The sequence below is a fragment of the Glycine soja genome, chromosome 8 (genome assembly GCF_004193775.1).
Source record: "Glycine soja cultivar W05 chromosome 8, ASM419377v2, whole genome shotgun sequence".
In the NCBI taxonomy this organism is placed as follows: domain Eukaryota; kingdom Viridiplantae; phylum Streptophyta; class Magnoliopsida; order Fabales; family Fabaceae; genus Glycine; species Glycine soja.
The window spans coordinates 22,442,048-22,586,226 of record NC_041009.1 but is presented as its reverse complement, the minus strand read 5'-3'; the positions used below and the strand labels follow the sequence as shown (position 1 = coordinate 22,586,226).

The window sequence follows — 144,179 nt, the reverse complement described above, 5'->3', positions numbered from 1 at the left end:
AGGTCCACCTATAGTGCTTCGTTGTTTTGGGCCTCGAAAAAATAATGTCTTCGAAGAAAGGCCTATCCTACTTCAACATGTAACATTGTGTCTATCCCGTATGTCAGCCAAAAATGAATTTCCTGAGTTGTAGACTGAGGGGTGCACCTATAAGCCCATAGTGCCTCTACTTGCTCTTCGGCCCATCTCTCTCTTCCTCTAGGCGAGTGGTTTGGCATCTTCACATATGACCAACTTATGGCAATGAAAACTTGGGTCGATACCAAGATGTCTGTTGTGAACCACGCAAATAAGTCAACATGTCCATAGATGACTCATTGTATACAACTGTTGTTGTCCTCAAGTAGCTGATTTCCTAACTGAGTGACATGTCCTTCTCTAAGCCTGAGCTAGAAAGTGGTCATTTCTTCAACTAGGATCACCTGGTTTTCATTATTATTTTTGGGGTCAAGCTTCAATCTCTCTCCCTCTTTAGCATAGGTTCTAGCCTCCACATAGTGGATAACTTTTGGGGTTCTCACCCTCATTTAAGGGCGTAACCTAAGGCTGACCATGTAACATTCCTTGGTCGTCCTCTGGTCGGCATACACGGTTATAATGATTCTAATATCCGACGGGAACTTCATTGTGAGGTGAGGGGTTGACACAATTTTTCTAAGGGCATTGAGTGAGGGGCGATCGAGGAATATGTTGTACGACGTGTGAGCATCCACTATCATGTATCGTATCTTCAAATTTTTCTGTAGTGGCCCCTCATGCCCGAATTTGGTGTAAAGTCAGATGCAACCCTTTGTCCCTACCTGTTCCCTAGCAAAATCAAACAAGGGGTCATTGTGAGGGAGGATCTCGAACTCAGGTATATCCATCTATTTGAAATTTTTCCAAAATAAGATGTCGGTCGAGCTCCCCCGATGTACAAGGGTTTTCATTACGATGCAATTGGCTATCTCCACACTAATAACCATTGGGTCGTCCTGCATCAAGTCAACTTCCTTGAAGTCATCGATTGTGAAGGTTATGGGCGAAATGTTTGGTACTCAATGTCAGGAGATCATGTTAACAGACCGGACCTGCCAAAGGTGTCTCTTTCGTGTGGAGGAAGTGGCCTTACCCCCAACAAAACCTTCGACTATGGTGTTTATAACCCACCTCACTTGGTCGAAGGGTCTTTCTTCTCTCTCCCAAGAGCGGCTCCAGCTCCTTCACCTTTCTGACCAGTCTGCATGTTCTTGATCTCTCCCCTAGCTGGACTTAGGCCTATTCCTCCCCTCAGGCCTGTACAATTGCGGGTTATGAACAAACTCCTTCAGGTGGCCGAGCTTGATGAGCTCATATATCTTATCCTTCAGGGCATTGCATTCCTCTGTTAAGTGGTCACAATTGCAATGACACCGGCAACGTTTAGAGTAGTCGGCTTTTGGTGGGGTGTTAGTTCTTTTGGGCATGGTCAAAATGTTAACAACCAAGGCCTGATCCATGATACGGGATCTGCTAGCGGTAACAAGAATGTATTGGGTAAAGCACGACTCCCGCAGTGGCTGATCCCTCCTCCCTTCGTCACGGGCCTTGTTGGAGCTGGGTCTATCATTATCTTTCTTAGTTGACACGACATTGGCCCGCACCTGGTTTTGGTATTCGATCAACTCATTCATCTGCATGTACTTGGTCGCTCTCATTCATAGTTTGCCAGGATTAGATGTCAGCTTCTTTCATAGGCTATTGAAAAAAGGTCTCGACTGTAACGTAGTTATCAAGTACTGCATAGTCACCGCTAGGTCCAAGTTTCGAATATTCAAAGCAACCTTTCTAAAATGTTCCATGAAGGTTCTCAACACCTCTTTCTTCTTTTGTCGTATGTTGACGAGGGCCATAAAGGTTAGGTGGTGAAGCCAACTAGTGGTAAACTACGTTCCAAAGTGGGCGACCAAGGTGTCGAACGAGTCCACGAAGTTGGGTAGTCATGTCAACCAATGAAGGGCCTACCCCTTTAGTGGCATTGGAAATATCTAGTAGAGGATCACATCATCCGTGGTATATAGGCTCACTTGGGTAATGTACACATCTAGGTGCTCGTCCGAGTCTGTGGTGCCATCATACTTCTCAATATTCAAATTCTTCCAGTTGGAAGGAAGGGTTGCCTCCATGATGCTAGGGATGAAGCGGTTCTTGAACTGTGACAACTTTCTTCCCAAAGTGTTAAAGGACGAGGGAATAATGTCCAAACACACACTTAGATTAATGGCTCTCGGTAAACCGACTGCAGTTGATTCAGCCTCCCGTCCTTCCGACGGGTTAGCCTTAGGTTGTCGGGACCTATGTGCCTCCTAGAGGTGAGCGTTCTCGTGATGAAGGGCAACGATTTTCTCAGCATGGTGTTTCTGCATCTTGGAGACCTGAGCTTGTAGTCTCCTAACTATTGAAGATAGGTGAGTTTGATCCTCTATGTGAACGTCCTCGTTATGGTGGTTAGTGGATTGTTCCATTGTTGTTGTGCTTGCTCCAATTCTTGTTATTGCCATGAACTCCTGGGGTCGGGATATATCTTACACGACCTCATGGTGGGTGACAAAATGTTTTTGTCACAAATGGACCAGATACCTTTCCTTCTACTGTGCCAAAGGGTTTATTGTGCCAAAGGGTATTATGCTTGTAGTTCATTATCAAAGTTCTCGAGTGCGTGAGTATTTGATAGAGCGAATGGATGGTACCTGCAAAAGACACTCCAATGCTCAAGTGAGGGTTCAACTCAAAGTTGTTAATAATATATAGTGAGTATGTGAGAATGAATCAATCCTCTTACCTGGGGGTTCACCTCTTTTTATACTAACCTGGCTGGGCCTGGGATCTATGGGCTTGTCACATCTTGATTACCAATTATGTAATACTCCTCCTAATCATGCTTTGGCACTTCTAATTAAGTGATTACCCTTAAGTGGATTTAATGGTAATAATCACGATCGAATGGTATTCATTGCTCGCACATGTTAAAGGTCAAAACGTACTATTCGACATATATGAATACGTAGTCGAAAGATATATTTGGTTTGGGTGTGCCATAGATACAAAATAGTCTTATGACTATGACTGTGAATGCATGGTTGTTAAAGATTTGAAAGTAACTGTTAAAAAAGTGTTACCACAAGGATTACCATGCTTGTTCAAAATTTCATCAATTGTTTTTCTTTCACATCCTAAATTATAATTCCTTCATTAATTTATAGCCCCAAGGGAGAGGGAACATGGTAGAAATCTTTTTTTTCTTAGTGGTGTTGACAAGTTGTTAAATATCCAATCAGATAGAAGCAGTAGTTCCACACTGCCACTTCTTAGCAATAGGCTAATGTTTGTTTAATGAGAAAATGATAAATGACACCTTAAAGTTTTCCAATTGCTTTTAATAGATTATTTATTTATTAACATTAATGAAATAAAAAAGAAAAAGATCATAGTCATTGCATCTCCTTCTTTATATATATCTTCCAAGCTGTTGCTATCCATGGCATAAAATTCATTTCATGGTACTTGACATAGTAAAAGAAACCCCTATGTAGTTTCCTGAGTTTGGTTACATCATTTTCCATAAAATGAAAACAATTTTACTCATTCAGGGAAAAAGAGAGATGAGTTTGGACTTAACCACCCAACTAAGTGGAAAAATTAATAATGCACGTGTATGGTGGAAATTAATAAGAATGGTCTTCCTATTGCATCTTCCACTAAATCATCAAAATCTTAAATCAATTAAGAACAGGAACCAAAAATCTAGTTTAGTAAGTATAAAACTGCTTTCTCCCTGCACTTCCCGTGTGAATCTGATTTAAGTGGACTGACTAATTGGTCAACAATATCATTAGACAGATTTAGACTCTTCTTTCTTTTCTTGTCTTTTGATTGTTCCTTACTCTCTCTCTTCTTCTCTCTTTCTCCATTGAAGTATCCCTATTTGTTTTTTCTAACCTGTGGGAATGAGCATAAAATTAAAGTATGTTTGTATATACTAGGAGACTTATCGGTATGTCTTTCATTGACCTGTTTCACTGTTTGTACTTGTACACTACTTTGAGGTTGTACTAAACATTGGCTTGGCAACTTTGGTCAAAATGCTAAACCACTTGGACTACAAAATTCCCAACACTCCAACTTTCTCCCCTAGATTCCTGTTTGTGTTTTTTTTAGGTCAAGTTGATGATGGCTAAGTGCAACTGGCAACTATTTTGTAAGTCTTGTTCATATACATGTCAACTGCGTTTAAATTACATTTCCTATCTTAATCCACGTTTGGAAGTATTAGTCCTTGTCTTGTAATAATCACTGCTACTTTATATTATTATTTTTATGCATGCTTGAATTAGCTAATGCTTTTTACAGCTTTTTCCTTATCTAATTTCAGCCACAATTCAAATTCTTATTTTCTAATGAGTTTGTGGTTTAACTAAAATTGGACTATATGAAATATTCAACTCCCACTTGGCCGCAAGAAATGAGTAAGTTTGAGGTCAATCCTTACAAATCATCCCTTATATTCAGATATGGTAGATAGATAGCTATAAGGATTAAAAATGAGACTAATGTTAAAACATGAAACCTCACAGGCACGTGATTACCTTAAACTTGTTTAGCCCCACAATGACAACCACCAAAGCCTAAGCCTATTTGAATACGAAATTCAAACTGGCTTTAAGAAACCAAAAATGGATAAAAGCTAATTCAACTTATCTATTAGTGCTAACCCATAAAAGTTGCAACGTAATCTTGATTTCAAAGTGGCTTAGTTATTATAACACACCTGTGTTTCATAAGAGAAGGATTCCTATATACTTTTTTTTATCTGTATTATATTGAAAGTTGTTGAAACAATGGTTTGGTTTATATAATATGTCAGAGATTATGCTATAAATAAAATAAACCAGATCAAACCGAAATTTATGAAAATGACTAGCTCGCCGCATGCATTCTAGCTATTTGGAATTTGATTCTTAATCTACAGTTGATCTACTGTAACTTGGCCAATAAAAACATATCTAACTTAAGAAAAGCAAAACGCAGTATAATTCTGTTAATGTTGCATATTGACTATTAACCGACGAATTTCATAAAGAGAATTCGTATCTATAGTAACTAGTGAGGGGTTTTGGTTTCCCTAGTGATGTAACAAATCATGATTGTAAGTTCGTGTACAAGAATGGTTAATTGCAAAGTTGTTTATAAGTGGTTAAATAGCTTGGATAATTGGTTTTGGACCATTATCTACAATAGTCGAGATTTACAGAAGTCACTAAAATAATAATTTCTTTGTCTAAAACAGAATCAACAATAATATTAGATCAAATAATTTCTTCCTTAACTTATTAGAGGCAACACTTTCTTAAATAAGTAGACTACCTTCTTTGTTTTCTTTATCTTAGATATAATCACAATATAAAGGAAATAAAACTCCCCAGGTAAGATAATTCAATTCACTATATAAAAGTGAAAACATGAGAGATCATTTACTCACTTAAACCTTAGATGGAATACGCGACCCGAATCCAGCATGACAAAATTCAAGATATAACACAAATAATTAATTATTCAACTTGATAATTAATTAACAAGTATGTGGTCCACTCATTAAGACCTTTTGTTTAAGAAGGAAATAAGTGATAAGAAAAGGGGCAGGATAAAAGTAAGAGAGAAGTTTACATTTTCTCGCTGAAGAGAGTAAAGGGAAAGGGGCCGGGAAAAAACAACTCATGTAGACATCAAGAAGAAGAAAAAATTTGCCTTAAGCAAATAGAAAACAAAAAAAAGAGTTAAAAATAATAAATTTTCCTATCTATTTGGTTACTATTTTATTAAAAGCATATAAAAATCATTTAATTTCATTACATTTATTTTCTTTCATTTTTTCCCTAACTAGATAAAAAAATCCTCTCTTCATTAAATTAGAGAAAAATAACTTTCATTGTTATTTTTTTCTCTACGTCCAAACAATTTAAATAGTAGAAGAAGAGATGGCATTTGACTTAAAAACCATTTTAGGAATAAAATGTTATCTCACTCTTGCTTATATGATTGTGCATATATAGGTTCATTTTTTTCCTATCCTCAAAATTCTAATAAAAATCAAGACTTGATAATATGAGATAAAAACTCAGTCAATCAAATTTATTTACATAATATATTAATCTTAATATTATGCATATAGTTAAATCATAAAAGTAAAAAAAATAAATATAACTTAAATTAAGATATATTTTATAATATATATTTAAAAATAAATATAATATTATGATATGAAAAGTATTCTTTATTAAATAAAAAGTGTTATCATTCATATATTTTTGAAAAAAAAATTATATTTTAAAAAAAATATTGGATACTAGCTCCATTTAAGTCAACCTAAAATATAACACAAACTCATTCCCTTTGTATTTTGAATCTAATTTCTAAAATCTAAATCCATCAAAATTGACTTTAAACTAAACTGGATGAATGAAACTAGTCATACACACTCTATCCTCTATCACATACCATGTAACTAGAATAACAATCTTGCTATTTGTCCACACGCTCACTGTGTCTCATCAGTCTCAAAGTATTGAGGAAATAGGCATGTTGAAAAGGAGAAATTGACCTAAACTACAAAATTGTGTCCAGGATCTGTGGATCGGGAGGGTACTTGATTTAACCACTACTGTCCATTTCGTACCCAACACAAACCCAAACTCTTATTATTTTACTTTCACTCACGATAGATTTCATGTCCCATGATCCCTTAATTATAGATTTATTTGTTATTAATATCAATTATTTTTTAATTTAAAATTATATTCTTTTGTGAATCTAGGATAATTTCGGTCAGACATTATAATTTCATAAGATATTAAAATTCATTCAAGAGACTAATTTTTATCAACAATCATATTATATTATGTTTGTATATTTAAAGTTATATGTATCTTTTATGAAAAATAATCTTATTCAAACTATAATATTAAATTATGATAGGGTTAATTCATTTAGGATTTTTTTTCAATATATAAGATTTAAACCTGATTTTTTTATAAAAAAATAGAGATATATTCTTAATATTTTTTAAATTAATTTATTAGAGCTAGCATTCAATATTTTTTAAATTTACTTTTTACGAAGTGACTTTAAAATTTAAACTAGTATTTTAAGCTTTAAAAGTTATACATTTTTATGTGTGGACTGAACTTATTGCTTACTTTTAATTCGTGATTGGTTAAATGTAAAGTGAAATATTGTATTTTACTATATGGAACCTTAGTTGAATGAATGCATTGAAAATTATTTTTGTTTCAGTGTAAGAAGAGAAATTGTGAAACAAAATCACTTTGTTGAGAGAAAAGTGTCTTTGGGTGAGAATGTTATCATTTTTTATAATCATTGAATGAAGTATTCGAATTTATAGATTGATACACTATTTGAGATAAGTTACAATCTTCTAATTATTTTTGTGATAAAAAAATACTTTTGAAATCGTTACATAGATGCAAACAATATGCAATATGTGGCTGAACCACATTAATTTTTTGTGTTATTATTATTTTTCTTACGGAGAGGGCGAGCCCTGGTGCAGCGGTAAAATTGTGCCTTGGTGACTTGTTGGTCATGGGTTCGAATCCGGAAACAGCCTCTTTGCCTATGCAAGGGTAAGGCTGCGTACAACATCCCTCCCCCATACCTTCGCATAGCGAAGAGCCTCTGGGCAATGGGGTACGAAGTTTTTAGAGGGCGAGCCCTGGTGCAGCGGTAAAGTTGTGCCTTGGTGACTTGTTGGTCATGGGTTCGAATCCGGAAACAGCCTCTTTGCATATGCAAGGGTAAGGCTGCGTACAATATCCCTCCCCCATACCTTCGCATAGCGAAGAGCCTCTGGGCAATGGGGTACGAAGTTTTAGAGGGCGAGTCCTGGTGCAGCGGTAAAGTTGTGCCTTGGTGACTTGTTGGTCATGGGTTCGAATCCGGAAACAGCCTCTTTGCATATGCAAGGGTAAGGCTGCGTACAACATTCCTCCCCCATACCTTCGCATAGCGAAGAGCCTCTGGGCACTAAGTTTTTTTATTATTATTTTTCTTACGGTGTAATCTTTGTGTATGTTATTACGATCCTTTATGGATGTAATTGGATTTGTATTGAATTAATATATTGTTTGGGTCAATATATTGTTAATATTAAGATTTTTAGAGCCGAATTTTAGAGATCGTTAATAATGATCATAAATATATTTAATTTCTAGAAAATAAATGACAAAGGAAAGCAGATAATTTGCAATTATGTTATATACATATTAATTTTGGGTCGATAATTTCAATGAAAAAAAGAAAAAGGAAATATTGAGATTTGAGAAGAGAGGCAAGAAAAACGCGGGTACACGATAGATGTCATGTAGCTAACAAGCACGCATGACTGTCTATTAATTGCATTGCACCACCCTATTGCACAACATGTCAAATCAACAACCCAACAAAAAATTAACTTCTTTTTGTTGATTTATTTGCACAAATATTTGGAGTACAGAAGAGTGTCACCAAGTCATATCAATTAATATTGAGTAATTATATCCGGACACTTTATCATTATAAATATATTATTAATTAATGAATTAAATATGAGTAATGAACAATAAATATCAAACTATTGATTTTTTTTAAAACAATAAATAAATAACTATTAGATACAATATATCAACTATCAAATGGGTGTAAGTCGTTAGCATCCAATGTTGGACTTATGGGAAAGGACTTGAATTCTACTCGGAGAGGGATGGAAAATTTTAAATGTGACTAAGTTTGAGGATTAATTCATATTCGATCTAAAGAACTAAAGTTTGTTACAAATTCTCTAATATCCTATCATAATTTAGTAAGACTATAATACAACATAAATTTAATCAGAACTTACAATATCACATGAATTTAAGTATTTTATGCTTAATTTAATTTTAGAGTAAATTAAAATAACTACGTTTGTGGTTTGCTTTTATTACATTGGGCATCCTTATTTCTTTAACCCTACAAAAAATATAATAATTGTTGGTTTTTCATTTCATTCATCACCATTTGATGTTTTTTATTTTTGTGTGAAAGTCACCATTTGATGTTGTAGATATAAGAAATGTTAGTTCAAGACATTATATGAGGAATACATGATTTTAAATGAATTTTCTTTGTCTAAAATGTCTTTATCGTTCCTTTTAATTTCACAATTATTTCAAGTTAAAATGATTGTTAATAAGTGCATATGTGTAAAATGATTTACATTAAATTTTAACAAGTTGAATCAAGATTTATAGTTCAATTAAGTAAATCCAAAAAATTACATATAATTAAGTATTAAAATGATTGTGGACAAAATTCTTCATGTCATTATTTAAACATCATTTTGTTATGCCTTTTTTTTCTTTCATAAATGATTTTTTTTTCTTTTATTAGATTTACAAACAGAAGTTTCACAAGATTAACCAATGAGATTAAAGGTAATGTCACACAAGATAGATTATGAGTGTAATAAATACAAATCACAAGAATAATTAACTCTTAATTTTATAAGTCATCCTAGCATTTGTTAATTTCTCTCTTTTTTTTTTTTAATAATGTTATTGATATGAGTATTCAAATTTTATTAATGACTAATCTTTGTCCGGAATTTATAATGAGTGTAATTAATGACTTGGTTACCTTTAATGGAATTTTTTTCCTCTCAGCCATGTTCTTTCATTATAAAACTTGAACTTACTTAAGTAAATCGAATCCAATACTACTCCAATCAGTGATTTATTGGTATTAATTTCTTTATTTTGAGAACATATATAAAAACTAAGTTTTGTTTATTCTTAACAGATTTATAATCATCATTACCGTGCTTGTATTAGCAATTTGCGATCACGTGCTCTAATGATAAATTTTGTTAAGTAACCTTACTAACTCGAAGCAACTCTTACAGGTATGACCTTAGGTGACTATGATTAACCAATCAAACATGAATAATAGCATTAGTAACAAGAGAAATTTTGGCAATTAAATAGTATTTGGTTATTTTCTCTATTTAAAATGACGTTTCTTGATAAAATAATAATAATAATAATAATAATAATAATAATAATAATAATAATAATAATTATTATTATTATTATTATTATTATTATTATTATTATTATTATTAAATTAAACATTGCTCCTTGATACAAATGCGATACTTGAAGTCTTCGACCAATCTTTATTAGAAATTATACACCAAAAAAACTTAATTAGAAATTGTCGTGCGTTCAAATCACGTAACTATTATTTTCGTACACACATTTTTAATGGATAAAGTATAACTTGTCCCTCCAGCCTCCAAATTAGAATCATGTGTACTTTAATCTTAAATTTTCAAGAATTTTATTTGCTGCATATGATAATTTCTGTTTGAATTTCTTAAAAAATTAAACAAATTGACAAAAATGTGTACATTAAAAATTTATAATCAATATATAATTGTATTAAATATTCATAAAGTAAGTTTTTTCTTCAATAGTTATCTCATGGTTTGTTAAAAAGAAAAAAAAGTTTAGAAAGTTTTTTTATTTATAAAAATAAAAAGACGGATATTAAAATATTTACAGTCTTTGATTTCTTATTAGTTTTAACTCTCTTTATACATAATTTTAAGTTTTACAATTGAATAGCATGACTCAAGTTGCCAAGAAAATTGCACCTTCCCCAAAATTTAATATTACATAAATAACTATTCATAATCCAAACTTATAAAAATTTACTAATTTTTTAAAATTTTGATAAACTTATAAATTTGACAAAGTGACATCAGAAGTTTACATTTAAACTTTTACAATTATTTCTATGTTACTCCTCCTCCTTTATATTTTCTGGGATCATCGATATGTATAATTTATATTAAAATTTTGTCATTTATTTATAATTTACTATATTATTTTGGTTGTGTGGGGTCTTTCTTTGTTTTTTTCCTCCTTCTAGTTTAGGGGTAGATTACTAGGGAAGGAGCAAGCATGGCCTGCAGGTGGTGTGTCACATGAAATCATGCGTGTGCACCCCACTCTGACAACCCACATTTTCTTTTCCTTTTTCATTGTGCATGACAAGAAGGGTAAGATTTTTTAACAAATATATAGCTAGGCATTTAATTTTTCAATTATCAGATCAATCCATCTCTTTTGTTTCCATCAACCAAAAATACCCCAAGCATCACAATATGACCTGCTACAAAGCAAACGTACAACACCATTTTACACGTTCAAAGGAACAAGATCAAGACACAGAATCATTGAAATTCGACATTAGTGCAATAATAGTACTTGAAAATTCCCCTTGCTCTCGACTCGTATCATGACATATTTTAGCAAGAATCTCATAAACATCCTCCATTGCGGATATTATGCATCTGACTTTGAGTCTTTATCTCCTTTCACTAGCAAAAAAGCATTCAATTAAGATATTTGCTTGGTGCAGCAACTTACTTGCACGTACAATAATATACTGGATTACGTACTTCTTTTATTTTTTTGGCCACTGACAAAATATACAGTGATAAGAAAGTTAGTGGTTCATTTCATTTTATTGCAATTGGCTATAGTATCCCCCAATTTTTCTATTGGAGATAACATAAAATGTACCTCATCATATCAATAAGAAGTTGTTATTATGTTATTGCTGTTGTTGCTGCTACTGTGTGGTCGTGTCAGCTGTCTTAGATTATCCAACCACAATTTTCATATACTCTTGACATGTGTTAATAAGTAGCTATTTTAGACTTTTTTTAGACAAAACTTAATTTGATATAATTAATACATGGCTGAGTGCAATTTAACGTCTGCCACTTAATTAGTTTGGTTCCTAACACAATCATATGGTAGTGCATTGCGCTCAAATCAATTCAGCTTCAAAGTGATCAAATTTAATAATTTTAATCAGCCAGTAGAAACAGAAGGCATGGAAGATATTTTTGAGTCTTGTAGAATTAAAAAACAATCGAATACCTTAGGCCTCCATAGTGATATTAAAAGGACTCAGAAACTGCCTCACACGAAACCGGCTATGTTATTTAATTAATTGATGTTAATACCAAACTTGTAAAGAAACCAATAAGAAAGTACTAGTACACTATTTAAGTGGATCAGTGCTGCAAAGAATGGTAAAACCAGCTTTTAAATATGGATAAAGAAGAGGTTAAAGCTGAATTTCTTTACATAATAATAATAATAATAATAATGATAATAATAATAATAATAATAACAACAACTTTAGCCATTAGATGGAAGCAAAGAACTGATTATTAAGAAAACTAAAGCAAACTTCATTCAAACAATGAGACCTAACATGATGCGGTATGATTGTCAGATAGTCATGTTCCTTAAGTATGTGATCTGTTGTTTCATCCTAGGTCTGCGTGTATAGAATAATATTTACAATAACAACAACAACAACGCCTTATCCCACTAGGTGGGGTCGGGTATAGAATAATATCTATTGAGAAAAATTTGTCCCTTAAATAAATTTCAGTACTGAGAATAAGCACCATAAGTTCACAACCAAAAAAAAATCAAATAATGAGAAGGAGAAATATGTCTGAAGCATCTTGCATAATCTTTCCTTCTGTTCTCTCCAAACATGAGATGACACAGCTTACTTAATGCTATCATAGCACAGAAATATTAGTATGTGATATGCTGCGATATGCACCCTCTTGAGGCTGGCCCTTTTTCCCCCTCCTTTTGTTGTCTGTTTTAGGCTAGCTCTCTCTTTTGTGCTTCTGCTTTTGTTTTTTATATGTCCTCCCCTCAACATTATCTTTGATGTTTCTGCAATCAGCTAGCCAAATTGTTCTGAATCCAGTGCCTCCTTGACCATAAATTATTGTCCTGACATCACTCATCACACTAAAACACAAAGGTGTCACCATGATATTGGCTGAGAGGATAAAGCCTTTTGCCTAATGTCTATATAATGGATAAACTTACATAATCAGTAATATTTTTTTTATTAATATTATTTTAGAAACAAAATTGATTATTTGGTGGAGTCAATTATTATTATTATGCAAATTGGTTATTGGTGGGCTATACACAAGTCTTGTTTTTTATTGTATACAATAAAGATTCCTCTCCAATAGGCTGGACATTTTATATTGATGCTACTAGATTGTGTTGGCTTAAGCCTGCTTTGTGGAATTTCACACAGTGAGACTGACCTATGTAGAGACCAGAGTTAACAGGTGTTGTCAATGTTATGTTGGGTGTGTGCTATGAAATGGTGAAGTGGTAGTGGGAGCTAATGTGCCTGTAAGGTAAGACAAAAGGGTTAATCAGAAACAACGAGTGAAGCATAAGCCAAAGCAACAAAGAAAGCTAAACAAAAGAGGGCACTATCTTGAGAGACCCTCCTTGCCTATCATTTTCAAACCTAGAATGATTGAAGTAATAATGATTCTTAGTCCCCACTTACCCTTTAAAAAAATAAAAATCATTTGGAAGAAAAGGGGCGTAGTACTTGGTAGAAATGTTGAACCAAAGCCTCTCTCAAGGGCCACACAAAGCAAGGTTTTTCTCTAGAGGGAATGAGTGCTCTCTTTTATTGCTATTTAATTGTGGACACTGTGGAATCAGAGAATTAATGAAATTATGAAAATGACAACCTTGTTTTGTTTTCCTCTACTCCCTAGTGTGCTCCAATTTTCATAGTTAAAAACAAAAAACAAATCTGAAAAGTGGATTCATAGGTGAAGTAAATCCACCCCGAAGATCTCACAACTCTCTTGCTTTTGCTGTATGCATTGCATATATATTATAGAACGGTATACACAAGTACTATGGTTCTAGGATTTTCTGCAGTAAAAAGAGACAGCCATTTTAATCTTAAACTCACAAAGATTTTTTAAGTTCATGCAACAAGTCAAGACCTTAGCATATTGAGTACCACCAACCACAGAAAATTAACTTTGAGGTAAAAATACAGAAATATTCTTAGACACACTGGTTAGCATATTGCATCATACGACTTGTTTAGGCCTTTTGGGTATGTTCGATGAAAAGTCAATGAATAGTTTATAGATACTAATACATGATGATCCAAAAAAATCATAAGAAATTAAGTTAGGTTAAAAATTTAAATTAATTCATATTAAGATATAAAAATTATAATAAGAGACTAAATAATAACAACCCATGCTAAAGAAAAACAAAACTTAAGTTACAAATAAAAGAACTTTTTTGTAGAACAAAAATATTATAATTTAATATAAGTCAATTTAAAATAATCTTCTACCACCATCTTTTTAGTTTTTGAATCATTTGACCAATTCTTTAATCATCCAAACTTCTAAATTGAATGGATCAAACACTGACCCATAGATTTTTCTTCAAATGATTGATCAATTCATGGATTTTATTGGCACTTTAGCTGGTTAGTTCTTTTTAAAGAAAAATATTTTTTGTTGATTTAGAGTAAAAAAAATACATGTAAATAGTTATCAAAACAATATGAAACTCACTTAGGTCAATCGCTCCTCCCTCCGAGTAATTTTCCTTTCTCTGTTAGCTTTGTTCTTGGCACGTTTGGTCTCAAATTAAACTAATCAGGCAATAAAATCTCTCTTGCCTTCTCAGCTTTGAACTTGTGTATGCTCTCTATTAACATCCTCTTATTCTTGAAAACGTTATCCTAAACCTTTCATTTACATGTCATGGTACATATGCGCTCGACAATCTTCTTTCATAGTAATACTCATAAGTAATTCTTATATTAATTACTAAATGAAAAAAAATAGGATGAAAATAAAATTATAAAGTTGAAATGAAGAAAAAGAGGAAAAATAAATTTTAAAAAAAGTAGCCTCTTACCCTTACTTACATTACAACGTTTTTTTTTAACCGTGCGTTGTTTATTCAAAGATCTTACACGTAAAACAAACCATATAATCGATTATGCGTCGGTTATATTCCATTTTATCGTTCTTCAAGAAAGTTTTTCCATGCTATTTCTCCGAAATCAAACGAATGAAATCTACACTCTTTCACTTTAAACCCTTTCTTCCCCATGGCTTGGTACTGTCAAAATAGCACGAAAGAAAGAGAAAAGCAGAAAAGTGTGATGAAATTACTGTGCATCCACAGTTTGGTATGCAAGAATTATAAGGGAAATTTAAAAAAAAAAAATGGATCCCACTAAGAAAATTTTCATGCTAAGATGAGATTATTTGTCAAGAAGTTGTTCCCTCTCCTCTGCTGCAAGCCGTCTGCTTCATCTACACCCACACATAATGGTTTTTTTTTTTTCTCTTTGGTGTTTTCTCATGCAATACACATAAGTCATAATATTATTTTTTTACTTATCAAATCACTCTAATTTAAATAATTCTCTTCAATTAAACAACTTCTATTTTTATTTTATTTCTCACCAATCTGTTTTTTCTCTCTCTATTCCTTTTTCCCTTGGGAACACAGTCTTCCAGACCCTTCTCACATACTAAAATAGTGTTAATTTATTGTTTAAAATTTAGTTTAACTTTTCTATTTCCTTTGAAAGAGCACAACCTGCACAACTATCTTTAGTTTTGTTTGCTTTTAAAAAGTATTTCTATTTTATTTTTGAAATAATTGCAAAAATATTTTTTTACTGCTTTATGTTTTATTTTTTATTTTTATGTTTTTTTGGATAAATTTTTAAAATGAAAATAATGTAATAAGTTTTATAATTATTAAAAAATAGAAAATGCTTTTTAAATGAAAAAAAAAACGTTAATTTTCACCGTTTCCGTGCGCTTTGTATTTCAATATTCAAAGGAAAAAAAAAAGTATGACGAAGTTGCATTATTTTGCTTAAGCTTGTTTGTTTTGTTATTTTTTCCTTTATTTATTTATTTTGGAACTATCTTCCCTTAGAACACTGGGAAAGCGAAAGAGAATCATAATTCATAACTGAGAGGAACAATTGTTTTGTTTAGAAGTATGAAAATCCCGCCAATTCATGCACAGTACTACAATAGTGCGTAGATGTTACGTCGTACTGTGTCTTGTGGCCTTTGTCTTGCAGGGCTAAACACTTCTCCGTCAAACTAACTCATCAAAACCCTGCCACTGCATGCATATTTTTTACTCTTTCCTCAACCCAAATGAACCCCACCAAGAAATTTACATTTTCCCACATTCTCCAAAAATGTTCCAACCTTAAAGCTCTGAATCCTGGCAAACAAGCCCATGCCCAGATGATTGTAACTAGTTTTGTGCCCACCATCTATGTTGCCAACTGCTTAGTTCAATTCTATTGCAAAAGTTCCAATATGAACTATGCATTCAAGGTGTTTGACAGAATGCCTCATAGGGACGTAATCTCTTGGAATACTATGATATTTGGGTATGCTGAGATTGGAAACATGGGGTTTGCACAATCTTTGTTTGACACAATGCCTGAGAGAGATGTGGTTTCATGGAATTCTTTGCTCTCTTGTTATTTACATAACGGTGTTAATCGAAAGTCAATTGAAATTTTTGTCAGGATGAGATCACTAAAAATCCCGCATGACTATGCTACATTTTCTGTTGTTCTGAAAGCTTGTTCGGGTATTGAAGACTATGGTTTAGGGCTTCAGGTGCATTGCCTTGCAATTCAGATGGGTTTTGAGAATGATGTGGTGACAGGTAGTGCTCTAGTAGATATGTACTCAAAATGTAAGAAACTAGATGGTGCTTTTAGGATTTTCCGTGAAATGCCTGAGAGAAATTTGGTATGCTGGAGTGCTGTAATTGCAGGCTATGTTCAGAATGACCGGTTTATTGAGGGATTAAAATTGTTTAAGGATATGCTGAAAGTAGGTATGGGGGTGAGTCAATCTACCTATGCTAGTGTATTCAGGTCTTGTGCAGGATTATCTGCATTTAAATTGGGCACACAGTTGCATGGTCATGCTCTAAAGTCTGATTTTGCATATGACAGTATAATTGGAACTGCCACATTGGACATGTATGCAAAATGTGACAGAATGTCTGATGCCTGGAAGGTATTTAACACATTGCCTAACCCCCCTCGGCAATCATATAATGCCATTATTGTTGGATATGCTCGGCAAGATCAAGGTCTTAAAGCTTTAGAGATTTTTCAGTCTTTACAGAGGACTTATCTTAGCTTTGACGAAATTAGTTTGTCTGGTGCTTTGACTGCTTGTTCAGTGATCAAAGGCCATTTGGAGGGGATCCAGTTACATGGATTGGCAGTCAAATGTGGTTTAGGGTTTAATATTTGTGTTGCGAATACAATTTTAGACATGTATGGCAAATGTGGAGCTCTGGTGGAAGCTTGTACAATATTTGATTACATGGAAAGAAGGGATGCTGTGTCTTGGAATGCAATCATTGCAGCTCATGAGCAAAATGAAGAAATAGTGAAAACTCTTTCACTCTTTGTTTCAATGTTGCGATCAACAATGGAACCTGATGATTTTACTTATGGCAGTGTTGTAAAGGCATGTGCTGGTCAGCAAGCCTTAAACTACGGTATGGAGATCCATGGAAGAATTGTTAAGTCTGGGATGGGGCTAGACTGGTTTGTTGGTAGTGCCCTTGTTGATATGTATGGCAAGTGTGGGATGCTAATGGAGGCAGAAAAGATCCATGACAGACTGGAAGAGAAAACAACTGTTTCCTGGAATTCGATAATTTCAGGATTCTCATCACAAAAGCAAAGTGAAAATGCTCAGAGGTATTTTTCTCAGATGCTGGAAATGGGTGTAATACCTGACAACTTCACATATGCTACAGTTCTCGATGTTTGTGCAAATATGGCTACCATAGAACTTGGAAAGCAGATTCATGCTCAAATTTTAAAGCTAAATTTGCATTCAGATGTGTATATTGCCAGCACACTTGTAGATATGTATTCAAAGTGTGGAAATATGCAGGATTCCAGGCTTATGTTTGAGAAGACACCAAAGCGGGATTATGTGACTTGGAGTGCCATGATTTGTGCATATGCATACCATGGTCATGGTGAACAAGCCATTAAATTATTTGAGGAGATGCAGCTTTTAAATGTGAAACCAAATCATACAATTTTTATTTCAGTCCTCAGAGCTTGTGCACATATGGGTTATGTGGACAAAGGGCTCCATTACTTCCAGATAATGCAAAGTCACTATGGTTTAGATCCCCATATGGAGCATTATTCGTGTATGGTAGATCTATTAGGGAGGTCAGACCAAGTAAATGAAGCTTTGAAGCTTATTGAAAGCATGCATTTTGAAGCTGATGATGTAATTTGGAGAACTTTGCTCAGTAATTGCAAGATGCAAGGGAATGTAGAAGTTGCAGAAAAGGCATTCAATTCGTTATTGCAGTTGGACCCTCAAGATTCTTCTGCTTACGTTCTTTTAGCAAACGTATATGCTAACGTAGGGATGTGGGGTGAGGTTGCAAAAATAAGAAGTATAATGAAGAACTGTAAGTTAAAGAAGGAGCCAGGTTGTAGCTGGATTGAGGTCAGAGATGAGGTACACACATTTCTTGTTGGTGACAAGGCACATCCAAGATCTGAAGAGATATATGAGCAAACTCATTTACTTGTGGATGAGATGAAGTGGGCTGGATATGTTCCAGATATTGATTCCATGCTTGATGAGGAGGTGGAAGAACAAGATCCGTATGAGGGGCTCAAAACTACCGTTTGTAGTGTGAGGTAATAATGTAGGAAAAATTTTAAACGCTGCTTGCAATGGCTTAATGGAGATTCCCCTACACTCAATGGTGCTTGAGTCATACTGTTTCACATGCTGAGATTGATCCATATTTCCCTGCGTTGAATAGTGGCTTGGGTTAATTAGACCCTCAACATGGCTCTGGCGGGCAATAGGGTCAGAGAGTTTTGGCTTTTTGGGGGGTTTATTGAGCATTCTGATCACCTCCAATATATATTCATCATCCATGCAGATTCGTTGAGATAAATACACAATTGAATGTGATGTGGAGGAGAGCATCCAAGCATGTGATAATCTATATCCAAGGAAAAAAACATGTAATTAGATTCTCTAGATGTTCTTCACCCTATTCATAATAAACCAGATACAAATTTGCATACCTTGGGATCGTTATGAACTGATTCATGCAAACCATCAAATGAGACTGGTGGGTAGATCTAACTCATACTCGTTTTAAGTGGCGAGAACTTTTTACACTGATACTCTGGCTATATATGTAGCTTGACAGACGATACAGTATGTTCTCTAGCACAAAAATTTAATGAGTTTCAACTGGAGTAAAATCACAATTTTGATGTCAGTGTTCTCTTTTTTTCCTATATATAACGAAAAATTGTTATCAAGACTTGAACATGGGGCATGCATATACTCAATTCCCCATCCTTCAACCAGAACGTTATCAGTGCTTATATTAGAAATTGGCAATGAATAACATTTATTTCGATTCTGTTCTTATTATCAGTCTATGCTGAGCAACCCTATTCCTTTGTATTAATCATAAATTTAATATGATTAGTCTCTTTATTTTAAGCAGTTCAAATACTTGCACCGTTATTCTTTTGTGTTTGCATCTGCATATCATCCAAAGCAAAAAAGGTTGAACAATTTCATTCCTTGGAAGTTACTTTCAAGTGTTGTTAAGCCTGCTCCAAGTGTTGTACTGCCTCTCTTTCTCTTAACATGTTAAAATATGCTTTCGTTATCAAAGTGAAACTTCGCTGGGCTAGGATTGAAGGTTGGAATTTGGCTCCATCAAGGTGAAACTTTTTCCGACTAATCCACTGAATAGTAACACAGCGGGTCAGATTATGTTAAAAGTGAAAAAGTGTGAAAAAACTTAAAAAATATTATTTCTCACCTAAATACAGCGTTAAATGCCTTAAAATAAGTAATTTATTTGCTAAACACCATCTTAAAAAATCTTTCCATATTGCGGTAATTTTATGAAACAAAAAAAATATCTCCACGAATCATTCGCTGAGATATTTTAAAAAATGCATATTGGGAATTGGCATGTAGCAAGTCCACACGACAGCGTGGATCATAAGTTCATAACCAATAATACCAATGTTACTTTACATAGATCATACATTAAACTTATCAACTATGCACCTTTACATGTGAGGCACCTGTAGAAGCAAAGCTTCATGGTGAATCAAAGGTGGTTCAAAGGTGTTTTGATGATAACAATGATGATGACAAAGGTGATGATAAAAAGTTAAAAAATCAATCAAAGAACAACTCAAGTGAATAAAGAACAATTCAAGAATTCAAGATAAGAATCAAGAAGAATTCAAGAACTCAAGAAGAAAGTCTAGAGACAAGAATCAAGATCAAGATTCAAGACTCAAGATTCAAGAATAGAGAGAAGACTCAATCAAGATAAGTATTAAAAAAAATATTTCAAAACTTTGAATAGCACATGAATTTTTGACAAAACCTTTTACCAAAGAGTTTTTACTCTCTGGTAATACCAGATTGTTGTAATCAATTACCAGTAGCACAATGAGCTGAAAAAGTTTTCAAACTGAATTTACAACGTTCCAATTATTTTCAAAAAGTTGTAATCGATTACAATATTTTGGTAATCGATTACTAATGTCCTTGAACGTTGAAATTCAAATTCAAATGTGAAGAGTCAATTCCTTTCACTTAAAAGCCTTGTGTAATCGATTACACTAATTTGGTAATCGATTACCAGTGACTGTTTCTAATAATCAAAAGATATAACTCTTCAAAAGGTTTTTGACTTTTTCAAATTGGTTTTAAGTTTTTCTAAAAGTTATAACTCTTCTAAATGGTCTTCTTGACCAGACATGAAGAGTCTATAAAAACAAGGCTTTGTTTTGCATTTCAAGGATCTTGAATACTTTTCCAATCATTTCATTACAATCCTTTACAAGCCTTGAATCTCTTTGAACTTCTTCTTCTTCTTTGTACCAAAAGCTTTCTGAAGTTTTCTGGTTTTCCAAACCTTGAAAACTTGTGCTATTCATCTTTTCATTCTCTTCTCCCTTTGCCAAAAAGAATTCGCCAAGGACTAACCGACTAAATTCTTTTTGTGTCTCTCTTCTCCCTTTTCCAAAAGAACAAAGGACTAACCGCCTGAATTCTTTTGTGTCTCCCTTCTCCCTTGTCAAAGAATTCAAAACGACACAGTCTGAGAATTCTTTTGATTATTCTCATTCCCTAATACAAAAGTGTTCAAAGGACTAATCGCCTGAGAATTCTTTTGTATCCCCATTCACAAAGTATCAAAGGTTTAACAGCCTGAGATCTTTGTCTCAACACATTGAAGGGTACATCTTTTGTGGTACAAGTAGAGGGTACATCTACTTGGGTTTGACTGAGAACAAGAGAGGGTACATCTCTTGTGGATCAGTTCTAGTGAAGGGTACATCCACTAGGTTCAAAGAGAACAAGGGAGGGTACATCCCTTGTGGATCTTTGCTTGTAAAAGGATTTTTACAAGGTTGAAAGAAATCTCAAGGACCGCAGGTCGCTTGGGGATTGGATGTAGGCACGGGTTTTTGCCGAACCAGTATAAAAACTCTTGTGTGTTTGTTTCATTCTTCCTTACTCTTTTACTTTCCGCTGTGCATTTAATTTCCGCTTTTACTTTCTGTTAAGTTTCTCTTCTACTCCTCATTCTCTTAACAATTTAGTAAAAGCCTTAGAAGAGTAATTTTTTTAATTAGTAAAGGTTTAGGAATAATTAATTCAACCCTCCCTTCTTAATTATTCTGAGGTCACTCGATCCAACAAGTGGTATCAGAGCAGGTTTCTTGTAGAAAGTCTAACAACTTCAAGATTAATGGCCTCTTTAGATTCTTTGTTTTTCAAAATTATTTTCAAGAACAGGTTATTCCAAGATCATGATGAAGACCAAGTAAACTTTTGTCTCATGACAAAATCTCATGATAACAACAAAGAAGTATCTGTAAGGAAGAAGTGGTACATCGACAGTGGATGTTCCAAGCATATGACAGGAGATGTATCCAAATTTATAATCATTTCCCCAAGTAAAGTGGACATGTTACATACGGCGACAACAATATTAGTAAAATCTCAAAAGATGTAACATCTAAGCCATCTCTATGAATTAAGGTATGATTAGTATTTTCAGTTAAGTTATTTTTGTGGATAATAAAAAATAATTGTTGAAATTGTTTGATTGTGTTTACAATGCTTAATTAACTTTATTTAGTTTTAAATTTTGAAAATATATGATTAATTGAATTTTGTTTAATGCTTGAATTGCTTATGTTTTGTTTGTTTTGACATGATAGGATAATTGAATTAAGTAAATAATTACAATGATATGTGTTGATAATTGTTATTTGATACTTAAATTTCAGTGTTTAATTATCTGGTAATCAATTACCACTATGTGTAATCGATTACAATAGAATAGACTTAGTTCTATAAATTAAAGATAAGTTCAAAATTATTTGATTATGTTAAAATTTATTATGATTAATTAACTATATTTAGTTTAAATAATTTCAATATACATGATTGATTTTTTGTCTTTGGTAATTGTGTCCAAGTAGTTGGAAGTTTCAAAATTAAAATTTGGAAGTTATTGGAAGTTGAAAATTGAAAATGAAAGTGGAAGTTATTGGAAGTTGGAAGTTGAAAAAGGAAGTTACTGGAAGTTGAAATTTGAAATTTAAAATTTAAAATTTGAAATTTGAAATTGAAATTTAAAATTTTTGAAATTTGAAATTGAAATTTAAATTTGAATTTTTTTTAAAAGTATTGTGCATAGTTAGTTGATTATTAATTAAATTTAATTAATTTGAAATGTTTGATGATTAATTATGCTTAAAAGTTATGTTTATTATTTTGATAATATATATTTTTAAAATGATTATGCATGATTTTTGATGTGATATGTGATTAGTCATTTATGAATGGTTATGTATGGTTTTATATCTCTTGTATGATTCTTGCATAATTTTTAATATGACCTGTGAATTACTTGCTTAAGGTTCATTCATAAAGTTTTTCAAAATCCATTATGTTATATTTATTTATTCTTATAAGAATTTTCATATATAAAGTATCTTTTTTATTCTGAAAAATGTGTTATCAAGCATGAGCATGATAAAGATATTGAGCATGTAGGTTTCAGAGAAAATAATGATTACATGATTGACTGAGTTCTTTGAACTTTCTAAGTTTTTAAATTATCCTTAACAAATCTGAATGTTTGATAATGCCCGTGATCTATATCCTTCAATCCTGGTATAATTCTTGTTTGATATGTTTGAATTACTTGATTGATTGTTCAAAATATTTTTTATGATTTTCAAAATTATTATATTGAATTTCAAATAAAATTATTTTGATATGATAGAACCTTCTATGTTAATAAAAACTCATCTTGGTAAGTGTTGGTAGTCAATTAGCACTTAGTCTTAAAAAAAGTGACTGTATTTTTAATAATTTGTAGATATTAAAAATCAACTTGCTAACATCTTCACAAAACCACTAACCAAAGACTCTTTCTACACCATTAGAAGAGAATTAGGATTTCTAGATGCAAGTAACTTAGACAAATGATTTGTGTTTTGATGACTTATGACTTATTTGTTATTTATGCACATATGCTTCTATTATAATGTGAGGATAATTTATTATCGTGTTTGATTTCTATAAGCTTCTCTTTTCTTGTTTAATAATTATATTTTGTTTCTAATCCTTGTATTTGGGTATGTTTTTATGACATTTGAATACTTAGTATTTCTTTTATTATTTGATTAGTATGACTGAACATGATGATTATATTTACTTGCTCTTGGTTGTTTATGGTTATGAGTTTTAAACTCAATTATTTTGATGATATATGATTAGTGGTATGTACTTTTATTTGGTTATTATGAATGACTTTCTGGATTATATGACATTCTATGAAGTATTATATTTCTAGTGTGATGAATGGTTACGATATCTTGTTTGATTGTTTTCTATTCTCGTGTATTTGGCTATATTATTATGACATTTGAACAATTTACTATTTCCTTATTTGCATGGTATGTTTGAACAAATATTAAGTATGTTATTTGACTATATGGGTTTTATAGATAATCTATTTATGATTGTTGCTTCATGATTCTTGGTTCATGGTTTGGTTGTTAGTTTCTCAATGAATGTTGTATGGATGTTTAGTTATGTTTGATTATTACAAATTTGTTACGCACTTTGGCTTTTTGTTGATGCCAAAGGGGGAGAGAAATGGGATTAAATCAAGAGCTCACATGAGTAATTAATTTAATTTTAAGATAAGCATAAATTCAAAAACAAAGGGGAGAATTTATGAGAGTGATCGACTAGGAAAAAGTGTGTGTGTGTTTCTTGATTTCAGAAGTTGTCATCATCAAAAAGGGGGAGATTGTAGAAGCAAAGCTTCATGGTGAATCAAAGGTGGTTCAAAGGTGTTTTGATGATAACAATGATGATGACAAAGGTGATGACAAAAAGTTCAAAGATCAATCAAAGAACAACTCAAGTGAATCAAGAACAATTCAAGAGTTCAAGATAAGAATCAAGAAGGATTCAAGAACTCAAGAAGAAAGTCTAGAGACAAGAATCAAGATCAAGATTCAAGACTCAAGATTCAAGAATAAAGAGAAGACTCAATCAAGATAAGTATTAAAATTTTTTTTTCAAAACTTTGAATAGCACATGAATTTTTGACAAAACCTTTTACCAAAGAGTTTTTACTCTCTGGTAATCGATTACTAGATTGTTGTAATCGATTACCAGTAGCAAAATGAGTTTGAAAAAGTTTTCAAACTGAATTTACAACATTCCAATTATTTTCAAAAAGTTGTAATCAATTACAATGTTTTGGTAATCGATTACCAGTGTCCTTGAACGTTGAAATTCAAATTCAAATGTGAAGAGTCACATCCTTTCACTTAAAAGCCTTGTGTAATCGATTACACTAATTTGGTAATCGATTACCAGTGACTGTTTCTGATAAATCAAAAGATATAACTCTTCAAAAGGTTTTTGACTTTTTCAAATTGGTTTTAAGTTTTTCTAAAAGTTATAACTCTTCTAAATGGTCTTCTTGACCAGACATGAAGAATCTATAAAAGCAAGGCTTTGTTTTGCATTTCAAAGATCTTGAATACTTTTCCAATCATTTCATTACAATCCTTTACAAGCCTTGAATCTCTTTGAACTTCTTCTTCTTCTTTGTACCAAAAGCTTTCTGAAGTTTTCTGGTTTTCCAAACCTTGAAAACTTGTGTTATTCATCTTTTCATTCTCTTCTCCCTTTGCCAAAAAGAATTCGCCAAGGACTAACCGCCTGAATTCTTTTTCTATCTCTCTTCTCCCTTTTCCAAAAGAACAAAGGACTAACCGCCTGAATTCTTTTGTGTCTCCCTTCTCCCTTGTCAAAGAATTCAAAACGACACAGTCTGAGAATTCTTTTGATTCTTCCTATTTCCTAATACAAAAGTGTTCAAAGGACTAACCGCCTGAGAATTATTTTGTATCTCCATTCACAAAGTATCAAAGGTTTAACAGCCAGAGATCTTTGTCTCAACACATTGGAGGGTACATCCTTTGTGGTACAAGTAGAGGATACATCTACTTGGGTTTGACTGAGAACAAGAGAAGGTACATCTCTTGTGGATCAGTTCTAGTAGAGGGTACATCCACTAGGTTCAAAGAGAACAAGGGAGGGTACATCCCTTGTGAATTTTTGCTTGTAAAATGATTTTTACAAGGTTGAAAGAAATCTCAAGGACCGCAGGTCGCTTGGGGACTGGATGCAGGCACGGGTTGTTGCTGAACCAGTATAAAAACTTTTGTGTGTTTGTTTCCTTCTTCCCTACTCTTTTACTTTTCGTTGTGCATTTAATTTCCGCTTTTACTTTCTGTTAAGTTTCTCTTCTACTCCTCATTCTCTTAACAATTTAGTAAAAGCCTTAGAAGAGTAATTTTTTTAATTAGTAAAGGTTTAGGAATAATTAATTCAACCCCCCTTCTTAATTATTCTGAGGCCACTCGATCCAACAACACCAATGCTATTCATGTCGCATTAGAATTTCTCTTAACCAGACCTTAAATTAGGACTGACTTCTTATCTTGTTTCCTAATAATACAATTCACAACGTTTAGCATATCCCTCTAGCCATAAACAAAAATGATAGCACCATAAAATATTTTTAAAAAAAATCCATCATATGGCAATAAAGAAAACTATAGCCTCAAAACTTGTTACATGGATCATATCTACCACAATCATATGCTCCATTAGTACAAAATTTGATTGCTATTGCTACACAATGACTTGCATTGAAACCTATAATGTCAATGGCTTGTATCCTATACTACCCGACATTGTGGTATTTAAGGTTCGGGGGTTCCATCCCTCCACACCCCATTCCCTAATTCTTCACGTTGATCCCATAAAACAAGGAAAAAATTCTGACTATTCATTCAAAGATTGACATCAACATTCAGATAAGTCACGGCTGAAAACAATAAAACAAGCACGGGTAACATGAATAAGTGCTTAATATTAAGAACTCCTGCATCTATTCTCCTCACAGTACCAGCATCTGGCATAGTATCTGCAAACTTTACTTCATTATCATTTGTAGATGAACTTTTCCAAGTCTTGTCCACCTGGGAAAGGAAAATAGGAACAACGATTAGAACTTTGATCTGTTGACATTTTTCTTCCATGTGCTTTCATTTGTTTTAAATATTTTAGACCCTCTTTGATCTAAGTGCTCATATCTGTGAACTTGTCATTAACATCAAAAAGTGGGTGGACAAAAACGATAAAATGTTATAGTTACTATTTTAGTGTATATTATATAAATCATAAAATAATAATACTTCCCCTAAAGTAAATACAGTATAGGTCTATAGGGGTAAATGGCAACACTAGAAGGGAACTACTCAGCAGATCTAATAACATTTCAGTGTCAAGTCTATCTCTTTGGATCAGAATTCTACTAAGAATCAGGTGCTAACATGAAATAATATCATAACGTGTACTTAAGTTTATTTTCTATTCGCATTTTTTGTAGAGGAAGAAAAGGCCTATATAACCAAAAATTAAGGTCAAAACTTAACAATTAAATTTATGACAGAAAACATAGCATGCAGCACAGCTTGTTATCCATGAAACTGTGCATTTCATACCAACATAAGTGGTGTTTCGCATTTGCTAAAACTTTTAGCTACATCTAAGTACCTAACTGATAGCAATAAGTGACACTTTTTCATCTTAGAGAAACTAGATTCCCTACAAAAGGCACTAGTAATGATTTAAAAAAAATCAACTTCACATATGGCACCGACACATCTTAAAACCAAATACCAGACTAGCATTAAAAGGATGTTTACCATAGGCGGGGAGCGTCATCAAGTGATCATCATCGAGGAGGGGGCGAGCGACGACGGGAGGCACAATTTCTCGAGTCGAAGACCATCAGACTCATTAGAAGAGCTATATTCTGATGGTATCGACGGAGAGTCATTGATATCTCCGTACTCGCCTCCGTACGAGCTTCGGCGTCAACCAAACAACCAACACAGTGACCCAAAAGTTGTCGCCGATAGCGATGGTGGTCCCCCCACAGGCACCGGTATACTCATCAGAAGAGCAACAGACCCATTGGAAGCGAACCACTCCGACGACCCCAGCAACGACCTCTAAACACGGCTCAGGTGTAGACGATCTCGCGCCGGGGGAAGAAAGCCACCCGTGACGGAGACACGGTTGTTGTTGCTGCCAACAAACCCAGGCTCCCTTTACCCAAAGGACCTAAAGCAATCGAAAACACAGCGGATAACTCCCCACCCTCGAAACTAGTGAGCGTATATCGCCCGAAAAGGTTATGGAGCAGGAAGACAAAGGCAAGGGAGCAGAGGCAGTAATCAACAATGGGGAAATAAGTGTACATGAGCCACAAAAAAGGAAACACCAAGCGGAAAGTGAATCACTGACAGGGACAGCTGTTCACCCAGAAGATACACAAAAGGAAATAGTTGTTGAGGATACCCTTTTTCAAACGACAGTTGACCATGTAACTCTCACTGGGCTCCCCCACTCATAGCTGCCACCCCCAAGCAGAAGGAAATGTAGAAGCAAGGCTTCATGATGAATGTGATTCAAAGGTGTTTTGATGATAACAATGATGACAATAAAAGATGATGACAAAGGTGATGAACAAAAAGCTCAAAGATCAAAGAACAACTCAAGTGAATCAAAGAACAATTCAAGAGTTCAAGAATCAAGAAGAATTCAAGACTCAAGAAGAAAGCCTACAATTAAGAATCAAGATTCAAGATTCAAGATCTCAAGAATCAAGATCAAGATTCAAGACTCAAGATTCAAGAATGAAGAAAAGACTCAATCAAGATAAGTATTAAAAAGCAGTAAAATGAAAAGACTCTGGTAATCGATTACCATATTGTTGTACTCGATTACCAGTAGTAAAATGAGTTTGAAAAAGTTTTCAAACTGAATTTACAACGTTCCAAATATTTTCAAAAGGCTGTAATCGATTAAAATGTTTTGGTAATCGATTACCAGTGTCCTTGAACGTTGAAATTCAAATTTAAAAGTGAAGAGTCACATGATTTCACTCAAAAGCTTTGTGTAATCGATTACACTTATTTGGTAATCGATTACCAGTGTTTGTTTCTGAAAAATCTAAAGATGTAACTCTTCAAAAAGGTTTTGACTTTTTCAAATGGGTTTTAAGTTTTTCTAAAAGTTATAACTCTTCTGAATGACCTTCTTGACCAGGCATGAAGAATCTATAAAAGCAAGGCTTTGTTTTGCATTTTAATCATTCTTTCCAACAACAATCTTGAATACTTTTGCTTTTCCAATCAATCCTTTACAAGCCTTGAAATCTCTTTGAAGTTATTCTTCTTCTTCTTTTGTACCAAAAGCTTTCTGAAGTTTTCTGGTTTTCTAAACCTTGAAAACTTGTGTTATTCATCTTTTCATTCTCTTCTCCCTTTTGCCAAAAAGAATTCGTTAAGGACTAACCGCCTGAATTCTTTTTGTGTCTCTCTTCTCTCTTTTCCAAAAAGAACAAGGGACTAACCGCCTGAATTCTTTTGTGTCTCCCTTCTCCCTTGTCAAAGAATTCAAAACGACACAGCTTGAGAATTCTTTTGATTCTTCCCATCATCTTTTCATTCTCTTCTCCCTTTTGCCAAAAAGAATTCGCCAAGGACTAACCGCCTGAATTCTTTTTGTGTCTCTCTTCTCTCTTTTCCAAAAAGAACAAGGGACTAACCGCCTGAATTCTTTTGTGTCTCCCTTCTCCCTTGTCAAAGAATTCAAAACGACATAGTCTGAGAATTCTTTTGATTCTTCCCATTCCCTAATACAAAAGCGTTCAAAGGTTTAACCGCTTGAGAATTCTTTTGTATCCCCATTCACAAAGTATCAAAGGTTTAACAGCCCGAGATCTTTGTCTTAACACATTGGAGGGTACATCCTTTGTGGTACAAGTAGAGGGTACATCTACTTGGGTTTGACTGAGAACAAGAGAGGGTACATCTCTTGTGGATCAGTTCTAGTGGAGGATACATCCACTAGGTTCAAAGAGAACAAGGGAGGGTACATCCCTTTTGGATCTTTGCTTGTAAAAGGTTTTTTACAAGGTTGAAAAAAATCTCAAGGACCGCAGGTCGCTTGGGGACTGGAGGTAGGCACGGGTTGTTGCCGAACCAGTATAAAAACTCTTGTGTGTTTGTTTCCTTCTTCCCTACTCTTTTACTTTCTGTTGTGCATTTAATTTTCGCTTTTACTTTCTGTTAAGTTTCTCTTCTACTCCATATTCTCTTAACAACATAAGTAAAAGCCTTAAAAGAGTAATTTTTTAATTGGTAAAGTTTTAGGAATAATTAATTCAACCCCCCTTCTTAATTATTCTGAGGCCACTCGATCCAACAGGAAACATGGGCCACAGTGATCTACTCAAAGTATGGTGGGTGGAGGACATTGGAGGAAGGAAGAATAGGCACTCATGACTCAACATGGTGGAAGGATCTAGTCTCAATCCACAACCAGCAGTAGAACAGTGTAATTAAAAGGGAAACATTATGGAAGGTGGGCGACGGTCAGAAGTTTAGGTTTTGGGAAGATCCATGGACAGCTGATGAACTGCCACTAATGGAGAAATACCCTAGGATGTATCACATCTCATGCCAACAAAAGCAATTGATGACGCAAATGGGGAGTAGCATGAACAATGGGTGGGAATGGAAGCTCATTTGGAGGAGGTCTCTTTTTTATGCTGAAATAGCTATGGAAGACACTTTCTTAGGAGAGATTTCACAATAGTAAGTGGATTCACACAGGGAAGACACCTGGATTTGGAAACTTGACACATGCGGGGATTACTCAACAAAAAGTGGGTATAACTTGATATGGGGAGAAACAACGGGGGCAATTCTGAATTCTGATTTTCAGGAATTATGGAAACTCAAAATTCCAGCAAAAGCTGCAGTGTTTGCTTGGAGGCTCATCCGAGATAGACTACCAACAAAGAAAAATCTCAGTAGGAGATAGGTGATGATGAATGACGTGTTATGCCCTTTCTGCAGAAATAGAAAGGAGGAGGCTGCACATTTATTCTTCACTTGCAGCAATATCCTCCCTTTATGGTGGGAGACAATATCCTGGGTAAATTTATAAACAACAATGCCTCAAAACCCTAGGGATCACTACCTGCAGCACGGACACGGGGTTTCTGAAGGGAAAAAGTCGACAAGATGGAAGTGTTGCTGGATTGCCTTAACATCCACAATCTGGCGGCACAGAAATAAAATAGTCTTCCAAAATGCTACTTTTGATGGAAGCAAACTGATGGATGATGTGGTCCTTCTAATCTGGACATGGATCAAAACCATGGAGAAGGACTTTGTAATGCATTTTAATCAATGGTCATCCAATCTCAAGAAAGGGTTTAGAAGTTAGGAGGGAATGAGTGTGGGAGGATTATGTAACATATTTGTGTGTTTTCAACTTGGTCTAGCTTAAATGATGGAACCCTGCTGGATGCATAATCACCCTTATGTATCCATAGTACCACTGGTACTATTTCAATCTATAATATATCTATTTTTGCTATGCAAAAAAAAAATGTTTTTGAAAATAAAGCATCCCAATAGTCAAGTAAACACCTGCTAAATTTTCATCCTCTGAATTCTCCATTAAGTTGAGATGTTTAAATTACAAATAAATTGGAACAACTCTAATACGTGAAAAATATACAAGTCAAAATCTAAATAATCCCTTCCCATCACATCTAAAAAATTAATTAGTTGTTCAATTGTTATTCGCAAACTGACCCAACAAACAAAGCATCACATAATTCCATACATAGTTATATTCATACAACATTCGGTCATTATACTATGCAGACTAATTGATGCCATTGGAAGTCCTAGTTGTTTCTGTTGATTAATGAGCCAGAAACACTTAAACTTAACATCATGCAGACAGAGACCTAGCAGCCTACAAATAACCCATCCATCATAGATCCAAATGGTTTTATTACTTTATGGCCAGAAATAATATTTCAGAAGCCTGATCTTCACCTGCTTATTGAGATGCTCTCTCTCAACAGCCAGCTACATCACCAATTTTTTTAATACTTTGGTCTGCTTTCCGATATCTTTTGCAGATGCCACTTTTGCTTCCTCCACTTGGTGTAATGATCCCTCCAAGCATTCCAATCTAGTCCTCAAGAAGATTAATTCCTCATTTAAATCACTGTTAGATTTAGTACCTGGCATTCAGATTCATTTAGCTGCTTCTCAAGTGAACACACCTTGACACTTAAAGCGACAACCTGAGAATTGGCAAGAATTAGTTTATCATTCAAATGTTCAATCTTGTCCACAGGAACATCCTTCTCTTTCAATTGTTCTATACAAGTTTCAAGCTTAGCTCAGAGTTCAGATTCACGCTGACTTAAACCATTCAAATTGAACTAAGAAAGTTGAAGTTTATCCAACAGTTGTTTTGAAATTCTCTTCAATATCTCGCGTGCATTATTTGCCTCAAGCCATCTTTCACAAGCATCAATTGCTTCTCCCTCCATGAGAATTAGCTCTTGTTCTAAAGAAGCCATCCTTTGTTTAATCTTTTCTTCAATTTGCCTTGAGTCAATGAATTCTTCTCAAGATCTATTTCATTTGCTAAAGATTTCTCTAGCATCCTCAGAACATGTATTTGTTGCTCAGGTGTTTGCATGTTCATTACTGTGCTTACATTTAAAGATTCATCATCCTCTAAGATGATCTCACCCTCTTCAACATTACCTGTTGTCATTAAAAAAGGGTAATAAATATTAATCAAAAATAGATAATTATTTAGACAAAGATATTCTTATTGCTCACACATTCGTCAAGAATCAGCTATATTGAGCCAATCAGTCAGCCCAATTTTTTTTCTTCTAATAAAAGAAGCCCATTAATGCAAGAGAGGAGTTCCCACTTTATTCCACAAACAACTTCACGTGGAAATTGAAGTGGACCCCCCATAATATGATGGGACAGACATAAAAGATTTCTTAGAAATAGCCTTTTTCTAACAAAACTTAATGAAAACGACAAAATCATGAAATAAATAACACCAAGCAATCAATGTGCCACCAAAAAATAAAACCTACATAAATGAATCAATCAATGAGATCTTTCACATCCCATTTCCTCTCCTCTTATAAGAAGACAGAGTCCTCTCAAAACTAGCAGACTGTTTCTTGTCCACAACCTCAGAACCCAACACCCCACACAACAGATCAAACTCCAGAAACTTCCCAACACAATCCATGTTTGCAACTTTCAAAACCAAGCCCTCCAATTCCCAAAAGTTTCCAAATGCATCACAAAATTGCTAAAGTTTGCAACTTTCTCAGGTAAACATGCAACATTCAATTCCAGCCCGGTGAGCACTGTGGCCATGTCATCACCTAGATCCCCAATTGCTTCTCCAATGGATGAAACACCTCCAAGATCAATATCAACAGTGTCTTCAGCACTTTGAGTGTCCATTGTACTAATGCAACACTTCAACACTTGTAAAAGATTATATATTCAAGCCACAAAAGTGAATATAATTTATTGGAATCACCAGGGGGGGTTTAATTTTGCAAATTTAAAAAGGGAAAAGAGAAATGAATGGAGAAAACTAAGTTTGAAGGCAAGATTAGAATTTTTCCAATAATTGAAGAAGGATATGGAACCATATGAAAAGAGGGGAATTTGAACAAGAAGAAAAAAATAACGGGTCGGTTTGGATTTTGGAACACTGAATTGCTGATTTCCGATGGCAGATACGGTTGCACCCTAACCCAAAACGCGCTTGCCCCTCACTGTCAAACGAAGCGTTTCGTCTTTCTTTTCACACACTTAAGTTTAATGGAAAAAAAAAAACCTAATGGGCATGTTTTCTTGTTTGGGGCCAATTTGGGTGACTTTTTTTTAGGGGGTATATGATGATTTACATGTGCCTCTTTATTTGTTTTTTTACCAGTGAAATTATTTCATAAACTTTCTTTGAGTTTAAGATGAATTGTAAAATAGTCCTAACTCTAATCTTTATTTTATAAGAAACAACTATATTTTATACTATAGCTTATTTCTTTTAAAAAATCAGAAATAATATTTTATTACTCCTCCTTTTTTTTCTAAATGATTAATACTCCTACTTGTTAATTACTATAATTGATAATTGATGGACTATTAAATGTATTTAACATAACAATTAAAATTTTATATTTTTTATAATTTATTCAATAAGTTATATTTTGTGTAAAAAAATGTTATTTTTGTAAGTATTAAATGTGTTTGGATCAATTAAAATGTTATTTTGTGTAAAAAAATGTTATTTTAATTTATTCAATTAAAATATAACTATTAAATGTTATATTTTTTATAATTAATATATGGTCTCATTTATCCGATGAATCTAATGATTAGTTTTAATTGTCTTCAAACGTTTACATGTAAAGAATGACATGATATAAATATGTGTTTGGATCTGTGTTGAGATCTACATTTCCTTTTAAAAAAATCATCAAATATATCAAATAACACAAAAATAAATAGTAACTGTTTTATAGTTAATGCATGTATACAGCTCTATCACGTGATTCACGTCTAAATGGATTATTTACAGGCATTGCATCATAATTCTTAGTTCTTAAAGTTTCATCATCTTATATCAAAATACTAGCAATTCTCATTATTACACATGCGGGAAGAATAAACTCAAATTTTGACATTTTTTTTAAAAGAATTTTGACATAATAACAACAATTAAATTGAGAATAAAATTAGTAATAACAATTTAAAAAAGTTATATTATCAATTGAGACACGTATTTTTTTTAAGTATTCAACTTCTAACTTGAGATACCTATATACTCATAAGAAAAAATTTGTGTAATAATTTATTATTAGACTTAAATCATTTATTGTAAAAGATATATATGGTCTTTAAAATGAAAATGGTTGAAAGAGAAACACTTAGTGATTTTATATGTATTTTTAACATAAAAAATAATTAAAGAAAGTAATATCAGCAGCTATATTTTTAAGGTTCATGAAAAAAATAAAAACAGTTATATATATTAAAGGGTAATTTAATAATAAAAAATGTGTAGACTTAAAATATTAATTATCTTTAATAATAGTCATAGGTTATATTTGATGAAACTAGTTGAAATTTGAAATCTAAAAACTAAAAACTGAAAAAATAGTTTATTAAATTATAAATATTTGATAAAATTAGATGTTAAAATACCTCAAAAATATAAAATATAATAAAATTATGATTTATTTAAAAATAAAATAAAATAAAATAATATATATATATATATATATATATAGTATAAATTAACATTTTAAAAATATTACTTTAAGTAATATTTAAAAAACAAAAATTATTAAAAAATTATTTACTAAATAACTAAATCAACTTTTTCAACTAATAAAAAAATTAAAAACTAACTAAAATTTGTTATCCAACCTAACCATAGATTACACCATTAGGGTTTGTCTCGTGTCAACAAAAGATAATTCGCCAAACAATATGTACAATTTCAAGTTATCAATACAGACCAATTCCAATTAGACATTTGTTAATCTAATAACTTTTTTTTAAGGAAATCAAGTAGCTGTTATGATTAAGTAAAATAATTTTAAAATATACTACAAGTGTCATATTTTCAATGCTCGATCTAACGGGTGCAAGTGCAACGTGCCACTACCAAATTATGGATTTCCTTGATTTATGTCTTAATTAAAGAATCAATGATAAAATTATTAAAAAATCACGTTATAAGTATAGTAAAAATATCATAAAGTGTATTAATATTTTTTAATTGATATTCTAAATACACTAGTTATTGTCTTACATTGTCCAGTATATTACATATAATAAATTATCGTTATTCGCGAGCAAAGAAAGTTGCTTTTGGGCGAAAAGAATGCATGAACATGAGTTTGATTATGAAACGTGGAACGTTCTTCTCCATTAATTTTTTTCGTTGATATTTACTACCAAATATACTTTTTTTATTCAGCTTAGAGTTTTTTATTATTATTCAGATATACCAAATAAACTGTGTATTAAAAAATGGTGTAACTATTATTATTGTTGACAAAGATTATAAATAAAAGGAATGAATATTAAACGGACCTACAAAATTGACTACTCTCGAATATGTACCAGTTATGATAAAAGTAGGAAGAGTTGCGACGCCTTTGTATACCATTTTCTCCAATATTTAATTAAAAAAATTGCAATTGTAGTTTTTAATAAATAAGAATTAAATACAAGAGATTTACAATAATCCTGCATCATTCAATATAACCAACTGAATTAGACCCCTTAATAAAAATTACATTTGTATTAAAAAAATAAAACAAATGTATTAATATTTCTTCGACATGGATCTAACTTCTTCTTTTTTTCTACTTATTCTAAGAAATTCTCAAAAATAGTGTTTGTCTCTAAATGCCTAGTATCATGTCAACACAGAAGACAATAATTCTTCCAACAATTACAAACGGTCCAATCTCTAGCGTGACCGAAGCACTAATTTGAATTAAGTAAACATTTACGAGTAATCGAGCAAAATAAAAGTAAATATAGTACTATAATGCATTTACAATGTCTAATTAAAGTACTTTAAAAATATGTTTATGTTAACTTCTTGTCGTAATGAGTACATTTATGACCTACATCACAAATTTTATTGATTGATGTGTTGATAATCAAATACTTAGGAGAAATAAATGGTTTCAAAAAATGTTGTTTCATAAATAAATAAAAATATTGGACTGTGAATATCCTTATTAATTAACGTTTTTATTTGAATTTATTAGATCAATTAGTCGGCATAATCAACTGTTTTGAAAAGATAAAAAATTTAAAACAATTTATTAAAAAATTATACATAATTATCCTGTGAAAAACTCTCAAATGACGAAGAACTTGTTAAACTGCAAACTCAGACATTATTTGTGGTCCTGCTAGATCGGAATTGCATATGAAAGATATTTTATAATTTAAATTTACCTAAGACGTCAAACTTCAAAATGATTTTCTAGTAAATATATCTTTAATGTTAATTATTGAATTCTTACTCAGCACACTGACATATGTCATTTCTAAATTATTATAGCGCCCTCCAATAACAGTCATTGTTTTTGTTAACCAGAAAAATTAGCCATAACAAAATGATTTGCTAAAACAGTGATACCAAAATATTTTATCATAAACTTGTGGTTGCAAATGCAAGGACTTAAAATATATGTTCATTAATTATTTTTAATTCGAAAGAACTTCCGTATCAAGTTTGTTTGTTTCCATTAAATAGAGAAGGATTCCATTACTTTAAAACAAATAGAAGTATATTTTAGAGAATAATAATAATTATTCTTATGAATTGGAAAAAATAATAATTAAGAGTGTAACAAAATACACACATACAAATAAATTATTATTATTATTATATTTTAGTTTTAAAATATACTCTTGAAATTTACAAGAGCCCTGTTTATTAATGAGATACTGAGAAATAAGAATAATAAGATGAACTATTACTCCATCAATATTGGTAAACACGAACAAAATAAAAGTATTAAAGGTGGTTTTTGGATGTGAACGAAGGGAAGAATTAGCAACTTATATTTAACAATATGCATAAAACACTATTTTCATTACTTCAACCAGGCATTATTTTTACTAAATTTCAGACTAACTTAATAAATAAAATACTGTGCTTAAGGGAAATAGTTATTTTTGCTAGAATACAAATGTGTTGATAAGTATTATGTTTGTGTGGAGAGTGAAGAGGTTAGAAAGACCGAAACGTTCACTGCATTGGTCGGTCATGTGGACCCATGACGACAGGTGTGGGACATTAGCTTAGCCCGTTGCGTTACAAAAAGTCATTTATGAAAGGGCCAATTCAGATGTTGATGGTTATGCTCCAAAATTCATTATCACACGTCACTGTTAATTACAGTAACTTTTTTTCTTTATTTCTTTGTCTCTTTCTTTAGAATTAAACTATTTGCCGCGACTCACACACACTTTCTCTCACTTGCTCAAAATATTTTGCAAGGATTCAGAAACTTCCAAATTCAAGTGACCATTTATTTGTCGCATCACTTAAAAGTGCTGTAGCTGTATACAGGTGAATTTACGGTAATTGGTTTCAAAATCAATTTCATTAGATATATTTATTTATGCTCTTATTGATTCTTCAATAGTTTGATATTGTTTTGTGGGAAGAAATTAATCACAAGAATTAATTTTTCAAATATTTTTCTTGATAATAATAAAATTATTATTTATTTTTAAAAATTAATTTAAGTGTAGTATTTATTTAGGGTACGCTGAAAGTACATAGATGTCTTTTGCAGACACGTATGTATATAAATGTCAAGCTTGTCGGTGATGGGATCCAACTTTCGCCACAATACTTATCTTTATTATATTTTGGACAGGGACAGAAAATGGATGCTATGCCCTTTTGCTAAACGTAATTTTAAATAATAATAATAATAATAATATAAAAAGTTACATATTACATTTTATATAAATCGTATTCCAATAAACTTGTTTCCAAATTTTAAGAGAAACTTACTTAAGGGATTTAGAGCATTATTTCGATGATAATCTTTATATGAGTTATTTAATTTTTTTTCTTATTGAAACATGTGACATGGCATTATTTATATAAACAATCGTTATTTAATAAATTTATATTATAAATAAAATATTTTTTTAAACATAATAACTCATAAAATTAAGTTAATTAATTATTGGAGCCATTTTAACATCCGAATAAATTTCATACAAAATATTTAAATTTATGCAAAATTAAAAGACCCTAAAAAAATATGATAAACAATTCATTAAAACAATTGTTGTAAATGCTATTGGAAAAATTATAGAGAAATTAACTCGTCATTCAATCAATAACTTACAAGAGAGGAGTATGACAATAGCTATTATTTTCAACTAAAATCTTATCTAAAAAAACAAACTAGAATCTCAATTTTTTTATTAAGGAAAAAAAAGGCCCTTATCATCTAAACTTTAATTACAATTTATACTATTTTTCACACACATATATCAGAATTCATATTGAAAATCATCATAAAAACATATTAATGACACTTTTTAATAAAATAATTCTATTTTAAAGCTGTTAGCCAGTGATAGCAGTTAACATTTGCCTATATCATATACATTTAAACAAATAATCTGGGATTATCTTATGTTGCTCATGTTATAAGTGGGTATCATTTATTTTTATTTTTAATAGTGGGTGCCACTGATTGCTTTTTGGATACCAACCATTTTTGTAGTGAGAACAAAACTTCACGAGTTGCACCAGTCACCTCCGTGATGATGTTTTTGAAGAATTAAGAATCTATTTAAGAAACGTAACTGTTTCAATTATCATTTTATACAAGTTATTGGACTTGTCAATATTATAGCAAATTATTTTTCCTACATAAGATTATTGATTTGCGACTTGGACTGAGGACCAGAAAATATCTGTACTTTGTTCTCTTTTATATATACACGTTTGGCCACTTGCCTTTATTTTGTTCTGCACAAGTTGGCAAATCGAATCATTTTCTATTTTGAAATCCTATAATATATATATATATATATATATATATATATATATATATATATATATATATATATATATATTTGTGATTTTCCATTGACAACTGAATCAACCTAGTAAGCTGAACCTCGAATCCCACGTGGTGTCATCGCAATCCCACGACCCTTCCTTTTTTAGTTTTTCTGTGTTGGAAATAAATCTGAAAAATATAAATAGGAATTTCATTTCCAGCTTGCATAAATTGGTAAACACCTAAATTCCAAACTTTCACCATCTTTCTTAGAAATAGATCATTTTAGGGGAAGGAGAAATCAAGTTTTTTACTTGTAAAATAAAACTTATATGCATTTTTAATTTGAATAAATAAATATTTAAAACTTTTATTATTTTATTTTGTTTATAAAAATTAAATAACTTTTTAATCTTGATAAATTAGTTAATTACAGTAAATTTTATAATAAAGACAGGAAGGGGTGGTGTTTTTGGTGTATAATGAATTATTCTTTTCCTGCATTACACATTCTTTCTTCTCATTTTATACTTGTTTTGAGTTTGCAAAGAGAAGTAGGGGTTGGGGAACCGACTTCTCTTTGGTCCCGGCTTTTTTTTAAAATTAAAACAAAAATCTATTTATTTAATTATTATTTTTAAAAAAATAATTCCCTTGTTGTTTTAAATATTATTTTCACATTAAAAAAATAAATAAAATTTTTAATGTTATTATTTTATTTTTTAAATAATGAAAATATTTTTTTGTTTAATTATTTATTAACACTTTTAAAATAAAAAAAAGATAAAGTGATTAAAAAACAGATAGATTGATTAAAAATACAATATATATAGTTATCATATCTTAATTGTATTAGATGAAGAAATTAAATAAGATAAAATAGAGAGACAAAAAATAGATTGATTAAAAACACAATCAATATATAATTTTTTTCTAATAGTTGGATTACTTGTTTGTTAAAAATAACTAAAATTTTTTATTAGATAAAAATGCTTATAGTTGGACTCTGTGACCACTTTTAACACGTCTCCATTATATTTCAATTTTATTATTTGATATTTGATTACTTTTTTTTAATATTTTACATGATCTCATCGAAAGAACAATTATCTGATCACGTGTGATTTATAAATTTTATGAGGAGAAATTCCTAGAAACACAACTTACTTGATTACATACTTGAGTTTTTAATCAATCTATTTTTTAATCACTTTATCTTTTTATTTATTTATTTTAAGACTATTAATTAATTATTTTAAAACTGTTAATAAATAAGTAAATAAAAATTATTCTCATTATTTAAAAAATAAAATAAAAATATTAAAATTTTATTTATTTTTTAAATGTGAAAAATATATTTAGAAAAACAAGTGAATTAAATTTTAAAAAAAGAATTTAATAAACAAACTCAAAACAAGTGTAGTTTAGGAAATATTTTTGATGTATGTGTATTTTGAAAAAAAATGAAGAGAGAGAAAGTGTGGTGTAGGAAAAAAAACCAATTTATGTTCCTTAAGAAAAATAATTAAATTAGTTGATCACATTAAATCTTTGAATTAATTGTATTATTATTTTAAAATCATACTTTTCTTAATTTTTTATTTACTCAATTGTTTATTATTAATGTTTATAGAAAAAATAATTAAATAAGAGTATATAAAAAATAATTAATGTATTTAAAAATAGAAAATAATTTTATAAAGAAAGACAAATATTTTATTTTAAAAAAAATATTATTAAGAACGGAGAGAATATTTGATATTGAAATTTGAAATAGTGAAACGAACATATAGTCCAAACTGTTAAACTTGTATGCATCAAACGTGTCAGCAGCTTGCTTTCCCCACACCATTATTATTTCAAGTTTCATACATAATTCGGTCAGTTGGCAATTTGGCATGCTTTACCAATATTAATATCAATTAGTGTTTATAATCTTATTACAGGACTCCCTTAGTATCTAAATATAAGTAAAAAAATATATATTTTAGAATTAAATACTATAAAAAAATTTCCACTGACTGTATTTGTATTTCTTTTGTTATATATAAATAGTAAAAATATAACATTTTTTGTCTTATTTAGAAACATAAGCCTGTTTTATTTGCTAAAAAAAACTATCCCTAATTAAATGTGATGTCTATTAATAATTATTATTTTTTTATGAAAATTGATATATTTATTGAACTATCAACAAAATTAAGTATGTATATTGATTGAATGAATTTAAAGAAGGGTCTCGTGTCTTAGAACATTGACTAATAAACAAAAAAAATATTTTAGTGTAAAAATCATAAAAAAACACAAAAAAAAGATTATGAATAATATAATTTTTTAGTTACCCAATAAAAAAATTTACTTTAAATTCTTTAAATAGTCTAAGAGTACCGATTAATATTTACATTTCTAATATATCAATATCTTAAACTATTTAATGTATGATTGGTCTACAAATGAAATTAAAATTTACAACGAAATAACCAATCTAATTATTTTTATTGATCTCAATCAATTAGGTAACTATTATAAGAAAATAGTAATAATATTATTTTTAAAGTTCTATTCAATTAATTGTTATTTTAGTTCCAATACTTTTTTATTTTTTTATTAAATTCTAATGAAGGATAACTTTTTTAAAAAATAAAAATAAGTAGTACAATTGAATAGCATTAATCAAATTTCTTAATCAATATAAAATTAATTATTTTTACTTCTATATTATGTTAATATTATTTTAATCATAATATGATTGCGTGTATTTTTGTGTCTTTGATTCGTCTATAAGATGAAGCCTATTGGCCACCAACCTCTAATTGGTTTTCCAAATTGGTTTGTTTGGGGTCCTGTGGCTGCACATATCCAACCTTAACTTCGGCCGTCGAATCTTTCTGGTCATTGGTTGTTTTTAATTCTTTCAAAAATTCAAACACAACCCAAAATCTCTTGGGAAATGCTAGATTCACTGCTTCTCCTAGCAGCAGATTTTGGGTTCTTCTGACCCAATTATTCATTTTCCCCAACTTGGTCTTGTTGAATTTTTATTGGGGTTGTAAATTCCTTGTTGAGTTTGAAAGTTATTTCCTTTTTCCCCTTCTGGATTCAAGTCCCAAGTATTTGCTTAAATTGGGGTATTTTTTTATATCAGGTATTTAATTGAGATTACCTGAACTAATAATTGCTAAAAAAGTTTGCATCTTTGCTTCAATTTTATAACTGGGTATGTTTTTGTTTTTTGTTGTTGATGTTGATGTTGTGTTTTTGTTTTCAGAATTGTTGCTTTGAGGTTTTCCAAGGCTTGAAATCTGAAAATGACGATTGGTAGTCTAGCACCTAAGGCAGAGAAGAAGAAATCAAGGAAGAACAAGACTGTTGTTGTTAATGAGAATGCACCCTTGTTGCCAAAAAGTCATGTTCAGGAGAGTGATGCTGGTTTTGATGATTTCAATGGAGCTTCATTTTCTGGGGCTGTTTTTAACTTATCCACCACAATTATTGGTGCTGGTATCATGGCCTTGCCTGCAACCTTGAAACAGTTGGGGATGATACCTGGTCTTCTTGCCATCATCATCATGGCTTTGTTGACAGAGAAGTCAATTGAGCTTTTGATTCGGTTTACCCGGGCTGGGAAGTCTGCTTCTTATGCTGGTCTCATGGGGGATTCCTTTGGGAATTATGGAAAAGCTCTGGTGCAGATATGTGTTATAATCAATAACATCGGTGTTCTGATTGTTTACATGATTATAATTGGTATGACCTTTATTATTGAGTTTAGTAGTACTTCAATTAATTTGGGTCGATGTTTATTGTTATCATAGGTTTAGGTTTCAACCATCAACCCCTAGAAGCAAGATCTGTATGGTTGTTTGATTTAGTTTTGTGTTGTTCATCTTGCAGGTGATGTGCTCTCTGGAACATCTTCAAGTGGAGATCATCACTATGGTATCCTTGAAGGATGGTTTGGTGTGCAATGGTGGACAGGCCGGACATTTGTTGTACTTTTTACAACACTTGCCATATTTGTACCTCTTGCGAGCTTTAAGCGAATTGGTGAGTCTTATTCATTTAATTGAAATAACAAAAAAAATGGTTAGTTGTGTGATTGTGTCATTTAGTGTTGGGAAGATGATTGAGATCACTCGGATACATGCTTAGAACTTATGGACCATGGTGCATAAGTTCTAGTTTTGACTACCCCTGGTTGCATAATTGATGACAAGGGATTGCTACAAGGATTGTTGTCACGCAACTACTCATCTCAGTATTTGTAGGAAGTGTTAAAGCTAATTTAAAATACCATTAAAGCTTAAGATGGTAATCATGGTATTGGGTAGAATTTTACCAATAATTGCTTGTTAATAGCTTTAGTTTTCTGTTACTCAGTTTGGTCATGCTTTCAAATTATCTATTTTATTGTAGAATTTAAGTTAAAAAAAAAAGAATTTTGGAAACATTTATGTTGTTTGCTGCCTTATATTCTATATCATCAGTTTGAACCCTGATGACTTGACTTGGTGGACATATATGGTTATTCTGTTTTGAACTCTGATTGATCTTTAGTTTCAGTTGCAACATATTAAATTCCTTAAGCAGTAAATTTTGAATGTTCAATTCATGTGATGGGGGGAAGTCTTATGTCGATCTATTTAGCTTCATCTTTTACAATGAATGCATGGAGGATTTACTTGCCTGCTCTGTGGTTGCAGATTCATTGAGATTCACGTCCGCCCTTTCAGTCGCACTTGCAGTTGTTTTTCTAGTCATTGCCGTGGGAATTGCTGTTGTCAAGATATTTAGTGGAGGCATTGTGATGCCCAGACTCTTCCCTGTCACGACTGATGTGGCATCATTCTTCAGACTATTCACTGTAGTTCCTGTGTTTGTGACTGCGTATATCTGCCACTACAATGGTATGCAAGTTATTCAACCTTTGTGCCAAGCTTACTTTTTCTCTTGCTATACTTGTTTTCATGTTTTTGTATGCTAGTTTTTTATTTCTTCGAAAGTCAGATGGTTGCGTTATGTGAATTTAGAAGTACTGATAGTTGGGCACTTTTTCTTCTGCAGTTCACAGCATAGACAATGAACTTGAGGACTCCTCACAGATGCAAGGGGTTGTACAAACCGCCCTTGTTCTATGCTCTTCAGTGTATGTAATGATAAGCTTCTTTGGGTTCCTCCTATTTGGCGAAGGAACTCTTGATGATGTACTGGCCAATTTCGATACCGATCTTGGAATTCCTTTCGGTTCTGTGCTCAATGATGCTGTTCGTATAAGCTATGCTGCGCACCTGATGCTTGTATTTCCAGTTGTCTTCTTTCCGTTGCGTCTCAACATAGATGGTCTCCTCTTCTCAAAATCAAGGCCTCTGGTTCTGGATAACGTCAGATTTGCATCACTCACTGTTGCCCTTATTGGTGTTATCTTCCTGGGAGCAAATTTCATACCTAGCATTTGGGATGCCTTCCAGTTTACTGGAGCAACTGCCGCAGTCTGTATAGGATTCATTTTTCCAGCTGCCATCACTCTTAAGTGAGTTTGATCACTGTTTTTTATTCTTCCAGGATTCTGATGATTGTTGGATCCCTGACATAGTTAACTGAAAATGCACTTATGTCCTGTTTGGATAAACTTTTTCTATAAACACTTATTTATAAGAGAAGAAATCAAGAAGGTAAAATGAATTACACTTCTCCCATTAGTTAAAATCAACTTATGTACTTCAACTTTTAGAGAAGTTAGACGAGGAGACTTCTATAAAAGTTAAATGTATAAGTTGATTTTAACTCATGAAAGAAACTCAACTCCTTTTACTTTCTTCTCTTTTTTATTTATTATTATAAATGTTTATAGAGAAATTTATCCAAAGAAGGCCTTACTTGTAGAATGTATAGTACCATACAAAGAAATTACGTGGACTTGTTAAAGCATAACAAAAGAATAGGGAAAATAATATTTGAAATTTGAGATGATTATTTTCCACTTAAGCAGTTGTGCTGTATATTACAATTGTTGTTGTGTTTATGCTTTTGGCGATACCTAATTAATGTATTTTCAACCATGCAGGGACCGCTACAACATTGCTACTAAATCAGACAAGACTTTGTCTGTCATTATGATAGTCCTTGCAGTCTTCTCAAACGTTGTGGCTATATACAGTGATGCATATGCCTTGATCAAGCAGAACAAAACTTCACGCGAATGATGGCCATGATTTTAGATGAGAGGAACTGAATTGACAGGGTTATTGGTCAATTAGAAAATCGGGGTTTTCTGAGAGGATCTGATGGGTTGATTTGAATAAACAGAGAAGCTACCCTGTGTACAAATGTGCTTCAGAAGTGTTGAGGCCAGCAACATGCGTTCAGCCTCCTTTGTAATTTTTTGCCATTCTGTTGTTATAGTTGAAGTTTTTATTGAATATTACTCTCTTTCCCTGATTTATTCTTCCCCAAATGTAATAATAGAAACCTTTGTTGGCATTTGTATGTATTTATTGTATTGGAGAAGGAATGAATTACTTAAAGAATGATATATAGTTCAAGAATTGGACGAGAGAAAATTGTAGCTTTCATCTATTCTCCCTCCCCTTCTCTTTTTTCTTGTTCTATTTGTTAAAGAAATTGAATTGCAGATTTGAAAATTACTTCGTATTCTCATTTTCCCTTAAAGCAGTATTTTTTTCAAATTGAATATTGTGGCAACTAACATGATTGTGACTATCGCTTGGAAATCTTGTTAGTAACTCATTTTGCACAACAGTTGTGTTTTGTTAATAATATTTCTTGTTATTATTTCTCTAAAAAGCATAGAACACTAAAATTGAGCAAGGCAAAAATAATAACTCCTCAAGTGATTCATCTAGTCACACTGGCACGACATCTGTGATTGCATTTATAGAAAGAGCAGAACACTTTCAAGGACATCAAGAACAAGAGGAAGATGGCAGCAAGGAATGTCAGAAATTTCCATGAAGCAAATACATAAAGCTTCATGAATTTCCTAACTTTGATATTCATCCTACCATTATAATGCTGGTTAACATCTTCAATGACTTTATCCAAGAATCGCACCCTTGTCAATTTAATGGACTTGCTCATCCCATTCCACAAGTTAGCCACCTCTTTATCACTCTTCAAACGGTTCAAAATAACCCCTTTTTCTCTAAGAATCTTAGCATCCTCCTCAGAGTCTATAATCCCGTTCATTAATTCAGTGTAACGGGTGAAAACCAATTATAATCCCGTTCATTAATTCAGTGTAACGGGTGAAAACCAATGACCCTGATGCAGTAGATGCTTCATAAGCAACTAAGTTTCTCAACAACACTTCACTGTTCAAGTCTAAACCAATTGTTGGAAGGTTCAGTGTTACTGTTTTTACATCAAATCCAATAGTTGATATGTCTCCATTGGTGGCGATGAAACAAAGGCTGGACTTTTAGAGTTCTTTGACTGAAGGAATAACAATTTCCTCCATTAAGGGTGGTTTGTTGATGACATTATCTGAGCTCAAATTCCCATCTTCTGCTTTGGTTGCTTCTTTATCCTGAGAGAAAAATAAGTATTCAACAGGTTGTTTTATAATTCCTATTCCAGGAAACCAAATGATAACTTTCAAGGCTCTACATTGTAGGACTTTCATAATTAAGCTTATTAATGCTGTAGCCAATTTTGAAAGTACCCTCCAAACCTCACTGAGAAATTGCTTGGCATAGTTCACAATTGATTTTTCATTGTCCTCCTTATCTCTATGTTGATCCTCTAATTGAACTAGATCTGATTGTTCTTCCAATTTAGGCACAATCATGGCATACAAAAAATCTAGCAAATGTGCACACTCTGAGACAATGATCTCTGGATAGTCCTTCTCTATCACCTTGAAAGGAGAAAGTTCTTTGAACAATCATATCAACATTGAAAGCAACATGTCATCTGCTAATTCTAGTGATGAGAATTTGAACTCCAACATCTTTCTCAACACAAATAGTGGAAGTTGGTTTTCAGGCATTACTATGTCCTTCAAGATTTCATTGTGAGCAATTTTCCTCCCTGCATAATCCATCAAGTGAGACATTCTTGATGAAACTCCTGGTATCATTGCTCCATCTTGAATGCTATAAACTTGAAGGAATTCAAGCAAAAATGAGGCATCAATTACCATCATCCACATCAACGTTTCCCCATTAAAATATAAGTACCTGTGGTAGCATGCTCTTATCCTATGTTCTAACCTTATCAATTGGTCAACCATGTGTTCTAACTTGCGGTTTTGTAGCTATTCTTGGAATCTTTTTGCCGATGCAATTTTATATCTCTCCATCTCATAGAGTTCTTGACGCCAATAATGATAAGGTCCTATAGCAACTTGTTGAGGGGCATAAGAATCTGGATCAGGGAATTGATCATCTTCTATCACTTCATTAAGAGTCTCACGTATTTGAATCACCTACCGAAACTCATCAAAGTTGGTTTTGGAAGCATTTGCTGTGGTGGGTCTGAAATAAGACATGTTTTGTAGAAATTAGTCTCAGAAGGAATGAATGAGTTGTTTTGGTTCTATGCTTAATGAGAAGTGAAGGGAGTTTAAACTATAAATTATGCTTTGAATATCATTAATTAATGGCCATTATGTGACAGCTTTATGTTCAATAGTAAGAAATGCGTTAGCATAAAAAAATAGTAAGAAATTCGCTCCTAATGTAAATGAATTACAGTAAGTTATTACTTGCCAGCAAGATTGAGTTCGTTTTGTTTCAACTTTTTTTCATGAAAAATCACTTTTATTTAAAAAAATAAGCAGTTTAATTTTTTTACTAGTATATTTAATTTTCAAATAAGCTTTTGAAAAATTGTTATAATTAATTTTCAAAATTAAAAGTATATTTAATATCAATATCTATATACTAAAATTGAAGTATGTGGAAAATACTAAAATATCCATGACTGAGAGGTTGACAGCTGTCCAAAATTTTGATTTTTTGGTCAAAATACCCATAGCTGAGAGCTTGACACCTGTCCAAGTTTTTTGTTTTTTGGTCATTTATGCCCTTTTAGGTTGGGTTGGTTTTCTGCCACCTTGCTGCCATGTGTTATTTTATGGTTCTATGATTATGGTTTTAAGCCACGTAGCTTGGTGTGTTGTTGAGTGATTAGATTATCGTTTGCAGTTTTGGTGGTTGTTGGTGTACGTGACTTCTGTGTAGCGTTTTTTACTTCTTTCACTAGCAAGTTCCAAGCTGCTGATTGCATTTATTTCACTTTTTTCATTTGTTTTTAGTTGGCTTTCGTCTTCAATATAGTTGTTCTGTTGTTTAGGATTTTGGCGTGAGGCTGTGGTTTCCAGTTCGTGATTTCCGTTCTTCTGTGGTTGAAGGTTCGAGTGCATGTTTATGTTCTTCTAACACGTGTTCTGTTCTATTCTTTATTGTTCACAAATTCTTGCTTTTCTTTTCGTTGGCCTGCATTTGCCAATTGTTCTTTGGATTGCATTTACATGGTTTTGGATTGATCGTATTATTCCTTTAGAGCTATAATTGTTTGGTTCTGTTTTTTTGCTTTTTTTGCTGAGTTGGCTTTTTTGTTTTTTGTCTCTTATCACTGGCTTCAATGGTTGGATTGTATTTACATGGTTTTTGGTTAATCATATTATTGTTCGTCTGTTGTGCATGTGTGTTTTTTGATTAACCATATTATTGTTTGTGTGTTGTGCATGTTTGATTTTGTCAGGTTTTTGTTGTTTGGTGATTTTGGTTTCTGCATGTTTATGTTGCTTTGGCAGGTGTTCTGTTCTGTTTTTTATTATTTACAAATTCTTAGTTTTCTTTTTGTTGGCTTCCATTTGTCTGTTATTGTTCGTTGGATTGATTGATAGTGTAATACTTTTTGTGGTATGCTGGCATTGATGGAAATCTTATTGCATGTGTGGTTTAAGGATGGGTTGGTATTCTGTTTTCCAAAAGCTGAACTTTGTTGTGTTTGTTTTCGGCCTTTCTATTTGTTTGTTGATGGTTGCAATATTATTTGTTCAGAGATATAATTTTTGTTTCTGCTTCTCTGCTATTTGCTGATTTGGCTTTTCTTTTTTGGTTCAGGTTGTTGCATGTATTGGCTTAGTAGTTCAACGAATAGTATCATAGTTTTTATGGTATTTTGTCATTCATTGAAATGTTATTGCATGTGTCATTTGAGTCTGTGTTGCTATTCTATTTTTTGTTAGCATTATTTTCTATTCTAATTTGACAATCATTTTTTACATAGCATTTGCATGGTTTTGGATTTATTACATTTTTCATTTAGAATTGGCAGGTCTATGTAATTTTATGGCGAGGATTCCTAACAAGAATAGGTCTATTGATGGATCAAAAGAAACGCTTAAGCTTGCTGTTAGGATCACCGATCTTTGGTTCGTTGGGACTCCTAACAAGTCCGAGCAAGCGGAAATGGTTTTTATTGATTCTGAGGTATATTTTGTGCTCTCTATTTGATTGTTGGATTGTTGTTCATGTCATTTATTGATTATATAGTTTGCATATTTTAGGGTGATCAAATTCATGCTATTTGTAAATCGGACCACCTCAAGTCTTGGAAAGCTGATTTGAAAGAGAATTGCACTTATGTTATGCATAATTTCAAAGTTGTTAAGAATGATGGTCAATTTAGAGTGTGCGAACATGAGTACAAGTTATTTTTTATTGGAGTGACGGTTGTTAGAGAAGCTGATTTGCATGAACTGCCTTTTAAGGAATTTAGATTTGTTGAATTTGCAAATGTTGTTGCTAGCAATTTTGTGTCTGGCATGTTGGTTGGTGAGTACAGTCACAATTTGTGCTTTCATTTTGATCATAACTTCTTTGGGTTTTTTTCGATGATCTATTTTCATTTCTGGTGGTTTAAGATATTATTAGGGTCATTGATCAGGTGGTCTTTCGGCATGTTTCATCGAAAAATACCAGGGTTGTTTTTAGAATGAAGGATTTGAGGTTATGGTTAATCACAGTTTTTGCTATCTCCTGTGTATATTTGGTTATTTAGAGTTTATATTGTCGAGAATTTTATTTTTCATTTTGCATGGTGCTTATGTCTATCTTATCCTTATGAGGTGATGGATGTAATGTTGTTTCTTTGTTGTAGTGGTGAAATTTTGTCTTGCACACTTTAGGAGAATTACTGTACTCAGTTCCTATCCTATTTGAATGAACATGGGGATGATGGGCCGATGGTTATTATATTGACACATGCCAGAATAAAAGATGCACAGGGTAAGTATGATATTTTATTTGCTGATTTGGATACTCAATAGCTAAGTTTTGTTGTTGCTGTTGTTGGCATTTACATGAAGTTATCCAGCTTCAGTGAACAATTCCTTCAAGGCGTCAAAACTATTGATTAATCATCCTATATTGGAAATTCAGGAATTTAAAGAGAGGTATTTTGCTTATCATCTTTGCTTTGTGGTTGTTAAATTCGTGTGACAATCGTCTTGACTGTTTTCTGTTGCTTTATTCTATTTATTCGATTGGCTTAGGCTTTTAGATTTAGGTGTTGAGGTGAGTCGAGTTTTGCTACGTGGCAATCAAGCAAGCTTACAAGTTTCAGGGGGAAGTCAGCTATCATCAAAGGGGGAAGTGTATTTTCTTATTTGTTCGATCATATCATCTCTGATATACATCATCTATTATATTCTCTTTATAATCCTGATTCTACTCTTTCAAAGTTTCTTGCTTTAGGCCTTTAATTCGAATCATGAAATGCATTTTCTTATATGTTCGATCATATGATATCTGTATTTGCTTTTGCTGCATTTTCTGATCTCTGCAATGTTCTATATTCCTTATTTTCATGTTTTGTATCTAATTTCCCGCGTCTTATATTATATGCATCTTCTCTTATCTTATTTTAATTATCCTAAATTAGAACTGTTAAATCCAATTACTACCACATTGCAGCAACACAACAATTTAGACCTGCAGACAATTGAATTAGTCAATATGCATGTTTTTTAAATGCTAAGTCCATTTTTTTCCTCATTGCACTGCAGTTGAGATTGCCTGCTATCAGACAACTATTGATATTGCAGTTTAAAGCTTCCTTCCATTGTGACAAGGTTAAATCAAAGCCTTCCTTTCCATATTTTATCCTTTGTGCTTCTGATATTGTTTTCCTTTTTTAAACACTTTTTCCTCATTGCAGGACGCCATAGAAATACCAGGCTTCTATCAGCGCCAATGGCTACCAAATTATCCTGAAATTATTGAATTTAAGTATGATGGGGAAACCTACGAAATTCAAGTCAGACAACACAAAGGCAAACTTCACTTTGCTGATGGCCTAACAAGATTGAGGACAGAACTGAGATTTATGAATCTGTCACGATAAATTTCCTGGCCTGCGACCACCCTGCAAAATTTGACCTCCACTTCACTCCACCATTAGACTAGCAGAAATGCAAAAGGCGTCGTGCAACAAGAAAACACATCTGGACATATGAAATCACCCAATCAATGCTAGGCACACCATATCCACTGGTAAAATATTCATATCCATATATATCTTCCATACAAATATTAATTTCAATGCCTAACTTTTTTTCCCCTGCAGCAACTTCCAACCTCTGTCACACAATGCCTAATCCACTGTGGTGATCATATGACAATTCTCAGAAGATTCGGACCTCCATTGCAATGGAATGTAGTTGTGCTCGACAAAGGCATCGGTGACAAGTATGTCACTCTCCCTTGGTACAAATTCCTTCAAGAAGGTGATTTTAGCCATGGAGACGAGCTCTCATTCTATCATAGGCGTGCTGAGAAGATCTGGGAGGTTGTCATCAGGCGTGCAATTGATTGGGATGATAGTGATATAGATTAGGAAAATCTATGGTGTCATTTTGCAAAACAATGTTTGTTTATATTTATTTCAGACATCTTTATATTTATCTTCAAACAATTTGACATTACAACTATTTAATATGAATGTTGCTTCTTTTATCTTTTTATAATGTCTTTTTTATTATTCTTTCATCGAAAATCATTTAGACAAAAGACCCGTGCATGCGCACGGGTTACCGACTAGTTTGTAATAAAAAATAACTTACCTTGATTTTATAAATTCTATTAAAATAAATAAATTATTGTTATATATATATATATATATATATATATACACACACACACTTTTTTTAAAAGTTTAAATAAATGCACTCTAAATTTCTAATTGGCCTTTAAAGTGAGGTGAGTATGAAAGTAAAATATTTTTCTTCTACCAATGAGGTTCAGTTTCCTTAAAGATGTTGACAGTCTCATGATTTCCCCCGCTTTGAAGATATCTTCTTTTGGAAAAAAAAATCTTCTTATAACAATTGGGGTATTTATGCATGTTTTTCATATAATACTACTATAATATTTTTCTTATAATAATTGGGATATAAATTTAGCATTCGAGCAACCGCAATGTGCACAACCTAAAATTGACTATAAATAACTATTTTTGTGTTTCAATGTGTAACGTATCTCCTAACGATGAGAATATAAAATTAGTCCTTAAAGTGTAAGGAGTGCGATAAATATATCTCGCCTGTTAATTTTCATTCGTCACCATTAATAAAATACCCTATGTACGAAGAGACAAATTTTTCACTGAAATGATTGTCAACGTGGATTGTCAGCATATTGACATATTTGTCATGACATTGTTTTTTGACTTTTAGTCTTCCCATTCCACTAACAAATACGTCCTTGAAAAATAAAAATGAAAAATTAATTCCTGAAAGTATAAAAAGTATATCTAAATGTTAATAAAGGATTGTGACCAATTATTTATTATTATTATTATTATTATTATTATTATTATTATTATTATTATTATTATTATTATTATTATTATTATTATTATGTGTTTGTAATTTATTGTTCATATTCGTTTAGTACTTATGCAATATATTTTTTAAATTTCCTTTTAATATATATATTTTTATTATTTTGACTTCCTTGTCTAACCTTAATCTTTGTTGTTAAAAAATAAATTTATCTTATATCTTATAATTTTATCAAATTTCTACTAAATTTCTCATTTTTAATCTTTAAAATTATTTTATATCTCAATTCCAACATAAGTACCCATATATTTAGATTGAAAATAATATGTCAAGAGTTTTGAGTAGAAAAACGCAACCGTTCCGCGAGATCAAATTTATTTTTTAAAAAATAATTTAATCAACTATTTTGTTTAAAAGAAAAGTCTCACAAAATTTAAACTAGATAAAACTAAAGTGGAAATATAAGTCTTTTTCCTTAATCAATAAAATGCATATATATACCTCAAATATGAAAGAATCTATTGGATAAATCTTATGTACTTCCACTTAAGATAACACTTATTAACTTTAAAACAAAAAAAAATACAAAGGTTTATTCTTTGCCTTTGAAACGTAAAGTTGTATCTCTTGCTGATTCAGGAGCTACAACGACCTTTTATTTATTTCATTTGGTATATTGTGACAGAGTACGTAATAAAGATTAATAGTTAATTGAAGAAACAAAAAATTTCAAGAAATAAAAGGCTTTCATTTTTTTTAAATGGTATCTCAATTTTTTTATATCATAAAACTAAAGAAATTTATTTTATTTTGGAAAATAAATAGTTATATTGATTAATTAAAAAACTAATTAACAATTTGATAGATGGATAAATAAATAGATAATCAAAGTATAAGAGTTTAAATCTTGAGCTATATTTTACTGTTTTTAATCTTTTTTTCCCTAGCTTCTCTCGTGTACAATTCATTATTAACGTTTAGATATACTTGTTGTACTTTTTTATACTTTTAGGGATTAAATTTTACATTTTCATCTTTCATTGACGTAGTTGTAAGCAAAATGGGAAGACGAAAAGTCAAAAAAATATTATGATAAATATGTCCCTATACTGGCAATTCAAGTTGATAATCATTTCACTGACAAATTTGTCTCTCCGTGTCAGGTAGGTTATTTTATTAACGATGACGGACGAAAGTTAACGATCGAATATATTTATCACACTTTACACTTTTAGGAATTAAATATTGTATATTCATCTTTTAAAGCATATTTGTAAAAAAAGACAAAAATGACTATTTATCTTAAAATTTAATTGGTTGCTATCTATCATAAGTGGCAGAAATGAAAGGTAGAAAACTGAGGAGAATTTATGAACATTTTTTGTATATAGACCAAATTCAATAACCTGGCACACATCGAACGGCTCACATAAAAGGGGTTAAACCACGCCTCTATCCAGAGCTTCTTCTCATCTCTGCCAGAGACACACAGCTTCTGGTGATTTCTGCTTTCTCCATTTCTCAAAGTTTCCATTTTTTTCTCTTTATCTTTTAATTCTTAACGTTTCATATATTGGGTCATGCTTTGTTGGGTGGTTCCTTGGTAATAGTATATTGATATGCCCCTTTTGTTGAGTTTCCCGTTTCAGTTCCACACTTGTCTTCACAAGCTTTGTTATTGTCCCTTTCCTCGTACCAATGCTTATGTGAGCACACGCGATAACTACCTTGGCATTGTTTTCTTGTCACAATCGAAATACTCAATTGGGTCAACAGGGTTTCATGAGCCCACTCCACTGTCCAGGGACACGGTCGCTGCTGTTGTTGACTTTGGTCTGTGTGAAGAAGAATGTGATGGTAGTGTTGTTTTTGAAGGAAGTGAAACGGTTGATACCACCCCTGTTGTGTCCAAGGAGGAATTGCCTCCTTGGGGAGAAGTAGAGCTGGAAGATTGTGATGTTGAAATAAGAGAAGAATTTGATACATCTTTAGTGTCCGAGGAGGAGTTGCATTCTTGGGGAGAAGTAGAACTGGATGATGATGATGATAGAGGTGTAGAAGGTGTTAATGCATATTTTGTGTCCAAGAAAGAACTGACTCCTTGGGGAGAAGCAGAAGAAATTGATGGTGGTGTAGATGACAACGCCGAGGACAATGTTGAAAGAAGAGTGAACGGGGAAGCATATTTTGGGGCCAAGAAGGAATTGCCTCCCTGGGGAGAAGTGGAAGATGCGGCTACTGATGATTTTGACAACAGTGTTGAAAGAAGAGCAAATGGGGTTGTATATTTTGGGGCCAAGGAGGAATTGCCTCCCTGGGGAGAAGTAGAAGTGGAAGAAGATGGACACCGTGATTCTAGACCTGTTGAAACTACTCCATCGGCTATAGAGGGGATAGGACTAATGAATGAGCACGGGGCGCTTTTTCTTGAGGAGTTGGATGAGAATGTGCTGTCTAGTAGGATTTTGGTGCTTAGTAGAACTAACAAGATTAGAAGTGCAATGGAGTATTTTAGGTCTATGGAATTATCGGCTATTTCTCCAAATATCCATGCCTGTAATTCTCTTATTTCTAGCCTTATGAGAAATGGGTGGTTTGATGATTCAATCAAAGTTTTCAATTTTACTAGAGCAAAAGGGATAACTACAGGGCATACTTATAGCTTGATTCTTATGGCACATGCAAAAGCTCACGGTTGTGATTCAGCTCTTAGATTCTTCAGAGAACTAGAAAGTGAATGTGATGTGGAGAAGGATTTTGATGCAATTGTGTACAACACCATGATATCTACCTGCAGAAATGTTGAAAATTGGAGTGAAATAGAAAGGTTGTGGAGGAGTATGAAGGCAAACGGCTGTGCTGGTACGCGTGTCACGTATCACCTATTAATCAATAGTTTTGTACAATGTGACCAAAGTGACCTTTCTCTTTATGCTTACCGTGAAATGGTTCAAAATGGATTTGAACCCGACAGCAATACATTGAATGCTATCATTAGTGTATGTGCTAAGGAGGGAAAATGGGATGCTTCATTAAGTGTCTTTAACAAAATGTTGAAGGATGAGCTTAAGCCGAACTTAGTTGCGTGCAATGCATTAATCAACTCACTTGGAAGAGCAGGGGAACTCAAGCAAGCATTTCAGGTCTACAACACCATGAAATCTTTTGAACTTAAACCAGATGCATATACATTCAATGCTCTACTAAGTTCTCTTAACAAGGCTGATAGGCATCACAAAGCTCTTGAGCTTTTTGAGATGATTGAAAGAGATCAAACATCTCAATTCAATATACATTTATACAATACTGTTTTAATGTCTTGCTCAAAGCTTAGGTTGTGGGATAAGGCTATAGAAATTTTGTGGCAGATGGAAGCTTATGGACTGTCTGATTTGACAATGTCTTATAATCTTGTCATCAGGACCTGTGAGCTTGCAAGGAAGCTAACAATTGCACTGCAGGTGTACAAGCACATGGTTCACCAGAAGTGCAGTCCAAACATATTTACTTATCTGTCCGTGATTAGATGCTGTGTTCGTGGAAATCTCTGGGAAGAGTTAGAAGAAATCCTAAATGTGAGTAAAAAGCATTTTCAAATTTCTAAGCAATATTTGTCTAGTTTGTTATGAGAATTACAGATGATAGAGTGATAGTTGCTCAGTTGAAAATGTCTTTTCGAAGAGATCGTACTTTAACCAGTCAATTTATAGATTTGTTTATGCTAGCACTACTTTCACACAAGACAAATATTTCATCAAAATAATTTATGAATCTTATGCCTTTAATTTATGAATTGTAAATGATATCAGTAATGAAAAAGGTTATCATTTGATGCAAAGTGATATTGTAAACATTTTAAAAAATCCCTGAGATGATAAAAATTTATGAATTGTCTGCCTTTAATCTTTGCACTGTAAATGATATCAGCTAAGAAAATGATTATCATTTGGTTCTAAGTGCTATTGTAAACATTTCCAAAATCACAATGAGATGATAATAGTTTATGAATTTTCTTCATTTAATTTGTGTACTGTAAATGATATGAATTATGAAAAAGGTTATCATTTAGTACTAAGTGCTATTGTAAACATTCTAAAAAATCCCTATGAGATGATAGTAATTCTTTCAAAAAACCTTGCCTTCAGAAAGTTGCTAGACAGTTAAATTTAGTACTTCTTGGTCTTGATATGATAAATAGAAGCCACTCACAGCAACATTTGCAAACCATCTTTGTATTATATATATGAATACTTTGGATCCAAATTGTCTTTTTTGAGGCAAATAATTATAAATTTTAATTAGGATAATAATTAATTTACCTTATTTTCTGGTCTGACATATATATATTTGACCTCCCTGTTATCTGTTCTTTATGCAGCAGACCATGCCAAATGCCACTCTTTATAACGCAGCTGTTCAAGGGCTGTGCTTACGTAAAAATGATGACTTGGCAAATAAGGTCTACGCAAAAATGCTAGAAAGTGGTTTTCAACCTGACGTCAAAACACAAGTACTTATGCTTCGTATGATAAGGAAAAGGAAGTAGCCAGTAGTCTATTAATTGTTATAACTAACACAACAGTTTTGAAACGATAACCAAAAGGAGTGTAATATCCCTGATTTTTTACTTCTTGGCGGCTTTCACACTACGGTACTTCACGTAGTGACACTTTACGGTCAGAACTCTCTACCGGTAAGAACCTTCCGTAAGTAGTCATTTCTGAGATCTCAAAAATCAATTTTGTCTGTTTCTAGGATCAAAGACTGAATCCACAGATCAACAACACAACAATTTTCAGTATGCTTTGTTTTTGCTCAAACGTTTTTCGGAAAATTTCCCAAAAGGTCATTCATTTCATAACTACTCCAAGCTGCTTAACTATGAAGTTCTTAAGTGATGGGTTATCGAAAAGTAGATGCATCTTGTTAGTATAGATAGTACCAATTAATTCTTTTAAGGCATCTTCAGTTGTGCAATCTCATGCTTGCACAATCTCTAGATCTCTTTCATTCTAGTGTGATTCGATCGAGGTGTTACAAGAAGATATCAGAGTCAATTGAATCAGGGAACAAATTCAATAGTAAATATTTTTTTGGGTCTTGGGAGAGAGAATAACAGACAAAATGTTACTGTAAGTTTGTAATAACTATATAGTTATCATCCGCGCACTCTTTTCTTTCTTTCTTTTTCCTTTGGTATTGAGGGTTGTAAAGAAGCTTCTTGTTTGATATGTATGTAAATGATGTAAATGCCCAAGTCTTGTACTTATTTTCCTGTTAAATTCAAGATTTCTAGTAAAGTGTTTGGACTTAGCAGTTGTCTCTCTTACTACTAGTTTGTGAGTATTCTTCCTCAGTGTTGATTCTTTATAACTTCTTGTGCTCTTAAATACAAGTTATGATATTATTATACTTGGAAGTAGTTCATGATTATGCACTCTTCCTGTTGATTTTTCTTGTGATACATGAAGAATCATACTTTTTCTTTTCTCTCTTTTCTCTGCCTAGAAATAACGAATATCAAGTATCAATACTTTAGTCTTCCAGAAAAAAAAAAAAGCATTATAATAACAGAAATTATCATTTTCATCCATTTCTGAGCTTCATATTAATCTTATTCTGAGTCTAGGTACAATTTTTCTGAGGCTGAAGTATGAAATTGATATAGCCTCGTTTCATAGCGAAGACGATAAAAAAAACCTAATTGTTGGGTTGGTTTACACAAATCCTGTTGCATGTGCACTGGTTGAAGGCACTGTTGAGTTGCAAGATGATGACAAGTATCCAATCATCTGTAATTGATTCGTTTTTTTCAGTTTCCCCCCGTTACACTGGTTTTCAAGATCAATCCCGGCTGTAAAGCACGATAGGACTTTTCACTAACATTATATTTGTCTCTACCGGTTATTAGAATCTTATGATTCACAATTTGATATAATTGAACTAACTATTAACTTGTTTCATAAGATGAAGATTAATATCGATTGACTTTAAATCTTATAATATAACTCATACAATTCAACAATATTAATTTTTCTTTTACTTTTTCATTCACAAGAAATTTAAAAAGTCAAGTATGTTTAAACGGTTAAATGAAAAAGAATGAGTGAGCACTTCTAGACTTATGATATCATATTTGATTATTCCACTGGTCTATTTGTTTCATTCATTGCATGCACTCTATTTGATAATTTCATCTTGTTTCCATTCTTTTCAAGATACAGGTTTTACTCACTCAGATATAACTAATAATTTTGTTTTTATCAGACTTCATTGTCAAGTTATTTTATCTATTTCTAGTTTAAAATTATTACATTGAACACTGATATATCATCTATATGATATATTTGAAGTTATTTTTCATTATCTCAACCTTACAATTTAATACAAATTATGATTCACGATTCAAAAATTGGCTTTCCAATTCATAATTTGAATCTCAATTTCTCTACAATGCACCAAGAGATGGTATATTGAATGTTTGGTTTCTCTCAACTGGTTGAGAATAAACAATGCAATCATGGAGAAGCAGCACATTCAATGTGCTAGGTTGTCTCAACCAAGCAGCTACTTCAGGTCCTTCTGATTTAAACCTCCCCAAATTACACTCAGAAATCTGAAAGGGTGCACCAATGCCATTTAGGAGTGCCTCGACAGCCTTTCTTAAAGTGCCATTGCCGACTACTTTGCTATGCTTGCCCCATCCAGTTAATATACTGCAAAAAGGTTATGATTAAAACTTTAATCCTCATTAATCCAATTAAGGATAACAATAATCTTAAGAGGGAAAGATGCAAACCTCAATATTGGAGGCAGCTTCTGGCCTCCAAAAACAGTGGTACGCAATTCAAGCAACCATGTATGCACCATTGCACAAGCTGCTCCACAGGACGTTAGATGTAGATCCAAGGATTCAGTAGACCAACCCCCTTTCCACACATTTCGGTTTCTTCCTTCAATCACAACCATTTGAGCCCCTAGTTTCTGATGTCAAAATCAATTTATTATAAAAACAGAAAAAAAATGGAAAAGTTAGATCAATGTAAAGAAAGAGTGCATCTCCTACAAACTCCCAATGCTAATCATTTCACTAATGAGATATCAATACAACACATGCAGTAGCAAATTACAAAATTAACAGATGCAAAAGTAGCAAGTTTCTAATCACTCAATTCTACCTGACCAAAATGCCACAACATATCAGTCAGAGCATTATAAAATGCAGATGCTGTTGAAGAATCCAAGTGCTCTAGTTCATCAAATAGTGTCTGAGTCTGATCCCATATGCCTTGCCTGTGACCCATAAGTAGCCCATGAGCTACGCCATAGACCTGACTATCAAACACTCGGAGTGCATCTAACAACTTTGAAGCATCTTGAAATGTCTCACAACAACTGCATACAACACATTGAATTATACACTTAGTAATTGGTTGTATATTTATTTGAGAATTTATCAAAGTACATCCTACAAAAAATAAAGGAAAACAAAAAGAGTAATAGGTGGTAACAAAAAGTAAAGAACATTGAATACATCACCCATGACTAGGTAATGGTTTGAACAAAAGGATAGGAAGTAATTGCAACTTAGGATGAAATCCCAAGGATTGAAGATGTAGCACTCAACATAATTAGGGGATAAAAAGGGATGGATAAAGTGAAATAAATCACAACAAAATACGGGTGGTTTTTTAATTAATAATTAGAGAAATAGAAGAAAAGTTTTAGTTGAGAAAATTGGACCTATTCTTTGAATAAAAAATAAGACATATTACAGCAATAAAACCCTAGCTTAAAAGAAATCTGAAACCTTAGAGTAGATCTAATCAAAGCCATCTAAAGTAACTTTAATTGGAATAAAAAGAAACTAAAAGAAAGCTGTAAAATATAAAATAACACTGGCACAGAACCTACAAGTGTGAACGATATTGATCTGTGAATGTTACATTCCTGGGGGGAATAAATAATACCTTATGCCTTTCCATTTCAAGCTGATGGAAATCCATTTCCATTTGTGAGATTAGATCTTGATATTGTATTTATGATTAGAGAGTAATTAGGGATTTGTTCATTATCACTCAAATTAGATTGATTCTATGTAATTAATGTAGATCCTATTTGCTCATTACAAATAAAGGATTAGTGTGGTCATCCTTAACACACAACATTAGAGTAAATAATTCTTATACCATTTACCTCTTCTATTCTGGGGTAACATGTAAGTGACTATATAAAATAGAATGGTGTAAGACAAAAACAAATATCGGATAGTTATTTGCTACCTGCAAGCATTCAAGATGGCTGAAAATGTGACAACATTTGGTTTGATTTCCATTTCGTGCATTTTTTGAAAGATCTGCACTATGAAGAAATTGTCTTGTCTGCTCCTCTTATCCTTCTTCGTAAGACCTGCTTTTTCAGCAGCAAGTTGCTCCAACATCTTCATGATTTCATCATTGTTCCCAATGTCAGTCTTCTGATCTTGAAAGTTACCTACAATAAGCCTAGAAGATGAAGGTTTAATTTGATGCTCATTGGCTTGAAAAGGAGTATCAACAGCACATTCCAGAGCTGGCAGCTGCTGTCCTATTTTGAAGGCATCAATAATGGAGTTGTAAGTCACAACATTTGGCCTACTTCCTTTCTCTGTCATCACATCCAGCAGCCTCAGAGAAGATTCAATCAAACCATTTTTGCATAAAGCATCAATTAGAGCACTGTAAAATACAACATCTGTCTTCATGCCTTCCTGCTTTAGCTCTCTATAAACATCCATCGCCTCAGCATACATTCTACCTTTAGTGTATATTTTAATCAATGTTGAGTAAGTTAGATCATTAGGATAAATGCGTCTTGCTTTCATCTCATCAAATAATTTTTGGACCTCAACATACTTGTTATGTCTGCCATATCCCTCGATCAGTGCATTATAAGTTACTACGTCATTTTTTATCCCACAACACTCCATCTCTTTGAATTTACCCATTGCCTCCTCAAACCAACCAAGATTTGCATATAGTCCAACCAGTGTATTGTAAGACACCCTGTCCAACCTAATCAGCAGGTGCTTCATTTCATCATATATATTTAGGGCATCTTCAAAGCGCTCAGCCTTAGAATATCCAGCCATCAATGTACTATAAGTCACCACATTGGGCCAAATGTTCTTAGCAGGCATCTCCACATCAATAGCATGCCTGGCAAGATCCATCCGTCCACCTTTACACAGCGCATCCACATATGTATTATAAGTATACACATCACGCCCAATCCCTTTCCATTCCATTTCAGCTAACAAATCCCTACACAGTTTCCACCTACCCTTCGCAACACAAGTTTTGAGAAGTGAATTGTAAGTAAGCCGATCCGGCATACAGCCAGCAGCTATCATCTCCTCCAAAAACTTAACAACTATTTCAAAGGTAAGTTCCCCTTTAGCCCCTGCATCAATAATGGCATTGTAGGTAACCAAATTGGGTTCCAAGCCAAACTTTCCCATGCTCCTCAACAAACTCACCGCCTCTGAAAAGCGATTGTTCCTGCCAAGTGCACTAATCATGGCAGAAAAGGAATAGACAGTGTTTCCATACCCTCTAGTCCTAGACTCTTCAAACAAATCCAAGGCAAGCTCAATCTTCTTTAACCTGCCAAGGGTCCTAATCATGTTGCTGGTCAACTTCCCCATGAAAGTATTATCAGTAGCCCTACTCATAGCAAAATCATAGGTCCTAGTGGCTAGCAATAGGTCACCAGTATTGGCAAACTCCTTAAGCAAATAAACATAATCCTCAGCAACATAAAGCCTATAATGAAGCAACACACTATCTATGGCAGAAACATCATTACCAGCATTGGTGAGGCTATGCAGGACCTCCTCGGCAGCCTTCGAGTGCTGCTGATTGTTGGGGACGGCCCTGGGGCCGCCGGAGTTCATCTTCCCCGGGTTCCGGTTGGACCGCCGGCCGGAAAACTCGGGCGCCAGCCGGGTTTTCTGGGCGCCAAGCCACGGACTCAGGGAGGATGAAAATGCAGCAGAGGCAGTGGCAGCAGCAGAGGGAACACCTGCACCTGCACCAGCACTTGATGCAGGTGAGGAATAGAACCTGGTGGAAGAAGAAGACCACCGGTTCCGGTTGTTGTTGCGGCGGTGATGGCTCCTGTTTTGGTTATGGTGGTGGCGCTGGTTGTTGTTGGAGGGTATTGGGGGAACGGAGGAAAAGTGGGGTCGGGGTGTTGGGGTTGACGCCATTGCACTGTTGAGGCAAAAGGGTATACGAAATGAGGAAAAAGATGAGAGCTTTGAGGGTTTGTGATTGAGTGATAGCTGCAGCTGAAGCTTAATGGAGTGAGAGAACAGAGTGTGGTGGTGGTGGATTCAGTCCACGCACGGCTTTCAATTTAATCTCTTTTTTTTTTTCTTTCTTTTCCAGACATTATCCCTCCTTCATCCCCCTTAGCTTTAATCATTTCACACCTTTTCAGCTACTCTTATTACTATTATTATAATTATGATAATAATAAAATAATTGGATAAGAATAAGTAAGACTTAAGAGGATTCCCTATCATTCTTAACCTTACCAGTTACCATAATCTACACTCAACTCTTTAACTGTTTCTTAAAAACTCGTGACTTTAGTGCTTTTACCGATTTTTAGTTGTTAAACTATAACTTGTGTTTTTAATGAGTAAATTTTATGCTGTGATTGATTTAGAGGAGATGAAAATAGAAGGCATATAATATGAAAAAGGAAAAGTAGAGTAGAAATTAAATGACATGCTGTGCTGTTTGTTTTAAGTGAAATAATTGAAAAATAGAATAGAAATAATATTGTAAAATTATTTGTTATAAATGGAATAGGAAGAACAGAATTAAATTGAGACACAAAAGTATCTTTGTGTCATTATGTGAGTAGATCTAATACCAAAAAAATAATTATAAATCACAAAAAATTGATTACTTTGGTTGAATAGTCGATTTTTACTTATCAAGATTATTTGTATGAAGACGAAAATTTACTGTGCAGGCTACCCAGCTTCAAAGTTAACTTTCTTCCAAGTAAGTCATTTGTACCAAACTCTGGCACCTCATTTCTGTCTTTTGGTATTTTATTTCTCTCTGCTGAATCGAGCACATCCATAATGTGTCTATGAGTATTTTTTTTATAATTAATGACTTTTGTTTTTTTATATTTAAGTGAATTTTATCTTTTTTTAATACAGTAATAATAAGAGGTCACACATAAAATACAAGCGGCCAAATAACTTAAATAGAGAAAACACATGGGAGTTATTTATTACCAAACTCAAAGACAAATTTTATCATGCAACTATAGGTCAAATTATATTATATGGTAGTAAACATTTGAGCTTTAAAGGAATAATATGAGAGAAAAATAAAAGTGTCAAGTATGAGAATATTAAAATGAATATGCAATCATATAAAAAAATATAGAATACAAAATCACACCATATAAGAAAAGATTGGTGTGACACTCATTGAAGAAAATATGGTAAAAAATCGGTCACAAGAGACGCTAATTAAAAAAGTAGATTGCATAATTTTTAGTGAGAGAAAAAGAATAGAGGGATACTAAAATTGGCAGTTGAAGGAAATCATCATAAACTTAATAATATTAAATTTTGATTTTTTAATTATATCAAATGATGATGTGTAATCCATGCACTCAACCTCACCTCACCTAGTAGGATAAACAAAGACTAATCTAGAAGGGGATAGAGCATATGCTCCCTTGAAACTTGGAACTTTTAATGTGTGTATATATAAATATATTAAATTAATTAGTATAAAACTATATAAATTTAATTTTTATGTTATTATTATAATAATGGTCAAAATTAATTAGTACAAAATTATATAAAATTAGTCATATTTGTTGGTTTTTTTAATATTTAAAGTGATAACTAGTATAAAATTATGTAAAATTAGTTAGGTGTTTTTTGTTATTATCATTTAATATAAGTATTAGTTTCAATTTTATGTGTAAAAATAATAATTTGTTTAAAAATTAGTATTTATTAAAAGTTAGATATTTCAACAATTATAAAAGAAAAAAAATCAACTTCCCCTTTATAAGGGTTCTGGATCTCAATCTGTCACTAAAAATAAGATTTTATTGTTATTGTTATAATAAAGTATTTTCCATACATAACTTAAAAAATGATGTGTTTAAATATATTATTATTATTATTATTAGAGATATAATTTTTTTCATGACATTCATGTAGAGTATTTCCTAGCTCAATTTTATTTATGACATATTGATAATATATATGCTGGTTTAATTTATAAGAAAACTTCTTAATTAAATTCAAATTTAGTATAATGAATAAGAATTTGGTTTATATACATTATGACAATAAAATATGTGTATATAGACATTTAATAGTATTTTGCTTTATCATCACTTCATATTAATGGGTAAGATAATTTGATAAAATAGTTAAACCTTTATATTTATGTCAAAAAAGTTATATTTATGTCAAAAAAAATTATATTTATGTCAAAAAAGTATTTTATATTTAAATAATTAATTGTTTTACCATGTCTAAACATATTTTAGAATTTCAGATTAACTATAAATTGCCAAGAGTTGTTATACTCCTAATTCAATTATTTTGTTTAATATTTATCAAATGCTTCAATTCAAACAAACATATTTAACAATTTTGAAACTACCAAAAAAATATAATAAAATTAATGTTACATCATCATGAATAAAAATATTTTTTTTAAAAAAATTAATAAAAATTTTAAAACATAAAAGACTAACCGTAAAAAAATAAAAGATAAAAAAATGAAATTATCATGGACCAAAATGATATTTAAAATATGAATATTAAAAAACAATTAATTACAAAGAATGTAAAAAGTGGACTTCAAATATCAAATATATATTCATGTTTTTTTAACGTGTAATTATTTAAATTGTCTTTTAAATTATTAATACGAGTCGATTAATTTTATAACATTTTCGGTCATGTTTATTTGTATAGTTGATTGCAGTTTCTAAAATAAATTCATTTAGCAGAAGTAAAATAATATGAGATTGTTAGATGTCTATTGTATAAAATCTATCTAAGGAATTCAATGACATGTAAAATAGGATCATTTAGGTATAAAATTAATTTGAAAATCTAAAATATGTTTATATATCCTAAAACAATTAATTATCAAAGCATAACATAAAATTTGACTTCAAATCTCACGTACCATAAATGTTATAATCTTGTGGTATTAAAAATTTGAACTTATTTGGAGGAGGGTCACACCCTCTTCAAGGAGCTACTTTTCAATCACACCAAATGAGTGATATAATATTTTAAGATAAACAATATGTCCCATGTGTAGTAAAAAAGACAAATATATATATATATATCATATGTCGAACTTTTGCAAAAAATTTATAAGAAATTGCATAATGCATGGCAACAAAAACATATGGTTCGACTAGTTACATCAATCTTTAATCAAAAGTCAAGTCATCCAAAATAAATAAAAATAAATGACAAGTATTAATAAAAAATAAAATCTAGAGCCACACAAACATGAATAAGTATGTCTGTCAGGCACACAATTGAACTATAAAACAAATCATCGAATATCTAAGCTTACAATATACTATAAATACGCTTAGAATCACCAGGAAAAAAAAATTAATTGAACTCCGAAAATTCTTGAAAGAATTCAATAACAAAAAATCGTTACCCACCCAGAGAAAAAAAGGTAAAAAAAAATGAAGAGAATTTAACATATATACCACCTTATAGCTACCTCCGTTGTACAAAAAAAAAATAAAAAATAGTAACATCCTTTCCTCATTGTGCATTAACAAAAAAAAGTCGGAATAAAACTAATTAATTTATTGAAATCCAAATTAAATGAGACATTCATCCTTAGATAGCTTGGCATGCCCATATTTTATCAAAAGATATAAATTAAATCAAATTATCTTCTTCTAAAAATAATTAGAATATAATCAGTATCTTTTGGATGCAAAGTGGCATTGGCTCTCATTCAGGTTTTTTTAAAAAAAAAATCAAGGCTTGCTTCAACCTTCTGTAATTTTCTAACACCTTGAATTTGCCTTTTAATAAGAAATTTAAGTAAAAAGTATTCAATAACAATGGACATTCCAATAAAAGGATATCTAACGAGAAATTGAAGGTCAAGCATTTTGGCAAAGCTATTTATTAAAGCAGGTACTTGTTTCTAAACACTCTGACAAACTAATTATTAAACTGTGTACTTGTAATAAATCATACTAGTATACGATCGTTGATAATTTCAAAAGCAAAATATAAACTCCTTTTCATATCCAAACCACACTGAAAAAAGATAAAAAGAAAAAAGATGTCCTAATGCTATTGAACTATAAGCTATCAATAAGAGAATCAACACTTGTAGTGATCTAGGAAGCTGAAAGCAAATACAAAGTGGTAGGTATTTTCTTGTTAATATTCATAAATATCAATTCCAAGACTTTGACCTATAACTTTTTTATTCAATATATAAAAAACAATATTATATATACTATAAGAATCAACTGCCAATGGAATTATATATGCAATTGGCGAAAGGAAAACTTCAAAATACTTAAATTTTTCATTCATTTAATTTGTTGTTTACAATCGTTCAACTGATTGTGAATTGATAATGCAGATATATAGTAGAAGCACATTCAATGTTCTAGGTTGTCTCAATCAGATAGTCTCATCAAATTCTTCTGATATAAACCTCCCCAAATTACAACCAACAGTATGAAAGGTTGAATCCATGCCATTTATTAGTGCCTCAACAACTTTTTTTAAGACTCCATTGTCCACTACTTTGCTATGCTTGCCCCATCCAATTAATATAAAAAAGATTATGAGTAGAACTTCATTCCTCACTAATATAATTAAAGGATAACAATAATAATATTAAGAGGAAAAGATGCAAACCTTTGAGACAACTTTTGACCCAAAAAAATAAGTGTTATGCAATTTTAGCAACCAGTGACAGTCCAACATAGATTGAGAAGTAAAGTAATTTTTAAGAGATTTTTATTTTATTTTAAATGAGAGAGTTATATATTAGATCTTTTGTTAATATATATTGTATTTTTACCCTTGGATTAATGTTACTCGCAAATCACTAAGGTGCATCTGCCACACCATATACTTTTTTGTTTTTCTTTGCTCTACCATTAGACCCGATTGTGATGGTTAATTGTTGCTCTTGGTCTTAACCCATGACCCAGACTCATACCATTGGGCCAAATCTGCATGGGACTTGGGAGTGGGAAAGAGACAAACATCCAAGGGAAGCCAAGAGAGATAGAAGGCGTAATGAGGAAAGGAAAACATATCTAAGTCGGCGGTACCATTGAAGTTAGTGAGAGAGTTGGGGGAGGAGTGATACAGTGTGGAAAGTGTAAGATAAAATTTGGTCTAATTCCTTTCTCTATCATCACATCAAGTAGCCTCAAAGAAAATTTGATCGAACCATTTTTGCATGAATCGAAGCATCAATGGTAGCACAATGCATTCTTAAACTCTCCCAAAACAACCTTCATGCATAGCTTTCTCAACAAAACAACATGCATTATATCTTTTGTGTATATTTTAATAAATGTTGATCATTACTTTGCAAGCTTGTTTACAAAGTTCAAACAAGAAGGCATGTTGCTCTCATTGTTGCTTTATGCAAAAAAATTATTTAATCAAATCTTCTTTGAGGTTGCTTAGTTTGGCTTTGCAAAACCCACAACCCACATAACCCGCTTTGCAAAGCCTGCAATTTAAACATGTTATCCTTTAGTGATCCTACAATTGCATCGTTCAGACCCTAGGCTAAACAGGCTAGCCAGCGTCCCTAAGAAAATAAAATTTTAAAAAAATTCTAAAAAACAAATTAAAAACCCTTTTGTTATCATTTTATAATCCAATTAATCACTGGATGTCTGAGAATTATCCTTTATGGGTTTTGGTTGGTGTTGGTTATTTTGAAATGTATCTAATTTCAAGTAGAATGACCATAATTTTTATTTTATTTTATTTTACTAAACTACAAAAAATATTTTTTAATTAAGGCATAAAAAGCCCATTAATCATCTACAAAGTTCATGATCAAACATGTTTAAATGAATTGGGCTAAAAAATCCACAATTTAAATAGTTAAAAAATTGAAGTCCATACATATGGATTGTGGTTATGCAGGTCATCCATAAGCCCAAACCCAAATATCCAACATATGTGAATTACATTCATATTTAGTATATATTGTAATTTTTTACTTCTAAATTTCTTACAAGCTACAGTTTGTAAAATATTAATTCAATAACTGAAAAGTTAGTTGCAAAAAAAAAACCAAAAATGGTTATATTATATATAAAACACCTAATTATTAAAATATAAGTATATAAATAATATATTAATTGCATTAAATGCTATATTATTTTTTATTTTAAAGTCAAATTTCCTTATTTAAATAGATTATAATATATATGCACACATTTACTTATTAATTTCTATATTTTAAATAACATTTCAAACACACATATATTTATATAAATATTATAATAATAGCATTAATTGCTACACTAGTTTTTTTTCTAAAGTTAAATTTACTTATTTATGTATATATGCATGCTTTATGCAAATGCAAAGGCACGAAAGTTAATAGCAAAAAACATATACCAATGGCAATGAACATGTATATTCCAACAAAGTTGATTGAAGAAATGTTGGTGAAGTTGCATATGAAGTCTCTTTTAGGGTTGAAGTGTGTGAGAAAAGAGTGGAATTATCTCATTTCTCACCTTGAATTCGCAAAGAGACATTTCAAGTTTGGGCAATGGATAGAGAAATTGATTATCATAGCGTATGATGTTAACCACTTCAAAATCATTAACTTCATCAAGTCCTTACATGATGAATCTACCTACCAATCATTGTCCGTTAGCTTTTTGGGCCAACATTGATAGCAATTCCAACCAAGGGAATAACAGGCCCAAGAGAGACATGAGAAGGCCCACTTACCTTGAGGATTACGCATGACAATTGTTGGTTGTTGCTCTGCAAAAATCTGTTAGAATCATTAGTGGAATTAATAATGGAATTCTGTTATAGCAATTTAGTGATTCTGTTATACATGTTTTTGTCGTTATGTATTAGGCTGGGTGCCTTATTCTGGCTCTTGTATCAACCTATATAAACCAAAAAGATCTATGAAATAAGATGAGAATGATCTTGCAGAAATTAGCTTTGGTAAAGTAGATTAGCTATTACTACCAATTTGGTCTAACTTGCTTCTTTTTGCCCAGCCACCATGTCAGACCATAACATGCATCAAGCAACCATTGAACGCTTGGAGGAAGCCATAGCCAGGCTTTCCCAGGGTCACACCACCCTCACCCAAAGCCACACAGCTATTGACAACAAGTTCACCCAAAGCCACACAGTTATGGACAGCAAGTTCAAGTCCATTCTGGATTGACTTGTTGCCCTCACCGTTGATCCTCCGTCACCCAAGCCACCTCCTAATTCCCCATCACCACCTGTACCTCAGCGCCCACACATGAAACTCGACGTTCCCAAATTCGATGGTCAGGATCCACTCGGGTGGATTTTCAAAATAACACAATTCTTTAACTACCAATGCTTACCTGAAGTTGAACGTCTCACATTTGTCGGATTCTACATGGAAGGTCCTGCACTATCTTGGTACCAATGGATGTACCGCAACAGATTTCTCACCTCTTGACCCACCATGCTTCAAGCACTAGAATCACGATTTTCACCATCCTTCTTTGACGACCCACAAGGGGTTCTCTTCAAATTACACCAACGCTGCTCTGTCACTGAGTATCTGACGGAATTCGAGAAATTGGCAAATCGAATTGTCGGCCTGGTCCCTTCGTTACTCCTCAGTTGTTTCATTTCAGGTTTAACCCCAGATCTTTGATGCGAGGTCCAGACTTTCTAGCCTTTGTCTTTAACCCACGTCGTGGCCTTCACCCGATTACAGGAGGACAAGTTAATGGACCGCGGGCAACACTTTTGCCACTATCATCCCCCTCAACCTTCAGCGTTGTTGTCAGCTGCCCTTTCCACCAAGATCCCCTTCAAACGATTGTTGGCCGAGGAAATGGAGATACATAGGGACAAAGGCCTCTACTACTATGCAAGGACAAATGGGTCTTGGGGCACCGTCCCGGATGCATCTCTTTGTGGCTGACGAGACCATTGACCTTTTCCCCCAATTTTCAGACTCTGATTCGACAACCCCAACCTTCAACACCTCACTCGAACCACCAGACGACCCTCAATTAAGCCTCAATGCTATGATGGGTATGTCAGCGCCATAAACATTTTGCATCTTTGGCACCGTCAATAAGCACCGCCTAGCAATCCTTGTAGATGGCGGTAGCACCCACAACTTCATTCAAGCTAGGGTTGCTTGATTCCTCACCCTCCCGCACTACGCTATCACTCTTTTGCACGTGATGGTTGGTAATAGAGGAGTCATGGACTGCAATCAATATTACCCTCAGGTTTCGTTACTCATCCAAGGTTACTCCTTCACCACAGACCTTTATGCCTTGCCGTTAAGCGGCGCTGATGTCGTTCTTAGAGTGCAATGACTTAAGCAACTGGGCCCTGTTACTAGTGACTACACCACTCTTTCGATGTCCTTCACCTACTTAGGCCAACCAGTCCAACTTCTTGCGGACATCCCTCTTCGCCCAGGCCCAGCTTTAGCTCACCAATTGAAGCGCATGATCTAGACCCAAGCCCTTTCAGCCTTGTTCTAATTGACAGCCTTACCCACCCAATCTCGTGAAAGTCCTTCTTCTCCTTCCCTAACCTTTGATACACAACCAGTTCCCCCTGAAGTCACCAACCTCCTCTCCAAATACACCCACTTTTTTTATGAAATTTCCCAATTACCTCCATCGCGAACCATCTCCCACCACATCCACCTTACACCCAATACCAAACCCATCAATGTTCGGCCATATCGTTATCCCTATAATCAGAAAACCAAATTAGAAAATTAGGGCCAATCAATGCTTGATGTAGGTTTCATTCAGCTCATCCATAGCCTTTTTTCCTCGCCTGTCCTGTTAGTGAAGAAAAAGGACGGCAGCTGGCCCTGTTACATCGACTATCAAGCTATGAATGTCGTTACTGTGAAAGAGATTTTCGATGCCAACCATAGATGAACTCCTTGATGAATTGGGTTCCACTTCGTGGTTTTCTAAGTTAGACCTCCACCAAGGGTTCCATCAAATTCGCATGGAGGAGGAGGACATCCCAAAAACCGCATTCAGAACACACCAAGGACACTACGAATACCGCGTAATGCCTTTGGCCTCTGCAATGCTCTGGTGACATTTTAGGCAACCATGAATGAACTGCTCAAACCATCCTTGCGCAAATTTGTGGTCGTCTTTTTCTACGACATCCTCGTCTACAACTCTTCTTTGCCTCAGCATGTGCACCAACTGGAAGAAGTATTGTCAGTTCTGACAAAGGGATCATTCTTTCTTCGCCAATCCAAGTGCTTATTGGCCTGCCAAACACTTCTGTATTTGGGCCACATAGTCTTCGCCACTAGAGTAGCCCCAGATCCTTCAAAGATTAGTGCCATGGTTGAATTGTCTTTACCCTGCTTTACGTGATTTTCAGGGCCTCACTGGATTTTACAGACGCTTTATCCAAAATTACGCTTTAATCGCGATCCCCATCACCAACCTCCTTCAGAAGGATTAATTCCTATGGCCCCCTGAATCTCAAGAAGCTTTTGACCAACTAGTATGCTATGACCCACGCTCCTGTTTTGCTTCCACCTCTTCACTATTCACCATTGAAACTGACGCTTCATGTTATGCAATGAGCACGATTTTAAGCCAACACCACCACCCAATCTACTTCTTCAGTAAGTTTTTCTGTCCCAGATTGTAGCATAGTTCCACATATGTTTAGGAATTACATGCCATTACCGCGACGGTGCACAAATGGCGACACTATCTATTGGGGCATCCGTTCATTATACGTACTAACCATCAAAGCCTAAAAGAGCTTATGACACAGGTTATTCAAACTCCCGAATAGCAAGCTTATTTGTCAAAATTAATGGGGTATGATTATAACATTCAATACCGTGCAAGTTCAGGAAATATTGCGACGGATGCTTTGTCTCGCTTACCACAACAGGGATAATGCCTTTTACTCACCATTCCAAATTTTGTCTTCCTCAACGACTTGAGCCACTCCCTTAACCATTCCCTTGCCTTTCTGGACAAGTTGCGTAATGTCAGGATCTACCCCAGGGACAACCTTGAATACTCAATTCAACAAGAGCTTCTCTTTTATCAGGGTAAAATTTGGCTCCCCCCTAATTGTTCTTTTATTCCCCTGTTACTAGAGGAATTTCATTCTACCCCTCTAGGAGGCCACGTGGGTATCGCAAAGGCACTACGTCATGTCCAAGAGAACTTTGTATGGGACGGAATGCATCATGATGTCCAATGTTTCGTATCTCAATGTCTTATTTGCCAACAGACGAAATACAAATCTAAGAAAATGGTTGGTCTTCTCCAACCTTTGCCTATTTTGTTGGGAATATGATAAGACATTTCCATGGACTTCATCATAGGCCTACTCCTTTCTCGCGGGTTTACTTACATCTATGTCATCATCGACCATTACTCCAAGGGAGCTCACTTTAGTGTACTACCTCCAAGGTATTCCGCATACAGGGTGGCCACCCTGTTCATGGACATCTTTTGCAAGCTGCATGGGTTTTCTCGAAGAATTGTCTTGGAGCGTGACCCAATTTTTCTCAATACCTTCTGGCGGGAGCTGTTTCGCATTAGTGGCACTAAACTCCGCTTCAGTACAACCTACCACCCATAAACAGATGGACAGACAGAGGTTCTTAATCGGACTCTAGAACAATACCTTCACATTTTTGTACATAATTGTCCATCTACTTAATCAAATTTCTTAACCCTGGCCAAATAAAGCTATAATATAGCCACTCATTCCAGCATAGGGATGTCACTGTTCAAGGTAACATATGGCAAACCTCCCCCTTCGATTCCTTCCTACTTGCACGAATCTTCCCTGATAGAAGTTGTGGACTCTTTTATTGCAGACTGACAGGCAATGCATACCCAGTTAAAACGATGTATGCAAAAGGCACAATCGACATCAAAGCAATATGCCGACACTCATCGTCGCCATGTCACTTTCAATATGGGAGACTTAGTTTATGTTTGTCTTTGTCCTTACTAGCCAATTTCCGTTACACCTCGTTATTCTAAGCTCTCCAAGAAATTTTACGATCCATTTGCTATCACCGCCGCCATCAGACCCATCGCCTATTGCTTGCAACTCCTGGTTGACTCAAAAATCCATCCAATATTCTACATGTCACTCCTCAAATCGCATAAGGGACCACCTCCTTTTAATATTTCCACCCTTCCCCAAGCCAACACCGACAACCATCCTGATGTAGCTCCATGTGTAACGACCTGCCTCGTCGCTACGGTATCCACACTCTAATATTCAATAATTTCAATTTTTATAAAAAGAACTCCCTTAATTTTTTATTTTGAAAATAGAAGTGATTTTGTCACAACATAAATTCATCCAACAACACGCCATTACTTAAGTGAATATGCATAATTACATAGAAACAATAATTCGGTACATGTCATACACAACGAAAATTAAATATGTTCATATATATATATATATATATATATATATATATATATATATATATATATATATATATATATATATAATTAAAATTCCAGTTTTACATCTTTAACTCAACAAAATAAAACTTAAAAACCAACTACGGAGGAGTTGATTACAAAACACAACTCTCTCCCAAAATAACGTCAACGTCATCACGTCGGCTCGGTGGCTCCTCACCAGAATCTTACTCCCTACACCCTGCCACTGTCATTCTGCTCCTACGAACAAGGTTCGTGATCATCACAGGTATCAACCACACGATACAAAATTGCAAGGGTGAGTTTATTATAAAAGAACCAATACCAATTCCAAATAACCACAATTAGCAAGGAACATATGCAAACATGATAAGCATACACAACAATCATTATTCAACACTCATATCCAACAAATATTCATCATTCACATCCAACAATTACTCATCATTCATCCATGGACCCAATCAAGACTGCACAAAATGATGCATGCACCTAACTCAACACTCAGATGCAATGTGGTACGTACCAACAACAACCAAACCTCAGGAAATAGCCTAAGCGTGTCCACATGACACTCTCACTTAGGGAACTGTGCTGAGTTTGTCGAGACCACCCGGTTGTGCACGTAACAGCTCCCCTCCCATAGGTGATCAACCTGGGAGTCCAAAGGTGTTCCCTACCAGGTGACAAGCCCCCTAGTACAAAGTACACTTGGCCACAATTACTCTATTTCCTGTGTCGTATGAGCTATGATCACGGCCAAAAGTAAGTGCCAAAGACCATGGACCAATTAAAGCGCCTAAGCATCCCCTCAGAAATGTTTAGATTCTCTAACCATGCTAGTTACCCACGTCTAGGCCATCCGACAAGGTCAATGCACTCTACCCCCCATGACATACACTCCATACGACGTATGATCATGGCCAAAAGCTAGTGGCAAAGACCCTGGAAGGTCAGTGCACAGTGCCCCCCACGAACATACATAACATGCACATGCCAATGCATTTCCAACATCAATCAACATTCCATTTCCATGTCATTCACAACATAAATATCATCTCATCTCAATGACGTTATCAACAACAACAACAACCTCATTTCATATTCACATATTCACCAATAATAACAATTCATGTTGACATGGTCTTTATTAACAACGTCATCTCAAATCAATATCATCATAATTATCATTATCATCACATATCAGTTAAAATCCTCAATAGCAACATCAACAACAATTCAAACAAACACAAAAATATCATTTCCACACGCACGATCTTCAAACAACACATTTCAAACAACCAAAACAATATCATTCATCACAATACATACATATATATATATATATATATATATATATATATATATATATATATATATATATATATATATCGCATCCCATTAGTTAAAACATAATTTTCTTTGAAGAAAAATCAGCATGCAACAGGGACAGGCAGATATCCTCATAGCTAGGTTCCCTGACCCTAACTATGGTGTTAAAACGGTAAATTTTATATTAAACTCCCCTTACCTATCGTGAGCTACCCCGCGGATTCCTTGTCGCGTCACTTGAAGATTCCTTTTTGTCCTTGCTCGTTGATTCCACACAAGCCTCTACCATGCCAAAACGAAGGAGACTTAGTATGGATTTCAGAAAACAAAGCTAGTAACAGTGCTCTGGGTCAAACACCCACATCACTACATGAAAGAGCTAAGAGCATTTCGGGTTTTACAAAGGAACGTCATTTGGAAATTCTGACCATGCCAATGTGACCGGGGTTCAGTGTAGGTTACGAAAATAACATGCATTTCATGAAAGGATAACGTTTACAAAGTCTCTTTCTCTAAGGTTTTTCAAAGGAAGCATAAGACATGCAATGGCGGTTCCAAAGTCAGAAAAGATGCAAAGACAAGATGAAACTAACAAGAAACAAGCATAGAACCATGGTTACCTCAAAAGAACACAAAATGTCAGATTAGGGTTTTCGTTCTCTATCGAAACCGCAAGCCAAGTTGGAAGATTCCGCTTCGGTTGAAGAGTTCCTCTCGATGTGGGTTTTCAATGGAGAACAATGATGGTTTGTTGTGGTTAATGGTGGCTGTGGGTGATGGAGAAAGTGCTTGGAACTTTATAAATGGCTTTGGAAGAAAGAAAGAAGAAGAAATGACATTTTTCGTAAGCTACACGAAAGCAAAGGCTGAAATGCTTAAATAAGAGATGCTCTCGGGAACGGAAGCTTCTAGCACACTCCAGACATCTTCTCAACGTTCCCAACGGTCAGATCATGGAAAAGTGTCTTGTGAAGTTGCAGACCAAATTTAGAGAAGATCCAACGGTTAACGAAGGCTGGGCAGCGTTTTTACCGAGGCAGCTTCATGTAGCTTTCTCTAGAAGCTTCATTAAGAGGCTTTCTCCAGAAGCTTCCTCGTGGCTTCTTTGAGAAGCTTTCTCAAGAGACTTCTTTGAGAAGATAGATCCTTATCTATCCACACCCCTCTATTAACTAAATTAACCTCCTTAAAAATAATTACGGATGAAAATAACGCAACAAAGAATCAAACATCAAACATAATTTCTAATATATATATATATATATATATATATATATATATATATATATATATATATATATATATATATATATAAGGGTGTTACACCATGTATAGCTTGTAGACCTTGGATCTTCTTCATCAATGGAGTCATTTGCGTCTTGAAGATCAATGGAAGCGGAATGGAGAAGGAAGAAAGGTAATTGGAGATGCCACTTCAAGGAGAAGATGAGTCAAGAACAAGCTCACTACCATAGGAAAACCATGGATAAGAGCATGAAGGTAGGAGAAGATGAGTGGCTAGAGAGGGGAAGAGGGGGGCACAACATTTATGTCTCAAATGAGGTCTGAAATTTGAAGTCTAATTTCTCAAATGATCAAAGTTAAAAAAATACACACACAAGGCCTCTATTTATAGCTAACTGTCACACAAAATTGGAGGAAAATTTGAATTTCTATTCAAATTTCACTTGAATTTGAATTTGTGGAGTCAAATTTGGAGCCAAAATTTCACTAATTATGATTAGTGAATTTAAGCTATGGTTCAACCCACTAATCCAAGATCAAGTCCAAGATTCTCCACTAAGTTTGCTTAGGTGTCATAAGGCATGTAAAGCATGAAGGACATGCATAAAGTGTGACTATATGATGTGACAATGGAGTGTAGCAAGCAAATGCTCACCTCCCCCTTAAGCCGGTCTAAAATTTAATTGGATTGGGCTTCTCCCAATTCTATTAAATTTCTCTCCCAACACACACACATCAAATAGTGCACTTAATGCATGTGAAATTACAAACTTACTCTTAATACAAAAACTAGTCTAGGTGCCCTAAAATACAAGGGCTGGAAATTCCTACATTACTTGGGTACCCTCCCTACACTATGGAGCCCTAAATACAAGGCCTAAAAATAATGAAACCCTAATCTAATATGTACAAAGATAAGTGGACTCATACTTAGCTCATGGGCCCAAAATCTACCCTGAGGCTTATAAGAACCCTAGGGCCTTCTCCTGCATCTCTGGCTCAATCTTCTGGGAGTATTCTATCCAATGCCCTTGGGGGTAGGATTGCATCATCCTATCCCCCTTGAAAAGGATTTGACCTCAAATCCAGAGGTTCTTGAAACTTTGGGCTTCTTCCCTTAACACCTTTAAAAAGAATAAAAACATATATATTAGTGGTGTTGGGTATGTTAGAGTAGGGTAAGATTTGAAAACCCATTTCTTGGGCATCTTCTCATGAGGGAACATGGTTCCTCACCAACTCAATGAGTGGTGCTACAAGTATAGAAAAATATGGGACAAACCTTTTGTAAAAGTTTGTTAAGCCATGGAAGCCCTAAATTTCCCTTATACTTGGTGGAGTGAGCCACTCAGGAATGACCTTTATTCTCTTAGGGTCTGTGGGAACCCCTTGATCACTATTTAAAAAATTAAGGAAAGTGATGCAAGAAAACATACATTTTTCAATATTTTCATGTTGATTACTCCTATGAAAAATTACAACAAACCTAAGGTGTCCCATATAAGAACCTAGGTTTGTATTGAAACCAAAAATAAGAAGAAACCTACCTAATGAGTCCTTATGTATGTGAATCATGAAGATGTTGGGTGCGTGGGTGATTTTACAAAAGAGGATTGCACCACTCAACACATTCATCATACCACCTATCTTAGGGATTTGGTGTCTAACAATACCTATTTTGGGCACCAACAAAGCACAAGGATTTAAGCTCTTACGAACCAAACCTTCATCCAACAACTCCTTTACTTGAGGAATAACATCGAGCTCGAGAGGTATGACAGTGCTAACAAGTGTCCTTTTACAAAGGAAAAGATGTGGAGGTTGTCTAAGAAGGGAAGTTTCTTTAATGTTTGTCTTTATTGCAAAATGAATTTCCTTCTTAGCTAACCTCTTCGAGGAGACACTTACCTCCTTACACTTCTCTTTAACCATTAAAGGTTGTTTTTTTTCTTTTTATATTCTTTTCCTCATTCCATTTGAGTTTTACTTATACTTGATCCTTAGCTACCTATGAAGGTGTTTGAGGATGCAACACAAATTTAGTGCCAAGATGGGTGAAGGTAATCTCATTAGTTAGGCCATTGTAAATGATCTTCCTATCAAATTGACATGGCCTTCCTAAGAGAATATGCCCTACCTCCATGAGAACTATATCATAATTAACTTCATCTTTATATGTCCCAATGGAGAAAGGTACCTTCACTTGTTGGTTAACTATCATTGAAGTTTATAAGGTTTTGGGTGGGGAATGATAATGAGGTTCAACTTGAAAACCAATCTTGTGTTACAACAATTGCAACATGATCCACTATCCACAATGAGAAAACAAGTTTTATCTAAAAATTTTCATCTTGTATGAAAGATGTTCTCTCTTTGGGAATGGGATAGATCACGAGATTGGCCTTCAAGGAGCCTTTTAACCATTAGGAGGTCACCTTCTTCATGGGGATAGACTTCCTCACTAGACTCTTTACCCCTTACTTCATCTTCACTTCCACTAGAGGAAGGGGAAAAGTAGTCTCTTCTTGACTATTGTAAATATCTTGACCCCTCATAATCATGATTTTCTTTGTGGGGGCATTGAGAGATAATGTGACCTCTCCTAAGACATTTGAAGCATTTAATGTTGCTAGTCCTTGCTTGAGAACTAGTCTTAGGGGTGGATTTCTCTATTGTCTTACCCTTATCTTTCTTGGGTTTTGAAGGTGCAACCCCCAAAATTCCTTAGGCTTGGTCCTTCCTTGGATAAGAGTGAAAACCATAAGATTTTGAAGAAGGATTTTTTTTAAGTTGTTGCTCCTCTCTTATACAAAGTTGGACTAGCTCATCTAGGTCCCTATATGGAAGGAGTTCAACCTTGTCCCCCAGTTCCATATTAAGTCCACTAAGTAACCTAGCTATGCTTGTTCTTTCCTCCTTCTTAAGTCCAGCTCTTAAAAGGAGTAGTTCCATTTGTTGTTTATATTCTTCAACACTTATACCCCCTTATCTAAGCCTTTGGAGCATGTCCATAAGCTCCCTTTCATAGTAGGAGGGAATGTGTCTCTTCCTAAGAGCACTCTTAAGATCATTCCAATACTTTACTAGAGGATCCCCATGAACCCTTCTTTACCTAACAAGGGAAGTCCACCAATAGAGGGCATACCCTTGAAAGCTAAGGGTGGCCAATGGAAATTTTCTCTCTTTACAAATATGATAGCAAGCAAGAAGTTGCTTAACCTTCATTTCCCAATCTAGGTAGACCTCAATATTATCTTTTCCATGGAAATATGAGAGGCTAATGTTAACCTCTTGAGGCCTTCTATCTTTTTCTCTTCTTTGGGAGTGATGTTTAGTATGTGACCTATGCCGCCCTCCATAATAGTCGCTAAGTTATTCACTTAAACTCTTGCAAGAGTCATGACTACTTTAAGAGACATGTTTTTCTCTTTTCATTTATTTCATTATTTTTCTTCTTTCTTCCCCTCTTATTTTTTCTCTTTCATCTTGACTTATTTCTTCCACTTTTTTCCTTTTTCTTTTCTCTCTTGTTTTTCTTTCCATAATTTAAGGGACCTCAACTCATCTAATATCCTATACAAGGGGTCCTTAGGAGTAGAACCCTGACCATTAACACTAGATGAAGAATGAAGACTCATTTTGGTTCCTAAGTTGTGGTTCTTTCTTGATGGGGGTTTGAAAACAAAGGTAAAAGAAACTATGGTTGAAACTAGCAAAAAAAAACACTAAAAGAAGTGTGAAAGATAAGGTAAAAACTAATTGGTAAAAAGTAAGCTATCTAGGCGGTTTGACAACGGAAGGTAAAGGAAATTTAAAACAAACTAGACGATTTCCTATTTGAAGACTTGGATGACCTTTGGAGGTCCCAATTGGCTCTTCACTTAGTATACACGGTTCATACTAAGCTATTACACATAAATAGAGGTTTAGGTGGTCTCTTGGAGACTCCCAATTCACCCCTGAAGAATGTCCAAATACAAGGAATTGTAATAGAAAAAATTCAGCACTTAATTGTTCTATTGCAACAAATTTAACAAAGCAATTAAGGTCTTCAAATTTGTCTTCATTGCTTGTTTGTTTTCTCAAGTGTTTAACTCAAAATTTGGTGAGGCTTTGGTTGCTTCAAATCTAATGGTGCTCCTAGGATGGTTAACCTCCAAGACTCAAAAATCTTCCTTCAAACAATGCACCAATTTCCTCTTCCCATCCTTGTTGTAGGCAACACTTAAACACAAAAAAAGAAGAAGACAAGCAAGAAACCAAAAGACAAAATGAAGGCTAAACCAAAAAGGAAAATTAACATGACATTAATTCAATGAGATTCAAGGAAAAATAAAGCAAAAGAACAACACCACATGCCAAGGTGGAACACAAAGGAAGTCCTAAAGTGACACTAAATTAGATTAACAAATTAAAAACAAGACTCAAAGAAAAATTCTAGTTATGTCCATTTGGCAACATATCTAAAAGATGAAAAACTCCAAGAATTCAAATAGGCTTTTAATACAACTCAAAATAATGAACAATTTTTAAGCAAATCAAACATACACATTTTTTTTGCTGTTTTGAACGTGTATTTTGACGTTAATCTTTATCACCTTTTCTTGCTCATTTCTTTTTCGTTTTGTTAATTATTTTTCCATTGTTTTCTTATAGATATATATTTTATCCATTTAAGATTTCAGCTAAAAACTTGAAGTATTCAAGCCATAGCGGAGTTAAGAAGACAGTCTGCCATAATTGACAACAACCAAAATTTCAACCTAGAAACTAAGAGTAGTGTTTATGTTGATTAAGGTTTGGATAGTTACAATTTGTGTTTGCTTATGCTCAATTGTCTTGGATAACACAATTCAAGAGAGCTTAAGACTTATTTTGATTCACAAATCCAGCCACAACTCAACACCACAACTCAATTTCTTCATAGGCATCATATAGGAAACTTAGAAAACAAAAAAAAGTTCAACAATAGGACTACTTCTAGGAATTAATTTAGAACATGTTATGAACTAAATAACATGCATGAATTAGACTCAAGATTCAAATGATAGGATAAGAACTGATAGAATACATGAACAAATGTATCTAGAATTTAGTCAACAAAATCAAAATTCAACACAAACTTAGAATATAATGTGACAATTATTATGATTAAACATGACTCTAAGACAACATGAATGAAGTGATTTATACTTAGATTTTTGTCTTTTCTTTTCTAATCAATATTTTTCAAGAAAATTGAGATCTAAATGTTCAGCATAAGAAGATTATGACTGAAAAAAGATAGAACCTAAAATCAACACAAAAACATGATTCAGGAGTAGATCTATAAAATTTGAACCATAGAAATGCAAGAACAAGTGCAGATCTAAGATTTAATCGGTTTATTTTTTTGAACCTACTCTAAACAACACCAAACCACAAGACAATGGAGGAGATACATGAAGAAGATGATGAAGAACAAGGAATTATAGTGAATTGACCGAACAAAAGATAGAGGAAGCAAAAGAACATCACCTAGATAAAGATGCTCTTGATACCACATGATGTAGCTCCATGTAGAGCTTGTAGGCCTTGGATCTTCTTCATCAATAGAGTCCTTTGATTCTTGAAGATCAATGGCAGCAGAATGGAGAAGGAGTAAATGTGATATGAGACGCCATTTCAAGAAGAAGATGAGCCAAGAACAAGCTCACTATCATAGGAAGTCATGAATAAGAGCTTGAAGGTAGGAGAAGATGAGTGGATGGAGAGGGAGAGAGGGGCACAACATTTATGCCTCAAATGAGGTCTGAACTTTGAAATCTAATTTCTCAAATTATCAAAGTTGAAAAAATGCACACACAAGGCTTCTATTTATAGCCTAAGTGTCACACAATAGGAAGAAAATTTGAATTTCTATTCACATTTCACTTGAATTTGAATTTGAATTTGTGGAGCCAAAATTTCACTAATTATGATTAGTAAATTTCAGCTATGGTTCAACCCACTAATCCAAGATCAAGTCCAAGATTCTCCACTAAGTATGCTTAGGTGTCTTAAGAAATGTAAAACATGAAGGACATGCACAAAGTGTGACTATATTATGTAACAATAGGGTGTAGCAAGCAAATTCTTACCTCCCACTTAGGCTGGTTTGAAATTTAATTGAATTGGGCTTCTCCCAATTCAATTAAATTTCTCTCCCAACACACACATCAAATAATGCACTTAATGCATGCAAAATTACATAACTACCCTTAGTACAAAAACTAGTCTAAGTGCCCTAAAATACAAGGGCTGAAAAATCCTACATTACTAGGATACCCTCCTTACACTATGGAGCCCTAAATACAAGGCTAAAAAATAATGAAACCCTAATCTAATATATACAAAGATGAGTGAGGTGATACTTAGCCTATGGATCCAAAATCTACCCTAAGGCTCATGAGAATCTTAGGGTCTTCTCCTACATCTCTGGCTCAATCTTCTTAGAGTCTTCTACCCAATGCCCTTGGGGGATAAGATTGCATCACATCCCATCGTCAAACCTCTCTGATTTTTGGATTGGAAGTGGGACCGTACCACCACTCCACCTTCGCGCATGGTTTTGGTTCAATGGCAAGGTTTTGCTCTAGAAGACACCTCTTGGGAGGATTGGAATGCTCTTCAATCAGCTTATGACCTCAAGGATGAGGTCACATTTGGTGGGAAGGGTATTGATAGCAATTCCAACCAAGGGAATAACAGGCCCAAGAGAGACATGAGAAGACCCACTTACCTTGAGGATTACGCATGACAAAATTGGTTGCTGCTTTTCAAAAATCTGTTAGAAGCATTAGTGGAATTGTTAGTGAAATTGATAATGGAATTTTGTTATAGCAATTTAGTGATTCTGTTATACCTGCTTTTTTCATTATGTATTAGGATGAGAGCCTTATTCGTGCTTTGCACTCTTGTATCATCCTATATAAACCAAAAAAATCTATGAAATAAGATGAGAATTATCTTGCATAAATTAGCTTTGGTAGAGTAGATTAGCTGTTACTACCAAACATCCTAAACCTTGTGTTCAAATCAAGGATTCTTGCTGAGGTTTTCTTCTTCTGGAATCTTGTCGTACTCTTTAGCTGTGGAATCCATCAACAGGTCAAAACAAAATCATACAATGGTCTTCCAATTTCTCCTCCATTAAGCCTAGCAATTTCTTCTTGTTTTGTGATGGTCTTGGATATGACCCAAGAACAAAAGATTTCATAGTGGTTGTAATCTCCTTCACCGAATATGACTCATCAAGCCACATGGAGTATTTCTCAATTAAAGAGAATACATGGATACAAATTCAACATACTCATTTGCATTACAAATCATGCAATTTTTGGAACAACTGCAACTTAATTGGGACATTTTTTAACAATGCCCTCCATTGTTTTTTTTTATATAATTATGAGACATATAGGTATGTTTTTCTTGCCTTTAATTTGGTTGGAAAAACTTTTTTAGAGATACATATGGCGAATCAGTTTGAATTTATACATATCAGCCTCATGCTTTAAATGTATTTGGAGAATCATTGTGTCTGTGTTATGAGGGAGATGGGGCAAGTTGAAAATTCAATTCAAATATGGGAACTGAAACAATACATTAACCACACATCTTGGATAAAGGCGAATACATTGATTATCAATGACATTTGGTCTGGTTTATTCTTACTAGTATGAAATACTGAAATTGGTAGTATTGTTGGAAGTGATCCTATTGGCATATTGGTCAAATGGAATCAAGATGGAGAGGTCGAAGAACAAAGATCATTTAATTATATTCATGATGGATACCAACTGATTGTGTACAGAGAGACTCTATTTACAATTTAGGATTATGTATTATTATGTAATCTTGTTCCAATCTTTAATGTTTGTCGTATATGCATTAAAAGTGGTCCATCTATTATGCTAATTTGTCGTATATGCATTAAAAGTGGTCAATCTAGAGTTAAGTTGGTGCATTATTGAATAACAAAGTATACTAAAATGATGTTTTTTTCCTTTCTCCTGTACTTATGTGTTTGGATAATCTCTAAAATTAGGATAGAATTGAAGCAAATAAAAGTAACTTCTACTTCTACCAAAATTAATTTTAGAATAATTAATTATGTAAAATTAATTTCATTTAAATTAATTTTGTCATTATCAATCCAAACTACACTAATTCATGGTGTGTGTTTGGATTAGATTCATAGTGAAAAAAAATAAAAAAAAATTCATGATAACAATAAAACAACTAATAGATACTTTTACATTTTCATGATGTAACCATGATTTTATGGAATAAAATTAATTCTTGTGTGTTACTTGATCGTTGCCCGACAAGTGTACCGGGGGGCGCAAGTAGTATTAAAACGATGATACAATTAATGGTTGAAAAGAGAAATAAAAGTATGATCTAGTCTAAATGAAAGCGAGTAAAGTGAGTAATGGTGTGTGAAAACAAATATGCGAACATGTTTGTTCCTCCTACAGAGTATTTTGATGTAATTTAAGGATATTTCTCTACTTAACAGTGCTCTTGTATTCTATGCTGAGGTCCTAACTACTAAACCCCGATGTCTCGTGAGTTTAGCCTAATCCTAACTAGACTTCATTCTCAGATGTCTCTTGTTGAACTTAGCGTAACCGGACAACATTACAATTACAACATATCGAAAAACCAAGTTACCGCACTCTGTGTCCAGATATACGATAATTAGCCCTGTCCTATCAAGTTCTAAGGATCAAACCATTTTCCAATGAGGATGATCCTAACTACACATGCGTTTGCGTGATCAAGACAAAAACATGCGAGAATTAAAGGCCGATAGGAACAAAGAACACATGAAAACACTATTAAATAGATATGAAAGATTTTACATCATTTACTCTGAAGAAGTTCCCAACTGAGGATTTAGCCTTCCATTGCGAGAAAGCTCCTTTTTACAAGTTTAAAGAAGAGAAGAAGAGAAATTGAAAAAGTACAAAGTGGTGGGGATGTCTCCTCCACCTTTAAAAACCTCACAATCTCTCAAAAACTCCTTCAAAGCTCTTCAAGATGCCTCCTTTGGTCTGCTCAGTCGCCTTTGGGTCCGCATGCTCCAAAACTCCCCTCTAATTCTGTGTTTTCAGATTTTATATGGAAATCCTGTCGGTGGCCTCTTGCTGAGCGCCAATCTTGCGCTTAGCGTGCATTAGCGAACGGTGGCTCAACGCCAATCTCGCGCTTAGCCTGGAAGATGACGAATGACTCGCTTAGCGAGCGACAACGAGCTGAGTGCGTGCTTGCAAGGTAGATTCTCTTCTAGATTCTTGTGTCTTGCTGAGCTCGCTGGTGCCTTGCTTAGCGGGATATACTCTCTAAGCGCACAAACGAGGCTTAGCGAGACACCAGATTCACCACTTCACAAAATCTCTTTTTTCACCTGAAATAGAATTGAAATTTACATTAATTACAAGCGGAAGATTATAATGAGTAATGATCAATTTATTAACCAAAAGTATTTACAATACTACAAAAAGAATTGTAACTTGGAGGAATTCTATATAATTATCAAAAGTTTCTATACAAAAGTTAGTCGTATAAAACGACTAATGTTACTTAAACACTATAATTCTATGGCCAGGTTATTCTCATGTTGAGTATATAATAAACTATCTTGTTATTTTGTTGAATAAAAAATTATAAGAAATGGAATTAATTTTTATGGTGACTAACACATAAAAGCCCTACCACAACTTATTTTTGCGGGTTTGGGTGGTTTGGCAATGGGTGTAAACAAAGAGCACAAACTATTGGTGTGGGATTGAGCTCACTTGCAAAACAGGGTTGGTTCCAAGTTATTATTTTTTCAATTATTTATGTTGATGTCCCTCTGGGAAGAGAAGTGTCATGGTGATGCTTTGTTTTATTATTGAAACCTGGATTTGTCTTTTGGTAAAATATAAATTATTCACAAAGACAAGACTCTATTAGAATTTGGAACCCAAACAACACGTACTTTAATTGATTATGAAAATATTAAGAAACTAGATTATATTTTTTTTTGCTTAGTAAAATATGTTTTGTTGATGTTGGACTTGACAATTTTAATATGGTTTGATGTATCTATGCAACTTAACTTCTTCTACTTATTTTCTTGTTGTCATATGTATTGGATCAAGATTTCTAACAAAACATTTATCATTCTTTTATTTTTAAATACTTTCCATATATATGTAAGTTTGTTAGGTTGTTATTTTGTTAGGTAGTTATTCTATTTTATTTTTTGTTTATTTCCTTCTTTAGTTTGTCTTTCTCCTTTTATATATATGTAGCTGATAATTATCAGCCAGACACTTATAATTTTCTTGCTGTTGATCCATACAAATTCTAAGGCTTTTCTAGTCTTTTTTCATCCTTTCTTCATGTACTTTCTTTTCAAGTTATCACAAGATTAATAACTTCAATATGGTATCGATGAAAAAGAATATCTATGATCCTATTCCTTATTGGGCATGTGATCTTCCCTTTGTGTCTCTCTTCTCCTAATCATTCTCACATCAGTTTTTCGGGTTTGGATTCATGGCGGAACAAGTTAAAGATTCCAGTCAAGATCCATCTCATCCACTGTTTCTACATTGTTCGAATGGACTAGGACTCATCCTCACCTCCTAGCCTCTTGATCACAAGAGTTACACCACATAGAGCCACGCCATGATGGTAACTCTTCAATGAAGAACAAGGTGGCCTTCATAGATGGTTCCCTCCCGATGCCAACCACAACAGATCCTACATATGCTGCATGGACTCGTGGTAACAATGCTATCATTTCTTGGCTTTATAATTTTGTTTCTAAAGATATCATTACTAGCATCCTGTTTGCAAATATGACTAAGGAAATTTGGGACAATTTGAAAATAAGATTTTCTAGAAAGAATGGCCTAAGAATTTTTCAATTGAGAAGGCAGTTAATGTCATCACAACAAGGAAATTATGATGTTAGTACCTATTACACCAAATTAAAATCTGTTTTGGAAGAACTCTCAGGCTATAAACCAACATTCCAATGCAAACGTGGAGGGTTACAAACTCTGCAAGATTATAATGAATTTGAATATGTCATGTCTTTTTTAATGGGTTTAAACGATAGTTTTGCTCAAATCCGGGGTCAGATTCTCCTCTCTGATCCTTTTCCCCCCGTTGGTAATGTCTTTTCTCTTGTTATTCAAGAAGAAGCACAAAGAGAAATTATTGTCAATCACATACCTTCTCTAAACTCTAACAATATGGCCTTTGTTGTCAATTCTACAACCAAGAACACTACTAATGGCAAGAGTAGAAATCCCAAGAAAGAGAGACCTCAATGTGCTTATTGCAACATGTTGGGTCATACAAAAGACAAGTGTTTCAAACTTGTTGGCTATCCTCCAAATTACTTCAAGAACAAGCCTCAACATACTGTAAAACAGGTAACTGATTATGCTGAGTCCTCAAATCAAGGTGCCAAAAATAATTTGTCTACTGCTTAATGTCAACATTTGATTAGCTTCTTGACAAATCAATTGAAAACTGAGAACAATGTTGATACTCTTGCCACAAATGTTTCAGGTGTATGCATGAATACTAATGTTGATACCCCTATGCCACTCATAATCTCATCACCTCTAATAACTCAGATGACATAGATATCACATCAATCATAGAAACACCGCAACATACTCCATAACCTGTTCAATTAGATCTTGCTACAACTATTCAACCTGAAATTCCTATTGAAGAACCCCTAAGAAGGTCTACCAGAGTTTCAAACCCTCCAAGACATCTCACTGATTATCACTGCTACAATATGAGCAGCACTAATAAAGTCACCTACCCTATATAGAATTACTTAGACTACTCAAAACATTCTGATTCCTATAAACACTACATTTGCCAAATCTCAAAAAACTATGAGCCTCAAACTTATAGCCAAACAATCAAGCATAAACCATGGCAAGAAGTTATATCTACCGATGGTCATGGAGCTCAATAACACTTCGACCATTGTTCCTCTACCTCAAGGAAAGAAACCTATCAGTTGCAAGTGGATTTTTAAGTTGAAACTGAATTCGGATGGGATAGTGGAAAAACATAAAGCTCGGTTGGTTGCCAGAGGTTTTACACAAAAATATGGGTTAGATCTTCAAGAAACTTTTTCTCCTGTGGCAAAAATAACTACCTTAAGGTTATTGATATCTCTGGCAGCATCAAATGGTTGGCATCTAGCTCAACTAGATGTCAACAATGCCTTCCTCAATGACACTCTTTCAGAAGAAATACTCATGAACATTCCACAAGGCTACAAACATAGTGTCACCAAAAGGCCCAATGCACCATTGGTTTGCAAGCTGAATAGATCTATATAGGGATTAAAGCATGCTTCAAGAACTTGGTTCAATGCTTTCAACAATACCTTACTCAGAAATGGATTCAAGCAATGTAAGTATGATTACTCATTGTTTACTAAAGGAGAAGGAGATAATTTCATAGCAATTTTAGTTTATCTTGATGACATTATCCTAGCTAGCCCAAGCAAGAAATCATCTCCAGAGCTAAGACAATTCTGAAAGAGCACTCCAAACTGAAAGACTTGGGAGATCTAAAATTTTTCATAGGCCTGGAGCTATCTAGATCAAAAGAAGGCATTTTCATGTGTCAATGATATTACACATTATATATCCTAGAAGATTGTGGAATGCTTGCCTGCAAACCATCTTCGATTCATATGGAAGCAAATAACAAATTGATGGCTAATTCAAGAACTAAGCTGGTTGCTCCAGGATCTTACAAATGTCTCGTTGGCAGGCTTTTGTACTTAACTATATCTAGACTAGATATATGTTACTGTGTGCACAAATTAAGTCAGTTTGTCTCCAACCCCTATACAAACCACATGCATGCTGCAAACATGTTACTTCGGTACCTTAAGCACATTATTGGTCAAGGTATTCTTTTTAGAGCCAACTCAGACACAAAATTACATGCATATGTGGATGCAGATTGAGGATCATGTCCTAAGTAGAAGATCAACCATTGGCTTCTGTATCTTCTTAGGAAATTCCTTGGTTTCCTGGAAAGCCAAAAGACAAAAGACAGTAAACAGGTCCTCAGCAGAAGTAAAATACAGGTCCTTGGCTTCTGTCTTTAGTGAAATTACATGGATTCAAAATTTGCTTATTGATTTCAATATTAGAACTCCTTTTTTTATTGTCTATTGTGATAACCAAACAACAATTCATATTGCTTCAAACCCCATTTTTCATGAGAGGACCAAACACTTAGAGATTGATCTGCATTTTGTCAGGAAAAAGGTTTCTCAAGGGATTCTGAAGCTCGTACATGTTAGAAGGTACCACGAACTTGCAGATATTTTCACCAAAGCCTTACCCCAAAATGCTTTTCTTAGCATCATTTCCAAGATGGGCATTGACTACATCTTCCTCCCATCTTGACGGGAGTATTGGATCAAGACTTCAAAAAAAGCATTTATCATTCTTTTATTTTTAAATACTTTCCATATATTAGTAAGTTTGTTAGGTAGTTATTGTGTTTCTTTTCTATTCATTTCCTTCTTTAGTTTGTCTTTCTCCTTTTATATATATGTAGCTGATAATTATCAGCCAGACACTTATAATCTTCTTGTTGTTGATCAATACAAATTCTAAGGCTTTTCTAGTATCTTTTCTTCCTTTCTTCATGTACTTTCTTTTCAAGTTATCACAAGATTAATAATTTCGATAATATGTGGATGAGTTATCTGAAATATCAAGTGTTTCTATATTCTTCTATGTAAGGCCTTGAATCTAGGATTTAACATAACTTTTTATTTGCTTTCAACTTCCTGGATTCCTACATGCGTTGCTTCTATTATTGATAGATTATAGTTCAACAACACTAGGGCAACAATTTTCTTCTTCAATGTGGTTTTGATACGAAAGAGTTTTATATTCAGCTTTTAAAATTATCAACGACTGTATACTACTATGCTTTACGACAAGTACATGGTTTAATAATTAGTTTGCCAAAGTGTTTAGAAAAAAAATCTTGCTTTAATAATTAGCTTGAAAAAATGTTTCACCTTCAATTTCTAACTATATCGTTTTACTGGATTGTTCGTTGTTATTTAATGTTTTTACTCAAGTTACTTATAAAAAGGCAAATTCAAGGTAATAGAAAATTAGAGTAGGTTGAAGTAAGTCTTGCAAAGCAAAAGCCTTGATGAAAACCAATGCCACCATGCCTTCAAAATATATTGATTATAATTCTACAAGGAGATATTTATCAATAATTATCCCAAATTCTTATGATGAAGGATAATATTTGTAATATCTGCTGACCTATCTCCAGACTTGACTGTTTAGGATTTGGGATAATAAGGAAAAAAAATTGATGGTTGTTGTATGGGCTCACACGTATTATTATTTACTGGTACAATACCATTGTATCTTCATATATGCAGATTCATATGTATATGCAACGATTCTAATGGTATTGAGGGATGCTGGTTGGGGTATGGGTAATGGTTTTCTTGTTATCGATCGATGGAGGATACTCTGATACATTATGCTAGAGTTTCTTTCTTCATGTAATCCAACACTTGTTTCTGTGATTAGATTATTCTTTATGAAAAATGTTCTATTCACTTTAAGAGTAATATTTTTAGAATCATATTTTATTTTTTCGTTTATTTTTTAAAATTTAATGATTAAGATTAGTTATTTTTATATATATACTTGACTTATAAAAAAAATTGTATCAATAATTTCACATTTCCAAATATTTACATTGTTCATCTAACTTCCATTTGTTGATGAAGATAGTTCAGTTTAATTTATGTTTTTTAATAAAATATGAGCATACGAAACTATCTAATGATAGATATCTCATTCAATTTTGTTTTCAAACAAATATATTGACTTATTTTAGGCGTTAAATTCACAAACAAGATAGGAGGTGACTATTAAGTTGATATGTTAAATTCTCTTCAAGTTTTTGTTCTTTTTATGTCTGGTTGGGTAACAAATTTATTTATTGAATTCTCTCATGAATTTTTGGAGATCAATTAATCCTTTTTTTTTCAGTGATTCTAAATTATATGTAGTATATAGTAAACATAGTTTTTTTTTGTGATTCATTTTACGGTTCAATTGTGTGCTTGACAGACATTCATGCTTGTGTGGCTCTAGATTTTTTTATTTTTTTCTTTTAATTTTGACTGACTTGATGTTAGATTAAATTTGATCTATGTTAAAACATTTTTTTTATTATTGAAAGGGTGTGGTGTGACTTTTTAGTTTTCACCGTCATGTTGTTTTTAAGACATTAAACAACACACACAAAAAAAAAAAATAACACTAAACAATTTTTAAAATTCTAAACAAGTCACTTCATGTGTTTAACGCACAAAGTTTATATAAAATGATTTATGATTTATGAGAAGTCACGAGTATAGATTGATAAAAGTTATGGTCGTATTGTTTGGGGATGATATTTATTTTTAAAATTAAAAAAAGAAATTCATCTACAAGTTTGTGGTGATAATGTGCTTGTTAATTTTGGATTTAATCTAACTTTAAAGAGGATTTGATTGATTTTTTTTATTAATTTTTTAATCCTTATTTTTTTAAAATCTAATTTTAGTTTTTAAATAAAAATTTGATACATCAAATTTCTTAAAATTTTAAAATTTTAGTTTTTAGTCAGTAAGCTAGCCCATGTTGTCAATGTTTCATTATTTGCAATATAGACTAATATTTAATTAGATTGTGTATTAATAAATATTTATTTCTATGTAATTAAAATTTATAATAAAAAAGTTTAAATTTTATTTATTTATTTAATGATATTTCAGTCACTAAAAACTATTATTTTAAAGAAAACTTTAGAAAGAAAAGTTTAAAATTTTTGATCGGTCAAACTTTTTATTCAAGAAGTATAAACTGAATTTTGAAAAAATTGTTAAACAATATTTAGTATGATGATAATCCTATTCATTATTTTAAAAATATTTAAGTAATTATAGTTTGAAATAATTGTTATAATGCGTATTTAATAACCATAAATTAGCAGTGTAAAAACTTGTCCATGGTCAATTAATAAAATTATTAAAATTGTAAAATATAAAAGACTAAATATACAATAAATTTGGACAATTATAAAATTTAGGTTTATATATATCTTTCGTTCATGCAATTTAAAGTTTTTTACAATTTTGTTTTTGTAATTTTTTCATTTTAATCCTATGTTTGTTTGGTCGTTTAGATAACTTTTTTTATTGTTCGAAACATTCTTTTTTATTATTTAAAATCTTTTCTAAATTTTTTTAAGACTACAAACAAAATAAATATATTTTATAACAAGTAAAAGGAAAAAGTGAGAAATTGAATACATAATTAATATGGTGAAGTTAATATTTTAAAAAAATAATAGGTCAAGCTGTCAAATTGCAAGGATCAACTTGATTTTCTAGATTCCAAATAAGAAAACCCTAAAAAAGTCACCGATTACTAAATCTCTATTTTATTTTGTTTAAAAATACCTAAAGTTAATAATTTGTCAAAAGATTAAATTATTTAAATACCATTTAATTTTTTTAATAAAAATAATTTTTATTAGATTTTATTCACATTCTTATGATAATTTTTCGTAATCAACTGAATTGTCCTTGGTGGTGGTGTTCTGTTCTCTCACATTGCATTCCCTTTACTCTCTCTGTCTTCGTCATCTCTCTGTTGCGAAGAATCGCAATGACGAACTCCATGGGTCCCCCACCCCCAAAAAACCCTAATCCACCAGACACCACGCCACCGTCAATGCCCCCTCCTCCTTGTGACTCAGCGGAACCGTCACCGCCACCGTCAATGCCCCCTCCTCCTTGTGACTCAGCGGAACCGTCACCGCCACCGCCTCGCGATTCGAGCAACGCTGCCTCTCAGGGAGCCGCAGTTCCGTATAAGATTCCTCCGTGGAGCGCCGCCCCTTGCCATGAATTCTACCTTGAAGTTCTCAAGGACGGTTCCATCATCGGCAAATTCAACGTGTTCGAGAAAGGAGCTTACATGTTCGGCCGATTGGATCTCTGCGACTTCGTGCTCGAGCATCCCACTATTTCTAGGTTTCATGCTGGTACGTTATGCAATTACAATTTCGTTTCTTCGTCATCTCTTCTTAACTACGTGACACTAACAATATAAGACTATAAATGTTTTTTTTTTTTTGTGTGTGTAGAAAATGAAGTTGCATACTGCAATATTGTTTTGCTTATGGTCAATTATGTTGTAGGCAATCTCTTCCTTTGAGTTTTGTGGTAAAGAAGATTAGAGTTGATTATTTTAGACCATACATCAGATGATATAAACCCCACCTTAGCCTGCACTATCGTAATAGCCAATTTGACTGGATTACCTGCATCCACTTTGAAAACATCTAGAAGTCATATTAAAGTTGTGCATGACTTTGTGAATTTCTTAAATAAATTTTTACCCTTATTGGTAAGACCGTGGCATTCTTATTCAGATTATGGAGTTTAAGGTGTTGAAGGAGGTAACCGAAAGAATAGAGACTTTCAATAATATTCTCTTGAGTATTGTATGTGTTACAGTTTTTATACAAAACATAAAGTACTAACACTTGTTTATACTAATACAATATCATAATCCTAAGTAAATAGGTAGACAAATCATGAAATAAAACCAAATCTGCAAATAAAGGAAATAGGGGAACTATAACTATTCCTCGGAGATAATGTGTAGATTACTCTAAATCATTTCAAGATATAATCAAGATTTCATCGAATAGTTTTCACATATTTTAACAATTCATAAAGCTCGCCCATGATTCTTACCAAGGTTTTCATTTGTCTTTTGTTAGTTGTACAGTTTAAGAGAAGTGGTGATGCATATCTCTATGATCTTGGGAGTACTCATGGAACCTTTTTGAACAAAAATCAGGTATTACATAGCATTTCCTCTCCCTTCTAAATTTTGGTGATACTTTCTATAAGATCTTGAGCAAATTACAGAAACCTCCTGAGGTTTAATCATATTACACATGCATTCCCTCCTTTTTTTCACCCTACAGAAACCCCCCTATCGTTTGCCTTCATATTACACTAGCACCCCCTACACCCCAAACAGCAGTAGCTCAGTTTAATTTAAGCGTCATGTGACAGGCATGTGTAGTTTTTTTCCTATGATGCCCCCACCTCATCTTCTTCGTTAAGCCCCTTAACCAAAATCTTTTGGCAGTCAATAAAAATTTCCAAGAAACTTTACCAACAATTTTGTAAGAGAGTATCAACAATATTGAAACGAAATTGCTAGAAGCAAATTAAAACTAGCTTCAAAATTTATATTGAATAAATGGATACATAATCCCAAAGCAATCAAGAACTCAGAAACCCAAAAGCAAAGAAACTCAATGGAACAACACTATTTCAGCAACTCAAAAACAAAATGCAAAAAGAAGCAAAGGCTCACAGAAGTTCTTGTCTTCCACAAGAAACCAAACACCCCCTAAACCCAACCATTTATGCAATTCACAAACCACACCTCTCACTGGCTCAAACGCACGAAGCCGCTACAAAGAGCTTCCCCGCGGCCTCCAGATCTAGAAGACCTTCAACATCAGGATCACCATCCTCTGCGGCTTTGTCACAATTGGCATCAACCTCGGCTCCTTTGACAATGGTGTTGTCAACCAAAACCTCATCAAAAGACCAGCTGCATCCTCGTTCAGATCCGCCAACCCCTCCGATCTACACCTCCTATCCTGACTGAATCTGCACCACCATACTCCACATCTGGGGTGCCTCATACGCTGCCATCCCCATCACAAATTTATGGGTGTTGTCATTGCTTGCTGGAACGTCGATGGCAGCGGTGACTGAGTAGCATGCTCAGTGGTTCCTGGTAGTGGAGGAGCATCACAGATTCATGGAGCTCCTTGCGATAAGTGCGGGCGAGGCCCTTGCTGGTGGTGCTGTTGAACCCTGTGACATCGCTGAGCTGTGCCCACGGTGCGGCGTGACTCTTCCTTCTGCAGAGAGCATCAATGCTTGATTGTTCCATAGGTCTGTTGGAAATAGAGAGAGGGCATTTTTGGGTTTGATACAAAAGATGCAAACGTTAGCTAACGGTGTTAGGGGAGGGAAGGTCAAAGAAATGTGAAAAAAAAGGAGGGGGTGCATGTGTAATATGAGTAAACCTAAGGAGAGGTTTATGTAATTTGCTCTAAGATCTTTGATACATCAAATATTTTTGGTAATTCCCATTACTTACTTTTTTCATGTTTGGAATAATATACTGTGGCAGAGATGCTGGAATTGTCACTTTTTTTTTTATTACAGCTCTTATTCTTAGAATTATTTTTTATTTGAATTACCCTTTTCTGCTATTTCATGTTTTTACGTGAGGCATAATAACTGTTGCTAACATGTAGCTATGCTGTCACTAAGGTGATGCCTGGTTTGAGTGTTTTCTGTTTTCATTTTCAAAGAAAGCAGAAAACAAGATTGAAAATACATTTTCTTAGAATTTAGAAAACATTTTGTTTGAAAATAGTTTCTAAAACAGGCCCAAAACTGAAAACAACTAATTAATGTTTTCAGCCTTTTTTGAAGAAGTGAAAATGCGGTGGCACCTTAGAGCACTTTCTTCTGGATACATGTTTTTTAAATCTTGAAAATTTGAAAACAATAATGGAAACAGAAAAGAAACACTCAAACTAAGTGCTAGTGGACTGAAGAGTCAACTAAGCGTATTTGCTGAAATGGTTCAGTTGGAGATGCTTTTTCCCAAAGCCTTATCCAAAAGTGATTAACTAAACCCCATGTTTTTAACAAATAAAAAACCTTTAATTACCTCATTTGCTACTTGGGCTACATCTAAAATATTTCCCCCTGCACTTAGTGAACTAAGTTTATCAATTAAAGACCTCATTTAGCCAAGGCAGAGATATTCTTGGCAAGAATCTTGTGTTGTATTTACTGGTAAGGTTATTGAGTCTGTAATCCTTCATGATGCAAAAGCAATCTATTTTTGGTAAAAGAGATATGTGAGTATAATTTAAGTGAATAACAATGCTACATTGCGGTGGAGCTCGTTAGCACTTTCAAAAGGTTATCTTTGATATTATCCTGATTCAAGTGATGTATATGCAAAAAATCTTGTGTATCCCCTGCATTATATTAGCAACTCTAAAGTTGATGAAAGTCACAACCGTAATTTTGATTTAATTTAACATTTTTCACCTTTAGTTCATACATAGGTCTAGTGTATTTTGTTGAAATATTTGGGCCCAGCTGTGTGGAAAAACTGCAAATTTATAACTTTATAGTGTCAATGACATAATTCCTTTTCCTTTTCCTGTTTGCTTAGGTGGAGAAAAACACATATGTTGACTTGCATGTTGGTGATGTCATTCGATTTGGCCGGTAGGTATTTGTTTGGTTATTTTTCTATTATGCTCATAAACAAGTATTTCTCTCTAGTCCCCACTGTTATGGTTTTCACTTAAGCCATTATTACTTTCTTTTTTATTATTTCAGATGGTGTAATAGGTTTATTTGTTTAGTCTATTTATGAATCATGTGCTAGGTATCTGTAAGAATCTATGCAGTAGTCATTAAGTCATTAGACTTTGGCTTGAGTTTCATCATTATGCAACACACACAGAGAAGCAAATTACCTAGCGAGAGAATGAGTGAGAGAGAGAGAAAAAGCAGGGCGAGAGAGAGAGAGACAGAGAGCAGAGTGAGAGAGAGAGTGGGCAGACAGCAAGCCAAAGAGAAGGTGATAGGGCCAGAGTATGGAAGGAGGGAGAGATACCAACGACGCTCTTCTCCAAGACATCAAGCTGATGGCTAACCTCGAACCATAGTGAGAAGATGGAGCTGTAGTGATGAAGGCTACAATCATCATAACAAAGTTGATGTGAGATGGAGTACAGAACAGGAAGAGGACAATGATCCTACCACCAACCAAGGAGTATGGCTCGAAGTAACACACAGGCGGAAAAAGAAATTGGTAGAAAACAGGGGCAGAGTGGATAGGAGCAGTCTCAAATGGCAGGATAGGAAGATGACATGGCGAAACAAGGAAGATGTCACGATCTTCTATTTCTCTAGATTCCCCGAAGGGATTAAGGAGAAAGATCTATGGCAGATTTTCCAGAAATGGGGAAAGGTATGGGAAGTCTTTATTCCCAAGTCTAAAAACAAGGAAGGTCACAGATTTGGGTTTGTAAGGTTTAAAGAAGTTGAGGACGAACGGAGATTGGAAAGACAACTTGACAACAACATATACATCGGAGGGATGAAACTGTTCGTTAACACCCCAAGATTTGACAGGGGGAGGGTGTTTCGTGCACACCAAAATGGCACCTCCATACAGAGGGTGGTGAGTACTCAGGAAGTGCACAAAGGGAATCAGGAGGTTACGAAACTAAAATGCTCTGAGGGTAGACCGCGATCCTACGTGGAGGTGGTGAGAGAGGAGATGTATGGAGAAGGAAGTTCTTATCGGAAGAAGGAAGTCCCTCAAAGTACAGAAGGTCTATGCAGAGGCCAGTGGTCGTGAGCTCACACAGGAGACCAATGAATGGCTTCAGAACGCATGGGTGGGGAGATTGAGGAACAGAGGTATGTTCAAGAGGGTGGAGGAGGAGCTCAAATGGGTGATAGATGATGAAGTTAACCCCTGATACTGGGTTGATGATTGGATTTTTCTCCCCTACCTGGATGATTCCAAGGCGGCGCGACTGATAGACGAGGAGAAGCAGAAGGGGTCTACACCCATCATGGAGCTTCAGAAGTGGACCTCGAAAATTCGACCAAACCACAGGCTCACGTGGGTCTTGCTATGGGGTCTCCCGCCGACTGTGTGGGAGCCGGAATACATGGAGAAGGTGCTGACGGACATTGGTGAGTTGGTAGAGGTGGACGACTACATGGAGGACTGCAAGCGGATGGACGTAGCGCGCATCCTTATTCGGACAAAAACGGAGACCACGAATATAGGAGACGGTGCTGGCCATTATTGACAGGGTTGAGTACGACCTCGACGTCATCGAGGACACGATTGGAACGCGTGCGCAGTTGAAGCACCACCGGACTACCAGCTGGTTTCCTCCATCCCCTTTCTCGACCCAGCCAGACACTCCAGTGTCTGCCGACGATGGTTCCCCCGAGCCCCACTTCGGTAGCGTCGCTTCAGACGGCGGCTCCGACGACTGTGACGGTGGCCTTTCCAACCAATGGGGTAGGCCCAGTTCGAATTCAGGCCGTGGCGACCGTTGGGTACAACCCCCTGGTCGAATCTGTGACCGGTCCGTCATTGACCTGGATGACGTGGACCAACCAAATGCAATTGACCATCAAAGATACACAGGCGCTGGTCCTGGTGCGGTTTTCGAACCCAGCAACAGCCATATAACCCAGAACGACAATGAATTAAATGCTATCGAAGAAGGACAAAAGAAGGCTAGCATGCAATTGGAAAAAGGGTCTGAGAAGGTCAAAGGAAATCAGGATGGCCAGCAGAGAGACCTTTTTGTAGATTTTCTTGGGAACAAAACTATAGTCACAGAGGGGGAAATGGAGGAGGATATTTCTTTTGATGCTATCACGTCACACAGTAGTGATACACATATAAAAGAGGCTTGCATAGTCAACATTTCCAGTGGTCAAAATGACCCAAAGGAAGTTAGAGGGGAATTGGGCCAGAGGATAATTGGCCCACATGAGTTAGCTACTAAGGTCTATGTTAGAAGAAAGGAGGTGTTGGTTAGTAGGGGAAAGGCCCATTATCCTCAGTCGTGGATTCAATTCGAGGCTTAAAAACAGATTGCATGTCAACATGTCTAGGAGAGGACTTGGAGAAGCAGTGTGCTCTGGTAAGAGAATTGGGCCTGACTTATGGGGAGGATGTTTCGAAGGTTAAGGAGCTTATGATAGACATGGACATCAGAGATAACAAGGTGGCAGCTGAGATGGGTATTAAACACCAACAAAAATGATCATTCTCTATTATAATTCAAGAGGTTTGGGGAGGGGGATTAAATGGGCTGCCATTAGAAGGCTCATTCTAAAGCATAAGGTGGATATTGTATGTATCCAAGAAACCAAAAAAGAGAGTTTCAATAAAGGAATCTGTCAGTCCATATGGGGGGACTCATCTGCATCATGGGATAATGTCCCTTCAGTTCAGGCTGCTGGGGGGTTGCTTTGCTTATGGAATAATTCAACATTTGAGGTGGATAGGAAGGAGAAAGGCAGTAATTTTCTAATGTTGGAAGGGAGGTGTGTTAATATTAATCAAAGGATGTTTTTGGTTAATATCTATGCCCCTTGTGACCTTGCTGGGAAGAGACTTCTTTGGGATGAATTAAAGCAGCTGAGGGCATCTAATCCTCCTGGTCTTTGGTGTTTTATGGGGGACTTTAATAGTATTAGAAGCCAAGAAGAAAGATCTAGCTTATCCCAAAGATGTGCTGACCCCTTGGGTATCTCAGAATTTAACCAATGGATATCCGAGATGGAGTTGCAGGAAATTAAATGTGTTGGCAGCAGCTTTACCTAGATCAGGCCCAATGGTAGTGTGAAGAGCAGGCTTGATCGCTTCCTGGTTTCAGAACAGTGGCTGGCCTCCTGGCCTGATAGCTGTCAATATGTCCTCCCAAGGGACATTTCTGATCACTGCCCAATCATCATGCAAACTAAGAAGGTAGACTGGGGTCCTAAGCCTTTCCGGGTAGTTGATTGGTGGCTTCATCAAAAAGGGTTTCAAAGAATGGTGAGAGAGGCATGGAGTAGTGACCAGCAAGGGGGATGGGGGGGAATTGTGCTCGAGAACAAGCTGAGAAATTTAAAAGTGGCCATAAAGCAGTGGAGTAAGGAGTATGGGAACATTAGTGTTAAGGGGATTCAGAAAATTCAACAGAAGTTAAATGAAGTGGAAGACTTAGCCTCTACCAGAATTTTGTCCGAGGATGAGATCAAGGCTAAGAAATCCCTTCAGCAAGAGTTGTGGGATGCTTCTAATGCCTATGAATCTCTATTGAGGCAGAAATCTAGAGCCAAGTGGTTAAAAGAAGGTGACAGCAACTCAGCTTATTTCCACAAGGTAATAAATTTCAGGAGAAATTATAATGCTCTCCAAGGAATTCTCATAAATGGAGTGTGGGTTTAGCAACCTGATGTGGTGAAGAGTGAAGCTGTGAACTTCTTCCTCAAGAGATTCACTGAACAGAACTTATCCAGGCCTACCCTTGATGGAGTCCAATTCTCCTCACTTACTCAGAGGCAGAGGGAGGACCTCATTACCCCTTTCTCAGACCATGAGATCAAAGAGGCTGTGTGGAGTTGTGGTGGTGACAAATGCCCTGGCCCTGATGGTTTTAATTTCAATTTTATTAAGGAATTTTGGGGAGTGTTGAAACCTGAGTTTAGAAGATTTGTGGATGAGTTTCATGTCAATGGCAGCTTCCCTAGAGGCAACAATGCTTCTTTCCTGGCTTTAATTCCTAAAGTAAACCACCCTCAGTCCCTCAATGAATATAGACCAATCTTTTTGATAGGCTGCATGTACAAGGTGATAGCCAAGTTACTAGCAAACAGATTGAGGCATGTCATACCTGTCTTAATTGATGAAAGACAAACAACTTTCATTAAAGATAGACATATCCTTCATGGTATTTTGATACTCAATGAGGTGGTTGAGGAAGCTTGTAGGAGAAAGAAACCAGTCATGATCTTCAAGGTGGATTTTGAAAATGCTTATGACACAGTCTCCTGGTCTTTCTTGGATTATATGCTGCATCGATTGGGCTTTTGTCTCAAATGGAGAAAGTGGATCTCAGCCTGCCTCCATTCAGCAACCATATCTATTCTTGTTAATGGCAGCCCTGCAAAGGAGTTTGCTCCAACTAGAGGTTTGAGACAAGGGGACCCTCTAGCCCCTTTGCTTTTTAACATAGTTGGAGAAGGCATCACAGGCTTAATGAGGGAAGCAGTTCGGAAAAATTTATACAGAAGCTACATGGTTGGAAAGAAAAAAGAACCCACTAATATCCTGCAGTATGCAGATGATACTGTTTTTGTGGGTGAGGCTACTTGGGACAATGTTTTGGTGTTAAAGGCCTTGCTTAGAGGTTTTGAAATGGTCTCAGGCTTGAAGATTAACTATGCCAAGAGCCAGTTTGGGGTTATAGGAGGTGTTGTTAACTGGACCAATGAAGCAGCCCAAATCCTGAATTGTAGGCAATTGGAAACCCCTCTCTGTTACTTGGGTATCCCTATTGGGGCTAAACCTTCAAGTAGTTTGGTGTGGGAGCCTTTAATCAAAAAATGTGAATCTAAACTATCCAAGTGGGCCCAGAAAAACATATCAATGGGAGGGAAGATCACTCTAATAAACTATGTTCTCAATGCTGTACCAATATATCTGTTATCCTTTTTCAAGATTCCTCAAAGGTAGTCCATAGATTGGTAGCCTTGCAAAGGAATTTTCTGTGGGGGGGAGACCATGACCATAAGAAAATTCCTTGGGTAAAATGGGAGATTGTCTGCCTGTCCAAGACTGAGGGGGGGTTGGGGATCAAAGATATCTCCAAATTCAATACAGCTTTGTTGGGCAAATGGATATGGGCCTTAGCTTCTGACCAGTAGCAGCTATGGGCTAGAATTATTATTTCCAAGTATGGAGGCTGGTCTGATTTTCAGTCTGCTCGTGTCCAAGGGGGGTATTCATACTGGTGGAGGGACCTAAGGAAGCTTTATCATCAGTCTGATCACAGCATTTTCCACCAATACATGAGTTGGAAGGTTGGGTGTGGGGATAAAGTCAGATTCTGGACAGACAAGTGGTTAGGGGAAGAATATACTCTTCAACAGAAATACAATCAGTTGTTTCTCATTAATAGACAGCAATCAGACCTCATTTCAATGATGGGAAATTTCTCTCAGGATAACTGGAGGTGGGACTTGAAATGGAGGAGGAATTTATTTGATTATGAAAGTGATCTAGCTGTGAATTTTATGGAAGATATCACTTCTATACCTATTCAGAGACATGTTAAGGACATCATGATCTGGAAAGCTGATCCTAGTGGTGTATATTCCACTAAGTCAGCCTACAGACTAATGATGAACCCCTCTACTCCAGCCTCTGATGTGAGAACCTCAATATTAATTTGGAAGATGAAAATTCCCCCAAGGGCTGCAGTCTTCACTTGGAGGCTTCTTAAAGATAGGCTCCCCACTAGGGTCAACCTCATAAGAAGAAGTGTGATCATCCAGGAGGCTGCTTGTCCTCTTTGTGGCCAAGAGCAGGAGGAGGTGGGTCATCTCTTTTTCAATTGTAAGAGGATAGTAGGTCTATGGTGGGAGTCCATGAGATGGATCCAGGTTGTGGGACCTCTCCCAGCTTCTCCAGTAGATCATTTTCTTCAATTCTGTGATGGGTTTGGAGCAGACATAAACCATAGTTCATGGTGTGGATGGTGGGTTGCTCTAACTAGTACCATATGGCAGCATAGGAACCTCTTGATTTTCTAGGACAAACCTTTTGATTCCTCTAAAGTCATGGAAGATGCTTTGTTCTTAGCCTGGTCTTGACTAAAAGCTAGAGAAAAAGGCTTTAACACTAGCTTTAACCACTGGTCTTCCAATATCTCGGAATCCTTTGGTTAATCTGTGTGGGGTAGCCTTTCTAGTTGGGTTAGCTTGGGTTTTTTTGGAGGGCAGCACCAGAGGTGCATTGTATTTTCTTTTATCCAGTACCCCTTGTACTGTTTTGATTATACTATTAATATATATACTTTTTGCCTTCCAAAAAAAAAAAAGTCATTAAGTCATTAAAAGTTGTTAGTTGCAGCTTTCTTGAGGAACTATTGCTTCTTACAGGGATATACAATGAGTCCAGTTGACTTGTGACGTGCAACAAGTCCATTTGAATTAGTATATTATATTTTACCCTCAGGATCTTTCTAAGGGTGTTGCCTTTTTAGATTTGCGTAGAGATTAAGTTTGTCATTATGCATTGTTATTCTTGAATGCTGTTTTGTTGCTTCTTTCTAAGGGTGGAGGACATGTTATCCTTCTTTCTGGACGCAATCTTCAGCAATTTATTGTGCCTTGCCCCTGTAAATTTTGTTACAGACTCAGTAAGCTAAATATTCTTTAACACTAAGAGCAATCAGTATTGAAGTTTCATCATTGGAGATTTTGTAGTTGATTCTACAGATCCTGATGGTTTTTTGCTTCTATTGATTTTGAAGTACGTTTTTTTTATTGCCTCCTTCCCTCCCACTGTTTTTGTGGTTCTCCATAATTTTTTTTACCCTGATGATAGTTGGTGAAATGGCAACAAGAGAATAAGTATTGTTGGACGAGAATGTTGCAATAGATGGCTGGATATGAAAGAAAAGATAAGCAAATTATTTTTTTTTTATCAGCCAAAATAATTATATATATATATTAAGAAAGTACCAGAGGTACTGAGAAAGTACATGAGAAAGATATAGGTGAAACAACTGGGAAATCAGCCCACTTAGTAGTTCACCCCAGATTGGGGCACACAGCAGGCTGAATTACAAAAGAAATACCCTGCACGCCTATTGATTACTACATCTAAAACCTTGGGTCAGATTTGATGACCACTGGTTGTAGTGAGTAGTGAAATCCTTCTCTAAGTTTTTCATCCACGACCACACCAAAAACAGTGCGTCCTCCATCAATCTATTTGCATTGAAGTTACTATTGGAAAAAACTATGTCATTTCTGTGCTTCCATATGCTCCAAGTCAGTGCTATCCACCATCCTTTCCATCTAGATGCTACCATTCCTTCCACAATATAAGACGCATGCTGAATAAAATGATGTCTTGGGTGGAAAGGGAAAACATACGCCAAATTCACCCAAGACAATGACTCCCACCAAACTGGAATTATTTTCCAGCAATGAAAAAACAGATGAGACGCGCTCTCTTCCGCACTTCCACAAAAGGGACAAGCAAATTATTGAATGTATTAGGGAGAGACATGATATAATCTCTCCTAAAATGGTTTGGACATTTGAGAAGAAGACCAACTTAGGCCTTAGTAAGAACAATCAGATTGAATAAGACGAAGGAAAACTTTGAGCGAAATCATTACAAAACATCTCACCCCAAATAATAGTCTTATTGAAATATTGGTTTGTGACAAAACATTTTTTTTATCCATGTTGTTAGTTGATCCCACATGGTTGGAAAAAAGGCTCTTGTGATTGTTTTTCATGTTCATATTTTTAATTATTAATTATGTTTTGTTGAGAATTAGGAATTTAATGTATAATGATGTGATAGGATATAATATTGGATAAGGAAGCTGAATATCCTCTAATTATGTGTAATCAATACCACCTGTCTATATAAACAAGCATCTGTTGTGCACTATGACACATGGTTTCACTCAATTATCCCTCTTTATTTTCTCTCATTTTACATGGTATCAGAACTAAGTTGAGGGAGTAAAGAAAACCGTCCCTACTGGGGACAGTCCATCGGGGACTTGCTGTCCCCGGTGGATCTTTATACTCGCCACACCTTTTCTGGCAAACTTCTTTCCTATGTTTCCGCTTTCTGGGAGACCTTTATGGTCGTCACATTTATTCTGGCGACTTGCTTCCGCTTTGCGACGACCCTTTTCTCCTTTCCTGAAAAGTGTTCCGGTCATCACCGGCTGCCGTCACTTTTCCGGTGACCCACTGTCCCGATGGACCTGTCTGCTTGTCTCCCATCTTCCAATGAGCCTTTTATGCTTTTCCGGCAACATATAAACCTTTTCTGGCGACTGCCGTCCGCCACCGTGTCGGCAACCTTTCTGATTGGTGACTACACCATCGGACTTGCCTTTTGCGGATCTACACAGATCGGCTACCACGTTGGCGTAGGAGCCCTCACGTGCGGCCCCTTTGATGCGCCAAACAACACCTTTTGTTGGTGCGTGGCAGCGCGTGCGCCATCCTTTCCTGCCACGCTTCCTGCTATGATCTCGCTTCTCAAGTGCAACCGCACCCCGGAGTCTCGCCTAGGTCTACGCATCCTTGCGGGACCACATCTCCAGGCATGGTGCTGTTTGTTCATGTTTTTATTTTGTTTGCAGGAACTGTTTGGTTTGTGTCTTACAGTTACTGTTTTTCACTCATCATGGCATCTGCTGGTCTTGTGGGGATTTTAGCTAGTACTTGGTAGGAAAGTACAAGGTCCCAGTGAACATGCTTCAGTTTGCGGATGATACAATCTTTTTTGGGGAAGCTTCTATGGAAAATGTTAGCGTTATCAAGGCTATTCTTAGAAGCTTTGAGATAGTCTCTGGTCTGAGAATCAATTTTGCCAAGAGCCAGCTGGGAGCAATTGGTCAATCTGATCAGTGGATCAGATCTGCTGCTGATCTCCTAAATTGTGGTCCTCTACAGCTTCCTTTCTGCTATCTAGGGCTGCCTATAGGTGTCAATCCGAGAAGGAAGATGGTGTGGGAACCTATCATCAACAAATTTGAGGCTAGACTGAACAAATGGAGGCAGAGAAGCATATCCATGGCTGGTAGAATCACCCTAATTAATGCTGTCCTAACAGCTCTGCCATTGTTTTACATGTCTTTTTTCAGGACTCCTTCAGCAGTGATCAACAAACTCATATCCATTCAAAGAAGGTTTCTTTGGGGAGATAATCAAGAAGGGAGGAAGATAGCTTGGGTGGCTTGGAGTCAAGTGTGTGCAGCTAAAGAGAGGGGAGGTCTTGGAGTTAAAGACATTACAGCTTTTAACAAAGCTCTCTTAATCAAATGGAAATGGTTGATGTTTCACTATCCAGATCAATTGTGGAACAGAATTTTGACTTCCAAATATGGGGGACGGAGAGGTTTAGAAGAGGGGCCCACAAGGAAGCACTTCTCTTGCTGGTGGTCTGATTTAAGGTCTACAATTAATCACAGCAGTATGGCAGATGTGTCCAGCCAATTCATTTGGAAGCTGGGTAGGGGTGATCAAATTCTCTTTTGGGAGGACTCTTGGGTGGAAAGAGGGATTAGGTTAAAAGATAAGTTCCCGGAATTATACAATCTCTCATCTCAGAAATTTCACACAGTGGCAACGATGGGAACCTTCAGCGAATCTGGGTGGGAATGGAGCTTTTCTTGGAGGCGAAATCTGTTTGATAGTGAAATGGGAAGAGCTTCTGAGTTTATCGATCAAACTGCTGCAACTAGGCCTTCTACAGCTTTAAAAGATTCTTGGTTATGGGGAGCTGACTCAAAAGGAATTTTTTCCACTAATTCTGCCTACCTTTATATTAAAGCTGATCATCTTAATGAAGATCAATGTCTTGGTTTCCAGCACTTATGGAACATCAAAATCCCTCCTAGAGCCCTAGTATTTGCTTGGAGGCTTCTGTGGGACAGATTGCCCACTAAGGATAATCTACTTAGGAGGAATGTCACTATTGATAATGACCTGTGCCCTTTTTGTCAGAACAAAGCTGAATCTGCCTCCCACCTATTCTTCTTGTGTCCTAAAGTTATGCCTCTATGGTGGGAATTCAGCTCATGGGTAAAGGAACCTAGAGTGCTTCATTGGAGACCTTTGGATAATTTCATCCAGCATTTCTCTACGGCAGGTCTGAAAGACACCAACAGAAAGTGGAAAATCTGGTGGATAGCAGCTACAACATCAATATGGAATCTTAGAAATGACATTATCTTCAACAATAAGCCTTTTGTCATCTCTAAATTGGTGGATAATACAATTTTCCTCTCTTGGTCCTGGATGAGGGGGTGGGAAAAGGATTTTCATGTTCCTTTTCACCAATGGTCCTCAGCTATGGCAGTAGCTTTTAAGTAATGTTTGTCTTGTTGGGATGGGTTGTTTGGTTTTTGTTGGGTTGGTAGCTTCTGTTTTTTGCGGTTTGTTTCAGGAGGCTCTACCTCCTGTGGTCTGTTATAGTACCTCTGGTACTTTGTATCTTCTATCTTTAAACTAATATATTATATTTTGGCCGTTCAAAAAAAAAAACCTTCTGCTTGCCTTCATCAGAGTTCTTTTGCGTGCTCGCCTCTTCAGCCTAGGTTTTGTGTAGGTGTTTCTTTTGCAGTTGCTGTTTGCTCGTGCACGGTTTCTTCCCTTGGCTTCAAAACCCTGGGACCTTTGTTGCAGCACGTGCTTTGCTTGTCTTGTTTTAGCCCGTAATAAATTTTCTTGTAAGCTTTAGCTTGAGGGGGAGTGTTGAGAATCAGGAATTTAATGTATAATGATGTGGTAGGATATGATATCTGATTTAGAGGAAACTGAATATCCTCGAATTATGTGTAATTAATACTATCTGTCTATATAAACAAGCATCCATTGTGTACTCTAACACATGGTTTCCCTCAATTATCCCTCTTTATTTTCTCATTTTAAATGTTTAGTGTAGATATGAAGATGATAGAATTGAATGGATTTTCTTCTACATGGAATTTCATGGTCCTAATTTATATTTGTATATATTCATCTTGTCTTGTATCACATTTACAGGTCATCTCGCTTGTTCATTTTTCAAGGACCGTCTGACTTGATGCCTCCTGTAAGATCCAGGCTTCCTTTTTTATGTTTTTTTTTTCATTACATTTATGACCATTATGGAACTGGTATATGTTGTGGGCCGACTATCCCCAATATCCAGTTGTTAGTTAAAGACACATGAATAGTTTTATATTATATCTCTAAAACGCTGCTTCATGCAAGTGCTCTTTGGGCTTCTAGCATGGATCATGCACGACCCACTTACCTTGTGCTGAAATTCAACTTTTTATTAGCAAAATTTGGGCGATATAAGAATTAAAAACTACAGTCTAGACAACTTGGGCATAGAGGCTCTAATTATGAAACAACTGTCCCAAAAGCTTAAGCTGGTGGGTAAAGATACAAAAATTGTTTCATTTTGTATATGAACAAAATAAAAAGGGGGATGCTAGTAAATATGTCCTGCTCTTTTGAGTTGTTACATACAATATCCAAGTCTATTTTTAATTTATAGCTTCCTGTGAAATATGTTCTTGCACATTCTTGCTTATCTAGTAAAGCCTGACTTCGGAGTAATGCTTTCATACATGATCAGTTATCAGTAATTTTATGCGTTTCTTTTTGGAAGAATTTCAATTTCTAGGGTTTTGATGGACAAATTTTTAATTAGTGAAAACACCAGAGTCAATTTATTTTATTTACTCATAATCATTAACCATTCTAGGACCTTGTGACTCGATGTCTATGCTTTTGTCTAACTTTCTTTCCTTCACCTTTTTTTACAAACAAATTGTAATTTTTAAATGTTGTTATTACCGTAATCCACTTTTTTTTTTTCATTTCATGTTGGCTTTATTTTGTAGGAAACTAATGCAAAACTTATGAGAGAAGTGAAGATGCGTGAAGCAATGCTAGATAAGGAAGCTTCAGTCCAAAGAGCAAGGCAGGAAGCATCTCTTGCTGAGGGTATTTCTTGGGGCATGGGTGAGGATGCTATTGAAGAAGATGAGGTTTGTAGAGGCTTGTAATTATGGTATACAGAATATATGATAATATATGGTTTTTCCTTTGAACTATCTAATTAATTATTAACATTTTATATTTTCAGACTTTAGAATCTACTTTTTGTGTGAAAACTCAAGTTGACTATTTATGCCTTCTAATTCATTAATTGATGGATTCAAATTTCAGGATGATGTTGAAGAAGTGACATGGCAGTCATACAAAGGACAACTTACAGAAAAACAGGAAAAAACCCGTGAGAAAATAATAAAAAGAATGGAAAAGGTGTGTCATTATTGTTAATTTGGTTTCTTATGGCACGTCTTTCATTTTTAATTATAATCCACAGAGCTTATAGATATTAAACACTAATTTTTATAGCAGTCAGTGGTCAGACCCATCATCTTATCTAATCCTCAAATTGAATGCGAAGTTGCTAACCATATTACTTAAAAGATATAAAAGCCCTGTTGAGTAATTCACCAACTGATTGATCTACTTTTTTGGTGTTGCGTAATGTGCACGGCAGCCATGCAAGACGCCAATGGTCCTGCAACTCCCAAGCAGAGTATGCAGGATTCTCTATTCCTGCCTTGTAAATCAGATTCAGAGACAATCAACAAAGGAATGTGAGATGAAACTACAAATTGATGATAGCTGATGAAGAACTGGTTCCATTTGTTGGAGCCAGTTGAGAAATTTTTTGTCATTTAGGGTATGTTTGGTTTAGAAAAGAAGTGAAAGAAAAGAAAAGGAGTAGAAAATAAGTGGAAAGTGAGATGATTTTTAGATCGTTTGGTAGAAAAGAAAATAAATATGTATAAAATGACATGAATGCTATAAATAAAAAAGATATAAAATAAATAAGGGTGTTTTTGGAATTATACAAATAAAGGCCTTCTGTTTCCTTGCCCAAATTGGGTGGATAGCTACAGTGCACCAGGCCCCACATATTCTGCTCCTTCCTTCCCTTTTATGCTATTCCAAACTAAAGAAAGAGCACCGTGTCAGCTTTCCTTTCCCCTTTCAATCAATCTGTCCACTTTCAGCCTTACAAAACAAACGTTTAGTTTCTCTGTGATTTGTGTTAGGAGAATGCTGGAATTTTGAAAATTGAAGATTTGGATTGGAGGATTGATAGAACTGGACCAGAAACAGAAACAAAGAATGTCTGTATTATTATAATAGTGCACCCAAAATAGAGTACAGATGAGTTTCGAGGTCTCACCACCCTCCACTTCCCAAGTTCTCTCCCTCCTCTCTCTAATTCCCGTTACTATTTATAGTTTCTTAACTAACTAACTAACTAACAGTTAGTTATCCTAGCAATCTAACTATTTGACAACTAATATACACCTTTCCCTCATCTATCAAGGAGATACTAGTGGTGGATTTGGATCCATAACCATGAGAAAGGCTCTAGAAGCTCATGAGTCATGATACAATGTGGAATTTCAAAGAGAGAAAGAGATTTTATTACTCTGAAAAATTGATACAACTGAATCAAGTTGTTGTTTAGGGAGTCTGATATTTATACATATAGTGTTAGACTTCTCTACGAAGCTAACTATACTAACAGGTTAGTTAACTAACCTACAGCTATCACAACAGAATGTAACCAAGAGATACAAAGATACACCACCACATACTTAACACCTATTAACCATGGTAATATACTCGCAAGGGCTTACCCTATATTTGTGTTGTTTTCTTTGTACAGATTGCTAACATGAAGAAAGAAATAAATTCTATTCGAGTTAAAGACATTTCTCAAGGTGGATTAACTCAAGGTCAACAGACTCAGATTGCTAGGAATGAGCAAAGAACAATGCAGGTAATGTTGAAGAAAATAAATTTGACAAGAACCTTATATATTGTTCTCCACAATATATTCTGTGATTATCATTTGTCTCATTGTCAGAGGTTTTTGAATTAGAATTTTTTTCTCATCAAGCCATCTTGTTAATTGGGTAAATATTGATCACACAAGCTGATAAGCTGACATTTTCTTAATGGGATAGATATTGGAAGAACTTGAAAACCTGGAAGAGACACTGAATGATAGTATTCGAGAGAGTATGGGTGCACGTACAGGAAAGCTGTCTCATGGGAAGAAAAAAGGTGCAGTGGAAGGCGAAGAAGAATATTTGAGGTATAATATCACTGATGGAAGAAATATTTTGTGAAAGCTGAAACTTATTGAGATGAATTTCATGTTCGAATATTAAATGATGATAACTAGATTTTTTAACTGCTAAAAGCTATTTAATTTTCTTGGAATGCTGTGTTTTTTTGGGGTGAAACAAGTGCAATATTTAATGTGCTTGCTTGGCTCTCTCATGCTGCAATATTTATAGTGATGTGCCAAAACTAAAATGCATGTTGGTAAATACTTGTATTGTGCAGTGATGATGATGATGAATTTTATGACCGTACAAAGAAAAAGGCTTCACATCAGAAAACTGGTGACAACCAATCAGTCGAGACTGCAGATACTCTTCTTGATAAGAAAGATGTCATCACCAAGGAAATGAATGAGAAGAAAGAGTTGCTTATGATTGAAAAGAACAAAATATTGTCAAACCCGGAGAGTGCCACACAAGATGAAGTTGATGACTCACTTGATGCATACATGTCAGGGCTTTCATCTCAACTAGGTGAGAGTTCCTTTAACTAAATTTATTAAGCTTTCAGTATTTTAGTTTATTTCTAAGTATAATGTCTTTGCTGGACAGTTTCTTTTTTCCACATTTTATATATCATGTCTTAAGCTGCAGATAGAGATTAGGTCTTGTGCTTATCCATTCTGATTTCTTCTTTTCTGTCAGTGCATGATAAAAGTGAGCAACTTGAAAAGGAATTGTCAACTCTTCAGTCCGAGTTGGATAGGATATGCTACTTGTTGAAGATTGCTGACCCAACAGGAGAAGCTGCCAAGAAAAGGGAGTTGAAAGTACATGAACCCAAACCAAAAAAATCTGAAGTAACCATTACCATCAAGAAGAAACCACCTGCAGAAGCACAGAAAAGCAGTGGGCCTTGTGCAAAAGCAGATAACAAGAATCCTCCTGTGGAAACCCTGAAAATCCGCGAGACCCCTGTCAAGGAAGATGGCTCTATAGAAGGGGAAAAGCCTGGAGCTGCAACTTTGGGTTTAGACAAGTCGGAACCTGACTCTGACAGGTTGAAAGCTGAAAATGTTGTATTTGCTATACCAAAGCCCCAATGGCTTGGAGCTGTAGAGGATAGGGTTACAGACAATACCCAACAGTCGATGCCCTCTCTGCTTCTGCATGAGATAGATGAGTCCAATCAGTTTGTGGACTATAAGGACAGGAACCAAATTTTGGGCAGCAGTGATAATGCAAAGACGTCAGTGGGATCTACAATTGAGTCTGCTGCTGGTTTAATAATAAGGAAACGGAAGCAAGTTGAGACAACTGCAACAAATTGTAATGATGCGTCTGAACAATTGACATCCTCCACTTCAGGTGAAAAAATGGCTGAGGATGCCGTGGCATTATTGTTAAAGCACAATAAGGGGTTGTATACTAATGATGATGAGGAAAAATATGAAGGCCAAGAGAGGAGGGGGCCTAAAAGAGTGCTTGGGCCTGAGAAACCATCCTTCTTGAATGATGAGATGGATTACGATGACTCATGGGTTCCTCCTGAAGGTAAGCATATTTTGGTTCAATAGTCTGACTTAACTAGTGATTGAATTGTCATTTTTGTCAGATGATCATACATTCCTTTGCTTTGTGCAGGACAATCAGGTGATGGACGCACTTCCTTGAATGATAGATATGGCTACTAAGGTTGAGTGAAGTGCATCATTGTTCATTTACAAGAAGGGGGTTTAGGCTGTACATTCACCTTAATATATCGGTGAGGGATCAGGTATAGCCTACTCATCATTGATGCACTTATATATAGAGTTGGCTATATATGACTTTCAATGACTTCCATCCTCTGTTAAATAGAAGTGAAAGGATGATAAAGTTTGTTGAAGGGACCAATGTAACAGACATGGCAGGGTGAAAGCACTATAGTAAAATGTAGTGAGACAGATGCACTTGACTGGTCTGGTACCCTTGTCAACTGCTTGCTGCGTGTACAGCCACATGATCTGAGTAGCGAGTGACTTCTGTTTGTGAGAAGTTTGGAATGAGGGCAGGTTACGCCATTCCTATTCTGATTATTAGCAAAGCAGTTTAGATCCAAAACTTGGTCAGATGTACATTCTGCATGCTACTGTCCTTTGGAAAGTTTTGTTATCACTTTTCAGTTGTGACAAGTGTTAGTCGTTGAAGAAATGACTCTAATTAAAGGCTGTCTGCACTCTTATATTTGAAGAAATGATAACAAAATTGTTAGTTTTCTTTTTCTCGTTCTCTTAAAACATGGAAAATACAAGGAATACTAGTCGTAACAGACTTTACAGATAGTATTTTCTCTCGTTTATTTTATTCTAAGATAAACGATGGCCACCCAAAGCAAATACAAAAGGAATCAGGTGTTTCTGTGTTCAAACCAAGTGATGAAGCATTTACTGTTTGCATCATTTTCTGCCTGGCTTGTGCTGTGTGAGTTCTGCTCCATACTTGTTTAGTGTGTAATTGGCAATGACGATCTAATCACGGTGATAGGAGTTACAAAAGTTTCAAATGTCAATGTAAAGACAACACGTTGCAAAAATGGAAGTTGCCACATTTAAGAATAACACTAATTGTGGAGACGTGAGTGACAAGTTTTTAATCCCAAATGAGTTATTGAGTGAGTTGGGAATTGAAGGAGACATGGTAACGGCCACTTGTGAGAGGAGGTAAGAAATTGGAAGTTGTGAAATTGACAGGTAATATATATATATAAACATTATAACGTATAAACAAATATATAAGCATTAACCATCTTGAACTGATGACCAATATGGCATTGATTGCTGTCACTAAAAAATTTTAAGTTAATAGTACACGTATACTATAAATCATGTAGGTACACTAATTCAAACAAAAATTCATCTTCATATTTACAAGAAAAAAAAAAACCTTGTACAAATGTGAATGGACAGTGTAGAATTCTCTGTTGATTTCAGGATGGTTTGCAGCTACCCATACCATAATTTCCATGGTGACTTGGGAGCCGAACTGTCAGATTTGCCACTCATTGTTAATGATGCTCCAAATCCTTGAAATCAATAAATGAAATTCATTGTGCAAACTTCAGTGTCCGGAAATGCAAATTCTAACCCTTTGGCTTTCCTTGGAAGCCTCCTGAATGCTGCACCAGCTTCATAAGCTCGTATAATATGTGTACACCCTCAAAAACTTTATTCATCCATACATCACCAGCCAAGTTGGCAACGGGTGAATTTCCTATCATACCACAAAGGTTCTCTGGATGCCTTTGAAGATATATAAAGCCATTGAAATAGCCTCTACAATGAGAACTTTCAGAAGACATCTTGTCTGCCATGCTCTAAGACATTACATGAGATGTTATCAGTAAGCCCTAGAAGACAGTCCAAGCCTTAGTGAAGGCAGAAGATGGTGATCAGTTGAAGAAATATGGTGACTCTAAAACTTCCCTCAAGTCAAAGTCTCCCCGTTCAGGCAAGGATGGAAAAGATAATGATGGGAAAGAGCTCTGAAAGCTCTCCAGTAACTGTTAACAAAATAAATAGATGAGAAATCTAGCAATATGTTTGTTCATGACTTTTTTTACGTTATCCTATAATCTCCACAATAAATATTTTCTTCTTTTAGTTTCTTAACCAATGTCCTAAGGGAACTAGTTGGCAAGACCCCTATTCAAATCCCAGAAAACAGCACACTCCCCAAAGAAACATCTGTAATTCGACAAATCTAATATATTCAGGCATGAAATCAGATTCATCACAAATATAATTAGAATATCTAGGAACAAAAGCATTGGATGTAAATAACTTATTTAAACCATACATTTTCCAGCACTGGGGTCTCGTAGAGTTCTACAAACTTCTCTCTCAGTATTCTGTTCATTTTATCCACATCGCATGCATGCGTCCAATATGAATCATGAACCCCTACAAGCATGCAGCAGAAATTATTCATCATCAGTATCATAATACTAAAACAACTAAATATAAGTGGAACCACAAGCTTGGTTCACTTGTTTGGGACATTTGCATGGTGTAGGGGTTCGACACCCCTCTTTGATGGAATTATCCCTCCCCTTTTCCCTTCACCCCAGGCACCACTTCAGTGGTGGGGCTGGCCCTAGTCCCTAGTAGGGTCATGTACTGAAAAAGGGGGAACAACAGAAATGGCCTAACAAGGAAATACCTGCAAAATTCAAACCTTCCTTTTTGCAGGCAACTGCAGTCATCATCATATGTGACCCATCAAGTGAATGAACAAAATTTGGTGGAAATGCTGTCCTCTGCCTTGTGACCATGACCTAGAATATTTGAATTAAAAATACACAATTTAATTCTGGAAAATATAAATTAAAATAACAAAATTTTCTCCCCCCTAAGCTATGATAGAAATGTCTGTTAACTTGTTTATACAAAGATACAATTACTTGAGGAAGATTCCCAAGCATGTTGTAAAGTCTTCCAACTAACTGGAATCATAAATTCCCAAGCATGAAACTTTAACCTTTTTCCTATAAGTGATTTTACCCTGCAATTACTTTTTACAGTTCTAACAAAATATCCATTTGCATCTTCTTTTTTTTGCTCAGTTTATAGATAGTTGTTAATGATATATAGAACATTGGCTAAGAAGCTTAAAGTAGAACCTTTTTATTATAAGTGATTTTACCCTGCAATTTCTTCTTTACCAGCTCCTTGAGACAACTATTCTAAAAAACAAAAAAAATCCTGAACATTGGCTAAGAAGCTTAAAGTAGGATATCCAAGATTGATCACAGCAACCACTCAAAGGGCATCATCACACATACTCACGCATCTTGCATATAAAACCACACCAGCCTGCAAGCAGCAATTCCTGTGCAGGCAATATACTGGTAGGTGCTGATGAGTAAAAGATACATAGAATAAAGATACAGAGAATAGCATGAATTTTTGCGGCATTCTTAAAACAAACCTCTCAGTCCAGAAATTTATCTTTAAGGTTAAGATGGAAATTATTTGGTGGGAGGGAGGGGGGATCCTAATTTTATTCAAAATACTTCCCATTCCCATATCTATAGAATGATGTGAAATTTACTTACCTTATCTGTTTCCCGTTGCAATGTCAACATTTGAAGTGAAGTTTTGATCTGCAACCATATAACAATAACAATAGATTATTAACTTATAGAATGCCTTGAAATCCTAGGAACTTGAAAGAAGTATTAAGGATGTAATTCCAAGAAAATTCTATTGCACTCACGATATGCTTTCCTAGTTTACGGTAAGGTTGCACCACAGGAAGTCCAAGAGGAGTGGTCCAGCGCACTGGTTGATTTTCAGAAGCAATTACCTGTTCAAATTGTCTTAGTCATAATCATACCATACAGTAAGTACATAAGTGACACCATATACGGATGTCATCACTGTTTGCTTCACCAATTTTCTATCCAAACACACGTCAGTACAATGAGTAATGCAACATACTTTTGCACAGTCACCAAGCCAGTTCATGATACCTCGTGCACCTTGAAACATCTCCTCTAAGGCAGTTAAGGTGACCTGAGAAGTGAGAAGGGAATAAAGATTAAACAACCACCACATACATACCTATCCAACAGGGACTACGCATTTAAAACAGACATCTTAACTCTCAAACCTTTGCAGCATAACAAGAAGCACCAAAGAGCTCTGTATCATCTGAAATGGCATTCCTTTCTTTCAATCTCCTTTTTATCTGCTCCCTTGCACCAATATATGTGACACCATACACAGATGTCATCACTGTCTGCTTAACTAATTTTCTATCCACCTAAAAAAAGTTCAAGATCAGCCCAAAATCAGTTGAGATGAGGAGTGAAATGAGAAATGTACAGCATTAACTAGAATCGGTTACGCAATAAATTATTTTCATTCAAGTTTCTGATTCCAAGCAAACTACAATTTAGACTTTCCAACAACTATAAGTAGCCAATATCTTTGCATAAATATGAACCTTATCAGATCAAAAGAACAGAAAAGAACCTGATTAACTAAAGTCCTTGCATGAAGAGCATCAGGAAAAATTGCAGGATCTTTCTGAGCATCCCTTTGCATGATGTTTGATACTCTGCATAGAAATGATTTTTCTATAACTGAGCTGTTTATTTTGAGATCATCCCTCTCACAAGGGAGGATTTGCATCTTAAGAAAAGGGCTGCGAAACCAAAAAGTAAAGAAAAGATTTCCACATATCATAATAACTACAAATAAATAGCAGACTAATAACATGAACGGAAAGACTGTAGTTCCATACACATAATTTTTTATAAAAGAAATTTTATTAGAAAGAAAAACAAAATACATAAGAGCACAATAAAACATCCTCCATAGCAAAGACAAAAACAAAGTGGTCAAACACTGCTTCCTTTTATCATCCAACAATTCTAACACCCCCAACAGTAATGCAAGAAAGTCGGCATGCTGTCTGTAACTGCTAAAATCAACCATTAGTTTCCTTAAACTTTGTAAAAGTATAACCTACTAACAAAAAGAAATTTTGAATACTTCCATGCCTACCAATAAATTTTCTAAGATAATAAAAAGGGCCCAATGTCATCATCAAACTTAACCCTAATGCTCTCCAACCAAATGCATCCACCTGAATCATAGAAAATTCCTTGGAGAAATATTTAGCAGGTTCATGCTCATTGGGGCTTCTCCCCTCTCTTCCTCCTAAATTTCTAATTGAGAGGAAAACATTAGGACCTCGAGAGAAAAAAAATACATACATATAGTAGGTCCAATCTTGTTGAAAAGAACAGTATTTGTGTTCAACTTCTATTGGCATTCTAGGCATTATATATTGTCCTGCTATGTATAAATAATTCTTTGTTTATCCCAAAAAAAAAACAAGAAACCTAAATGCTAATTGGTAGCGGTTCAAATTTTAAGCTATATGCAACAATAAACTAACTCACCTAGCTGCTATTCCTGAGTAAACATCTGCTGGCTTCTCTCCTGCAACTAGATTGACAGCAGCAGCCCCTAACTGAATAAAAATGTTAAATAATAAATTATTAGACAGGCATTTCTGATTGGCAATAATGTTATGATAAAAAATATAATAGAAGGCATGCAAATTGTCAAGTGATAGGGACAATAAACATAGTAGGAGATGAAGATATAAAGGGAACATCAGTTAAGAGTTCTCACTGAACACATGATAATTACACGTCTGCTGATAAATCACTACAGGACAACAAGAGCATAGGTTTTGCCCAGTGCCTATTGGAGTATGTAAATCCATAACTGTGTAAACAGTTTTGTTTCATATTAGACAGCAGTGTATAAGTTGTAAGGGTCGTTAGTTTTCACTAAACTGCACCCAAGTAGTTATATTCTGTTAGAAGTTAGTTAGAGGTAGTTAGAGTTAGTTTACATTCTGTTAGAAGTTAGTTAGAGGTAGTTAGAGTTAGTTGTGGTTAGTTTCTCAAGTCAACTCTTTAAATACCTCTATTGTATCTAACTCATTGAGTTTTTCTTTCTGAGCAATAATATCAGCTTTATCTTTTTCATTTTCTCTCTCACTCTCACTCAGTTTATCGAAAATGGTATCTAGAGCCATTTTTTCGTAAGCTTGTTCTTCTGCGAAGCTTCCTTTAGTGCGTCCATGGCTTCCACTCCTTCCAATTTTGTTTCTCAATCATCTCCCAATTCGGTTGCAGAGAAACTTGATGACTCCAATTATTTGCATTGGCGTCAACACGTAGAGCCAGTGATCAAATCGCACAAGCTGCAGCAATTTGTGGTTAATCCCATCGTTCCTCCGTGTTACCTCACCTAAGACGATCGCATTGCTGATCGAGTTAATCTAGAATATGAAACCTGGGAGGTTCAAGACCAAACGCTTCTTGCTTGGCTACAATCTACACTTTCAAAGTCCGTATTGTTGAGAGTTCTTGGTTTCAATCACTCGTATAAAGTTTGAGACAGAATCCATGAGTACTTTAGCCTCCACACCAAATCTCATGCGCAACAACTTTAATCTGCCATGCATGCTGTCAGTCTTGATGGAAAATCAATTGAGGAATACTTGCGCAAAATCAAAGGCTACATTGATGAATTAGCTGGCGTCACGAGGAGTATGTTGATGCACTCCTCGAAGGGTTACCGTCAGATTACACGCCAATTATCTCTGTTATCAAGAGTAAGAAGCGTACTCCCTTTATTGCAAAAATTGAAGCTCTTTTTGATGGCCATGAGACTTGTCTTACACGCTACAATCGAGATGCTCAAACGACCAATTCTGCGTCGTTAAACTACACTCAAGGCTACTCGCATCCAACCACCTACAAAATTGGTGGTTATCAAGACTCGTATGAACGCGGCGGTGGCTGTGGTACCTTTTCTGATTGAAAAACTGGACGTGGGGGTGGTGGCTCTGGCAGAGGCCGCAATTGTGGTCGTTTTGCTAACTTTCAGTGCCAAATTTCTCTCAAATATGGGCACACTATAAATGTTTGTCATTTCAGGACTAATGTTAGCTTTCAATCACATGAGTCCCTCACTCTTTTTGATCCTACTACGATGCAGCCCATTCCTTATTTAGCTGGTCCACCTAGAACCTCCAACACTTGGGTTAATCCCAACTCTAAGTCAACAGGCTCAGGCCATAATCAGCCCAGTGCCATGCTTACAAACTTAGCCTCTCATGGGACTGCTCCAGCTAGCTCCAGATACCAGATTCTGGAGCTAGTTTTCATATTACTGGTGATTCTCAAAACATTAAGCAGTTCACCCATTTTGATGGCCCAGATCAGATCTTTATAGGCAATGGTAAAGGTTTAAGTATTTCTAAAACTGGTTCCTCCACCTTTATTTCTCCTACTGATATTGGTATAACTTTTAAACTTCACAAACTGTTACATGTCCCTTCTATTTTAAAAAATTTGTTTAGAGTGAGTCAATTTGCCAAAGATAACTCAGTGTTTTTTGAATTTCATCTTGATGTCTGTCTTGTCAAATCTCAGGAGACACATAAGGTCCTCCTTCAAGGATTTGTGGGTGCTGATGGCCTCTATACATTTAACAATCTTCAACTTCAAGGAGTCCATCACTGCTGATGTCCACTTCTATTCCAATTACAAATGTTGACCTCTCTTATTCAACTGCAAATGTCAATAGTAGCTCTAATATAGGCTCAAAATCTGTTGTTTCTTCTACCAATGTTGGCAACCTTTGGCATGCTAGGTTAGGTCATCCAAATGATCATGTTATGAAAATTGTTCTTAATCATTGTAACATTTTCCATTTGAATAAAAATTTCACAGAATTTTGTTCCTCTTGTTGTATGGGTAAAGCTCATAGACTACCTTCTCACAATTCCACTTCTGTATATTCACCTTTAGAACTTATTTTCACTGACTTGTGGGGACCTTCACATGTCCCCTCATGTTTTTTATACATATTATGTTTCCTTCATTGATGCTTTCTCTAGGTACACATGGATGTTTCCTATAAAGTCCAAAGCTGAAACCACTGTTGTTTTGAAAAATTTTAAATCTATAGTTGAGTTACAACTTAATACCTAGATAAAGAGTATTCAGTCAGACTAGGGATCACAGACCATTCTCTAATTTCCTAGCCTCCTTTGGCATCTCCCATAGACTAATTTGTCCTCACACTCATCATCAAAATGGTGTGGTTGAGAGAAAACATAGACTAATTTGTCCTCACACTCATCATGCTTCTTTACCTCTACAGTTTTGGGACTATGCTTTTACAACAGTTGTTTACCTAATTAACAGGCTACCTACTGCTACTCTTAAATTTGTTGTTCCTTTTGTTGTCTTGTTCAATAAAGAGCCTGATTATCACTTTCTCAAAACCTTTGGGCGTGCCTGTTTTCCTTTGCTAAGACCATATCATACATACAAACTTAATTTTAGGTCTCAAGAGTGACTGTTTCTGGGTTACTCTTCTTCTCACAAAGGCTACAAGTGCTTGTCACCTTCTGGAAGGATTTACATCTCTAAGGATGTCTTGTTTAATGAGTAAAGATTTCCTCTCTGATCTTTTTCCTTCCTCCTCTAATTCCACAAAAAGTCTGGATTCCTACTTTAGTCTCAGTCCTAACCTTTCTCCACCTTGTGTTGCAACTATACCACCCACTAATTCAAGTTTTATTCCTCTCATTCCTCCGGGTTTTTCACCTTTGCCCACTCATTCTCCCATCACTACTATGTCTGTACCTCCAACATCTACTTCTTCTACATCCATTTCTACTGAACATCGAAATTCTGAGCTCACTACCATTCCTACATCCACTTCAGACATTGTTACTCCATGTACCTCTCTCCCAATTAACACTCACCCCATGCAAACAAGATCTAAATCTGGTATTCACAATCCTAGACTCCACCCTTCACTGTTTCTCACTCATTCTGAGCTTAAGACTGTAAAACAAGCTCTAGCAAATGATGACTGGCTCTCTGCTATGCAATAATAATATGATGCCTTGATGAAGAACAATACTTGGGCATTGGTATCATTAGCTCCTAAAAGGCAGGCTATTGGCTGTAAATGGGTGTACAGGGTTAAGGAAAATGCTGATAGTTCTATTAACAGATTCAAAGCAAGGTTAGTAGCTAAGGGGTTCCATCAAGTTCATGGCTTTGATTTTCATGAAACTTTTTCACCTGTGATCAAGCCTGTCACCATTAGAATTATCCTTACTCTTGCTATGTCCTATGGGTGAAAATTGTTTCAGCTTGATGTGAATAATGCCTTTTTAAATGGGATTCTTGAAGAAACTGTTTTTATGAAACAACCTCCTAGGTTTGAAGTTACTGACAGGTCACTAGTCTGTAAACTCAATAAAGCCATCTATGGTTTAAAACAGGCTCCCGGGTAGTGGTTTGATAGACTTAAGTTCACTTTACTACAACTTGGTTTTGTTGGCAGCAAGAGTGATTCCTCTTTGTTTATCTACCAGCATCAATTGCATACTGTTTATTTGTTGGTTTATGTGGATGATATAATTTTGACAGGCAGCTCAACCTCTTTGATTCAGCAGCTTACAAACAAACTTAATACTGCTTTTTCTGTTAAACAGCTTGGTCATTTAGATTACTTCTTGGGTCTATAAATCAAGTATCTGTCAAATAAGTCTATCTTGATGACTCAAAGCAAATACATTCGAGATTTACTCCATAAAACTAATATGGCTGAGGCTCACTCCATTTCTTCTCCAATGGTCTCTAACTGCAAACTGTCCAGACATGGGGCCGATGCTTTTCACAATCCTAGTCTATACAGGTCTATGGTTGGTGCATTGCAATATGCTACCCTTACTAGACCTGAAATCAGTTTTGTTGTCAACAAAGTTTGTCAATTTATGGCTGCTCCCCTAGATTCTCACTGGACAGTGGTGAAAAGAATCTTAAGATATCTCAAAGGGACCTTGTCTCACTGCTACTTCAGCCCACCTATATTGCAAAGCCCTTGAACATTCGAGCATTCTGTGATGTTGACTAGACATCTGATGTGGATGATAGGCGCTCAACCTCAAGAGCTGCCATCTTTCTTGGTCCAAATTTGATATCTTGGTGGTCTCGCAAACAAAAAGTTATGCTAGGTCCAGCAAAGAAGCTGAATATCGCAGCATAGCTCAAACTTCCACTGAATTAACCTGGGCTAACAGAGTTACAAGTCTCTTTCACTACTGTGATAATCAGAGTGCAGTCTCCATTGCTCATAATCCAGTCTTTCATAGCAGAACTAAACACATGGAAATTGATGTATTCTTTGTGAGAAAAAATTTTGGCCAAGCAGCTCACTATTGTTAATGTCCAGCTCTGGATTAGTGGGCTGACATTCTGACTAAGCCTCTCTCTGCCTTAAGGTTCAAAGTTCTTCGAGACAAACTCAATGTGAAGAGTGTTTCTTCTGAAAACTCTTCCCCTTGAGTTTGAAGGGGAGTATTGGAGTATGTAAATACATAACTGTGTAAATAGTTTTGTTTCATATTAGACAGCAATGTATATGTTGTAAGGGTTGTTAGTTTTCACTAAACTGCACCCAAGTAGTTACATTCTGTTAGAAGTTAGTTAGAGTTAGTTGTGGTTAGTTTCTCAAGTCAAAACTCTTTAAATACCTCTATTGTATCTAACTCATTGAGTTTTTCTTTCTGAGCAATAATATCAGCTTTATCTTTTTCATTTTCTCTCTCACTCACTTAGTTTATCGAAAAGTGCCACTTATGACAAGACTAGTTTGGACAAAGCCAAAAGAGACAACAAACCTGACAGTAAAAATCAACCAAATAGTATGAAAGTACAGAGATGTGATGTTAATCTACTCAAGTCAAAATCATTTTCAACAATTATCAAAATCTTATGAGCTACATTCTTAACTGATATTCATTCTCTAACTTGAATTCTAATATCTAGGACCAAAGAACTGGGGAAAAAAGAAAAGTGACAGAGGCCTTTACGCCTTTACCTTGTCTCTCCCCAAGGCAGCATAATGTTGCAAGCCATTACAGGAGCCATCCTAAGAGAGAAAAATTATGGTAGTACAGGTTCAGTGATGAGTTAATAAACATGATTCATTCCATACACAGAGATGATGAAAATGATAAACTTGACAATGACAATTATGAGTATTACATGGTTAATTGGTGATTGATATTAGACATCGAATAATTGGTAGTTGTTGACAGCTGTATGTCTATATTAAGAATTAATTAGACAGCTGGATGTTTATTTTTGGAATTAATTTTCTAGAAGATTGAATAATTAGGATCAAGATCAGATTATTCCGATTTGATCTAATTTGATTATTATTTTGGGTCAGAATCAAATCTCTCTGATTTGATCTGATCCCTTTTTATTTACTTTCCTTTCTGCATTTATTATGTAATTGGCAGCCTTGCCTATACATGTAAATCTTTTATTCCTGAATAATATACAAGAATTATTCTTCCTCTCCTATTGTTTTTCTCCCCAGCAGTCCCTAAAATCACATGGTATCAGAGCTTCGACTTTGATCTTGTGGTATCCCGCCATGGAAAAAAACGCTGCGACTAGAGAAAATTCCTCCACCACTTCTACGAATTCTGGTGGTAATGAAACTATATCATCCCCTATCATATCTGAATCTCTGTCCATGGGTACCAATTTAGTGCTTGTGATTCAAAAGTTGAATGGTAAAAATTATGTTGAATGGGCTCAATCCGTGAAACTGGCCCTTGATGACAAGGGAAAGTTGGGCTACCTGACAGGAGACACCTCTCAATCAGGAGTGACCGACCCCTCTCTCCCAAGATGGAAGTCAGAAAATTCACTAATCATCGCATGGCTGATCAACTCAATGGACTCTTCCATTGGGAAGCCATACTTATTCCTCCCAACTACGAAAGATGTGTGGGAGGTCGTCCGCGATTGCTATTCTGATCTAGAAAACTCTTCTCAGATTTATGAACTTAAGACTTAGTTGTGGCAGTCCAAACAAGGAGACAAGGATGTCACAACCTTTTACAATCTCATGGTTACTCTCTGGCAGGAGCTGGACCAGTGCTATGAGGATGATTGGGAAAATTCCAATGATGCAACCAGGTTCAAGAAGAGAGAAGAGAATGATAAAGTTTACATGTTTTTAGCAGGCTTAAATCAAGAACTGGATGAGGTGCGTGGCAGAATTTGGGGCAGAAAACCACTGCCGACAATGTGAGAAGTGTTCTCTAAAGTTAGGAGGGAGGAATCCAGGAGGAAAATCATGCTGCAAAACTCTGATGGTACAAGGATGCAAGAAGCTGAAAGTTCAGCCTTGGTTGCAAGGGGACACGAACCAGAAGGAGAAAAAAAAAAGCGACCTTGGTGTGATCATTGTAGAAAACCATGGCACACTAAGGAAACCTGCTGGAAACTCCATGGAAAACCACCCAACTCAAAAAAGAAACTAACTGGAGAGGGTCGGGCTTTCCAAAGCTCAAATGCTGAAAATGTGGACCAGAAAGGCAACTCCGAGTCGTCTCCATTCACTAAGGAACAACTAGAGCGCCTGTATAAACTCTTTACCACAAAAATGTCAATGACTCCATCCTCTTCTTTGGTTCAAAAAGGTATCTCTTTCTCTGCTGCTCTCCTTAGTTCCAAACCTGATTCCAAAGCTCCATGGATTATCGATTCTGGAGCCTCTAACCATATGACAAACTGTTCAAAATTGTTTTCCACATATAGTCCTTGTGCAGGTCACAAAAGGGTCAAAATAGCTTATGGTACCTTTTCTACTATAGCCGGTGTTGGTTCTATTCCTGTATCTAAAACTTTAACCCTTCACAATGTCCTTCATGTTCCAAATTTATCATGTAATTTGTTGTCTATAAGTAAATTAACACAGGACCTAAATTGTTTAGCTATTTTTTATTCCTCTGCATGTAAATTTCAAGAGTTGAGTTCGGGGGAGAGAATGATTGGCAGTTCTAAAGAGGTTGATGGTCTCTATCTCTTTGAAGATGAGTCTGGTCCTAAGGAGAAACTCCAGACAATTGTCTCAATTCAATTCTGATTCATGAAGATGAAGAAATAATGCTATGGCATTCTCAGCTAGGTCACCCCAATTTTTTGTATTTGAAGCATTTATTTCCTGACCTCTTTAAAAATAAAAGTCCAAATTTGTTTTCTTGTGAAATTTGTCAATTTGCAAAACATCATCGTTCCTCTTATTTCCCTAAGGATTATAAACAATCTAGTCCATTCACCTTAATTCACAGTGACATTTGGGGACCTTGTCGGGACCCTACACCAAATGGAAAAAGATGGTTTATAACCTTCATAGATGATCATACTCGGATAACATGGGTTTACTTGATGAAAACAAAATCTGAGGTTGAAAGCATATTCAATACTTTTTTTCAAATGATACAAACACAATTTCAAGTGAAAATAAAAGTTTTCCGTAGTGACAATGGAAGGGAATATTTTAATAAGCACTTGAGCAAGTTCTTTCTTGAAAATGACATAATTCATCAAAGCTCTTGTGTTGACACTCCACAACAAAATGGAGTGGCTGAATGGAAAAATAGACACCTTCTTGAAGTAGCTAGGGCATTATTGTTTCAAAATAAGGCACCAAAATATCTTTGGGGTGAACCAATTCTCACTGGAACATATTTGATAAATAGAATGCCTAGCAAAATCTTGAATTTCAGAACTCCATTAGATGTTTTCACAAGTGCTTTTCCAAATAACAGGCTCTCGTGTACTCTACCTCTTAAAATATTTGGGTGCACTGTTTTTGTACATATTCATGAACCAAACCAAGGAAAACTTGAGCCTAGAGCAAAACAATGTGTTTTTGTTGGCTATGCTCCCAACCAAAAGGGATACAAATATTTTGATCCCACTTCCAAGAAAACCTTTGTTACTATGGATGTTACCTTTTTTGAAAAAACTCCTTTTTTTAGTGATCGTCTTCAGGGGGGAGCAAGAGGAAGATGTTCAATATTTTCAAACACAAAATTTAGATTTCTCAGAAAGTTTGGATTTTTTGGAAAATTTAGAAGAGGCAGACATTGGAAAAGCAAAAAATTTGGGTGAATCAAACCAGTCAAGTCAAGACAGCCATGAAAATGATATTTCAGAAACTGTATTGTCAAAACCAGAATTTGAAAATGAGACAATTAGAGACAAAGGTATTCAACCCTTTGACCGTGTTTACTTAAGGAAAAAAAAGACCTCAAAGAATAGAACCAAATGATTCTCGAAACTGACGGTCATCCAAGGATCCATCAGGTAAGAATCCTTCTAGTTTTGTTCAACCCATTCAAAATATTGTGGAATCTGAATCTGTTCTTACTGTTCCTGACCTTGTTGAACCTATTTTTGACAATTCTGACCTTCCTATTGCTGTTAGAAAAGGTGTAAGGTCCTGTACAAAACATCCTATTTCTAATTTTATATCTTATGAAAAGTTAGTCTCCTACCTTTAGAGCTTTTACTTGTGAACTGAAAAAAATAGAAATACCAAGAGATATACAGGAAGCTCTAAGGGTTCCTAAGTGGAAGGAAGCTGTCTTGGAGGAGACGAGAGCTCTAGAAAAAAATCAGACTTGGAAAGTGGTGGACCTACCAAGAGGAAAAACAACTGTGGGATGCAAATGGGTGTTTACTATCAAGTATAACGAAGATGGGTCTGTTGAGAGGTACAAGGCCAGGCTAGTTGCCAAAAGCTTCACCCAAACCTATGGTATTGATTACTCAGAAACTTTTGTTCCTGTTGCAAAACTTAACACCATTAGAGTCCTCTTATAATTGGCTGCAAATTTAGATTGGCCATTACAGCAACTTGACGTAAAGAATGTCTTTTTAAATGGGGACTTAGAGGAGGAAGTCTACATGGACTCACCTTCTGGTTTTGAATCTCAGTTCAATCAAAAGATTTGCAAGCTTCAAAAGTCTCTCTATGGCTTGAAACAGTCACCTAGAGCATGGTTTGAGAGATTTGCCCAGTTTATTAAGAAGCTGGGATATTCTCAGTGTCAGAGTGATCACACCTTGCTTGTGAAACACTCTTCTGAAGGAAAGATGGTTGTATTAATTGTCTATGTGGATGATATTATAATTACCGGGGATGATTATAAAGAAATAAATAATTTGAAGGCATCTCTTGCGGGTGAATGGAGGTTGCAAGATCAAAAAAAGGGATTGTTGTGTCTCAACAGAAGTATATTCTGAACCTACTCAAAGAAACTGGGATGATGGGTTGTAGGCCAGCAAATACTCCAATAGACCCCAACCAGAAACTTCAGAGTGAAGGCAAAGGAGACCCTGTAGACACAACCCGATATCAGAGATTAGTGGGGAGGTTAATTTATCTATCCCATATCCGTCCAGATATAGCCTTTGCAGTCAGTTTAGTGAGCCAATTCATGCAATCACCACACAAAGAACATTTGGAGGCTGTCCACCGAATTTTAAGGTACCTTAAAAGTACTCCAAGCAGAGGATTGTTTTTCAAAAAAACTGGACAGCAAGCTATTGAAGTATTCACAGATGTAGACTGGGCAGGATCTATTACTGATCGGAAATCAACATCCGGTTACTGCACATTTGTTTGGGGAAACTTGATTACTTGGAGTAGCAAAAAACAAGATGTTGTGGCCAGGAGCAGTGCTGAGGCTGAGTATAGGGCAATGGCCCAAGGTGTTTGTGAGATTTTATGGCTTAAAAGGATTCTAGAAGAATTGCAGCTTCCTATGACTCTTCCAATGAAATTGTATTGTGATAACAAGGCTGCAATCAGTATCTCCTAGAACCCTGTTCAACATGACCGAACCAAGCATGTTGAAATTGATAGACATTTCATAAAGAAGGTGGACGCCGGCCTAATTTGCATGCCTTTTGTTCCTTCTTCACAACAAATTGCTGACATTCTTACAAAAGGATTGTTTAGGCCCAACTTTGAGTTTCTTGTAAGCAAGTTGGACATGTTGGACATCTATGCACCAACTTGAAGGGGGGTGTTGACAGTTGTATGTCTATATTAAGAATTAATTAGACAGCTGGATGTTTATTTTTGGAATTAATTTTGTAGAAGATTGAATAATTAGGATCAAGATCATATTATTCCAATTTGATCCGATTTGATTATTATTTTGGGTCAGAATCAAATCTCTCTGATTTGATCTAATCCCTTTTTATTTACTTTCCTTTTTGCATTTATTATGTAATTGGCAGCCTTGCCTATATATGTAAATCTTTTATTCCTAAATAATATACAATAATTATTCTTCCTCTCCTATTATTTTTCTCCCCAGCAGTCCCTAAAATCACAGTAATAATAGATTAAGCTGATCATTTTACACAACAGTGAAGAGCACGACCCAAATGAAGAAAAATGCTAAAGGAATACCAAAACTTATTTCTTAAAAATTCTTATATCCATGAGGAAGACAAGGATAGCCTAGTGCCCTAGTGCACAAGGCTCCCAACAATGTGGGTATGGGGAGGGACAGATACATGCAGTATTACCCATAAACAAAGAGGTTATTTCAGTGAATAGAACCTGTGACCATCATGTCACAAGGCATCAATGATCAACCTTACCATTGATCCTCTAGGCTCACCCTCATCAACAGGAGAAAGATAAAATCAAAATTTAAATTCTAGGAACTTTTAAGATGAGCAGTGTATATCAATTTTTCAGTAATGATAACCAAAATTACTACCGTATTCTTACCAAAATCATTCATGCACTCCTAGTAGTACTCCCCTATATCATCCATATATTTTTTACTGTTAACCAGAGGTAGGTAAACAAAAGCAAAGTATATCCAATGAAATTATATGCACATATACTAGGCTATTTAAAAGCCAAAGTAACCTGATTAACCTGAAAAATGGAAAATGTTCAAAATTGAGGCGTTTGGCTTTTGTGTACAACATGGGTTAATGTGGCATCACTTTTTTGAAGAAAAGTTTGCTCTTAACTTTTTTTTTAAATTAGGTTTTTATCATTCTTAGCTCAAACGCTTATCTAAGTTCTTTTATAGCAATTGACAAGAAATATGATGTTCATTACACATAAAAGGAGATACTTAGATGCTAATCTATCTTCATAAATTTAGAATTGGATATCTTCCACTAAACCTTTCTAAGATAAAAATTCCAACTCAACATTCCAACCCAACTCATGATTAATTATAAAGAATTGGTTCAGATTGGGATAATGTAATGTGGTCTGTTTTAGCAGAAGTACTTGCTACTCCTAGTGTCCACCTGATTTATTAGGTATGGGAGATTCATACCCTCTAAACCGTTTCCAAGCAAAATTTTGAACCCCAAGCATATCTTGATAATATATGCTAAACTTCATTCAAACCATGCAAATACCTGATGTACTGGAATATGTGAGATGAATGTTTCTGGTGAAGAACTTCTTAAAGCTTCGGTTAGAGTTATGCACACAGCTAAGCACTGCAATGGATCTTCTGCTTTCAACCACCATCGCCTCCCTTGGAGAGGTTTATCTGCAGAATCAAATATGTCTTCAAAATGATTTTCAGTGAACACCAAGCGACCTTCGTGTGATAGTTTATCAACACCACCAGCATATAGATTTGCCAAGTGTATCTTCAGCCACTGTAGGCCAGACTTTCCAAGAAAGCGTCCCTCTGCAAATTCCAATATACCTCGGCATAAATCTGAACCAAGGTGATTTAAGTGTGGGTGCATGGGATATGCACGCCCTCGGAAATCAAGGTTGTGTGGGTAGTAAAAACCCTCTTCATCCTTCATTTTTCGTGCAACCTGTACCCCACATTGGGTGTGTCACCAGACATAGAATATGATTACAAACTAATGTACATAATGTTCAAGGAAGCTTACAGCAAGTTTAAGTTCTATGTCACAACGTTGTGAATATCTCTCTCTGTTCTCTTTCTGCAGAGATTTGCATTTCCACTTCCATTTCTTTATCTTCTCTTCATCATCGGTAACTGGCTTGTCAGGTAAAGGAACCTAACAATAGAAAGTTAAACACCATTTCAAACTATAGTCAACATAAGTCTCTTAAAGCATATAACTTCAAAATATAAAATTCATAATCCATAGACCTTGTAAGATTTATGTATAGTAATAATGAAACAAGTTAACAAAGCTACAATATAATTAGTTATAAACAGAAAAAAATCAACAAACAAACAGCAACCATTTAATTGAACTTACATCATCGCGGTCCACCAAATCAGCAATACGGCCTCCACTAGCCCATATCCTGTCTACAACACTCAGTACCTTCTTATTTACCCTCCATTTCGTATGCCCAAGAGTATCCAGAGCCTGATCATGAGTATTTTTATGAAAAAAAATCCTTCCATAATTCCTATATAGTTTAGACAAAAGCATAGTGAAAAGAATTCACCCACACACCCACACACAAATTCAGTTCAAACACTACTCTTCATTGAGTAACACTAATATTTGCACTGTAGTGAAGTGTACCCAACATGCATGACATTGACGTCTATAACAAACTCAGACCTCAAACACAGGCTCTAATTGCTTCCTAGGGGCCCTCTTAACAGCTTCACGTTGTTGCCTGGCTCCATGAGTACGCATGACATAAGAGGGTAAGAACAAGTGCCCACCTTTGTCATAACTGTGAAAATACAGCAAAGGGAAAATGGAGAAGTCAGCACTTAAGTCGTACATTCAGCTAAAAGAAAAAACGCTGTAATTTACTTATTGTAAACATTGATTCATGTGCTCGACGGTGTACAAGGAAAATCCTGATCCACATTTTGAAGCTAATTGTAAATGCCAGTTTTTACAAGGTTAATAGTGTAGTTGAGGAGAAAAAAAGTACATTGCAGCAAGCATGAAGTATCTTCAACAGCAGGAAAAACAAAAACAAAAAAAATGACACCAGGAATTAACAGGGTAGCCTAATCCCAATGCCAATCAGAAATAGTAAAACCCTTTAACAAAAAACAGCCACAGCCCAAGCATTACCACAGAGAAGCTAACAACCAAATGCACCAAAGGATACTATATTAAGGGGTATAATATACTGATTATCTTCAGATTTTTTTTACCTTGGTTGGAGTTTGGACCTCCATCTAGCCCCAATTTATAGCATTAGCTTAAAGAAAAGCCCTAAAATCATACCCAACCATAAAATTGAAATACAGAATGGTAGCAAGACAGCAAATAAATTTGTAAGTTATCATACCCTGACCAGTTGACTGGTGGAACCAACATAGGCATATAAGGAATGACCATATTTTTGGCCTGTAGAAAAACGAAAATTTAAAAAATAAATAAATGATTTGTAGAATCCATGGACAGGAGCAAAGATGGCTATAAATCTAAATATATACAAACAATATAGGATATTAAGATGCAATCATCAATTGAGAACTGATTGAAATAAACTGCCCATATGCTTTAGCTTTGATTCCCAATTAGATAAACTAAAAAACCTCTGAAAATTCACGCATTCAATCAGAGATATGGAGAAAGACAGGTGAGAGAACAAGAACCCTTTGTTCATTCACAACCAACTCCAATATAGTATGTGATTTTTCCACTGACGAAACTCTATTAATCTACTCCCAGGGACTTAATAATAAAATACAGTTCCTAGGACATAACCACTAGCCAGGCTATGGCTATGGCTGGAATAGAAGTATATTAAAAAAGAAGAAACAAGCTTTGATGTGCCAAGAGCATGAATACAATGCCAATTAACTCCAGGGCTAGCAGGTAAATTTACCCCCACCACCCATTGAACACCGAAGTCCATTTAGCAAAAACCAGAGACAACGAAATGACCAACAGAGCATAATACTGGAGAGATATCCTTTAATGGGCTAAGCAAGGAACTACATTTGTGGGTTTGAAAATAATGATCTACCTAATAAACCACATCAACAGCAAAATCTGAACATTTCCACGGAAGTTTTCTAGTTCTAGGATCAGGGATTTAGATTTTTCTATGCATAGGGAGTAAGTCTACTATTTTAGGACTATATTGAAGGTAGTATCCCGGTAAAATCACTATACAAAGTCAGTCTTACAAGTATTCCCTCCAGTCTCAAATATAAGAAGAAAAAACATGTCACGCTGTTAGGCATCTTCTACACTCTCTCACCCTCACACACTCACAACAGAGTAGAGTAACGAGAATTGCACAAGACACATAATAGGAAAATAAAGAATGAATCTTCTATTGATCACACTCTAACAGAATTCTGTTACAAGAGAAGCACTCCTCTCTTACACAAGGCAAGTCCTTGTTACAGTTACAAATGAGCCACCCCATCAGTTTGTTGGCATTGAACTTCTCATTTGATGGAGAGAGAGAGTGGAGAGAGAGAAACAGTGGGTGGCAGAGAGTCAGGAATAGAAGAGAGAGGAGAGAGAGCGCCAAAGTTCGTACGACGAAGGGTCCCCGTCTGACCATTGGAGGGAAAACAATAGAATAATTATGGCTCCATTTCAAACAGAGTGGAGACGTGCGTGAGGTTTTCATACCCCGGAAACGAAATAGTCAAGGAAGGAGATATGGTTTCGAGAGGTTCAAAGGAGTGAGGGACACACAACTCCTCCAAAAGAAACTGGATAGTATGGTGTTTGGAGGATTGAAAATGAATGTTAATGTCCCCAAATATGGGAGAGCCAAGAACGAGAGTCATCAACAACAGAAGGGGTCAGAACAGAGGCCAGAAATCCACAAAAGGGGAAAAGAGACTCGTACCTGAGCAGGATACCAGGAAATAAGGAGGGAGTCCAACGAGGGTCGTATGCGGATGTGGTCAATCAGCGTATTCCAAGATCAGAACAGAAGAAAGCGCCAGCCCAGGACGATCACACTCGTTACAACTCCTCATCCGAAGTCAACCTTAATATACCGATGACGGGCCAACAATGGCTCAAGGAGGCTTGGGTGGGCAGATTGAAAAACCTAGCAAGTTTTGCTACCATAGAGGATGATATATGGTGGGATAACGGACAAAACATATCACCAAAGTACATCGGCGGAGATATGGTTTTGCTTCTTGGTCTCACCGAAGAGAAAGTGGAGAGAATGTTGAATGAAGAAGATGAAGGATGGGGCGATTTGTTCTATTCAATAGAGAAATGGAACCCAAAACTACGCCCTAGTTTCAGACTGGCTTGGCTCCAATGTTAGGGAATACCTCTGGTTGCATGGGATATGCTTCACATCAAACAGATAGTTTCTGGTATCGGTGAAGTGGTGGATGTCGATGATAATGTAGAAGAGCGAAGGAGGCTAGACGTGGCACGGATCCTAATCAAAACGCCATGGAAACCATTGATACAACATACGGTGCACGTCACGATACAGGGGGAGACATTCTTGGTGCATGTAGCGGAAGAGAGAGGGCTTCTAGGTGACACGTGGCAGCTAAAGCGACAGTATAACTTTAGCTCATCAGAGGAGATTAATTCCGAAGAAGGCGATGATGAAGGAGAGGTGAAGTTGTGGAGATATAATCCTAAAGTATCGGACACGAACGTGGATAAGGCGGAGGATAGAAGAGTAACAGGTGGAGGCACGGGTGCAGAAACACGAGGGTTGGATATCGAGCTCTCGAAGGGAGCCATGGTGAACGACGGCTCAGATCGCGGCGGGAGAAGTGGAAGGGTGTCAACAATGTTTCAATCGGGAGCTTGAACCACCATGGACAGCGATGAAGGCAGGCGCAGACGAAGCTGATGGCGACGATGACGCTGTTTCCGACGACGACGATCGGCTGAAGCGTGGAGTTGGAAAAGGGTGACACCTGTCGAGCAATTGTGCACAGGAGCCGGCGGCGGCAGCGAAACAAGCAACCCAATCGGGTGTTGTGTTTGGTCAAAGCAACAGAGTCGACTCAACGGACAAAGCTATTGTCCAATGGTCAGCCAAACACCTGGACATTGTGCAGACTGATGTACAGTGCATGCAGGGTTGCAGTGTATCGGGGATAGCAGTGCAGGGAGAAGGAAAGAAAGAAATAGGGGCTGAAGAGGACACAGGGGGGAGTGTCAGAACTACCACTGATGAGAGTTTTCGCGAAAATGGAAAAATGGAGGAGACAAAGAACGTTGAGGGAGAGGAGGAAGTTGAAGGTGAACGCAATTTTAAATTACCCCTAGTCAGGTCACGTGACAAGGGGATGAGGGGGGTAGTGGACTTGGGCAGTGCTATTGACACCACCCCTAAGCCATGTTCACCTAATAAAAAAGGCCCATTAGCTCAAAAAGCAGCCAGTCTAACTCCGTGGCTTGTTTACTCCCGTAAAAGGAGTAAGAGAAAAATAACAAAAGCCCATAAAGAAGGTGATACGATGAACCAAGATAACTTAAGCCCAGAAAATCTCAATACTGAAGCAAAGCAGCAGCATCAGCATGGAAATGGACCAGATAGTCAACAAGTGCAGAAAGAACACACCAACAAACAGAAGGCATGAAAATCAAATTCAAGCGGAAAATGTGTGGAAGACGATCACTGAGTTGGGACTGACAACAGGATCTTCACAAAGAAATTATGTTCAAAAGCTGTTGGATATGGAAGAAAGAGACGAAGAAGAGACAGCTACGTTGGGAGGCAGGAGATGGATCCCATGAATATCATCTCTTACAATGTAAGAGGATTAGGGAGGGGGGTTAAATGGCCAGCAATCAGAAGGATGGTCAAAGAGCATCATGTTGATCTTTTATGCTTACAAGAAACAAAAAAGGAGACTGTGAATAAGAATTTGTGCCAGGCCTTGTGGGGAAATTTTGACTACAGTTGGGAGTTTTATCCATCTGCTGGGCCAGCTGGTGGCATCCTCTGTATTTGGAATCAAACCTCTTTCAAGGTGGAGAGCATAATTGTTGGAGCTGGATTCATCTTGCTGTCAGGGAAGTGGGGCAAAGAGGTGCAGTCAGTACATGTTGTAAATATCTACTCTTCATGTAATCTGCAAGACAAGAGAGTGTTGTGGGATACCGTTTCTTAGATGAAAAACCAGATTTCGGATGGATATTGGTGCATTCTAGGAGATTTTAATAACATCAGGTCACGTGGAGAGAGAATGGGTTCCTCGCAAAGGGAGTTGGTGGATGGAAGCATTGTGGAATTTAATAAATGGATAGAGGAGCTGGAGGTAGAAGAAGTGCCATGGGTGGAAAAGAAATTCACATGGTTCAGACCGAATGGTACCGCTAAAAGCAAGTTGGATAGAGTCTTGGTCTCTCCAGAGTGGTTATCCAAATGGCCTGGTTCGTTTCAGTCTACACTGACCAGAAATTTTTCGAACCATTGTCCCGTATTGCTCAGATCCAAAAATACCGACTGGGACCCAAAACCTTTTAGACTACTCGATTGTTGGTTATCTGATAAATCTTTCGAGAAGATGGTCAAAGACAGCTGGTCATCCAACCTTCAAAGTGGATGGGGGGTTATATGTTAAAAAAGAAAATCATAGATCTCAAGCAAAAGATAAAGGTGTGGAACAAAGATCATTTTGGGGACACATATAGTCGTTTCAAGAAGATAGAGGAAGAGCTAAATAAATTGGATGAGGTGTCAGCAGACAGACAGTTGGAAGATAACGAGCGGGCGCTCAGAAAGCAACTTCAGCAGGAATTATGGGAGGCAGCTCAAACACATGAGTCGTTGTTGAGACAGAAAGCAAGATCCAGATGGATTAAGGAAGGGGATTGCAATTCAAGATACTTTCACCTGCTAATAAATTCCAGGCGTCGATCCAATTGTTTGAACGGTGTGAAGGTTGATGGAGTATGGAAGGATGAGCCGACAGAAGTCAAAGAAGAAGTAAGGAGGTTTTTTTCAAAGAGGTTCCAGGAAGCGGATTTTGATAGACCAACTTTGGACGGGATTCCCTTCAATACCATTGACGTTCAGCAGAATGTCATGTTAGTGGAGCGATTTCAGGAGGAGGAGATCAGAAGGGCCGTTTGGAGTTGTGGTAGTGACAAAAGCCCGGGCCCGGACGGACTCAATTTTAAATTCATCAAGCAATTCTGGGAAGTCATCAAACCAGATTTCCTTAGATTCTTTGATGAGTTCCATGTCAATAGAGTTTTCCCGAGGGGTTTGAATGCTTCGTTTATAGCCTTAATCTCGAAGGTAGCGGATCCTCAAGAGCTGAATGAATATAGGTCTATTTCCCTCATAGGATGTACTTATAAGATTCTTGCTAAGGTGTTGGCTAATAGACTGAAGAAGGTTATGCACTGTATTATTAATGAAAGACAGTCAACTTTCATAGAAGGCAGACATATGCTCCATAGTGTGTTGATTGCAAATGAGGTGGTTGATGAGGCTAAAAGATGCCAGAAACCGTGCATGGTCTTCAAAGTGGACTATGAGAAGGCGTATGATTCAGTGTTGTGGGAGTTCTTGATTTATATGATGAGGAGATTGGGTTTTGGTCCCAAGTGGACCCAATGGATGCTTGGATGTCTAAAATCAGCTTCTATTTCGGTGTTAGTAAATGGAAGCCCTACAAAGGAATTCTATCCGCAGAGAGGACTCAGACAAGGAGATCCGTTACCACCTCTTCTATTCAATATCGTGGCTGAAGGGTTGAGTGGCCTAATGTCAAAGGCTATCAACAGAGGTCTATACAGGAGATTCTTAGCGGGCACAAATAAGGTTGAGGTTAGTTTGCTCCAGTACGCAGACAATACGATATTCTTGGGAGAGACAACGATGGAGAATGTAAGAGCGATCAAGGCAATATTGCGTGCTTTCGAGCTCGCATTGGGGCTAAAGATAAATTTTGCTAAAAGTAGTTACGGGGCCTTTGGTGTGTCAGATCAGTGGACTTATGATGCATCCAATTATCTCAATTGTAGATTGATGTTCGTTCCTTTCACATATCTTGGCATCCATATTGGTGCTAATCCCAGAAGATGTCAGACTTGGGACCCTCTAACCACCCTCTAACCACTAAATGCGAGAGAAAATTGGCGAGATGGAAACAAAGACATTTGTCTTTCGGGGAGAGAGTGACTCTCATAAATTCAGTGCTAACATCCATTCCAATTTATTTTTTATCTTTTTTCAGGATCCCTAAACAGGTGGTCAACAAGATAGTCAGATTACAGAGGAACTTTTTATGGGGTGGCACGTCGGATCAAATCAAGATTCCATGGATCCGGTGGGAAACGGTGTGTTTGCCAAAGGAGCAAGGAGGACTGGGAGTCAAGGATATCACATCATTTAATATATCACTGTTAGGGAAGTGGAAATGGGATCTGTTGCAAAATCAGGGGGAGACATGGACAAGAGTTCTTGAAGCAAAGTATAGAGGTTGGAGGAGTCTTGATGGACCTTCGAGGGCTAGCTCTGAATCCTTATGGTGGAGGGATTTAAAGACGATATATCATCACCCTCATTTGGGTCAGCAATTGAATAAATCGATTTTGTGGAAGGTAGGATGCGGGGACAAATTTAAATTTTGGGAGGATAAGTGGACAGGCGGAGAGAACAACTTGGCAGTGAAATTCCCTAGACTGTACACCATTTCGGCTCAGCAACAACATCTCATTCAGCAAGTAGGAGCTTTCAGTGAAGGAGGTTGGGAGTGGAATTTTCAGTGGAGGAGACCTTTGTTTGATAGTGAGATAGATATGGCAATCGCTTTCCTTCACGATGTTGAGGGGTTCAGAATCAGGCCGGACGAACATGATTGGTGGAAGTGGGCGGCAGAGCCATGTGGTAGTTATTCAGCTAAGAGTGCTTATAAGGTTATTAGAGAAGACATTTCAGGAGATGGTCAGGACGGTCAGTTCAAGGAGCTATGGAAGCTTAGGGTACCGTCGAAAGTGACTATGTTCGTGTGGAGGCTAATCAAAGATAAATTGCCAACCAGAGACAATTTGAAAAAGAAACGGGTTGAGCTACTAGAGTATTTATGTCCTTTTTGCAGATTGGTAGACGAGAGTGCGAGTCATTTATTCTTTCATTGCAGTAAGATTAATCCTTCATGGTGGGAATCGCTATCTTGGGTCAATTTGGTGGGGGTTTTCCCATATCATCCGAGTCAGCACTTTACTCAACATATTCATGGAGGGTTTGAAGGATTGCAGACGAATAGATGGCAGTGGTGGTGGCTAGCTTTGACTTATACTATTTGGAAACATAGGAACAACATCATTTTCTCAAATGCTACTTTCAATGCTCACAAACTAATGGATGATGCAGTGTTTCTTCTATGGACATGGCTAAGAGGCTTGGAAAAGAATTTCTCTCTTCACTTCAATCAGTGGTCCTCAAATCTCAAATTTGGCTTTATTAGGTCCTCAAATCTCAAATTTGGCTTTATTAGGACAGGAATATAGGAAACTAGTACAGTCCCTGTTCTATTAGATTACAGTGGGATCTTTCAGCTTGTATAATTATGCATCTAGCTAATCTAGATGTGTATTATCTCTAAAACCTGTATTTTTTCAGTACCTCTAGTATTCATTAATGTTATACTATATTTTGGCTGAGCAAAAAAAAAAACAAATGAGCCACCATCAAGGGTCAAGCCTTATTTATATAAACTCCTACTGCTGAGCTGTCATAACTGATTTACTATAAATCAGTTATGACCCCTAACTAGTTACTTTCGATCTTTTCTGCTGTAAACCAGCAACGGCTTTGGTACAGTCAGACTGACCTTCACCCTCATCCCTAACACATGCTAACTAAGAAAGTTAGTTAACCACATTTAATTGCATCAATTTCAATTAAAAAGTAATTTTTTTCCAACTTACCCTTCATTGGAACTTGTATCAAGAATAAGAAAAAGTGATTGAAACTAACACCTCAATTAAATGAAGAGTATTTTAGAGATAGTAACAATAAATAAGATAAAGTTGGTTGAAATTTTCTTATATTTGAGACTAAGAAAAAAGTTTTTTTCTTATATTTGAGACCGGAGGGAGTAGGACTAAACATGCTTAAAGTTTCCCTAATATATACACTTATTGTGAATTCAAAGTATAGGAAAAAGATTAAATTGTCAAGATTTAGCTCTAGCTAGATTCTCACATATCTCCTTAATTCTTTCTTATCCTAACTTATCATCTGCATCCTTTGATTGTCAGGATCCAGCATTGCCATTATTACAAGTCCAAGTTTTCCTAGCCCTGATTCAATTAGGGATCTAACTTATCAGTAAAAAAGTCCATAACATAAATCTCTTTTCAAAACTAAAGGCTAAAAGACCTTGACAAATAATAATACAATAGTACAATACCAAAAATGTTACTCGGAGATATCTCAAATGATGAACAAATCAATTTAAACTTCAACTGAAGAACAGAAGGTGATGGAATATACTTACGGTTCTTTCAAGTCCTTTAAGAATTAGAGGATCACATTGAACAATACCATATCTTTTGCTTGCTTTACTGTTTAAATAAAAAAAATCCAGAGCAACAATGTAAAATACTGCCGGAAGATTTAAAGGTGACTATGAGATTGAGAGGCAGAGAATAAAGCTCACGCTGACACTTTTGCCACTGTTCTAAATGAATGAACAAATGCAGGCCGGATATCAGGTGCAGCATCCAGTAATTGATCTGGTGGTGGTTGTATATATGCTGTTTGCATTAAGAGCTCAATTAAACGGCTTCCTACCTGTGAAGTGGATAGGATACTATCTCATCAAGTAGCAAACAAATAGCAAAAGAGAAATTTAGACAGTGTAGGAGAGGCTACACAAACCTTTGTCTTTATGGCTGCTCCCCACGGTTTTGTATCATCCTTGCCCTTCACTAGCCCCCTCACTGCAACTAGCTTTTGCTTTTTCATCAAATCAATGACTTTTTTCCGCAGCTTTTGTTCCTCTTTGATGTCAGCGACAGACTCACTTGCTTTATTTTTCTTGCTTCTATCACCCTTTTTCTTCTTAGTTTTCTCCAAGAACTTGTGTATTCTAACCTGAGCCATCAAATAATAAACAATACATATGGTTGCACCCATAACAAGATATTCAATTAATATACCTATAGATATAAAATGTCATTCCCAGGGAACTTAATTATTCAGAATAAATTGTAGAACATATATAGGGTAACATGACAAAAAGAAAGAACATTTTGCCGTTAGAAAGGCACAATCTTCAAGTCTTATCAAGCCTTATACTTTAATTGTATATACATCAATATGCGCATGTGATTTGAGGAGATATGGATCAGCTTGAGTAGCTAGTAGTGTACTACTCATCTCCGATTTCATACCCATAGAGATACCCAAAAAAACCTTACATCACACATATTCATCCCCATCTTATCTTATGATTGCCACACCTGGCTACCATACCTGCCTCCAAAAAGCATTCTAACATAATTATATTTTTTTCTATTAAAAACCATAAGATCAAAGCCATAATTTTATTACAACATTAGAGCTAACCAAGTAGGTCTTTGCCTCCTCAAGATACTCTCTCCTTCCCCCTCTTCAAACTTTTGAACTTTCTCCAAACTCCCATGGTTTTCTAAGGGTGTTCCTAGGGTAGTTCCTAGTTCTTTTGAACTAACACAAAAGGAATGCAATTAAATTTATAGAACATAATTCAAAACAGTACGAAATGAACAATTTAAACTATTTGAGCACATAAGACTTAAGTCCAAACAAAACGAACACAAACAACAGTTACAACACAATCAATGCAACATCCCACCTCATTTTCAATGGCATCACCTATGCCACACGCAGCCTGCACAACCCTGGCAGTGCCAACGGTGGCATGTTCTGTTCCTGTCATCAACAGCCCCATCAACTTATGCATTGCGATAACAGCCATCTTATCTGCCGGCAACTGAACAAAGTATGGCGCATAGGCCGTCCTATTCTTCCCTTCACCATACATCTCCTGTTCCTTGACAATGGCATCCCTCAGAGGCTCAAACCAGCCGAGAAAGAGCGACTTCATGTACGGCAAATTGGGTGCCAGCTTATGCTCACACATGTCCATCAAAAGCTCCCTATACTCCTTTGCCGCCTCTTCCCACGTCTCAGTCTCAATCTTAACCTGCCTCCTTCTCAGCTCCTGGTACCTACACTGCCCCACACCCTTCCCCTCATTCTGCCACCTATTATATCCAACCACCTTCTTCTGCTTCTCTTTCTTCATCCCCTGAAACAGTCCTCGAATTCCGTCACCTGGGGCAGCCTGTTCCTCCACCAATTCATTCCTCTCTTCTTTATGCATCTCATGCAATAACAGTTGCTGAATTTCATCAATTGGGGCACCCTCTTCCTCCACCAATTGACTCTCCACCTCATCATTCATCTCCTGCAATAAAAGTTGCTGAATTTCATCAACAAAAACACCATCTTCCTCCACATCAGTGGAAGAAGCCGCCTCGGCAACACCGGAATACCCTTTGGCACCAAACTGAAACTGAAAATCGCCACGACCAATACAGTTTAGTCTTGCCACGCTGTACAAGAAAGCCTCCCTTTTGGGGGAGAAAATGGAGCCGTGGGAGAGAGAGAGGAGCCTGGAAGGGTGGAAGCTCTGGCGAATACTACCGCGGCAGGCGTGTTTGGCGGCGTGCCGCCACATGTTCGAGGAAATGGCGGAATGAGAGGGTTGGGAAGAGAATCGAGTCCCTTGGCGAGGGAGAACATCAAACTAAATGGAATAGGAACGAGAAGAAGAACAAGAGTGAAAAAAAGTGTTCAAAATTCATAGATGAAGAGAGTGGAGACATGGAATGAAAGTGTCGCCGCCTTTAAGACAGAAAATGGTGTTGTGGGAGTGAAGGATGCAGTGGCCACGACGCTCAAAAACCCTTCTAAGAGGGAGTGGGGTTTTGCATTTAATGGTTTTCAAAGATAAATAATACTAGTATTAATAATGTTCGTTTTTAAATTGTTGAATGATAAACTCATAAAAAAAAAGTAAGACTATCATCTTTAAAGGATTTTAAAAAGAAATTATAAAAAAATTGTAATATTTAATCAAAATTTTTAAATGATACAAATAAGTTTTGTGTTATTTAATTAATAATATTAGGATTTTTTAAGAAATATAAAAAATTTTGGTGATATTTAATTAGGAGTTTTTATAACTTAAAAATGTATTTTATAATTCAAAAATATATAAATTCTGATGAATTATTTTTTAATATGAATTTTGATAGATTTTATCTTATTTTTAATACAAAATATCTATCAAACAATCTCATATAAACTCTTAAGATTTTGTTATAGTTTTTTCTTTCTTTTTATATTGGTTATCAGACTACTTTTTCCTATCATCCCAATATATTCTTTCTTCTTTAATACCCATTACAAAAACCAGATCTATTAAATTGAAAGAGGTATGGGCCAATTGTCAAAAAATAATATTCTTCAAGATGTGTGTTTATGTTTCTCCTATTTTGAAACTAAAAAATGTCAAACATACTCCTTCATTTTACACTTTTTTATTTGTTTTTTAAATTAAATTAATATTTGTCTTATGTCTTAATGTTAATCATGTTTTTCTTACGCTAATTATGTTCATCACCTGTTCGATATAATATTTTCGTAACTATTATTCTTAATTTTGTTCTCCTCATAATTTAGTAATTCTTCTACAAATTTTTCACACTCATCACTTTCTTCTAGTGTAGGCATGTTATTACACCTCATTTAAACATATCATTGGAATTATCATAAAATAATTATAGTAATTGAAAAAAAATC

General features: G+C 35.2%; 6 protein-coding genes and 1 pseudogene across 11 annotated transcripts; 4 read left to right on the top strand and 3 right to left on the bottom strand.

Moving 5' to 3' along the window:
• Positions 1-15,862: 15,862 nt before the first annotated feature.
• Positions 15,863-19,428, top strand: LOC114423905 (pentatricopeptide repeat-containing protein At3g02330, mitochondrial-like). The gene has a single exon (XM_028390815.1). The coding sequence runs from the start codon at positions 16,133-16,135 to the stop codon at positions 18,689-18,691; it is 2,559 nt and encodes an 852-aa protein (XP_028246616.1). The 5' UTR covers positions 15,863-16,132; the 3' UTR covers positions 18,692-19,428.
• Positions 19,429-31,403: 11,975 nt separating this feature from the next.
• LOC114421482 lies at positions 31,404-33,360 on the bottom strand (annotated as a pseudogene).
• An 8,608-nt stretch (positions 33,361-41,968) lies between these two features.
• LOC114422774 (amino acid transporter AVT6A-like) lies at positions 41,969-45,758 on the top strand. Its single transcript, XM_028389300.1, has 6 exons — positions 41,969-42,306; positions 42,430-42,908; positions 43,056-43,208; positions 43,865-44,068; positions 44,226-44,691; positions 45,226-45,758. The coding sequence occupies exons 2-6, from the start codon at positions 42,470-42,472 to the stop codon at positions 45,362-45,364; spliced, it is 1,401 nt and encodes a 466-aa protein (XP_028245101.1). The 5' UTR covers positions 41,969-42,306; positions 42,430-42,469; the 3' UTR covers positions 45,365-45,758.
• An 8,623-nt stretch (positions 45,759-54,381) lies between these two features.
• LOC114422773 (pentatricopeptide repeat-containing protein At3g29290-like) lies at positions 54,382-58,299 on the top strand. The gene is made up of 3 exons (XM_028389299.1): positions 54,382-54,472; positions 54,624-56,549; positions 57,353-58,299. The coding sequence occupies exons 2-3, from the start codon at positions 55,377-55,379 to the stop codon at positions 57,518-57,520; spliced, it is 1,341 nt and encodes a 446-aa protein (XP_028245100.1). The 5' UTR covers positions 54,382-54,472; positions 54,624-55,376; the 3' UTR covers positions 57,521-58,299.
• Positions 58,300-59,302: 1,003 nt separating this feature from the next.
• On the bottom strand, positions 59,303-63,438 carry LOC114422771 (pentatricopeptide repeat-containing protein At2g31400, chloroplastic-like). Its single transcript, XM_028389298.1, has 4 exons — positions 61,257-63,438; positions 60,153-60,369; positions 59,774-59,958; positions 59,303-59,690 (listed from the first exon to the last, which is right to left on the bottom strand). The coding sequence occupies exons 1-4, from the start codon at positions 63,221-63,223 to the stop codon at positions 59,423-59,425; spliced, it is 2,637 nt and encodes an 878-aa protein (XP_028245099.1). The 5' UTR covers positions 63,224-63,438; the 3' UTR covers positions 59,303-59,422.
• A 30,541-nt stretch (positions 63,439-93,979) lies between these two features.
• On the top strand, positions 93,980-114,309 carry LOC114422770 (kanadaptin-like). 2 transcript variants are annotated; one of them, XR_003668732.1, is made up of 12 exons: positions 93,980-94,455; positions 95,200-95,279; positions 97,707-97,762; positions 108,878-108,926; positions 109,729-109,875; positions 110,057-110,152; positions 111,588-111,701; positions 111,889-112,019; positions 112,274-112,524; positions 112,696-113,544; positions 113,635-113,767; positions 113,851-114,309. XR_003668732.1 is itself a non-coding variant. In XM_028389297.1 (11 exons), the coding sequence occupies exons 1-11, from the start codon at positions 94,077-94,079 to the stop codon at positions 113,682-113,684; spliced, it is 2,202 nt and encodes a 733-aa protein (XP_028245098.1). In that variant the 5' UTR covers positions 93,980-94,076; the 3' UTR covers positions 113,685-114,309. The 2 variants fall into 2 exon arrangements, 1 of the variants encoding a protein (XP_028245098.1); XM_028389297.1 differs by having other exon boundaries at positions 113,635-114,309.
• A 453-nt stretch (positions 114,310-114,762) lies between these two features.
• On the bottom strand, positions 114,763-143,299 carry LOC114422769 (DNA-directed RNA polymerase 2B, chloroplastic/mitochondrial-like). 5 transcript variants are annotated; one of them, XM_028389293.1, is made up of 19 exons: positions 142,165-143,299; positions 141,207-141,422; positions 140,986-141,119; positions 140,824-140,890; positions 132,699-132,757; positions 132,008-132,125; positions 131,693-131,806; positions 131,354-131,485; positions 130,859-131,275; positions 124,467-124,517; positions 118,943-119,013; positions 118,008-118,179; positions 117,643-117,795; positions 117,471-117,545; positions 117,247-117,336; positions 117,086-117,133; positions 116,191-116,305; positions 115,828-115,931; positions 114,763-115,531 (listed from the first exon to the last, which is right to left on the bottom strand). In XM_028389293.1, exons 1-19 carry the CDS (start codon positions 143,050-143,052, stop codon positions 115,421-115,423), a joined length of 3,135 nt encoding a protein of 1,044 aa, XP_028245094.1. In that variant the 5' UTR covers positions 143,053-143,299; the 3' UTR covers positions 114,763-115,420. The 5 variants fall into 5 exon arrangements, 4 of the variants coding, with proteins under 4 accessions (XP_028245094.1, XP_028245096.1, XP_028245095.1 ...); XM_028389295.1 differs by having other exon boundaries at positions 118,008-118,092; XM_028389294.1 differs by lacking the exon at positions 124,467-124,517.
• Positions 143,300-144,179: the final 880 nt, after the last annotated feature.

Excerpts from the sequence above, each read along its gene's own strand:
- LOC114423905 (XM_028390815.1), top strand. The coding sequence starts at position 16,133 with ATGAACCCCACCAAGAAATTTACATTTTCCCACATTCTCCAAAAATGT.
- LOC114422774 (XM_028389300.1), top strand. The coding sequence starts at position 42,470 with ATGACGATTGGTAGTCTAGCACCTAAGGCAGAGAAGAAGAAATCAAGG. Across the intron at positions 42,909-43,055 it reads TGTTTACATGATTATAATTG|GTGATGTGCTCTCTGGAACA; the intron begins GTATGACCTTTA and ends TTCATCTTGCAG. Across the intron at positions 44,069-44,225 it reads GTATATCTGCCACTACAATG|TTCACAGCATAGACAATGAA; the intron begins GTATGCAAGTTA and ends TTTCTTCTGCAG.
- LOC114422773 (XM_028389299.1), top strand. The coding sequence starts at position 55,377 with ATGAATGAGCACGGGGCGCTTTTTCTTGAGGAGTTGGATGAGAATGTG. Across the intron at positions 56,550-57,352 it reads AGTTAGAAGAAATCCTAAAT|CAGACCATGCCAAATGCCAC; the intron begins GTGAGTAAAAAG and ends TTCTTTATGCAG.
- LOC114422771 (XM_028389298.1), bottom strand. The coding sequence starts at position 63,223 with ATGGCGTCAACCCCAACACCCCGACCCCACTTTTCCTCCGTTCCCCCA. Across the intron at positions 60,370-61,256 it reads GCCATCTTGAATGCTTGCAG|TTGTTGTGAGACATTTCAAG; the intron begins GTAGCAAATAAC and ends TGTTGTATGCAG. Across the intron at positions 59,959-60,152 it reads TGTTGTGGCATTTTGGTCAG|AAACTAGGGGCTCAAATGGT; the intron begins GTAGAATTGAGT and ends TTTTGACATCAG.
- LOC114422770 (XM_028389297.1), top strand. The coding sequence starts at position 94,077 with ATGACGAACTCCATGGGTCCCCCACCCCCAAAAAACCCTAATCCACCA. Across the intron at positions 112,525-112,695 it reads AGGGCTTTCATCTCAACTAG|TGCATGATAAAAGTGAGCAA; the intron begins GTGAGAGTTCCT and ends CTTTTCTGTCAG. Across the intron at positions 113,545-113,634 it reads CTCATGGGTTCCTCCTGAAG|GACAATCAGGTGATGGACGC; the intron begins GTAAGCATATTT and ends TGCTTTGTGCAG.
- LOC114422769 (XM_028389293.1), bottom strand. The coding sequence starts at position 143,052 with ATGTGGCGGCACGCCGCCAAACACGCCTGCCGCGGTAGTATTCGCCAG. Across the intron at positions 117,796-118,007 it reads CAAGGACTTTAGTTAATCAG|GTGGATAGAAAATTAGTTAA; the intron begins GTTCTTTTCTGT and ends AACTTTTTTTAG. Across the intron at positions 117,337-117,470 it reads GGCTTGGTGACTGTGCAAAA|GTAATTGCTTCTGAAAATCA; the intron begins GTATGTTGCATT and ends CAATTTGAACAG.